Source organism: Cyprinus carpio, chromosome A22, assembly GCF_018340385.1.
Source record: "Cyprinus carpio isolate SPL01 chromosome A22, ASM1834038v1, whole genome shotgun sequence".
Lineage (NCBI taxonomy): Eukaryota > Metazoa > Chordata > Actinopteri > Cypriniformes > Cyprinidae > Cyprinus > Cyprinus carpio.
In genome coordinates, this window is record NC_056593.1 from 3,573,083 (window position 1) to 3,717,261 (window position 144,179).

Sequence of the window (144,179 nt, forward strand, 5' to 3'; positions counted from 1 at the left end):
AGTAACTCGTGGCCTCAAGATACTAACTCGTGGCATCAAGATAAGTAACTCGTGGCCTCAAGATACTTATTTGTGGCCTCAAGATACTAACTCGTGACCTCAAGATACTAACTTGTGGCCTCAAGATAAGTAACTCGTGGCCTCAAGATACTAACTCGTGGCCTCAAGATAAGTAACTCGTGGCCTCAAGATACTAACTCGTGGCCTCAAGATACTAACTCGTGGCCCTCAAGATACTAACTCGTGGCCTCAAGATAAGTAACTCGTGGCCTAAAGATACTTACTCGTGGCCTCAAGATACTAACTCGTGGCCTCAAGATACTAACTCGTGGCCTCAAGATAAGTAACTCGTGGCCTCAAGATACTAACTTGTGGCCTCAAGATACTAACTCGTGGCCTCAAGATACTATCTCGTGGCCTCAAGATAAGTAACTCGTGGCCTCGAGATACTAACTCGTGGCCTCAAGATAAGTAACTTGTGGCCTCAAGATACTTACTCGTGGCCTCAAGATACTAACTCGTGGCCTCAAGATAAGTAACTCGTGGCCTCAAGATAAGTAACTTGTGGCCTCAAGATACTAACTCGTGGCCTCAAGATAGTGAAGTGTCTGACACATGGACCCTTTGTTATTAAACTGGACCCTGTACTGTACTGCAATGTAATACTTCACATTCTGTGCAATATTCTCTGTTTTAATATTCAGTGTAATATAGTTTGCTGCAGTTCTGCTTCTGTTTATTTACTAGTACTGTTCATCACAATCAATTCAATTCTGTTAATACAGTAATGTAAATCTTGTAGGCTGCATATCCATAGTCCTTTATAATTCCTCTTCATATTTTGTTAGCATATATTTATACTTTTTACATGTATATAGGCTACTTGTTTATTTACCAACTTCTATTATTATTTATATTCCTTTAAATGTCTTGAAGTGCACATCAACTGTGACACAAGAATTGTCCCCCGAGTTATCAGTATCAATAAAGATCAATAAAGTATTTCTGATTCTGATTTTAAGTTAGCCTATAGTAGTGTGCAGACTGGTTCATTAATTATTGAAGTGTTTCACATTTTGGAAAAGCATGTCCGTGTAGCCTATGATAAAAGTCAGCAGAGGGCGTTCTAGGCTTAGGTCACGGTACCTCCGTCTGGCTGGATGTATTTATGTGTATTTCCCGGTGTTTCCCAGCCAGTACTTGTGACGTCACGTGCAAAGTATGAATTAATAGGATCTTGCCAGGACGTTGCCAGTTTTAATATACAAAAGTTTGTGTTTTGAGGTGTAAACAATCGTCGCCTGCATGGCAGATAGTTGTTGTGCGATTGGATGCACACTTGGATGCATTTTGTCAGCGTTTGTTGGCCCGCTAGCTATCCATGGTAGTCACGTGACTGCAAAGTATGAATTGCGTGTTTAACGTTAATCACAACAACAAAGTTGTCAGGCGTCTATGTAATCTGAGGAGATTTACGTTACAAAGATTAACCGAGTGTTGTATTATGTATCATTACAATTACTTTGGTTTTGTTTAACTCAGAAACATATGCTATAAAATATGAAGAAGAATTATAAAGGACTATGGATATGCAGCCTACTACAGATTTACATTACTGTATTAAACAGAATTGAATTGATTGTAATGAACAGTACTAGTAAATAAACAGAAGCAGAACTGCAGCAAACTATATTACACTGAATATTAAAAACAGAGAATATGCCACAGAATGTGAAGTATTACATTGCAGTACAGTACAGGGTCCAGTTTAATAACAAATGGTCCATGTGGCATACACTTCACTATCTTGAGGCCACGAGTTAGTATCTTGAGGCCACGAGTTACTCATCTTGAGGCCACGAGTTAGTATCTTGAGGCCACGAGTTAGTATCTTGAGTCCACGAGTTAGTATCTTGAGGCCACGAGTTAGTATCTTGAGGCCACGAGTTACTTATCTTGAGGCCACGAGTTACTTATCTTGAGGCCACGAGTTTAGTATCTTGAGGCCACGAGTTAGTATCTTGAGGCCACGAGTTACTTATCTTGAGGCCACGGGTTAGTATCTTGAGGCCACGAGATAGTTATATATTTTTTTTTTTTTTTGACAAAGTGGGACCAGAGGGGCTCCGTAGTTTTCCTAATTAATGTTGTTCAGTTGCTTTGACGCAATCTTTTTTGTTTAAAGCGCTATATAAATAAAGATGACTTGACTTGACTTGATATCGGGGCTTTAATGCTCCGACTAAGTTCTTGTCAATCTGTCTTCAGCAACTCCAGCCAGACCAGTCAGCACCCGCAAAACAAAGAACTGTTACTCACTCAGTTGTTTCAAGTCATTCTATGATCTGATTAACTCACCTGTCTGCATCACTACTTATCTGAAATATCTGCCAATAAAGACCTTTATGTAAAAGTTACCTCTGAGTCATCCTCTTCTGTTCATGTGACATTAATCAGCTAGTCTTCAGTAAATGTCAAAAATTGCATTTTTCCAAAAACTTTTTGGTAATAATAAATATACACAGAACAGAAAATCCATATATATATATATATATATATATATATATATATTATATATATATATATATATATATATGTGTGTATATATATATATATATATATATATATATATATATATATATGAATTTTAACAAACATAAACTTAAAATAAAAGTTTTTGTTTGCATACATTAACAAAAACTTTTATTTTGGATGCGATTAATCGTTTGACAGCACCATCTTTCTACATTGTTTATCAGTTGTATGATACTGATTTAATGCAAATGTCGCCATCTGGTGTGTTTTTGAAGAACAGCAGTTAAACATCATCAGCACAATGCAGCACGATGTAGAGCCGTTGTTCCCCGTGTTTTCGGTGTATGTTCTGCAGATGAAAGTTGTTACACATAATGATGACACTTAAATACATCACCAGCATCACCTCTGTACAGGGCAGGACTTAGGGGGGCGGGGGCCTCTGGGCTTGAGGTTATGTTTGGGCCCTATACCGACACTACAAATGCCCTCAAATCAGTAGTGGTTTTTGGCATGGGCAACCGGGCGGCATTTTTTTCATGATACATGGGGGGCGGCACGAGCAGTAAAAAAATAAAAAATAAATAATCCTCTGCACCGCCGCTGGAAGCGGTTTTCTATTATCTATCATGTCACCTGCTTGCTGCGAAGGTGCCGTGCACAGAAGCTGTGTGAAAAGGGGAAAGGGGAGCGGGGCGCGGCGCGGGGGACCTCTGGGTCTCCCAAATGGAAAAGACAAGGTGATCCACTGTATACAGCAATACTTTAATGGAATTAATGGCCTAAAGTCAGTCACACCTCGACTTTCTTCCAAATAACGCACATTTCATTCATAATATTAGAAATACAGGCCTATAGTTCCTGCACATTTTTGTTTTTCTGAATTGTGTGAAATGGCTAATAAAAATAGGTAATAATTTTTGGCACATTTATGTTTATAATGTATATTTATTTAAGTCATACCTAAACTCACTAGTTCAGTCTTATGCGCCCTCCAGAAGTTTGCGCTCTGCAAGTGAACGACGTCTTGTGGTGCCATCCCAAAGAGGTTGAAAATCACTCTCACGGACTTTTTCCTGGACTGCGCCCAGCTGGTGGAATGACCTCCCGATCTCAATTCGAACAGCTGAGTCTTTACTCATTTTTAAAAAACATCTAAAGACTCATCTTTTTTGCCTGCACTTAACCAACTAATACTAGTACTTACCTTTTCGTTTTTCTTGTCTATCATATTCAAAAAAAAAAAAAAAAAAAAAACCTGGCTACGTTTTTCTGTACTAGACTAACTGAGACTTGTCATAGCACTTGCATACCGTTGTTGTTCTCTCGTTGATCTGATTGTTTCTACTGTTCTCATTTGTAAGTCGCTTTGGATAAAAGCGTCTGCTAAATGATTAAATGTAAATGTAAATGTAAATGTAAGTTTTGTACAGAATTGTGTTCATTGTCTTTTGGCAATGTTGGAGGTGGAGATTGTGCACCTTAAAAAGTGTGTTTCCTGTTGTAATTGCAGTAGTTAAATAACTGGATTCTCTTAAGTGCGTTTTTCAAATGTTCTAATGAAGGATTTGAGCAATTGAGAAATAACACCACTGGAATAACACCAGAAAAAAAAAAAAATCTGTATTTATCTACTTTTTATTAACTTTTCACAGCTGCATGCAAAAAATGCACACAGGTGCATTTTCAAAGACCCTTACAACCCTTATGAATATCACCCCATCAAAGGACCAGGAAATTAATGTATTCCTATTGCTTATTTTAATTATTATTATTTTTTTCTTTATTTGTTTTCTTTTCATATTTATAGTTTGATTATCCCAGGATTGTGTAATGGCACCAGTGTCTTTGGGTTTTGCGTGCAGGTTTGGCCAAATATATTTAAAGTAAAATTTCAATTAATTGAACACTGTATGCATATAAGATGAGCTGTACACCCTTTAAAAAGTAATCAGAACAAAAAAAAAAATAATAAAATAAAGCATTTTGGTGTTCATTCCAACTGTTGAGTGTTAAATGAGTGTTAAATAAAATCATTGTGCAGTTTCTCATCATGTTTCTGTAGATTAAAGTTCAAAGCTTTTCATATAGAAGCAGGACAGGAAGAAACTCTTCACCTACAAACTAACAATAACAACTGATCTGTAGCACTCTCACCTCTAGATGTTTGTCCAAATCAAGCCACATTTCTGAAGAAACCCAACCATAGCAGGTTTCAGTTTGAACCTCAGTAAAACTGCCACTGTTAGAGCGCACATGCTGTTAACTTTGTACTTTTTCCCCCCAAACACTTAAATTGCACAATTTTAAAATCACAACACTTTATTTACATGTGACGTTGAAGAAATTCAAACGCAATCAGATCACATTACTTTCATTATGGAGCTTGATTTACATTCCTGGACACTTTTTTTATTCAGTAATTTGTAACTGTAATGGAACATATTTTAAAAGTAACCCCCCCCCCAACTCTGTAAGCAAATGCAGTGTATGAACTGGAAGGGTCAGACTGTTCATAGGAGGATTCACATATAGCTTCAGTGTTTTCAGAGGATAGTTTTATAACATCAGACACTGAACAACTGAAGAAAATGTTTCACACGTTTTTGTTCTTTTTGTGCTGCTGGAGTCTGACTGGTAAGTTCTAAAAACATTTTTTATGGTTTATTTTATACATTTTTATGGTTTACTATATGAATTTAGGTACTAGTGTGTACACTTTACTTTTATAAATATACCTTTAAGAACTAATATGCACTCTTTATGTATATAACTGTATAAAAAAAGGTACACAAGTGCATCTTTTAAAAGGGTACTGCTCACTTTGATACCTTCTTCCTGACATCATACTGTTCAAATTAGATATTTTTGCTGTACCAAATGATTCAGAATTTTAAATCGAAATTTCCAGGTGTGGAAAGGACATGAAAACACTGAATGTAAACGTCTCTGTTTTTTGCTCGGCATTGAAGCTCAGAGAGTCAAAACATTTCATTTATTTGCTTTCAGATATCAGGCCATTTTTATATTATTTTGAAGATAAATTTATATTTACTTCTGCAGTAATCATAGACATGTACAAAAGTTATGAAAATGTATTAGTCAAAATGTGCAGGGACTCTGAATCAGTCTGAATTAGTCTACAGCTGAAAGTGTAAATCATTTATTTTTAAAGGTTTTGAAAATATCCAGCACAATTTGACTTGTACTTTCAATTTGCAATAATTATCAAGTATTTTTTGTTAATAAATTGTTATTTTAAACACAGATTTTCCTCTATAGCATATAACTTTAAAACAAATTAAAGATTAAGGATATTATTTCTTTTTTTTTTACACATAAGAAATATTTACAGGAAATCCATAAACACAATGTTTTCTCTGTTTGATTTTAACATTCTCTCTGTTACAGTGGCGGTTTATAAAGACAGATGTTATTTTACACATTTATTTTCTTCATATCTGCAAGAGCTACGTACGTCAGAGAGAAACTTTCTAGTAGTCGGTCAAAGAGGAAAAATTTACATTACTGATGTTTAATTACAATTGCAAATCTATGGCAGACAAAATAAACTGTAGATTAAAGTATTAATCACATTATCAAAGGTTAGAATTATTAACAAACGAGGGGTTATCTGTATGCAACCAACCCTAAATATTTGTCTGTTCTTAACCCCTTAACTGTCACCCCCATTTTTTAAAATCTCAGCGTTCATTTAGTTTGCATTTCTGTTGCCGTTCTGAATGTTCTGAAGTTCACATATAAACGATAATATCTACAGCTGATTTCAGGATCTGTAAACCATCAGATGTATTAAACTGTGTAAATTCTGTTCTTCAGGTGTGTTTGGTGCTGAAACAAATGAAATACAGTCAGTGCCAGTGACGGAGGGAGATTCTGTCACTTTAAACATTGATGTTACTGAAATACAGAAAGACGATAGTATGCTGTGGAAATATGGAGCTGAAAGGTTCATTATAGCTGAAATCAATAGAAAGTATGAAATGTTCTCCACATTTGATGGTCCTGATGGGCGATTCAGAGACAGACTGAAGCTGGACAAACAGACTGGATCTCTAACCATCACTAACATCACAACCCGACATACTGGAGTTTATCAACTAGAGATAGCTGGAACGAGAACAAAAACATTCAGTGTTTCTGTCTATGGTGAGTAATTCATTTTGTCCTATCTTTCAACATGTTTTATTTTATTGGAACTATTTGCATTTTAAATTGACTTAAGATTTTGGTATGTGACAAAATACGCACACACTCACAATTGTCATTATGTAACATACTCCACTGGAGGTGAGCTTGATAAACCCAAGTGCATTTATTGACATGAAAACAAATAAAAATTTACAAGTGGAAAATTAAACTTAAAACATGACCTAACTTGAAAATATCCATAAACATAGACTTTAGCATAAAATGAGCATTGACCTAGACATGGACTCATCAAACAGTGGGTAACCACCAGTACTAGATGAGAGACAAGAAAACAGTGAACCAGTCAGAACATGACACATATACGGGGGAGCACATGGCACGCCAACATGAGGTACAAGGAAATACATGACGGGAAACATGAACCAGTTGCAAAGTGAAAAACACGAGAAAAAAAGTGAACCAAAATCAAAACCAATGTGACACATTAGTGCAGAGTATTAGTTTACAATTAATAATGACACTCATCCATTGACTGTAAAATAAATGCATACTGGATCATTTTCTTACAATAACTGTCAACAACAGAATGATGCTAATATCACAGTCATTCACTGCTCTTGGTTCAATGTGAATTCACATTATAAAGTTGTCTTTAACAATGAAACTGTAAGAAATGTAATCGTTTACTACTGTAATTATTCTGAAGTCACCATAATGGTGATTAGTGTTGCTCTGGATCTTGGGCCTTGCATGTTCATATTCAAATTTCTGATCTAGCCAAGTCAGAAGCGTGACAAAGAGTGCAGACAAATACAAGAGAAGTCCTACTGTGAAATACTGTGAAAGTAATACAAAGGTTTAAACTAACGTCATGTCATCAGTTGCACATTGCACATTTGCTGCACATTGTGTTTAGTGGTCTATTGTATGTCATTGCTGTTTTATACTTCATTTAGCACGGATATGAAAACGTTTAAAGGGATATAAGCATTTGTGCTTTACATGGGGTTCATCATATTTAGCAGTATAAGTCTTATGAAGCCTTCATTTATTTCCAAGAGCAATGTTTTCATTAGCTATGCTAAATGTGTCTGGTTGATTCAGATGCATGTCTGAGTCACACCAAAATAAACAATCAATACAGTTAAACTAAGCGTCATGTTTATAGTCTGTTTATAGAGTGATTTACTAAGCATAAGCTGGAGTGTTATGCAGTTGTGTTTATGCAGCAGCAAATGGTCTACTGTTTATATCTCTGGAGTATATTCTGTCTAAAGTATGGATGAGAAAGTTAAGGCGAAATAGCAATCACATTCAGTACGGTTACAATGTTTGTTAGCTGCATAAAGATAATGACACGTTCATTTATTTTCAAGGGAAATGCTTAACATGTAGATGGAGCGTCAGAACAAGGGGTGTTGAAATTAATTGTTTCTTCGATGCATCGCGATACAGACGAGGACAATTCAGTTATCGGTTCAGTTTATGGCTTTTCATTTATCAAATTATAGTATAAGAGTTATGTAAATTGTTACGACTCCAGGTCTAGGGTTCAAAATACAAACACTTCCCTTACTCCTTAACTAATCCAAAAACAGGAGAAAAACATGTCCAAAAATAAATGGCGCCTAGCCCCTACAGCATTCATAAACCAAACTTATCAGATTACATCAGCGGTCTGTAACACTCTTGAGAGAGAACAGTAATAATTTCAATGGTTCACTCAAACTTTTACCAACCTTACAATCAAGTTACAATAACACAATCCCAACAACGTCCAACAAGATGAGCAACGCATATTCTGCTCCCTCACCTAGACAAGGTAGCCAAGGCACACACAGCCTTACGTCACTAGTGTAAGCCGGTTGGCAAGGTAACCAAGGCACTCATACAGTAAAACATGTGGTCCCATTACATACTGTAATTTCACAATAACCTTTTTTTTTTTACAGTGACTGAGCGCATTAAACCAAACATTTTTTTTTTAAGATTTATCTGTATTCTTCTTATTCTCTCATGTTTTCAGCTCGTCTGCCTGTTCCTGTCATCAGCAGTAACGCTTCACAATGTTCTTCTTCATCATCATCCTCACAGCAGAATTGTTCATTGGTGTGTTCAGTGGTGAATGTGGGTCATGTGACTCTCTCCTGGTACAAAGGAAACAGTTTATTGTCCAAGCATCAGTGTGTCTGATCTCAGCATCAGTCTCTCTCTACCTCTGGAGGTGGAGTATCAGGATAAAAACACCTACAGCTGTGTGCTCAACAATTCATTCACTAATCAGACTCAACACCTGGACATCACTCAACTCTGTCAGACATGTGCAGGTATATCAGTGCTGATATGTGTGTTTATTTGCTGACCTGATCTCTGTCTGTGACACATTCACTTACATTAATGATTACCATTCCAGACTCATTCTCTCTGATAGAGTTGTTCTCTGCTGCTGCTGCTGGATCTCTGTTGATTATGGCTGGATTTGGGATCTTTTGCTTCTACAGGAAACACAGAAAAACAGAGCAACAAGGCAAGTGTTACAGACTGACTTCAACAAGTATTTTTGTAGTTAACTTCCCCTAGTTTCTGTTTAAGACAAGAACCAAAATAATATGTGTAGTTTTGGCAATTTCTGTAGATTTCACTCATATCATAATACACGTCTGTTTGTATATGCAATGACTCAACTTTCTTGCACAAACAAATTCTTACGAAAAAATCTCTCTTTTTTTGTGATATTTCAAATTTGAAATATATTGTTTAGATTATTTCAAATTTTTTTGGGGAAAAAAAAATTATTTCAATTTTTTAATGACAGTTTTATGACAGATTTATGACAGTTTAAAATCCCCTAAAATATAGTACTCATTTCACTGAAGAAAAAAAAAAAAAAAAAAAAACATGAACAGCACCAGAGGGTTTAGCTTTAATTTCAGCATACAAAGCATACAAATTACATTTATTAAACATCCTGCCTGGGTTTGATTGATATGTAAAGAGCTATGTTTAAAGAATATTACTTTAAATTTAATGAATAACACCTCATACTCTGTTAAGAATTTGTGTGAAAAATTATAGACCAAATGTCAAATTAAATATGTTAATGTCATTTTAATGCATCTGTTGTTGTTGTTGTTGAAACAGTCCAGACTCACGAAGATGAGATCACTTACGCTGAGCCAACATTCAACAAAAGAAACACATAAACACACATAAACCAGTAATACAATTAATTATTGTTTTGAGTGTCTTTGCATAATTTCAGCAGTCAGTCAGATGGCCATCACACACATAACAGCACTGTAGGGTCAAAAATTATCACAGACCTTTGCTTTCCTTTCCAAAATCTGTTTTCTTCTATTTGGAAATCCTGAAGGCACAGATAGGCCAACATGTGTACATTGGGGTCTGCTAATTATTACACCCTTTGCACAGTGGGAAGCTGTAATCTGCTGATTGGTCAGTTTAAATGTCTCACATTTGGTTTTTAGTCACGTGGTCAAGGTAACTGTCGCTCTGTCTCTCTTTTCTTTGATCTCTCTTTCTTTGCTGGGGCCCTCTTTTTGTCTCTCTCTCTCTCTCTCTCTCAGGTAACTTTTACATACATGCTGGGTACATTTAACTGTTTATGTTTGGCCATCCTTCATCTATTTTGTAACCAATTCAAGTGTAAACATAATGTAATACTTTCATTAAACCATTTCAGTCATAAATAATGTGCTAACTAGTCTTGATTCAACATTAACATTAAAGTGCTACCTATTGCAATACAATATAATCACTCAATTTGGCTATTCTAACTGCGCTTATTTCCATTGTTGGTATAAGTGGCACTGGGTGGCAATAAACAAAAAAATTACAGTTTTATACCATTGTGCTGACATTGTTTCTTTATTTTTTTGGCAAGCATGAACAACTGTAGGGAAACCAGCCTTACAGCACCATTTCAGATATTTATAAACACCATAAGAGCATCATTCCATAGTAGAAAAAACTATATCACATTGCAATCTTCAGGATGAACCTTATTTTCTCATGTTATGCAATTTCTTTACAGAAAGCTGAAGAGGAGCATGTGTGGATTATGCACCAATCACAAAGAGAAGATGATGGCTTGCGACAACTTTTGAGTCTGAGTCTTTGGTGAGAATCAGTCATCCTGAGGGGTTTAAAGTGTGCACTGGTCTCGCAAAAACTTCAAAGACATTTGCCTTGCAATACAATTCTAAATCAAATGGAGCAATTTTATGTTTTACCCTTAAATGTGTGAAAACTCATGAAAATGGCATAATATGCAGATGCAAAATACTCATCAAAAGGAGTGAAGACTGCTATGTTCACATTTATTTACATCTCTACACAAATGTGTTTTGATCTGTGACAGTCACACACAGCTTGTTCATGAGAATGTGTCTAATGTGTCTTGTGGTCGATGTCTGTTTGTGAGCGTGTCTCTGAGGTGTGGAAATTGTGTCAATGGCTTTTTTCCATTCCTGCTCACGTGTAACCATTTCACTTCTGCTCAACACAAAATCAGCAATAGGCCTTCTATACTAAACACATCAATGCCGTTGTTTGACAAAAAAGGTCTTAAATCATATGGAATTTACTGTGGAATAGGACAATATCATATATTTTGTTTGCATACTGTATGCATCATGATCTTATATACTCATGCAGTGATCGTGCAGTTAAGCAGTGCTGGTTTTCAGTTATTTCCAGCTTTAGCAATAGTTCCGTCTAAGAACTATTCTATTCTATTCTTTTTTTTAAGTCAATAAATGCCATATCCTGTTTCTGTCTGGAAGTCATTTTAAGAATAAATGCAATGTGTGATTAACAGCTTATGACTGATGCTTGCTATTGTAATAATTACTTTAGTTTTTAAATTAGTTTTGAGGTTAAATTTTAACTAAAACTAGCAATGTTGCATAATAATAATCTTGTATTTTTTCCCAGTAGCATAACAGTGCTGTTGTCCAAAGGTGAAACGTAAATTGTCAAATTATACTGTAAAAATTGAAATCAATTCACTCAATCAGAATTTAAAAGTTCAAAAGCAATGCCATTTATTTATATTTTATTAATACATTTATACCCTTTATTTCTGATTTCCAGTGTTGGCGAGGTTCTTTTGTATTTTTAGGCATGTAGAGAGACACCTGATCCATATCATGTGAATGATCACTCTTTGTCAGACAGGGATAACACACACATTTATTTCAAGCCTTCACAATGTCACTAATGAAACATCTACTGAAACACCAAAACAAATGACAAGCAATGTAGAAAGATGATTTTTGCACTCATAATGGTGTAGTTACAGGGATGTATCAATTCATTCAACTTATGATACTCATATATTAATTTTTTTAAACAAAAGGAGATTTAAGACAAATTATAAATTCATGACAAAATATACAATTTTTAAAACAAACCCCAAATCAAATAAATAACACAAATAAAAGACATCTCTTCATATAAACAAACTAAGGCTTTGCCTGCGCGCTTTCCGTTCAGTTAGAGGCAACAAACTTGTATTTTAATCAGGATCCAAACAAATATACTGCATGCATGCCGCATGAGCTGTTTTTCATCTAAATTAGATCAGAGATACATTCATATTAACTCCTACCCCAAACTGTATCGCAGTTCATTTATAATGTCATTTGTATCGTCAAATATTTTGTATAGATTTTCAACTGGCTCGTGGTGCATCGTTACATCCCTAGTTACAGCATATAATAGCAGGGGTTAACTGGTCATGTTAACCAGATAAACACTGACCTCAGGGGCAGACTTAACACGGGGTGGATTTAGTGATTTGGGGGCCCCAGACAAAATACAAGAATGGGGCCCTATACAATTTCACACATTTACAATCTTTAGGTTCCTTTCACTGTTATGATACTCGCTGCTGTAGACTGTGTCCCATAGTTGTGTGTCCAATTTTTTTTTTTTTTATGTTTTTATGTAAATGTTATAAATAATGGATTTCTTTCATGTTGTAGACTGTTGTTTAGTATTTAATTATAGATTCATGATATTTTCATTTGTAGGGCCCTATGAAATCCGTATTACTTTTCCCAAATTAAGATTTTTTCAGTTTTAAATTTTCTGAAATCATTTTTTTTTAATGGATGGTTTATATTAAATTATAATAATAAAAAAAAACATGTCTAGTTAATTGAACTCATGAAACTTGTTTAATTTAAAAGCAGTTAATTAAAAGTTTAATAAAAACTACATTCTTAAGGCCCAAATTCTGTGCTTTACATTTAAATATTTTCTGTATTCCATTTTAATGGTTTAATCAAAAACATATCTAATTAATTGAATTCATAAAAAATACTTAATTTATTAATTTGTATACAATATAGGGTCCTATGACCAAGTCAGTACACTTTAATCAAACTGCAATATGGACTAGTGTATGTGAATATTAATACCGCGCATCTGCACTATTCATTCTGTAACATTGCGCACTGCACGGTAAATTCCGTTTTTATGAATGGAATTCATAATTTAAATTTGTAATTAAAATAAATGTATTTTAAAGTTTAGAATTAGACAGCCTTATGTGGTGTAGACAATTGCTTTGTGAAAATTACCCCACAGCACCATCTAGTGTCCAACCTGCTCTTTATACTATTATAACCTGTTTAAATGTGAACAAGGAGTCTACAGTCGTGGCCAAAAGTTTTGAGAATTACATAAATATTAGTTTTCAAAAAGTTTGCTGCTAAACTGCTTTTAGATCTTTGTTTCAGTTGTTTCTGTGATGTACTGAAGTATAATTACAAGCACTTCAAACGTTTCAAAGGCTTTTATCGACAATTACATGACATTTATGCAAAGAGTCAGTATTTGCAGTGTTGGCCCTTCTTCTTCAGGAGCTCTGCAATTCGACTGGGCATGCTCTCAATCAACTTCTGGGCCAAATCCTGACTGATAGCAACCCATTCTTTCATAATAACTTCTTGGAGTTTGTCAGAATTAGTGGGTTTTTTGTTTGTCCCCCCGCCTCTTGAGGATTGACAACAAGTTCTCAATGGGGTTAAGATCTGGGGAGTTTCCAGGCCATGGACCCAACATTTCAACATTCTGGTCCCCGAGCCACTTAGTTATCACTTTTGCCTTATGGCACGGTGCTCCATCGTGCTGGAAAAATGCATTGTTCTTCACCAAACTGTTGTTGGGTTGTTGGAAGAAGTTGCTGTTGGAGGGTGTTTTGGTACCATTCTTTATTCATGGCTGTGTTTTTGGACAGAATTGTGAGTGAGCCCACTCCCTTGGATGAGAAGCCACCCCACACATGAATGGTGTCAGGATGCTTTACTGTTGGCATGACACAGGACTGATGGTAGCGCCCACCTTTTCTTCTCCAGACAAGCCTTTTTCCAGATGCCCCGAACAATCGGAAAGGGGCTTCATCGGAGAATTGGACTTTGCCCCAGTCCTCAGCAGTCCATTCACTATACTTTCTGCAGAAGACCAATCTGTCCCTGATGTTTTTTTTTGGAGAGAAGTGGCTTCTTTGCTGCCCTTCTTGACACCAGGCCATCTTCCAAAAGTCTTCGCCTCACTGTGCGTGCAGATGCTCTCACACCTGCCTGCTGCCATTCCTGAGCAAGCTCTGCACTGGTGGCACTCCGATCCCGCAGCTGAATCCTCTTTAGGAGACGATCCTGGCGCTTTCTGGACTTTCTTGGATGCCCTGAAGCCTTCTTTACAAGAATTGAACCTCTTTCCTTGAAGTTCTTGATGAGCCTATAAATTGTTGATTTAGGTGCAATCTTAGTAGCCACAATATCCTTGCCTGTGAAGCCATTTTCATGCAGATGGCTGCACACGTTTCTTTGCAGGTCACCATGGTTAACAATGGAAGAACAATGATTTCAAGCATCACCCTCCTTTTAACATGTCAAGTCTGCCATTCTAACCCAATCAGCCTGACATAATGATCTCCAGCCTTGTGCTCGTCAACATTCTCACCTGAGTTAACAAGATGATTACTGAAATGATCTCAGCAGGTCCTTTAATGACAGCAATGAAATGCAGTGGAAAGGTTTTTTTTGGGATTAAGTTAATTTTCATGGCAAAGAAGGACTATGCAATTCATCTGATCACTCTTCATAACATTCTGGAGTATATGCAAATTGCTATTATAAAAACTTAAGCAGCAACTTTTCCAATTTCCAATATTTATGTTATTCTCAAAACTTTTGGCCACGACTGTACAACATGAAAGAAATCCATTATTTATAACATGTACATTATATATATATATATATATATATATATAGTCTCATTTAGCTAAATGCAGTACGCAAGTTTTTTTTTAAATATAAAATAAATAAAAAGAAAACAGATAGAATACAAAAAGAATCGAGCAAGCTAGTGGTAGAGGCATTTTTTGCTTTTGTTAATTTTATAATAAATAAAAAGAAAACAGAATACAAAAAGATTAGAGAAGCTAGTGTTAGTTTTTTTTTTTTTTTTAAGGAAACAAGCACCTATTAAATCAATAGAGTCTAAAAAGGGCTTTTTTATATATAAAGAATAAATTAGAATAGAGAGTGCTAGAGTTAGAGGGTCAAATAAAGATGGAAGAGATGTGTTTTTAGCCGATTCTTGAAGATGCTGCTCGGATTGAGTTGGGCAGGTCATTCCACCAGGAGGGAACATTTAATGTAAAAGTCTGTGAAAGTGATTGTGAGTCTCTTTAGGAAGAGCAATAAAGCGATGTTCACTTGCAGAACACAAGCTTCTAGAGGCACATAAGTCTGAAGTAATGAATTTACTAAAAGGGTTGGAGAGCCAGTGGTGGTTTTGCAGGCAAACATTAATGCCTTGGTTTTTTATGAATTTGATGAACAGGTGTGACGTGCGTTCTCGCACCAGACTTATAGTGTCTTTATCATAGCTGAAGGGAACAACAATACGATTGTTAAACAACAAACAACAGATGAACTAACAAGCGAAAATTACAAGCATATTTAAGCAAAAGTCAACATATGTTAGATCTGTGAAACAAAGCAAAACCAATGTTACTCAACTATCGAGAAGAAACGAAGCAACCTCAGTGTCCGATCGCAGGCCTTCCCGCTCCTTGAGTTCTCTCCAGTGCTGGAAAGCTGATCCGAAATTTACACGAGTCCTACTTCTTGCCTTATCATAAGCCTTCTTTTGTTTCACAGACCTTTTCCTCTTTTGTTTTTATCTCACCATCTCTATCTTTCTGTCGTCGCTCGGCTAATGTCCGTCCTGTGCGCTGAACGCTCCATCCTCCCCATCATAAGTAGAAACGCTCCTTAATGCTGATTGGATACAAGTTTGTTTTGCTACTCGGCTCGATTCAGTTCACTAAAGCGTTTTTGAAAAAATACATACCCCACCTTTAACTGTATACATAGTGCAATAGACATGAAACAGAAAATGTCTTGGGATCACTTTGTGAGTGACGAGAGTTTCAGCTGATCTTCTTCTCTTCATCATTTCCTAATTCTCTTTAGTGTCCCTTTTTAAAGTATCAAAATTATAAATGATGTTACATTGTTTAATTGGAAGCCGAGGCCTGAGCCTGATTTAAGGGCATCCCATTACTCAAAGGAATATCTTTTGGATCATCATCATCCTTCTGTAAGAAAACACATTCAAAAAAAGGTAAAATTACTAAGGAGGTCTGATGTTTAAGTTACAAAAAGAACAAAATAAACTCAGCAAAAATTGAAATTACACTTTCTCAGTATAATGTATTTTAAAGATAATCCAAATAAGCATAAAATAAATTCAATGTAATTTTATTCTTGATTCATGAACGGAAAAAATTAAACAATTATTACATGCAAAAGTAAGAAAGAGTTCCAATAACTTTGCACACTAAAGAGACCTTTCAATAGACTGTGAAAAACACCAGTGTAAAGATGCTCAGGGTCTCTGATCAGCTGTGTGAAAATGCCATAGACCTGCTGCAGGGAGGCATGAGGACTGCAGGTGAGACCAAAGCATGCAGTGTCTGTAATGTAAGAACACCTAAGACAGAGCTACAGCAAGACAGAAGGACAGCTGTTCATCCTTACAGAGCCAAACCACATGTGAGCGTATGAACCACCAGATGTGTTGGAGAAAATCTTCTAGGTGGAAGAGTGGAGTAACATCTCACAGCAAGAAGATGAGATGCACAAGTCTATGAAGATGAGATGCACTGTAGTATTTACACACAAGAAACCTTTTACCCTCTTCCATTACTATTTATCACATGCCTGTGAAATATTTTTTTTGTTTATGTCTAAGTTGTTGAGTCTTTTTATGTTCATAAAAATATTTACACATAAAAAAATTGATAGAAAAAAGCAGTTGAAAGTATAAAGAAGTTTCCTTTCTCTTCTTTTTGCTGAGTTTACTAGAGACTTGGAATTGTGTTCATTCCGGTAGGTTTTCTTTCCCTAATCGTTTAACACATGTCAGTGAAATACGGCTCAGTGTAGTGAAAGCCACTCAATCTGAAAGCAGGTGATGCTGATTTAGTACTAATCACGGGGACCGGCTTTACTGACGCGATGCGCACGACAATCGAATGCAATTAATTGCACAGCCCTATGTCATACTTACATTCTGTGCTGCTTGTGTGTATCTTCTGCGGCGACAGTAAACCACAACAATTCCAGTTGCAGCCAGCAGCAGAACAACTGCAACAGCAGCACATATTCCTGCTGCAGCTTTTGAAGACAAACCTGAACCTGGAACAGATTAAGAGAAGCAGTCATTAATTACTAGAGAGTGAATGATAATATATCCAGTACTTAACAATATCTCCTGACTGATAATTATACCTTTATACTTTGGTCATCAGGTGTATGACATTGTTTTAACTCATAAATGGTGCCTTCAGTTGTTTTTAGCTACTACAACATCTCAAACAGCATCTGCACTTTGAGCTTAGCTGTAAGCAGCATCGCTCACACGAATAATGGCTGATATTATGCATTTTGCATGTTAATAACATTAGTGTCATCGACTCAATTTTTTTTTAACAGTCCACAACCCAAGACTTAGTGGGTTGATCTAAAATACTGAAATGATTTTTAAATTCCTCAAAAGAAAATACACTGAATTACACTCACTAGTGACAGAGACACTGAAACTCTTGACCCTCCTAAAACTGAAGCTGCTGCTGCTGCTGTTGATCTGTAGATGATAAACTCCAGAGTCTGTGCTTCTGATGTTTGTGATGGTCAGAGATCCAGTCTGATGATCCAGCTTCATTCTGTCTCTGAATCTCTCTTCACACTGAACATCTGTACAGATCTTACTCTGATCTCCAGTGATTTCAGCGACGAGACTGTCATTAAAAAACCACGTCATCACATCATTTGGGTGTTTTGTTACACCAGGAACTAAAGTGACAGATTCTCCCTCCTTAACTTCTTCTCGTTCAGCAGCAGGAACACCTGAAACACAAACCAACAGCTGCTGGAGGATCTTGTATTTTAAACATATATAAACTGCATTTAAACACTAAAATTAAATGACTAACCAGTGACAGAAACATCAAAGATCTTTTCACTGTCGCTGCTGCTGCTGTATCATACTATAAAGTCCAGAGTCTGTGTTTGTGATGTTCATGATGGTCAGAGATCCATTCTGATGATCCAGCTTCAGTCTGTCTCTGAATCTCTCAGTACCTTTATTACACTGAACATCTGTACAGATATCACTGAGATCTCCACTGATTTGAGCGATGCGAGTGCCATTGAAATACCATTTAATATCTTCTTGTTGGTATGTTTGAACCCCAGTGTGTAGAGTGACTGAATCTCCCTCCATCACTGACACTCTGTCTGTCTCAACACCAGACACACCTGAAGAAACAAACACAAACAAAAAATATATATATACAATAGTGTTGGGAAAATATTATATACACGATCATAAAGATTGTGAGTAGAGAAATGTGTCTGAATTCATAATGTCACACATAATGTCACACTTATACAACACAAAAAATCCACATCCTCATATTTTCACCCCCCTTTCCATGTATATATTTGAACATTAAATTAATCATTTTCATAAAATCATATTACAGAGTACCCATAAAATACTTAAAAGAATTAGTTTGCACCGTATAAAGACTCAGACAATACAGTGCTGTGTTTTCTTCATTTTATAAATATGTTAGTGCTTAATCTCCCACCTAAATAACGTGTGTAGGCAACATTTAGGCCTACGTTTTATGAAACTGGCAGAAGCTTTTAACCGAAGCGACTCACATAACAGCCAAGCTACATTTGATCAGGTTATGCACTGACATAAATGTCGACTTTTAAAGAAGTTAGTTAGGCCTAACGTTACTTGTTTATACCAAGTCACGTGACCTATTTCAAAAGACTATTTTTCAAGCAAATTAAACTGATCTGATCTCGTTTGAACAGCGATAGCGTTGTTTTTAATTGTTAAAATGTGTTTCAATGTCCATCAATGTGTGTGAGTGTCAGGCTCTGTTCTATTATCCAAACAATAACATTAGCGCCTAATCCATCCTTCACTAAAGCACCAAAGACGCGTTTAGGCCTACTACAGGACACAGAAACATACGGAAAAGACATTGCAACGAAGAGAATCTCACCATGGTCGAGTAAAAACAAAGTCACTGCGAGTACATTGAGGAAAAGCTTCATTTTCACCACTTTTCCCCAAATTTAACCAAAACAGAACCAATGAATAATAAGATTCATAATTCTTTTAACGCGTTAACGGAGAGCAGTAAAGTGAAAGTAAACTGTATTCTCCCAATCGAAGGAGAGTGATGATCCTTGCGTTTTCTAATATGCATGAGGAAAAAAATGCTTTTCGCCCTGTTCTGTTTGCAAAATAGCGTATAAACAGTGGCGGAAGAGGACAGTGGCGGAAGTGGACGAATACACTTGGGAGGACTCTAGGGGCGCTGTAGCCTAATATTAGATGACCAGATGTATTAAATTATAAAACCATTTATTATATATATTAACATTAAAATTATTTAATATTTTCTCTAAAACTTCCTGGATATCAAGACAAGCACCTTGCAATTCTGGCCAAATTAAATGTTGTGTGTGAATTTACACGTTAAAATGTAAGCCTCATTAATGACCCCTTGTGTTTAAAAAAATAAAAATAAAGAAAGAAAGATTAGTGAAATGTAAGAATGAGTTCATAAAAACACAGAACTATTAATAATTATCTCTGATTGGCCCGATTAGCTGGTCTAAAAACACTTCTTATTAAGTGGTACAGTATTGCATGATTTGTAGATTAGCTATATTTAATAGTTTACACTTTGCATAAACATTTGCAATTCGTTTTTAAAAGGTAACGTTACATTCTTCGGGTCTCTACGCTTCCATTTCTTTTTAGAAAATATAAAAATAAAAATAAATAAAAAATAGGAACACCTGATCAATGACAGAGATTAACCTTCCCATTTTGAGGTGATATTTGACTCTTTTTTTAAAGTGCAAAGTTTACCTTTGTAGTGCCATTTTTTCCTAATTTTATCAAATGTAGGCTGTCAAAAAATTGTTGTGTCAAAAAATATATTCATAATATATATATATATATATATCGTATATATATATATATATATATATATATATATATATATATATATATATATATAAATATATATATTAGCCAATAAATTCAATCAGGAAGAATAAATGACCAGTTAAATTAAATTAGGGTTAATAATTTAGCTTTTGTTATTAGGAAGTGGCACAGAAGAACACAAATTAAGGAATATTTACAGACTGTAAAACGAGACTCAGAGGTGAATATATTTAAAATTCATAATAACAATGTTATGAGATTAATGTTTTAAATATAAAGTTTTTTGAATATAAAAATATTAAAGGATTAAAAAAATGAAACTGAAACCACCAGTAGTTGGCGGTAAGTCTGGCCCTGCCCCAAATGGCACCCTAAACAGGGGCGGGGCCAGAGGGTCACTGAAGCGAGCCATTGGCTACCACTGACGAAAGCTTGGCCACTCCTCTCAAAACTGCAGTTTTTGTCCCCTTTTCTTTCTTGACAAGAAATGCATGTATTTAGATGCGGAACCGCCGTATCTCTTTATGACCACATCAAACGGGAGAAGTTTCCGACGCGCGCTTCAGCTTCACCTCACCTCACCTCGCGTCAGGCGCGAGTCAAACGAGCGCGGAAGAGAGCTACAGCAGCCAAATGAGCTTAAGTAGAACAACTGCGAACTGCGGTCTGATGAGATGTTGTTAGACTATGTCAGTAAAACACACTTTCCTATCCATCCTGACAGCCGTTTTCCTGTGCTCACGGCGCTCTTCAACATATGCAAATGTGACGCACGCTCTATATAACTTTATCATAAATAACCCGCACAAGCATTGAGCATACAATAAATACCTACTGAGTTCTGTCGTCAGCTGAGCCATGAAATTAGCAAAAAGGCGATTAAAGATGCAAACTGTGCATGTATACGCAGCACTCAAGTACTAAAATATAATCTGCAGTTCGAGATCACATAAGGCACAAGCAGATATGTATTTATTTGTAATTTATTGCACAAATAAATTTGAGCACAGTGCACTTATACTAGAAAATATGCGAAAATGAAACCATTTAAATGCATAAAATAACTCGTTTTACATTCTGGCATTTATGTCTGTCTAATGTTGACTTCCGGCCTTTTTCACATTTTTATCACTATATATAACTGCATCTCATCCATGAGTATGCGATGTTGGAGAGCAAGCATTTGGGAGTTTTGAGAAGCTGAATGAGCAATAAAGTTATAGTGAGCACCTTTATTAAAATATCTGGAGGTGAGGAATAATACAAAAATTGTCATATTCACTCAGCATTACTTGATCTAATTCAGAAATATCTCAATCACAGTTAGCCTAAGTAGAAATTTGTTGTACTCAGTTGTGTTTTAGGCACTAAACAGTCCAGTACATTATAGTCAAACACATTTTTATATTGAAATAATGAAGATTTCATTATTTATCAGACTGGTTGCTGGCCCCTCCCTGGCCACCCCTATGAAAACATCCTGGCTCCGCCTCTGACCCTAAACCCTCACGGTCTTCCCCAGAGTCCGCACATTCATGACTTAATGCTGCTTTGACTGCTGGGTATAGAAGTCGGTTGCATAGCTCGCCTTCTTGGGCCCTGTCCCAAATGGCGCACTTCCATGTGGACTTTCGGTCCATCGTGGACTAAAATTGCGCGTGCTTGCCGAGTCTACGAGTCCCTAGGGCGGTCCCATTCAGCATTTTAATGCTCTGAAGTGTGCCACCCGCGCCCCCTTGTCTTCCGTGAAGCCCGCATAGATGCAGGCTCCGAACCACTTTAACTACCCAGGAATCCTTGCGAAATGCCAGTCAGACAACGGATCAGGAGGAGATTTCACTCAAGAGCAATTGATGACATGGCCAAATGAGAAGAAAAGTGTAGGTATCATTACGGTTTTTATGACCTAGGTGTACATTTTCCCAGTTGTTACCTACAGTTTATACACAACTTTATGGTCAATCGACCAGTGGTTAATATCTCAAAATAATAATATGCGCGTTCAATAATAGTGAGTCGCATTATGATTCATTAAATAAATAGAACGGAATGTCAGGTATGCTGTAGCTGAGTCATATGTAAAACTAGTATTTATATTTCACAAAAACCCCTGTAAATTCATCTGAAAACTCACGCACATGTTTCATTATGTGTTAAAATTGTAATCTTTGTTCAAATGGAACATAGGCAGCATATTCCCCCGAACTTGCAGCTGTATGTCATGTCAAAAACAACCAGAGTTATCGTTATTTCCGGCGTTACGATCGATTCAGTCCCAAAAATACCTCTTTCAATGCCTTCCCAACCCTCCAGTGGACTCGTGCCAAGGGCCCTATAGGTCTGCACTACATGAAGTCACCAAAGTGTGGACTCTGAGGAAGTCCACAAGTCCGGAGTGTGCCATTTGGGACAGGACCTTGCAGGCTCAGTCAGCAGAAATGGCACATCGAGGGTGCATGTGGGGGCGCTCGCGAGCACCCTTCTGAACGCTAAAATGACGAATGGGACACCCTGTGCCTATGGTCTCGTGCGGGGCGGAGCCAGGGGGTGGCCTAAGCTTGGCCACCCCACTCAAAACTGCAGTTTTTGTCCCTTTTTTTTCTTGACAAGAAATGCATTTATTAAGGCACGGAACCGCCATATCTCTTTATGACCACATTAAACGGGAGACTATTTAATTGAAATCATGAAACTTGTTTAATTTAACATCAGTTAATTAAAAGTTTAATAAAAACTACATTCTTAAGGCCCAAATTCTGATCTTTACATTTAAATATTTTCTGTATTCCATTTTAATGGTTTAATCAAAAATAATTAAAATAAATCAAAAAAATAAAAACAACGTAATTTATTAATTTGTATACAATAATAGGGCCCTATGAAATTTTATTTTCTTCTTTTTATTTATTTATGTATATTATTTGATTTTAGAAATTCTGGTAATCAAATGAAGGCAAAAACAATAATACATTTTTTATTCCAATGAAAATTCCAAACAATGAACAAACCCTTTAATTTCTGTATTCAAAATGCTACACAACAGTTTACTGTGTAACAAGGAATGTTACGGAATTCGCTCAATTTTTGAAGGCACATCTGCGCCATTAAGTCAGTACACTTTAATCAAACTGCAATATGAACTAGTGTATGTGAATATTAATACCGCACATCTGCGCCATTCATTCTGTAACATTCCGCACTGCACGGTAAATTCCGTTTTTATGAATGGAATTCAAAATTTAAATTTGTAATTAAAATAAATGTATTTTAAAGTTTAGAATTAGACAGCCTTATGTTGTGTAGACAATTGCTTTGTGAAAATTAAACCCACAGCACCATCTAGTGTCCAACCTGCTCTTTATACTATTATAACCTGTTTAAATGTGAACAAGGAGTCTACAACATGAAAGAAATCCATTGTTTATAACATTTACATAAAAATATATAAAAAAATTGGACACTACTATGGGACACAGTCTACAGCAGTGAGCATCGCAAGAGTGAAAGGAACCTAAAGATTGTAAATGTATGAAATTGTATATAGGGCCCCATTCCTGTGTTTGCCTGGGGCCCCCAAATCACTAAATCCGCCCGATTGACCTTTGGTATTTCATTAAACAATAAATACATTGCACATACTCCTAAAATGAGAGATATACCTGTACATAGGACTTGAGTCAAGAATTCTGTCTGATGAATCCAGCATGAGCATGTGTTTTGGTGAATTGTTCAACAGCTAACTCTCAAGAGAAGGACAAGATTGAAACCAAGATCAAGATCAGAGAAAATGTGCACAAAGTATCTCACCTTAAGTTCCAGCTCTAGAACCATCCCCCATCTGAGGATGACCAATCAGGGAGCAAAACACGGGCGATGAAGTCCTATAAATAAGACCCCCCTTTTTTTCATTTAATGAAGGACTTTGTTTAATAAATTAATAGTCCTAAAGTTTGCAAACATGAGGTTTTATGTTCTGGTGGATATTAGCACATTTTTAGAACATATGTGGTTGCTAGGTGGTTGATACTGGTCAAAAGCCCACATCCCTGTGATATTCTGGCTTGTACAGGTGCTGGTCATATAATTAGAATATCATCAAAAAGTTGATTTATTTCACTAATTCTATTCAAAAAGTGAAACTTGTATATTATATTTATTCATTACACACAGACTGATATATTTCAAAATGTTCATTTCTTTTAATTTTGATGTTTATACAATAACAACTAAGGAAAATCCCAAATTCAGTATCTCAGAAAATTAGAATATTGTGAAAAGGTTCAATACTGAAGACACCTGGTGCCACACTCTAATCAGTTAATTAACTCAAAACACCTGCAAAGCCTTTAAATTGTCTCTCAGTCTAGTTCTGTAGGCTACACAATCATGGGGAAGACTGCTGAATTGACAGTTGTCCAAAAGACGACCATTGACACCTTGCACAAGGAGGGCAAGACACAAAAGGTCATTGCAAAAGAGGCTGGCTGTTCGCAGAGCTCTGTGTCCAAGCACATTAGAGGTGAAGGGAAGGAAAAGATGTGATAAAAAAAGTGTACAAGCAATAGGGATAACTGCACCCTGGAGAGGATTGTGAAACAAAACCCATTCAAAATTGTGGAGAAGATTCACAAAGATTGGACTGCAGCTGGAGTCAGTGCTTCAAGAACCACTACACAAAGACGTATGCAAGAGATGGGTTTCAGCTGTCATTCCTTGTGTCAAGCCACTCTTGAACAACAGACAGCGTCAGAAGCGTCTCGCTTCAAAAAGGACTGGTATTCTGCTGAGTGGTCCAAAGTTATGTTCTCTGATGAAAGTACATTTTGAATTTCCTTTGGAAATCAGGGTCCCAGAGTCTGGAGGAAGAGAGGAGAGGCACACAATCCATGTTCCCTGAGGTCCAGTGTAAAGTTTCCACAGTCAGTGATGGTTTGCGGTGCCATGTCATCTGCTGGTGTTGGTCCACTGTGTTTTTGAGGTCCAAGGCAGCATAACACCTGAGCAGTGCCACAGACTGATCGACTCCATGCCATGCCGCATTGCTGCAGTAATTCAGGCAAAAGGAGCCCCAAATTAAGTATTGAGTGCTGTACATGCTCATACTTTTCATGTTCATACTTTTCAATTGGCCAAGATTTCTAAAAATCCTTTCTTTGTATTGGTCTTAAGTTATATTCTAATTTTCTGAGATACTGAATTTGGGATTTTCCTTAGATCTCAGTTATAATCATCAAAATTAAAAGAAATAAACATTTGAAATATATCAGTCTGTGTGTAATGAATGAATATAATATACAAGTTTCACTTTTTGAAAGGAATTAGTGAAATAAATCAACTTTTTGATGATATTCTAATTATATGACCAGCACCTGTATATGGCTCGGGTCTCTCCTTCAATGTGCTCTTGAGGGACTTCTCACCTGATTCATCATCCAGCGGGTGAAATCATAAATTAAAATAACAGCACAAGTTTTCTCAACAATACAAATGTTTCTGAATCAGTCATTGATGCCTGTTTCCCTATTTATTATTCTTACATTTTATTTTTGCAAAAATAGCAACCCACACACTGTGTCCTTTTTATAAATTGTCTGATATTCTATTTTATATTACAAGTGTACACTACAAACAGCATGCATATTCTGTATTGGAGCACCATTTAGTGTCACAACATTTAAAGAATTCAGTTATTATGGTTGAATCAGATATTTATTTAATGGTAATGATATTTATAATTTTTTAATGGTATGTAGCACATGAACATACATATAAATAAGTTATTGTTACTTGTTTCAGATAGTAAATGGTATAGAGGCTGACACAAACTTAAAGGAGAAAAAAAATTCTGCTTGTGGAAAGGCATGTGATTCTTGACTTTTACTACAAAATAAAACCTCTTTATATGCACAGATAATTTACACTATTTGAGTAACTTAATAAAAACACTGGAAAAATTAATGTTAATGAAACAAAATCATGTATGTCCAGTTCTTATTTATTAATATTATGGCAAGATCCATTGTAAGGAGTTTGGCATATGACATCATTTTAACTCATGGCAAAACATTTACATGACAAAAATGCATTATGACTTGCACGCGCGCACACACACACACACACACACAGAAAACCCATCACAGAAAACTTTCTGCATTTCACTCTTAAATCAATCATAACTCCTAAACCATTAGGTGCAGACTGAGATCTCTTATATTGTTGGAATCCTTGGATCAAGACAGACAAAACTTGTGATCAATGATCAGATTTGATCAATGGCAAAAGTTTGGGGGTATTTTGGCATTTCTGAAAGACCTACTTTTGCGAACTAGTCCTAGGTTCTCTGGAGTCCAATTTGCAATAATTATAAAAAAGTTTAAATTTCGATTTACGGTCACTAAGGAGCACCAAAACACTCAAAGTGGGTGAAGCCACTGTATTTGAGTGAATGTGATTAATTACTGTACTTGAGTATCTTTTTGGATACTCTGCACTCTCAGAAAAAAAAAAGGTACAAAAGCTGTCACCGGGGCGGTATCCTTTTTAAAAGGCACAACTTTGTACCTAAAGAGTCCATATTGGGACCTTAAAGATGCATATAAGAACTTAAAGTGTACATATTAGTACCTAAAAGGTACAAAAGTGTACCTTTTGAAAAGGTACTGCCCCAGTTACAGTTGTTGTACCTTTTTTCCTGAGAGTGTGTAGTTTTACTGAGTATCAAAGATATTAGAAACTTTTACTCTCTACTTCACTACATTTTTGAAAAGTATCTGTACTCTTTACTCCACTACATTTGTAATGAGTGTTGCAATTACATTTCTGCTACAAAAGAAGTGATAACGCCAACTACAGGACACTGAAAGTACTTTTTTAAATTTCACTTAACATTATTTTTTCACTATTCATTTACATTTACATTTAGCAGACGCTTTTATCCAAAACGACTTACAAATGAGGGCAATGGAAGCAATCAAAATCAACAAAAGAGCATTGATATGTAAGTGCTCTTACAAGTCTCAGTTAGCTAAATGCATGACACATAACAAGGTTTTTTTTATTATATAATAAATAAAAAGAAAACAGATAGAACAGAAAAAGAATAGAGCAAGCTAGTGGTAGAGGCATTTTTTGCTTTTGTTAATTGTATAATAAATGAACAGAAAACTGATAGAATACAAAAAGATTAGAAAAGCTAGTGTTAGTTTTTTTTATTTATTTATTTTTTTTAAGGAAACAAGCACCTATTAAATCAATAGAGTCTAAAAAGGGCTTTTTTATATATAAATAATAGAATTAGAATAGAGAGTGCTAGAGGTAGAGGGTCAAATAAAGATGGAAGAGATGTGTTTTTAGCCGATTCTTGAAGATGCTGCTCGGATTGAGTTGGGCAGGTCATTCCACCAGGAGGGAACATTTAATGTAAAAGTCTGTGAAAGTGATTGTGTGTCTCTTTGGGAAGAACAATAAAGCAACGTTCACTTGCAGAACACAAGCTTTAAGAGGCACATAAGTCTGAAGTAATGAATTTAGTTAAAGGGGTGCAGAGCCAATGGTGGTTTTGTAGGCGCACATTAATGCCTTGAATTTTATGTGAGCAGCTATTGGTGGCCAGTGCAAATTGATGAACAGGTGTGACGTGCGTTCTCGCTCCAGGCTTATAGTGTCTTTATCATAGCTGAAGGGAACGACAATATGGTTGTCAAACAACAAACAACAGATGATCTAACAAGCGAAAATTACAAGCATATTTAAGCAAAAGTCAACATGTGTTAGATCTGTGAAACAAAGCAAAACCAATGTTACTCAACTATCAAGAAGAAACAAAGCAACCTCGGTGTCCGATCGCAGGCCTTCCCGCTCCTTGAGTTCTCTCCAGTGCTGGAAAGCTGATCCGAAATTTACACGAGTCCTACTTCTTGCCTTATCATAAGCCTTCTTTTGTTTCACAGACGTTTTCCTCTTTTGTTTTTATCCACCATCTCTATCTTTCTGTCGTCGCTCGGCTAATGTCCGTCCTGTGCGCTGAACGCTCCATCCTCCCCATCATAAGTAGAAACGCTCCTTAATGCTGATTGAATACAAGTTTGTTTTGCTACTCGGCTCAATTCAGTTTTCTAAAGCGTTTCTGAAAAAATACATACCCCACCTTTAACTGTATACATAGTGCATTAGACATGAAACAGAAAATGTCTTGGGATCACTTTGTGAGTGACGAGAGTTTCAGCTGATCTTCTTCTCTTCATCATTTCCTAATTCTCTTTAGTGTCCCTTTTTAAAGTATCAAAATTATAAATGATGTTACATTGTTTAATTGGAAGCCGAGGCCTGAGTCTGATTTAAGGGCATCCCATTACTCAAAGGAATATCTTTTCGATCATCATCATCGTTCTGTAAGAAAACACATTCAAAAAAGGTAAAATTACTAATGAGGTCTGATTTTTAAGTTACACAAAGAACAAAAACTCAGCAAAAATTGAAATGATACTTTCTCAGTATAATGTATTTTAAAGATAATCCAAATAAGCTTTACAGATCTTCACTGGAAAGAGAGAAAACAATGTTATTTATGCTTGTTTGATGAACGGAAACAATTATTGCATGCACTTGTGAAATAAGAGTTCCAATAACTTAGCACACTAAAGAGACCTTTCAATAGACTGTGAAAAACACCAGTGTAAAGATGCTCAGGGTCTCTGATCAGCTGTGTGAAAATGCCATAGACCTGCTGCAGGGAGGCATGAGGACTGCAGGTGAGACCAAAGCATGCAGTGTCTGTAATGTAAGACTCCTAAGACAGAGCTACAGCAAGACAGAAGGACAGCTGTTCATCCTTACAGAGCCAAACCACATGTGAGCGTATGAACCACCAGATGTGTTGGAGAAAATCTTCTAGGTGGAAGAGTGGAGTAACATCTCACAGCAAGAACTGGCAAGTCTATGAAGATGAGATGCACTGTAGTATTTACACACAAGAAACCTTTTACCCTCTTCCATTACTATTTATCACATGCCTGTGAAATATTTTTTTTTGTTTATGTCTAAGTTGTTGAGTCTTTTTATGTTCATAAAAATATTTACACATAAAAAATTTGATAGAAAAAAGCAGTTGAAAGTATAAAGAATTTTCCTTTCTCTTCTTTTTGCTGAGTTTACTAGAGACTTGGACTTGTGTTCATTCCGGTAGGTTTTCTTTCCCTAATCGTTTAACACATGTCAGTGAAATACGGCTCAGTGTAGTGAAAGCCGCTCAATCTGAAAGCAGGTGATGCTGATTTAGTACTAATCACGGGACCGGCTTTACTGACGAGATGCGCACGACAATCGAATGCGATTCATTGCACAGCCCTATGTCATACATACATTCTGTGCTGCTTGTGTGTATCTTCTGCGGCGACAGTAAACCACAACAACACTTCCAGTTGCAGCCACCAGCAGAACAACTGCAACAGCAGCACATATTCCTGCTGCAGCATCTGAAGACAAACCTGAACCTGGAACAGATAAAGAGAAACAGTCATTATTACTAGAGAGTGAATGATAATATATCCAGTACTTAACAATATCTCCTGACTGATAATTATACCTTTATACTTTGGTCATCAGGTGTATGACATTGTTTTAACTCATAAATGGTGCCTTCAGTTGTTTTTAGCTACTACATCTCAAACAGCATCTGCACTTTGAGCTTAGCTGTAAGCAGCATCGCTCACACAAATAATGGCTGATATTATGCATTTTGCATGTTAATAACATTAGTGTCATCAGCTCATTTTTTTTAACAGTCCACAACCCAAGACTAAGTGGGTTGATCTAAAATACTGAAATGATTTTTAAATTCCCCAAAAGAAAATACACTGAATTACACTCACTAGTGACAGAGACACTGAAACTCTTGACCCTCCTAAAACTGAAGCTGCTGCTGCTGCTGTTGATCTGTAGATGATAAACTCCAGAGTCTGTGCTTCTGATGTTCATGATGGTCAGAGATCCAGTCTGATGATCCAGCTTCAGTCTGTCTCTGAATCTCTCATCACACTGAACATCTGTACAGATCTTACTCTGATCTCCAGTGACTTCAGCGACGAGACTGTCATTAAAAAACCATGTCATCACATCATTTGGGTGTTTTGTTACACCAGGATCTAAAGTGACAGATTCTCCCTCATTAACTTCTTCTCGTTCAGCAGCAGAAACACCTGAAACACAAACCAACAGCTGCTGGAGGATCTTGTATTTTAAACATATATAAACTGCATTTAAACACTAATTAAATGACTAACCAGTGACAGAAACATCAAAGATCGTTTCACTGATGCTGCTGCTGCTGATTATCACTAGTTTATAAAGTCCAGAGTCTGTGGTGTTGATGTACATGATGGTCAGAGATCCATTCTGATGATCCAGCTTCAGTCTGTCTCTGAATCTCTCAGTACCTTCATTACACTGAACATCTGTACAGATATCAATGAGATCTCCACTGATTTGAGCGATGCGAGTGCCACTGAAATACCATTTAATATCTTCTTGTTGGTTTCTTTGAACCCCAGTGTGTAGAGTGACTGAATCTCCCTCCATCACTGACACTCTGTCTGTCTCAACACCAGACACACCTGAAGAAACAAACACAAACAAAAAATATATATACAATAGTGTTGGGAAAATATTAGTATACAGATCAATGTGTCTGGATTCATAATGTCACACATGCAAACAAACAGCGGATGAACATCACTGGTTTACACGATCACTCTTCAGACAAACATACGTAAGTCTCATGAATGATCTTATACAACACAAAATCCACATCCTCATATTTTCACCCCCCCCCCCCCTTCCATGTATATATTTGCACATTAAATTAATAATTTTCATAGAATCATATTATATAGTACCCATAAAATACTTAAAAGAATTAGTTTGCACCGTATAAAGACTCAGACAATACAGTGCCGTGTTTTCTTCATTTTATAAATATGTTAGTGCTTAATCTCCCACCTAAATAACGTGTGTAGGCAACATTAAGGCCTACGTTTTACGAAATTGGCAGAAGCTTTTAACCGAAGCGACTCACATAACAGCCAAGCTACATTTGATCAGGTTATGCACTGACATAAATGTCAACTTTTAAAGAAGTTAGTTAGGCCTAACGTTACTATACCATACCAAGTCACGTGACCTATTTCAAAAGACTATTTTTCAAGCAAATTAAACTGATCTGATCTCGTTTGAACAGCGATTGCGTTGTTTTTAATTGTTAAAATGTGTTTCAATGTCCATCAATGTCTGGGCTCTGTTCTATTATCCAAACAATAACATTAGCGCCTAATCCATCCTTCACTAAAGCACCAAAGACGCGGAAACCGATGGAAAAGAGATTGAATCTCACCATGGTCGAGTAAAAACAAAGTCACTGCGAGTACATTAAGGAAAAGCTTCATTTTCACCACTTTTCCCCAAAGTGAACCAATGCGGAATTTGATTCATAAGTGTTGTCCTGCTTTAACGGCGAGCAGTAAAGTGAAAGTAAACTGGATTCTCCCAATCGAAGGAGAGTGATGATCCTTGCGTTTTCTAATATGCATGAGGAAAAAATGCTTTTCACCGTGTTCTGTTTGTAAAATAGCGTATAAACAGTGGCGGAAGAGGACAGTGGCGGAAGTGGACGAATACACATGACACTACTCTAGCTGCACCCTAACATAATATTACAAGACCAAATAAATTAAAAAAACAAAAACAATAAATATATAAATATATAATAATTAGCGATTAGCTGGTCTAAAAACACTTCTTATTAAGTGGTACAGTATTGCATGATTTGTAGATTAGCTATATTTAATAGTTTACACTTTGCATAAACATTTGCAGTTCGTTTTTAAAAGGTAACGTTACATTCTTCTACGCTTCCAATTCTTTTTAGAAAATATAAAAATAAAAAAAATAAAAAATAGGAACACCTGATCTATCTATATATATATATATATATATTAGCCGATAAATTCAAAATTCAATCAGGAAGAATAAATGACCAGTTAAATTAAATTAGGGTTAATAATTTAGCTTTTGTTATTAGGAAGTGGCACAGAAGAACACAAATTAAGGAATATTTACAGACTGTAAAACGAGACTCAGAGGTGAATATATTTAAAATTCATAATAACAATGTTATGAGATTAATGTTTTAAATATAAAGTTTTTGAATATAGAAATATTAAAGGATTAAAAAATGAAACTGAAACCACCAGTAGTCGGCGGTAAGTCTTGCCCTGCCCCAAATGGCACCCTAAACAGGGGCGGGGCCAGAGGGTCACTGAAGCGAGCCATTGGCTACCACTGACGAAAGCTTGGCCACTCCTCTCAAAACTGCAGTTTTTGTCCCCTTTTCTTTCTTGACAAGAAATGCATGTATTTAGATGCGGAACCGCCGTATGTCTTTATGACCACATCAAACGGCTTCACCTTACCTCACCTCGCTTCAGGCGCGAGTCAAACGAGCGCGGAAGAGAGCTGCAGCAGCCAAATGAGCTTAAGTAGAACAACTGCGAACTGCGGTCTGATGAGATGTTGTTAGACTTTGTCAGTAAAACACACTTTCCTTTCCATCCTGACAGCCGTTTTACTGTGCTCACGGCGCTCTTCAACATATGCAAATGTGACGCACGCTCATAAACTCTAAAATATAATCTGCAATTCAAGATCACAGTAGGCTATAAGGCACAAGCAGACATGTATTTTTTATTTGTAATTTATTGCACAAATAAATGTGAGCACAGTGCACTTATACTAGAAAATATGCGAAAATGAAACTATTTAAATGCATAAAATAACTCGTTTTATATTCTGGCATTTATGTCTGTCTACTGTTGACTTCCGGCCTTTTTCACATTTTTATCACTATACATCTGCATGTCTCATCCATGAGTATGCGATGTTGGAGAGCAAGCAATTGGGAGTTTTGAGAAGCTGAATGTGCAATAAAGCTATAGTGAGCGCCTTTATTAAAATATCTATGACAAAAATTGTCATATTCAATCAGCATTACTTGATCTAATTCACTAATATCTCAATCACAGTTAGCCTAAGTAGAAATTTGTTGTACTCAGTTGTGTTTTAGGCACTAAACAGTCCAGTACATTATAGTCAAACACATTTTTATATTGAAATAATGAAGATTTCATTATTTATCAGACTGGTTGCTGGCCCCTCCCTGGCCACCCCTATGAAAACATCCTGGCTCCGCCTCTGACCCTAAACCCTCACGGTCTTCGTCAGAGTCTGCACATTCATGACTTAATGCTGCTTTGACTGCTGGGTATAGAAGTCGGTTGCGTAGCTCGCCTGCTTTAGGCTCAGTCAGCAGAAGTACACATCGAGGGTGCATGAGGGGGCACTCGCGAGCACCATTCTGAACACTTAAATAACGAATGGGACACCCTATGCCTATGGTCTCGTGGGGGGCGGAGCCAGGGGGTGGCCTAAGCTTGGCCACCCCACTCAAAACGGCAGTTCTTGTCCCTTTTTTTTCTTGACAAGAAATGTATTTATTAAGGTGCGGAACCACTGTATCTCTTTATGACCACATCAAACGGGAGACTTTTCAGACGCGTATTTCAACTTTGGCTCAGCGCCAGGCGCAAGTCAAATGAGCGCGGAAAGGAACATGTGCCAAATGAGCTTCAGTAGAACAACAGTCAACTGAGGTCTGGTTAGAGGTTATTAGGCTATATGTCAGTAAAACAGATTTTCCTGTCCTGCCAGCTGTTTTACCGTGCTCACGGCGCACACTCTTCAACTTTACGCGAATATAATGCGCACGCTCTATATAGCTTCATCATAAATAAAGCTAACAAGAAACTATGAACATACAATGTATAGTTCAGTCATCAGTTAAGCCATGCAATTACCAAAAAGGTGATTAGTGCATTCATGTATGTATAGCATCACATTAAACGGCAGGGGCAGAAACCAGTGGCAATCCTTCACAAAACTTCCCTGGGTGCCGCAGCATAAATGGCTGCCCACTGCTCCGGGTGTGTGTTCATGGTGTGTGTCTGTGTTCACTGCTGTGTGTGTGCACTTTGTATGGGTTAAATGCAGAGCACAAATTCTGAGTATGGGTCACCATACTTGGCTGTATGTCATGTCACTTTAACATCTACCACAGTTTATCATGGGTAGAATGCAAAATGTTTCAGTGTTACAAGCATTTCAGTCAAATGTAATTTATGCAATATTTCAAACCTTTAACCCACCAGGGGAAATAAATACGGCAACAGTACCCCAATTCCATGGGGGAAAATATGCTGACTTGGCAACCCTGCATCCAACACGAGCTGCAGGAGTATGATTTAACTGATCATGCGTCGAGAGTAAGGAGAGATGACTGACAGATGCTGATGGACTTGCTGCTCAGCCGATTGACAGATATCTGATCTTATAAGATGTGCTTCCTTTATACAGAGTGGTGTGATCGCCAAATCGAAAGTGAAAGTAAACAGAGAGTGCTCATTTATAAGAGATTTAAATACTCTGCATATTGATAGCGGCTCCCTGATGCGTGAAAATTACGATGCAATATTATAATATTTGCATGAGCAGGCAGTAATGGTAAGAAATTCAGCAGGAGGGGCTTAAGAAAACAGTCCCAGGCAGGGCTTTAAAGGAAAACCCCACCGTTTTTCCTTAGGATCCAAACAGGGATGAATTTAGAAGTTTGGTGGCTTCTAAATTTATCCCTGTTTGGATCCTAAGGAATGAATGGTGCTAAGCTAAACGCTAGCATGCTGCACCGCGCGCTACAGCGATTGAGTGCACACACTGAGACGGGAGAGGTACGTATCATCAACTCGTCTAAGCTGAGGGAAGAACATAGTGGAATATGGAAAAACGGTGGCATTTTCCTTTAATACAAAAACGCACACGATGAACAGCGACTGTAGAAAGTAAAGGCCGAATCCAGGGCATTTTGGGCAATTTAGAACTTCCCCCCATGAGGACTTTTTTTTTCTTGCTTAGTTTGTTTTCTGTTAGGACAGAGGGAGGGATTTTTAAGTTAGCACATTTTGTTTTGTTATTTTCTTTAATTTAGCACCGTTAGATTAGTATAGTTTCTTATGTACCATTGTAAATAGGCTTATGGTTTATTGCACGATTTGCACTTAGTTTTCACATCCCATCCAAAGTGCACACACACAGCAGTGACCACACACCCGGAGCAGTGGGCACTGATTTATGCTGCGGCGCCCGGGGAGCAGTTGGGGGTTTGGTGCCTTGCTCAAGGGCACCTCAGTCGAGGTATTGAATGTGAAAGAGAGCACTGTACATTCACTCCCCCATCGACAATCCCTGCTGGTATGAGCCTCGAACCCACAACCTTTGTGTTACGAGTCCAACTCTCTAACCATTAGGCCACGACTTCCCCCAAAAAATAATAAAAATAAAGCGAACCACCTTTATTTGTTTTGAAACTTCCCGTTGTCTTGGCTTCAGTCATTTCCTGTGTTCCTCATTATTTTTTTTTTGGTTGTGTAAACAGCAAGGGTTTTTGTCTGAGTGGCCTTTATGTGTGTTCCCCTTTTCCCCTAGACCGCCACACCACTAGGGTACGTAACACTGGTATGAAGACAAAGCTGGCCACAGGAGTCTGTGCTGCTTGTTTGGTTCTTGTGGTCTTTGCTGAGGATCTGTTCCAATGGCTGACGTGTCGATGAGGTCTTCACATGTGATCGTCTAGTTGAAAACACTAGTGCTGACATTCGGGGCTTTGATGAGGTTGTGTGTAGGTGCAGGCCCACCATCTGGTCTGGATACATCTGGTCTGGATACACCGGCTGACTGTAACCTATAAAGATGAGACAGACAAAATAATATTAATGTAGATGTTATACTTCTTACGATGCAAGTACATTGGATATTGTGTGTTTTTTGCTAATTTTATTCTTATTATGTGGATAATGTTAATGCTAATTGGAAACAGTATTTTATTTGACTGTAAAGCTGATGGTGAGGTTCATAAAAAAGCAAGACACAAAGAAACTTTTCTCCTACAAGTTTGTCCAGATCAAACCACATCTTTGAAGAAAACCAACCACAGCAGGTTTCAGTTTGACTCAGAAGACGAGCTGCAAAACTAACGAGATAGAAGATATTAACTGTTTGTTGTTTTAACATACAAAGTAAATCAACTACTTTTTAAAAATTCTCAGTGTTAAATAAGAAAATGAAACATGTTTTCTGCTATTAAGTCCTAATAAGTGCTACAAGAGCACTTACATGTCACAATAACTCATTTGTAAAGCACCTGTGAAGAGTGGAGGGTTAAACTCTGTCGTGGGAGGATTCACACACCAACTCAAGTGCTTTCAGCAGATAGTTTCTTTTCAGAAAATGTTCCATGTGTTTGCTTTGTTCTGTTTATGCTGGGGGCGTCTGACTGGTGAGTCACAAATATATTTTAATGTCCTAATATCAGTAACATTCTTCACAGATATTAAATATCAAGGTGATTTAAACTTTTCATGATCTAAATGACTTTGTAGCTTCGTACATTGTGCTCTGGATAGAAGATAAAACTCTCAGAAGCTTTAATCTGTGTAAAATCTGTTTGTTCATCAGGTGTGTTCGGTGATTCAGTGTCAGTGATGGAGGGAGATTCTGTCACTCTAAACACTGATCTTACTGAAATATGTAAAGGCGACGACATACTGTGGAAATTTGGAGCTGAAAAGTCTCCCATAGCTAAAGTGAAGAAAAAGAAGCAAATCCTCTCCACACATAATGTTCCTGATGAGAGATTCAGAGACAGAGTGAAGCTGGACAGTCAAACTGGATCTCTCACCATCACAAACATCACAACTGAACACACTGGACTCTATGAACTAGAGATTAGTGGAGAGAAACTGTTATCAAAAACATTCAATGTTTCCGTCTATGGTGAGTAGAGATCATTCATCCTGTCCTTCAAATATTCTTGTTTTATTAAAGGAATATTCAGTACAATTTAAGCTCAATCAACAGCATTTGTGGCATAATCCTGATTACCAAAAACATATTTCTTTTTAGTTGTTTATGGTGAAGGACTTATGTCAATGGAATTTTTGGAGGATTTTTTTAATTTAAAATTTATGCAGTGCAGACTATTTGACTACTTTATTCAATTACTGTATATTTCCTACCTGTTAGACAAGTAACAGGTAGGAAATATTTAAGCAACAAGATGGTGGCGCGTCCACACGCAGCGGCTTATCTCTCTCCCATCAGAATGGTGTTTTCGCAGTGTTTTTGTACGTTTTCATCGCGTCTACCTGTCTTTAAGCGCGCATACAGTTGTGAGTTTCTGCTTGATGTCGGCAGAACTACTTTTTTAGAGTTAAACTCCACACACGCCGAAGAGCTGCAGGACCTCGGTCTGCTCCAGAGGCCTACACCATCATCGACCCCCACTGCTGCATCTCGCACACAGCAGCGGTGCCACAAACGGCGTGAGAGGAAGCAGAAGAGGGGTAAGCATGGAGGTATCCGGGCTAGGCTAATGGCTAACCCACACAAGCCAGCTATCCCCACCATCATACTGGCTAACGTACGCTCTTTGGACAATAAACTGGACTACATCCGAGTACTTTGCTCAACTAAGAGGACTGTAGGAGACTGTTGTGTTTTTGTGTTCACGGAAACATGGCTCAGCAACAGCATTCCAGACTGCACTATTCAGCTCGATCAGCTGACATGCTATCGAGAGGACAGAGTTCTCATCGCGGGAGGTAAATCACGCGGCGGCGGGCTTCTTCAAAAAATCAACAACCCATGGTGTCGTGGTACTGTTGTGGTCTGCAAACACTGCTCACCCCTGGTGGAGTTTATGAATATTAAGTGCCGGCCGTTCTATCTACTGAGGGAATATTCAGCAATACTGCTTGTTGCTGTATACATCCCTCCCAGCTCCAACCACAACAACAGGAGTGAGGCACTAAATGAACTGTACCAGTACATCAGTGAGCAGCAGACAGCCCACCCTGATGCTTTTCTCATCATAGCTGGGGAATTCAACAATGCAGACTTTAAGAGTGTGTTCCCAAAAATACACCAACACATTAACTTTCCAACATGAGGTAAAAACACTTTGGACTTTACACCAACCAGAAAGGAACTTACAAAGCCCTCCCCCTCCCCTTTACAAACTAATACAAGTGTGGCCAGAAGGGTCGTCAGAGGCTCTTCAAGACTGTTTTGACACAACTGACTGGAATATGTTTAAGCAGGCTGCCACATACAATAACACCACTGACCTCCAGGAGTACTCAGAGACTGTCACTGCCTACATCACCAAGTGTATTGATGATGTAACAGTCACAAAGACCATCACTGTCCGGCCCAACCAGAAGCCGTGGATGACAGGGGAGGTCTACAGACTCCTGAAGATGCAGAACACTGCCTTCAGAGCTGGAGATGAGGTGGGCATGAGGACAGCTAGGGCCAACCTATCCCGCAGCATCAGACAGGCTAAGAGACAGCACCATCTCCCTGCTGAACAAGCTGAACACCTTCTTTGCTTGCTTTGAGGCACAAAACAGCACCACTCCACAGAAGACTCCACCTCCTCCCGGTGACCAGGTGATGACGCTGACCCCAGACAGTGTGAGGAGATCCTTCAGCAGGATCAGTGCACGCAAAGCTCCGGGTCCTGACAACATTCCTGGGCGTGTAGTGAGAGACTGTGCAGCAGAACTCACTGATGTCTTCACAGACATTTTCAACATTTTGCTTTGTCAGGCTGTTGTCCCCACATGCTTCAAAGCTACTACCATTATTCCAGTCCCAAAGAAGCCATCTCCATCCTGCTTCAATGACTACCTTCCAGTTGCACTTACCCCTATTCTCATGAAGTGCTTTGAACGGCTAGTCATGCACCATATCAAGTCTGTTTGCTGAGCCCCCTCCTCTTCACTCTGCTGACCCACGACTGCACACCATCACACAACTCTAACCTCTTTATTAAGTTTGCGGATGACATGACTGTGGCGGGTCTCATTAGCAAGAGAGATGGGATAAACTACAGGAGTGAGGTGAGCCGCCTGGCCGGGTGGTGCAGTGACAACAATCTCTCTCTGAATGTGGAGAAGACGAAGGAGATTGTTGTTGACTTCAGGAGAGTGCACACTCAGCATGTTCTTCTGGCCATCAACGGTGCGACTGTGGAGAGGGTGAGCAGGACCAAGTTCCTAGGTGTGCAAATCACAGAGGATCTCTCCTGCACTGACCACACCGCAGCACTGGCCAAAAAACACAGCAGCGTCTCTACTTCCTCCGCAAACTGAGAAGAGCCAGAGCCCCAGCCCCCATCATGTACAGTACATCTTCTACAGAGGCACCATCAAGAGTATCCTGACGGGCTGCATCACTGTGTGGTATGGCGCCTGCAATGCATAGTGAGAGCAGCTGAGAAGATTGTTGGAGTCTCCCTCCCCTCCTTCCAGGACATTTACGGAACACGTCTCACCCGTAAAGCCCTCTGCATCACAGGTGATCCCACCCGTCACACAGCTTCTTTAGTCTGCTGCCATCAGGGAGGAGACTGTGGAGTCTCCAGGCCAGGACCAGCAGACTGAAAGACAGCGTCATTTATCAGGCCGTCAGGAAGCTGAACTCCCTCATGAACTTGCCCCCTCCCTCCCCTCATTTGCCCCAGTCACCACTGAACTCTGAACCTCAGTCCCCCCCGCCAGTTCCCACTAACAGACTGGGACCTGCACCAGACACTTTGTGCAGCATTGGTCTGTTCACTACCTCATTCAGCATTTAACTGACCTCATTCAACTACCTCTTCTGTCAGTTTAAATGAAGAACTCCTCTCTGAGATTTTTTCTGACACTTTAATCAAGCTAAATAAGCTCTTTGCACTACAATCATTATATCTGCACTGTTTGTTTACTTCACTGGTTTGCACTCTGTCTGCCATGTGCCTTGTGTTGCCTTACTTATCTTTCTTTTTATATTACCTATTTGTATATTTGTAATGTTGTACTTTATATTTTATCTGTATTTATGTTCTACTGTTAGTGTTATCTGTATGCACCAAGGGTCTGAGAGTAACGCAATTTCAATTCGCTGTATGTATGTACTGTACATGTGGAAGAATTGACAATAAAGCAGACTTGACTTAAAGTAGGAAGAGCACAGGCTATAATTAATGTTTACATTATAATTTACGTTAATTCTACATTACTTTGGAGATTCACTGTAAAATCATTACATCATAAAAATATATTAAAAAACTTAAATGATTTTGGAACCTGTGATACTTTTTTTTAGGATTCATTGTTTTGTTTTTTGTTTGTTTTTAAACAATACTACTGTTCAAAAGTTTGGGATCAGTATTTTTTTTTCTTTCTTATTTATTTATTTATTTATTTATTTTATTTAGCAAAATGCATTAAATTGATAAAATGTAACATACTGTTGGAAAATATTTCTATTTTGAATAAATGATGCTCTTTTTAACTTTTATTTCATCATTAAATCCTGAAAAGAGTATCACAGGTTCCAAAAAAAAAAAAAAAAATTAGCACTGATAATAACTAATTATCAAATCAGCATATTATAATTTGATTTGATGAAAATTCAGCTTTATGTCACAGAAATGAATTATATTTTATAAAACAGATAGTTACGGTCCTTGATTCTGATTGGCTGAGCCACGTTCTAAGCTGTTGTAAATTACACTACAACATACAACTTTGTTTACGTTTGTGTGTTGCTCGGCATCCACTGTTTTGGAATCACAACTGTTTCTGAGGAACTACATTGTTTGGTGGAAGAACACTGTTTTTATTTATATTATTACACTTTATTTTCTCTGTTTTATTCTGTGAAAACTTACTACGTATATAGAATAACCTAACTGTTTTATAAAAGCAGTAAGCCCCGTGAAGCCGTGGTTTACAGTGAATTTATAACAGCTAAGGGGGTTTTCCTGCTTCACGTCATGCTTAACAATGCCCCTTAGCTGTTATAAATTCACTGTAAACCACAGCTTCTTAGGGGCTTATTGCTTTATTAGAATATAATAAAATAGAAAACCATTATTTTAAATTGTAATGATTTTTTACAATATTACTGTTCTTTTTTGCCTGTATTTTTGATCAAATAAATGCAGGCTTTATGAGCATAAAAGGCTCTTTCAAAACATTTAAAATAGCAATTTGTCCAATCTTTTGACTGGTACTATACATATTAGTAATTAACTGCTACAAAATAGAACCTTTTTAAAAGGTAGCATCCTAGAATATTCCTATAACTATTTAGATATTCAAATGTTTAATCATTTTGCATTTTGAGATGATGGAAACACTCACTGACCATCAACACACTCAACATACTGAAATGAAAATAAGAGTGTTGCTTAGATTTATCCATATTCTTTTTATTCTCTAATGTTTCTCAGCTCATCTGCCTGTTCCTGTCATCAGCAGTAACTCTTCACAATGCTCTTCATCATCATCATCATCATCATCATCACAGCAGAATTGTTCATTGGTGTGTTCAGTGGTGAATGTTAGTCATGTGACTCTCTCCTGGTACAAAGGACACAGTTTATTGTCCAGCATCAGTGTGTCTGATCTCAGCATCAGTCTCTCTCTACCTCTGGAGGTGGAATATCAGGATAAAAACACCTACAGCTGTGTGCTCAACAATCCCATCAGCAACCAGACTCAACATCTGGACATCACTCAACTCTGTCACACATGTGCAGGTATATCAGCATTGATATAATGTGTGTTTATTTACTGAGCTGTCTTCTGTTGTAGATCAGATTGACAGATTTACTTACACTGATGACTGTCTGTCTTTACTCTCCTTCTGTTCCTCTAGACTCTGTATTTCTGATAGCACTGATCTCTGCTGCTGCCGCCGGATCTCTGTTGATTATAGTTGCAGTCGTGATCTGCTGCATCTGCAGGAATTGTAAAAAAGCAGGTCAGGAGATAAAAAAATTAATGCAAATGTCAAAATAATTGTTTTTTGTAAGGCACAAATTTTGATAAAAGATTGATATTTGTTTTACATGTATGTGATCATTGTTAATGCAGTCCAGACCCAAGAGAAAAACAAAACCGTTTCAGCATTGCATAAAACAACAACAACAAAACTGGTAAGATCATTTTGAATGTGTTGCAAGAAGCTGCTGTGGTCAGTGAGTCTGAATTAAGTTTGTGTGGAATCACATCAGATGGTCAGTGAAGAGATGTGGATGATCAGCCTTGATTATAGGGAGTGGCACAGGAAAAAAAAAAAAGTAATAACATGCTTTTACGGTTCTTTAACTAAGTGTATACACTATTTCAATGCTCTATTCCACCTCTCCCGCATATATTCGGAAAATTAAACTAATTATAGGCTATATATTCATTCAGTTTTCGGTGATCCGATCACAATTGATCAGCATTACTGTTTACAATTGGTATTAACATGCGTTTCAAATGCGATTTCTTATTATTTTGTCACATTAGATCACTTTCACTTTTGGTGCACGAATACTAGGCCTGAATGATGTCACATGGCTTACGCAAACGAGGATAAAATTATTATTATTATTATTATTATATTCAATGATTAGATTGTCCATACTACTACTACTAATACTACTACTAATAATAATTTACTCCCCGTAATGTTACAATCCTGCATGAGTTTCTATTAGGCAGCATGGCAGCCTGTTACCGTTCACTATTATTGCATCTTTTTTTTCCATTGGATGAAAGTGAATGGAAACTGTCAGTCCCAAACTTTCTGCATAACACCTTTTGTGTTTGCCGGAAGAAAGAGAGTTAAATCTCAGGTTATGACGGTAGACTTGTTTGTCGTGGTCAGAGAGACTGGATGAGAAAGCGGTGCTTTAATCACTTAGAAATATGCTTGGAACGTGAGCAGGAACAACAGGGTGAGTTAACAACACTGAGGCTATTTTAGAAAGGAAAATTTAAAAGGTAAAGAGGAGGAATAAGGAAGAATCAATAAATTATGAATAATTTATTGCTATTGTGTGAATAATATGTAATCATGTAATCAGTAAAAAAGTAACTGTAGTCTGATTACGAGTATTTAAAAATGTAATTCATTCTAAATACAAGTACTTATTTTTTTTTAACCTATGTAATCCAGATATCATATCCATAATCAGTTACTTTCTCTCTCTCTCTCTCTCTCTCTCTCTCTATATATAACTGTTGCATCAGCGGGTTCCTGACTAACTGTTTTTGTATTTTTCTTTGCAGAAATTAAAGAAGGAGCCTGTGTACGGAAATGTCACCAAAACAAGATGATCAAAACAAAATGTCCTAAAGAACTCATCTGGGCCTTGATTCACACCTTTTGTTTCATATTTGTTCTCTGCCAGGATCTTTTACTTTTTTCTGTTTTGTTCTCTGTCTTTGTTTTCAACTGTTAATCATTTTGAAACATTTAAAGCAGGCAGGGTTAACCTTACAGTAGTACTCAACACTGATTACTGTCAGACTTTCAGAATACTTCATCACTTAAATCAAGATTGTAATAATTTAATTGTAAAGCACAACCACCATGATATAAGACTTTATCACTTTTTTTTTTTTTTTTTTTTTTTTTACTTTGAGATCATTCTGAGGTTAAATACAGATTTAAAATCATATGACATAGTTTAATAGTTCTGATGAAATCAAATCTTTGCATAGCTATGACAGGAACTAACAATGCCTTGGAGAAAAAAAAAAAAACTGTTAATCTTTAAAAAAAAAAAGCATATACATAATCCCAAATAGTAAATAAAAGAGTTATCGAATGAGCATGTGTCATATTCTTTGTATGCATGTACATTTACTAACTTTATTAAATACTGATCCCCTCATTAACTGCTCTCTGTACTCCAGTATAAAGAGAAACCTGGCAAATTGAGCACAAGGACATCGTCGCTCTCTAGTGTCCAATCCAGAAAATCACCTTTCTCTGAGAATAGCACTACTTTTACACTAGTGCACTTTAAATAGATGTTGCTGTTTTCACAATCACTACTCTGATGTTTATAGTAAAATAATAATAACAATTAATTCAATTAAACACAGATTACGTTGGTTAACATAAATAAAATGTCTTTATAATGTCGTTGGCGCCATCTGGTGGGTTTTGAATATCAGCAGCTAAAACAGCAGCACAGCACTGACTGTAAGAGTCATGTGACATAATACATAATGTGAAAATTGTGTCACCAAACTCTGATGTTCATGTGAAGGTGATAGAGATTAACTTTATTATGTTTTAATGCTGAGTCAAATCTCACTTTTTCATTTATTGGATTGATTTAAAAATGTATCTCCATTCCTCAAAGGAAAATGCAGTGAGTGACTGAATTATAGTCAACAGATATAGAGACACTGAAACTCCTAAAGCTGACGCTGCTGCTGCTGATCTTTAGTTGTTAAAATCCAGACCCTTCAAATTAACAGCTAATTATAAGCTGTTTTTGAATAGTGGAACAAATATATGCACTTTTTTTTTTGCATTTTTTTAAATACAGGTTTTGGGTATGAGTCTTAAATCTATTGACATCTTTAGTAAACAGATGAACAAAATAGAAAACATTGTCCACAGTATAACACATCCACTGCTGCCGGTCTGTGTCTGCCCAACACTGCCTCTGTCGGTTATTCTGTGTATCTGCGCTCGGCCATCAACATGATGCACCGGGAATCTTGATTCATCAGACCAGGCCACTTTCTTCCAATCATCCAGTTTAATCTCAATGATCTCAGGCCCATTTCATGTGTTATTGGTGTTGACGTGCAGTTAGTAAGAATTGGACCCTAAACAAAAGGGTGACCGATAATTTTGCTATTGTTTAAAGGGGGCATAACACACACTGTTTCCTGTTTCACCCAATCGCATGTTAATCTTGAGTACCTATAGAGTAGCACTGCATCCTTCATATCTCCAAAAAGTATTTAGTTTTATCATATTTATAATAGAAAGGTACAGCTTTATATTTCTCTCCGGAAAACAGAGCTCCTGGAGGTGCGACGTGGGTGGAGCTAAAGAGGGCCAACAAAAAAGACATTTGATGCCGTTTCACTTACCGTCTGCAGTTCTGAATCATGACAGGGATCTTTTATAGCTGGGACCACTCAACCTTTCAGTAACAAACCATGTCCAAATCCAGTGTCGAACTGGGCCTTGTTTATAAAATGTTTTCCTTTCCCTTTCAACCAAAAACACACTTCTTTGGAGACATTCTTCCCGAGCAAGTCCCGTGCAGCGGTGCCTCTCCGGATGAAGCTCGTTGATGGGCACAATCTCGCTCTCGCTCTGGTTGATGCATGCGTGGGCAGGTTTTTTCCGGTAGAAATGCCCATATAAGGAGTTCCACCCTCTTCTACATCTTGAAGAGCCCCAATCGGGGAAAAAAAAACTCTCCGAAACTTGTACGAACCCAGAAGACGGATTTTTGGCACAGAAATACTCCGTTATACGTCCAAATAGATTTGAAACATTGTCCATGCATGAGAATCACGAGAAGCATGCGAATCCAACTCTTTAACAGTGTTTACTCTGAATGAATGAAACAGCATTGAACCCAAGCCCCCCATAACCCCCCCCATGCCCAGAGTCACTCACATCTGTTTTTCCACCCACTGATCAAACCACGTTCAGAAAACTAACCACAGCTGGTGTCAGTTTGAGACAGAAGATACACCTCAGTAAAGAAGGTGTTCTGTCGATGTAGCATACTTTGTCAGAATAGCATACCGGAAGTTGAGTTTTATAGCGGAGTCTGTCAGTTTAGCCTATCACTGCTGCTAAAGCTAACCAACTAAGGGGTATGCTTTTTTGATAGGCCCTGGTTTAATAAAAATACAGTTTATTAAATTAAATTCCACCAATTTCACTGCTGCGCATGCGCATTAACTAAAGGTATCCCATTCTGATGGGTATGGTGTTCTGTCAGAACACCTGCACTGTGAGATCATAACACTGTTTTAAATCTGTACTCTGCTTTTACATTCACTAAAATTTAGAATAAGTACTCATAATTGTAAAATAACTATGTTCCATTTCACCATGAAATCTAGTTCATCCACAATTCACACAATATTCTTCTACTTTCATTCATTTGAAACAGTTAACCACACTCTTAGAAGAAAAGCTGTCAGTCATATGAACCCTTAACCTTTCAATAAAAATTGAAATAATTTTTTCACTTAAAATCAGTAAAATTCTTAATAAGTGCTAGATGAACTGTAAGATTATATGCAAAAGCAGGGTGTGAAGTGGGAGGGTCAAATCCTGTCATGGGGGATTCACTCAACACTTTAACAGTCTGCCGCTCGATCACACACTGAACCACTGAAGAAAATGTTTCACAAGTTTGTCTTGTTCTGTTTGTGCTGCTGGGGTCTGACTGGTAAGTTTATGAAATAATATTTATGGCTTTTTTTCAATTTGGTGGTAATACAGCTGCTGCTACTGTTCAAATTATTTTATTTTAATCTCCTGTCATGTACCAAAAGAATTATGAATATTGTATTGATACAATACAAGTTCTACTAACTTTGATTTCAGGTCTCTGTGGGATTAGGATTCAGAAGTTTACATTAATTCCAGATCTGGAAAATATCATGAGAATAATGGAAATCCCTTCAGTGAATGTAGATGTTCAGAATGTGAACTTTCTGTTGAGCTGCTTTCAAATATCAGCCCATTTGTGTTCTTTTAAAAAGACATTTCTAATAAATATACTTACTTAATACTTCTGCAGTGATCATAAACATCTACATTAATGTCATGGAAATTTACAAGTCAAAATGTGCAGGAACCTTAAAGTCCACAGCCGACTATCCAGGGATCTAATGATCTAAATGTATTATTTATTTATTTAAAAAAAAAATGTATTTAAAATATTCAGCACAATTAAAACTGTACTTTCAATCGGCAATAATTACCATGTATTTATTCTCAATAAATTATGAAACTTTAATCATTGTCCTCCACGCTTTAAAACAAATTAAAGACTAGCACCAATGTCTTGCACCAATCAGGATTAATCTTAAATCTAGATTAAATCAAGGTTTATCTAATAATCCTGTTGCACCAAACTTTAATCTTTGAGATGAGTACATTTACATTTGAAATAAATTAACTTTGACCCTTTTACTTTGAAGTAAACTCTATATTCACGTATTATTATCTTGGTAAATACATACTGAACAAACATAAAGACATATATGACACAAGAACAGAAAGAACATTTAAATAAGTAAGACTAAGGAAAAACAAATCATAATACTAATGTGGTATACATCTGGGAGAGAAGAATTATGTACAGATTTGTGCATTATGTACTGTATATAAATGTGTTTAATCCATGAAATAGCGTTCTCTGTCTGCTTGATTCTAACAGTCTCTCTATTATTAACAGTTAGCAGTTTACAATAGCTGTTTATAAAGACCCATGATATTTTACATTTTGTTTTTTTTTGTTTTTTGTTTCTGCTGAGGCTTTAATCTGTGTGAAATCTGTTCATCAGGTGTGTTTGGTGATTCAGTGTCAGTGATGGAGGGAGATTCTGTTGCTTTATTCACTGATACTGAAATAAGTGTAGCAGATGAAATAATATGGAGATTTGGAGCTGAAAAGTCTCTCATAGCTAAAATGAAGAAAAAAAAGCAAATCCCCTCCACATTTAATGGTCATGATGGGAGATTCAGAGACAGACTGAAGCTGGACAATCAAACTGGATCTCTGACCATCACAAACATCACAACTGAACACACTGGACTCTATGAACTATATATTAGTGGAGTGAGAGAGTCATCAAAAACATTCAATGTTTCTGTCTATGGTGAGGAGAGATCATTTGTCGAAATGTTCACATATTTTATTTACATTGTCAAACGGTTATTCATTTTATATTTTGAGATGATAGAAACATTCAGTAACCCTTAACACACTAAACACTCACTCAACACAACATTCATTACACAGATTCACTACAATTCACAACACTGAAAATAAGCTGATTGTTGTGTTCATATTCCTCTTATTCTCTGATGTTTCCAGCTCGTCTGTCTGTTCCTGTCATCAGCAGAAACTCTTCACAATGCTCTTCATCATCATCATCATCATCATCATCATCATCATCATCCTCACAGCAGAATTGTTCATTGGTGTGTTCAGTGGTGAATGTGGGTCATGTGACTCTCTCCTGGTACAAAGGAAACAGTTTATTGTCCAGCATCAGTGTGTCTGATCTCAGCATCAGTCTCTCTCTACCTCTGGAGGTGGAATATCAGGATAAAAACACCTACAGCTGTGTGCTCAACAATCCCATCAGCAACCAGACTCAACATCTGGACATCACTCAACTCTGTCACACATGTGCAGGTACAGCAACAAGTTATTCACTGAGCTGATCTCGGTCTTCTGTTGTAGATCAGACTGATTCAATCACTTACTTTCTCTCTTTTACTCTTCTTCACATCCTCCAGATTCAGTGTCTCTGATCGTGTTGATCTCTGCTGCTGCTGCTGGATCTCTGTTGATTGTTGCTGCAGTCGTGATCTTCTGCATCTTCAGGAAACACAGAAAAACTGATCAAGAAGGCAAGTATTATCTTTTCCTTTTAAACAATTAAAATAAGAAATAATTCTCCTAAAACATATACTGTATCTTCTAAACATCTGAGCCAACTGAAAGCCCAATCATTTAACTAAAATTATTATCATTGTTATAATAAATTATTTTAAAATATTTGTATTTAATGACACTGAGCGTCCTTCTTTACTCACCTCACTCACAAAAAAACAAACAAACAAAAAAAAAACAGATTCTCCATTTCTTAATCTGCATCAACACTGAAAATGCAAAAACAAAACAGAAATGTTTATTTTTAATAATAATAAAAGCTTTCTCCATTTTATGAACATAATCTTTCACGTGTAAAGATGTGGTTGGTGCTCTTAAATTTAAATGAATGATAACTTTGTGCTTGTTGAACTTGAATGCTGATTAAATACAAAGAATGTGATGTTAAACAGCACATCTGGGTTTGATTTATGTGTAAATTAATGTGTGATTTAAGTGTCTCTCTCTAAATCTAATGATAAACACTCTTGAACTATTTGCGTGTGGAAACAATTATAGGCCTAATGGCTGATTAAATTTGTTAATGGCATTTTTAAAATCTTTGAAATCTTTGTTACTTTTGTGTTAAATCTGAAAGCCGTTATAATAACACACAGAACACACACTGAGTTTCTGTATAATTTTAGCAGTGAGTCTGATCAGTGTGTGCTTTTAATTTTGTCTGTATAATACGCAAGTCCATTTCCACAAGATAAGATTAAAAAAATCATGCTCTCCTAAATCATAACTATGACAAAATTATACTAAATCAGAATTATTAAAGTCAAAATTATGACTTAAAAAGTTGAAAATATCACATACAAAATTGAAATTATGAGATAAAATTCTAATTCTAATCTACAATGCTTAAATTATGACACACCAATTTTGATTCTCATAAATCTTAATCTGATTTAAGTATACCCTAATTTGGAATTTTTTAATCTTAAAAAAAATAAACACTTTTTAGAATTAAAAATTATTATTATTACTTTTTTATTTATTTATTATGATTTACCAGAGGATTACCTTGTTATTTATTTATTTATTTTTCTTATCTGGCGGTGATGGGATTTCATAGTATAATGATCTATCACATTAATCTCACACACAACCACACCATCAGATGTTTATGTGAAGACTTGTTACTTCAAAAAAAACAACAACTACATTACATTCATTATTATTATTATTATTATTATTATTATTATTATTATTATTATTATTATATTTTGTGTTATGCATTTTTTACAGAAAGTTGAAGAGGTGACTTATGTGGAATATGCACCAAGTTCAAGCAGGGCTGCTGCCGGCCAAATGGGTGCCCTAAACAGAATAGTATTGTTTTTTTGGGGGGCAACTGGGATGGTGCCCCACGTGAACTGCGTACTCTGCGTATAGGGAGCGGCGGTACTGAGTTCAAGACCCAGATTGTGTGATAGTTTTTTTAAAATGACCTCCGACTCTGAGTCTATGGTTGAGTTTGGGATTGTGAGAATCACCACATTACATCAAGAAATTACAGAAGACATACAGCAGGAGCATCCTGAAAGTTTTTCACGTATGATCATTAACAATAGATTCATCAAATGGTCTCCTAAAAACTTCAAAAGAATTTTCAATTTTGAATTTGAATTTGGAAATTGTATCAATCATGTGACCCATTGCAGCATTCTCATGTTTGCAAAACATAGATGCAAACTAGTCATTAAAAGGTGACAAAGTGAACTCTGCTGTGGTCTCATGTAATTATATCTGTACAGAAATCTGGTTTGATCTGTTTGGTAGAAAACAACAGCTTGTGCATGAGAAAGTGTCTACTGCTGGATGATTGCATTTGATGTCAGTTTGTGCATGTGTCTGAGGTGTCAATAGTGTCTGTGTGAGTGTGTATCAGTGTTGGTGTGTGTCTGAGGTTTCAATAGTGTCTGTTTCAGTGTGTATCAGTGCTAGTGTGTGTCTGAGGTGTCAATAGTGTATGTATGAGTGTGTCTGAGGTGTCGGTGTGTTTGATCAGCATGTCAAATACTAAACTCATAAGTGCTGATGTTTAACAAAAAATGTCTTAAATCAAACAGTGACATTACCATGAAAATTTAAAATATTATATGCTTTGTGTGCATAATGATCTCATACAGTGATCCTGTGGTTAAGCAGTACTACACTCCCAGAAAAAAAGATACAAAGGTTGTCATCTGCAGTACCTTTTCAAAAGGTGCACCTTTGTATCTTATTTACCCCTTAAGGGTGTATATTAGTACCTTAATGATTGAAAAGGCACCGCACCAGTGAGAGCTTGTACCTTTTTTCCTGAGAGTGTAGTTTCAGTAGTTTCAATGAATTCTAAGCAGAAATATTCTTGATCCCTGTTTTGTCTTATAAAGGTTATATCCTGGTTTTGTTTGTTTGATTGTTTGTTTGTTTGTTTCTGCCAGTGTCTGGGTCATTTTATGAATAAATGCAATACATGATTTACAGTTTGTGTTTGATGGTGGTTCATAATTTATTTTGTTTTCATCACCTTTGATAACTAACAAACTAGATTTTTTTTTTTTTCAATAGCACAACAGAGCTCCTGTCCACAGGTAAAACAATGGTTGAAAATGAGATTGTAAGATTAAGATGATGATCAGATAGAAAATCTCACCTTAAGTTTCCACTGATAATGGTAAAGATCAGACACAAGTAGACTGTGGACTGCTGAAGAGATCCGCTCCTGCTCCGCTTCCAGCTCTGTAACTCCACTTGAGGATCAGGGAACCAAACATGAGTAGAAATTTTAGATACATTTAGTTAATTTTAGTAGGAAAAAAAACAAAACATTAGCACATACGTTGTTATTGCAATGTTCTGGTAGATTTTAGTACCTTTGCTGGTGTGCTCTGAGTGGGTGGTGTTTACTGTTCAAAAGAGCCCAAGTGTCTGAAATGATACAGTGTCTGTCCAGGGCCCCGTGTCTGTCATATTCTGGTCTGTAGATATGTCTTGGGCCCCGCGTTCAATGTGCGTGTGTGAGGGCCTCTTCACCTGATTCAACGTCCAGCAGTCTGGTCACTTTAAACAGCAGCACAGGATGAGGAATCATTCGTGTCTGGAACACAGGACTGAAACTTTGCGGTAAACTTGACACACTCCTGCATTCATTACTAACAAAAGTGACACAACGAGGCTACTTTAACAACTCATGCGGTAACCGAACACGTGTGCAGTGACACTAAACCACACTCTCTGTTGTTTATAACACACCCGCGACACGAATATCGTTTTTTTTTTTTTGTTAGTTAGTTAGTGTTGGTCTGCAGTCATGTTGTTTCATTTCACATTAATGACATCCCGCATCACATGTATGTGCCCTGCATGTCTAGAAACTCACAGAAAGCAGATAAACACACACATTCAGAATCGAAACTAAAACAGCGTGTGACCAATAAAGGACGAGAGTCGTTCCTCTTCTAGGGTTTGTTGACGGTCGGAGAACAACGAGCTGATGCATTACCGCCACCAACTGGTGTGGAGTGTGAGCAATAACGTCTACTAGGCTTAGATTGTTTTAAAAATACTTTAATTAGTTTCTCTCCAAGGTATTGAAACAATAAATTATAACACCTATCCTTTGAGTCCTTTCACATAAAATCTTTTAAATCACAGCATATTTTCTTCTTCTTCTTAATGTTATTATTAGTATATTAATATTTGCATCCTACACACAGTGTGCCCTTGTTATAAGTTGCCTGATATTTCATTAATACATAAAGTATGCGCACCACAATCAGTGAGCACACTGTATTAGAGCGCCATCTAGTGACATAACTAGAAATTCAACATTTAAAGAATCACATGAACATATCAAAATCTTTCAAGTTATTGTTGTTTGTTTAAGAAAGAAAATGGTGTTTATATGGGCTGATGCAAAGTTCAAGAAAAAATATACAGGTCTAAAAATATTTTGCTTATGGAAAGGTACAGGATTTTTATTATTTATTTATTTATTTATTTATTTATTTATTTATTTATTTTTACCACAAAATAAAACTTCTTTATATGCACAGATCATTTACAATATTTCAACAGCTTATTAAAACACTGGACAATAGTGTTAATGCAACAAAATCATCCATGTCCAGCTCTTAATGATTTATATATGGCAAATTTAAACTCTGATGTGACAAAACATTTGCATGACAAAAATGTATCAAGATGCACTTATGTTATAGGCTAAATATACCTAAATATCCAAATACTACACTTAAAAACAAAAACACTAAATCAAAACTTAAATAACAAATCATTACTGATAATAAAACAAACAACTTTAAAACATCTACGTCAAAATTAAAAACTTTGAAGTAAAGGTAGATCATCTCTAGCACTTATATTAATATCCATAAACAGATAAACTGCATCACAACATTAAATACAATGGCTTATAATAATAATGGCTTCGTATTTGTATAATATTCCCATTTAATATAAAACAAGATTCATAATACGTGATTGGATTTTTAATGGTGATGTGACACAAAATACCGGCCACCTGGAAACAGGGTAAATAATATAGCAAATATGTGGTTTAAATAAATATCTTGCCTTTAGGGTTGCCAACCGTCCCTTAAAATATTAAATCGTCCCGTATTTTAGGGTAAAATGATGCGTCTTGTATCCAATCAATACGGGACGCAATTTGTCCCGTATTTTACAAAGACCAATAAGCTGAATCAACAAATAAGTATTTAGCACCATTTATAATGCTAATACCCAGAGCTTGAAGTGAAAAAAAAGTGCTGGTACGCCAAATAAATAATTAAATAAGTACTTTTTACAATCTATCAATAATTAAATAAAAGTCAAGCCGCGATACCGAACAGGACCACAGGGAGAAGCCGAAGACCTCTAAATCGTCTACGGATCCATTCAGAATCGCTAAATCTCTGACCACTGCATAATCAGCGTTTATTTTAAAACACTATTGCTTTTAAGCCAAATACACGCTGAAAATAATCATTTTACTGACATCTGGACGTAAGTCACTATTCTCTCCGCAATCGCTGATGAAATTGACCGTGTTTTCTCTGCATTAGCGCTGTTTTGAACTTGTTTGAATTTGTTTACTGGATCCTTGAACTTTTTTGGGGCCTCATTTATAACCATTGCATACGCACAAAACATGCCCTGAAAGAGGTGTACGCCACTTCGTACGCAAAAGTTGGGATTTATAAAAACAAACTTGACGGGAAAATTTGCGCACCTGCATGCAAACTTTGACCCATGCATACGCACACTTTTACTACAGTGTGTGTACGCATGGGTCAGAGTTTGGGTGCAGGTGCGCAAATTTTCCTGTATTTTAAACTCTGTTTTCATTTTGATATGAACAATTAGATAAAAAAATTACACTCATTAATAGAGATGAGCATGGATATTACATAAAATCATTATGCAGAAGTTAAAGATTATTTGAATAGACATATTTGTAGTGGATGCGCTATATTTTTGATTACTTTTCCTGTGGCATGCTATGTTTTGGCACACAATAATTCCTACTTAAACTAAACTGCAGATAACGTTATAGAAAAAATTTTTAGTGAGAACAAGGAAAGAATGGTCCATCTGATGGTTTGAATAACTGCTGGATTCGGTGGATGAATGGTCCATCTGATGGTTTGAATAGATCCAATGACAATACTGTACAACTACTGCTGCACAGAGATGCTGATGTGTGCAGACAGACTCCTTCTGTGATAGTCACATATTTGAAGGATAGAATTGAAAGTAAACTGTAAGATTTGCACATTTAATTTTTTTCTTTTGTCAGTAATGCACAGAGTCAGACAACTGCATTTTCCACTGCAAAATATAAGTAGACCAAACTAGCCTATATAAATACCCTAAAACATATGTATACATTATCAGCAAAACTGCATAAATTTGATTCATTTAAAACAATTAAAATAGCCCACTGTTTGGTTAGTGTAAAAGAATGAATCAACTCTTTCTAAAAAGTTTCTTTGAGAAGTATTTTATAAAATTTTGTTCAATGGATTTTTTGATATATTTATTCTAAAACATAACAAGGATGCTGGATGATTTTTAGCAATGTAAATTGTATGGCAGAAATGGCATTTATAGTCCATATCTCCTTAATATCTTGTACCTTTGATGGAGTTAAACATGGTGTCACGTGGATGGAAATATGCATGGAAATGATATGCAGATGAGGTTATGCATAGTAAGGGTTTCGGGGAAATGCACATACGCACAATCTTTCTCTGACTGGGATCTATAAAAGGATTTTTGCACAGGTTCTGGTGTACGAATGGTTTTATAAATCTGAAGACTTTTGTGTGTGCACAGAATCTAGCTTTCGTGCGTACATACACTTTTAGGATGAATTTTATGTTAAGTTTTAAAAATGAGCCCCCAGGAGTTTACCGGTTTAAAATGATCGCAAAAATGATCGCAAAAGCCTGCTTCTTTTCATTTTAAGATTTTATGTTCATTATAAAATACTGATTCAAATTAGTAATCATTAATGAATTATTATTCTACTACTCTGTGAGCCGCCACTGACATGAATCACGTACATTCTGGATGTCTCTCAGCCCCACACACTCAGATGAAGGGGTTCAGACTTCAGTTTGAAAAACACCATACCTTTCAATGAATCACGTACATTCTGGATGTCTTTGTCATTTCCCAAATGGGTGATTCTCACAATAATGAAGGGGTTCAGACTTCAGTTTGCAAAAGACCCTACGTTTCAATGGAGTCCTCTCTTCTCATACGGAAGAGAGCTCTGCTCAACTTCTGAAAGACGAAATCCCCTTCCTCCTCAAGAAAGGGGTTGGTTCGAGTGTCTCCCCCGCACTTAAGCAGACTCTTGTTATTTCCTAGTTCCAAAGAATGATGGTTCTCTCCATTCTATTCTGGATCTCAGTGTTGAACAAACATTTGAGGAAATACAATTTCAGAATGTAAAACTCTCTCTTATGTTCAGTTCTCATCTGAAATTCTTTTGTTTTGCCAACCAAGGCAAGTGATAAGAATTAACAGTTCAGTTCTCATGTTCGGGCTCGCTCAAGCCTAGGATGATCTGTCTGTCTGTGTGAGCAGGCTATGCTGAGAATAGCAGTTCTCCAGATCCTGACATATACAGACGATTGGCTGATTAAAGCCGATTCAAGAGAGAAAGTGATGCAAAACACGACCCGTGTGCTCGCTCACGTCACAGCGTTCAGTGTCAGAGTGAATGTGAGCGAAAACAATTTCAATCCTGCCCAGAATGTGATATTTCTGTGTCCGGAGCTGAACTGCATTACAAGTGATGCAAAACACTGTCCGTGTTCTCGCTCACGTCACAGCGCTTGGCTAAAGAGTGAATTTGAGCAAGTGTGCTTTCACCCCTGCCCAGAATGTGATATTTCTGTGTCTGGAGCTAAATTGCATTACAGTGCTGGCGCGCTCTTGATAAAGTGATGCAAAACATGGCCCATGTGCTCGCTCACGTCACAGCCCTCAGCTAAATTTCAGCCCATTATGAGATCTCTGTTGCTTTGCTCGTGCACAGCAGCGCTGCATCACTGGAAGAATGCAGCTTTTTACATTCATGGGACCTCTCTGGGGCCATCATGTTGCGGAAGGTGGAAACCACAGACACGTCCTTAACAGGATGGGGAACCATCCAGGAGGCAAACCATTGAACGTGTGGCTGAGTACATTCTACTCAGCCCACATAAATTATTTGAAGCTCCTCACAGTTTTGACGGCTCTAAAACATGTTCTGCCCTGCCTGCAAGGTCATCACGTACTGGTGCATTGCGATAATGCCACAGCCATATGAACCGCCAGGTGGGATGCACCCCTCCAAGCTCCATGCACTCCTTTTGCTGTGGGGGAACCCACTCTACGGAGAATGGCGCCTCCACCCTCAGATAGCAGAACTGCTATGAAAGAGGTTTGGTCAGGCAGCCATTGATTTCTTCGCCTCATGCCATAATGCCCACCGTTCTATGTTCTTCTCACTATGGGACAAGGATGCCCCCCCTTGGCGTGGACACACTGGCCCATCCATGGCCCTTAGTGCTGCTTTACACTTTTCCATTGCTCTGCCTAATAACTACTACCCTGGTCAGGGTGAAATAACAGAATTAGAGGTTGATTTTTATAGCACCCAGGTGGCCCATGGCTCTATGGCCTGTCCCAAGCGAACGGGGAAATTCCCCACACTCACCCAGACTGGGTGGCTCTCTCTGGCCTGGCCCATGAGAGGGCAAACTTAAACACATAACACCCCCCACATGTTATTACTAATCAGAAGGCTGGAGCTTCTTCTGCATGCTTTCTTTCGATTGCAAGTGGCATGTGTTTGAGGAGTGGTGTGAGGGGTACCAGCTGATATCATATCAGTGATCAGTCACTGATGTTTTTGGTTATTAGCGGCTATCGCTGCATGCCATGTTGGGTTTGTCGCCACTACAGTGGGGCAACATGCCCTTGTCTTTTTTATAGATTTATGAAGGGCGCTCGCCGTTCTCTTTAGGAACTCTTCATACTGATTGATGCCCTGTCTCAACAGCCCTTTGAGCCGGCTTATCACGCACTTATCTTGCCCCGGGCTGATGACTCGCAGCTGTGGCTGATCAGCCTGTGATGAGTGTGTGCAGGTACTCTATGACAGTCTCCAGGGTAAAGCTGATGAGCGCTCATCATCCACCCCAACCCAAGCGTTTTCCTTGACCTGGAGGCAAAATATGACAACAAGGGGGATATTGGGGTGTAGCAGGAAGGGGCAGCTGAAATCCGGGGCACGTAGGACCGGCTCGGAGTTGAGTGCCTGTTTCACCCTCAGAAACGCCTCCTTAGCCGCTGGAACATGGTGGGAGCTCCGTGTAGCCCGTAGGGAAGGGTCCGGTACTGCCAGTGGCCACTAGAGGTCAAGAAAGCGGTTTTAGGCTTTGCTTCTTCAGAGAGCGGTACCTGCCAGTAGCCTTCAATGAGGTCCAGGGTGGAAATGAACCAGGCTCTTCCCAGGTGATCCAAGAGCTCATCCACCCGAGGCATTGGGTAGCCGTCAAACTCTGAAACTTCATTGAGGCATCGGAAGTCGTTGCAGAAACGGAGGGTGCCATCTGGCTTAGGAACCAGGACAGTCGGGCAGGACCAGGTGCTGTGGGATGGTTCATTCACCCCTAACTTTAACATCTGCTGGATTTCCATCTCAATAGCCTGCAGACAAGCCTCCGGGATTCGATAGGGCCATTGCCTAACGACGACCCCTGGTGGTGTTCAAATGTCATGATGGAGCACTTTGGTCTGCCCCTGAATTGCGGAGAACACATTGGAGAACTGACCGACCAGATGCTGCAGCTCAGCTTTCTGGGTGGCCGACAGGTGGGGGGTCGAAGAGGTTCCGTGTTGGCAAGCACGGGGAGCTGGTCCCTGGTCCCTATCCACTTCTTTAGCAGGTTCACGTGGTACAGCAGGTCCAGTCTTCGCCGTCCTGGTTGCTGCATCCGGTACCTCACGGGGCCGGTTTTCTCCAACACCATGTACGGTCCAAGTCCTCACAGTTGCCAGCCAAAGAGGAGCTTGAATGGAGTAAAGCCAGTGGACGACTGAGGAACCTCCAGTATACCAAAAAGGACATAGGGCAGCATAAGGTCCCAATCCCGCTTGTCTTCTGCCGCCACATGTCGCCACATTTCAGCGTCTGGTTGAAACGTTCGTCAAGCCTATCGGTTTGCAGATTGAACACGGTGGTCCTCAGCTGCTCCATTGCCTCGGGCTTCCGCATACCCACGGCTTGGCGGTGGGTTTGCGGGATAGCTCGGAGAAGCCGATCAATGACTAAGCGTTCAGCTATCTGGGTGGCCATCAAATCCCCGTCTAAAAGCCAGTGTTGTGCGAGTTGAGACAATTTGGCGGCCTGGGCACGGGCTGGAACATAGGGTTTATATTCCCAGTAATGAAAATACTGTGCAGCGCAAATGGGTGAAAGCCCAACCCGAGCTAGGATTTCCCTCTTCAACTCATCATACTGCGCGGCCGACAAGGTGGGTAAACTGGTCCGTTAAGCCTCTCCCGTTAGAAGGGGTGCCAGCAACCATGCCCATTCCTTGCATACCCAGCCTTCAGCAGTCATTTATTCTCGAACATCTGAAGATAGACTTCCACGTCGTCGTGAGACATCATCTTCAGCAACAACTGGGTGGCCTGTGCCCAAGAGTCTGGTAATGGAACGCGTTGGCAGGCGACCATACGTAGCGCGGCGAGCTCCTGCTCGGTCCCACCCTGTCGAGTGGCAAGATGCTCGATAATTTACTGCTAGCGGATGCTGACGTCCGTCAGCCACTGGAGAATTTCATCCATTGGGGAGGAGCAGCCGCTTGGTGGGAGAAAAAAAACAGAGGAAGGAAGAATGAGACGAGATCACTTGTCGGTGTATCTTCCACTAACTTGCCCGCATTCTCCACCAGTGTAATAGGATGGAAAAATTATGCAACAAGGAGAGCTCAAATAAATGCCCTGGAGGATGGATTTATTCAACAAAAGAGTTTTAGTCATAGGGGAAAGGTCGGTGATCTGTTGAGAAGGTGCTCTCGGTGCAGGTGTCCAGGTGCAGTGAGACCATGCAGTGCTGGTGGCGGTGCTGATCGGACATACGCTGCTTTCTGGAATGCAACAGAGAGACCAGGTTAGATCTCAGCTTAGTGGAGAAGTCTCTCACCAGAGTCGGGCCTCACACGGCTTATCTGGCCGCGGGCTGATGACTCGCAGCTGTGGCAGATTAGTGATGAGCGCATGCAGGTGCTCCGTGTCCGTTTCCAGGGCAACGCTGATGAGTGCTCGTCACAATAGCTTCATCATAAATAAAGTTAACAAGTAACTATGAACATACAATGTATAGTTCTGTTGTCAGTTAAGCCATGCAATTACCAAAAAGCTATTCATGTATGTATAGTATCACATTAAAGAACGTCTCTCAAATTTATGTACTAAAATATTGTACAATTCAATATCACAATATAAGGCGCAGGCTGTTTTTTTGTAAAGTAAATATGAACACTGCACTTATACTAGAAAACGTGCTTTTTTTAACCACTTCGTATCACTATCTGCATGTCCCATCAATGAGTATACAATGATGGAGGACAAGCTTTTGGGGGGTTTTGAGAACCAGAACCAAGCTGACTAAGCAATAAAGCTATAGTGAGCCCCTTCATTAAAATACCTGGAGGTGGGGAGTAATACAAAAATTGTTATATCCACTCAGCATTACTTGATCTATTTTAGTAGAAATAAATTGTATTCGGTTGTGTTTTAGGCACTAACACAGTCCAATACTTTATAGTCAATCACATTTTTATATTGAAATAATGAAGATTTCTGTGCCACCCCAGACTGGTTGCTGGCCCCTCCCTGGCCACCCCTATAAAAACATCCTGGCACCGCCACTGCTTGTGGACTTAACGGACACGCGCATGCAGCAGCTATTGTCTCAAGACCAAAAGTGCACATGAAGTGTGCCATTTGGGAAAGGGCCGCTGTCTTTGTCACAGACTCATTCATTCAGTCGATTCCTTCAAATGGCTGAATCATTTAGGAACGAAGCAAGTATGATTGGGACATTGAATCACTGACTCACTAGATTTCTTCTAAAGCTCAGATTCATTCATAAACAAAACACCGCTGTGTTTGCTTGGAGGTGCACAGCTCTGACTTTGTTTGGAACTAATTTCATTGAGGAAGTAGAGCACAAACAGACAATAGTGTTCCTAAAATGTAAGTCACTTAACCCTTGTGTGGTGTTCATATTTTGTTATTGAGCCAGTGTTCATGGGTCTGCTGGACCTGCTGCATATTTGGGTTTTTTATTCATTTTATTCAATCAAAAATTTTATGTTACAATACTCAACAGATGTTTACTTCATCCCAGATACAAGCAACATAAACAGCATATATGGCTAATATTTGCCCTTTACCTTTGTTAGATCATATTTATGAATTGAAGTGCTACAACCTTGTGCGGAACGGCAGGGGCAGAAACACAAAACTTACACTGAAACTCACACTCACACAAACACTCTCTCTCTCTCGCTCACACACACACACACACACACACACACACACACACACACACACACAAACACACACACACACACACACACACACACACACACACACACACAAACACACACACTAATAGCAGGCCCAGGCAGGAGGAGGACAGAGTGAATGTACTCACTACACAGGACCTACAAATTCCACAATTTTATTAGCCCCAGGTCTAAGTTAAAAAAAAAAAAAAGAAAAGAAAATCATATTTTTCTTTTCATAAAATTTGAAAAGGGGCCCCACAGACCCGAACACCATACAAGCACAGTACTCGAATAAGCATAGAGAGATTTGTGAGCACACAAACAGTTTGATCGAGAGAAGAGACACATTTTAAGTGCACACACTCTCTCTGGGCGAGAGCAGCGTGTATCTGAGGTAAGAGTTACACACACTCAGACCCTGCCTCGGACAGGCTACGAGACGCCAGGGCCGGTTCCTTGCGTTCTTCCTCGCTGCCCTACTGTGGGTACGTCTGTTGTTCTGTTGGTGACACTTGAGCAGTGTCTGGGAGCCTGACTAGTGCTACCCAGCCCGTCTTGATGGGTTCTTCGAACTGTAGATGTTGTGTGTTTTTTTGCAAAAAAATTTCTTATTATGTGGATTACTTTTATGATGGATGGATTTTTTGGGCTTCAAAATCCAAAACCACATTCACTACCATTATAAAGCTTGGAAGAGCCAGGATATTTCTTAATTTTTTTTTTATACAATGTTGTGTTTGTCTGACAGAATATAGTCATATACACCTAGGATGGCTTGAGGGTGAGTAAATAATGGGATGATTTTCATTTTTGAATGAGCTATCCCTTTAACATGTTATTTTTTCCATAATTAATTTTTCCAAATATTATTATTTTTTATGATATGTACAGCGTCACACGTCTTATTGTCATCTACTTAGAGTCTAAAGGAATTATATACATGCATGGTTAATGCTAATTTGATACATTATTTTATTTGACTGTAAAGCTGATTGTGAGGTTCATAAAAAAGCAAGACACAAAGAAACTTTTCCCCTACGAGTTGGTCCAGATCCAACCACATCTCTGAAGAAAACCAACCACAGCAGGTTTCAGTTTGACTCAGAGGGCGAGCTGCAAAACTAACTGTGTGATGGAAGAGATTAACTTTTTGTTGTTTTAACATACATGTTAACTTTAAGTAAATCAACTACTTTTTAAAAATTCTCAGTGCTAAATAAGAGAATGAAACATGTTTTCTGCTATTAAGTCTTAATAAGTGCTAGAAGAGCACTTGCATGTCACTATAACTCATTTGTAAAGCACCTGTGAAGAGCCCATGCATAAGGAGGGTTAAACTCTGTCGTGGGAGGATTCACACACCAACTCAAGTGCTTTCAGCTGATAGTTTCTTTTCAGAAAATGTTCCATGTGTTTGCTTTGTTCTGTTTGTGTTGGGGGCATCTGACTGGTAAATCACAAATATATTTTTATGTCATAATATCAGTAACATTCTTCACAGATATTAAATATCAAGGTGATTTAAACTTTTCATGATCTAAATGACTTTGTAGCTTCGTACATTGTGCTCTGGATAGAAGATAAAACTCTCAGAAGCTTTAATCTGTGTAAAATCTGTTTGTTCATCAGGTGTGTTCGGTGATTCAGTGTCAGTGATGGAGGGAGATTCTGTTACTCTAAACTCTCTGAACTCTGATCTTACTGAAATACGTGAAGGCGACGACATACTGTGGAAATTTGGAGCTGAAAAGTCTCTCATAGCTAAAATGAACAAAAAGAGGAAAATTTTCTCCACACATAATGCTCCTGATGAGAGATTCAGAGACAGACTGAAGCTGGACAATCAAACTGGATCTCTCACCATCACAAACATCACAACTGAACACACTGGACTCTATGAACTAGAGATTAGTGGAGAGAAACTGACATCAAAAACATTCAATGTTTCCGTCTATGGTGAGTAGAGATCATTCGTCTTGTCCTTCAAATATTCTTGTTTTACTAAAGGAATATTCAGTACAACTTAAGCTCAATCAACCTTCTTGGCATTAGGCTGATTACCAAAAACATTTTTCCTTTTAGTAGTTTATGGTGAAGGACTTATGTCAATGGAATTTTTGGAGTATTCATTTAATTTAAAATTTACACAGTGCAGACTATTTGACTTCTTTATTCAATTTCTGTATATTTCCTACCTGTTAGACAAGTAGGAAGGGCACAGATAAATGAGACACAATGTGTTTATGTGAAGATTGGTTAAAGCTGACCTAAATGAGGTTATATTGTTAAAGCCTATTAAAAGTTAAAATTGAGCTTTTAATTATACTGTAATATTGACTGGCTATAATTAATGTTTACGTTATAATTTATTATTTATGCTAATTCTACACTATTTTGGAGATTCACTGTAAAATCATTACATTCTAAAATATATATATATATATTTTGGAACCTGTGAGATTTCTATTTTGAATAAATGCTGCTCTTTTGAATTTTTTATTCATCATGGAATCCTGAAAAGAGTATCACAGGTTCCAAAAAAAGAAGAAAAGTTTAGCACTGATAATAATAACTAATTATGAAATCAGCATATTATAATGGTTTGTTGAAAATTCAGCTTTATCACAGAAATGAATTATATTTTATAAAACAAATAGTTACAGTCCTTGATTCTGATTGGTTAAGCCATGTTCGAAGCTGTTGTAAATTACACTACAAACATACAACTTTGTTTACGTTTGTGTGTTGCTCGGCAGCCACTTTGTTGGAACCACAACTGTTTCTGAGGAACTACATTGTTTGGTGGAAAAATACTGTTTTTATTAATATAATTACACTTTATTTGCTCTGTTTTATTCTGAGAAACCTTACTACATATATGGAATAAAGGTTTTATAAAAGCGGTAAGCCCCGTGAAGCTGTGGTTTACAGTGAATTTTTAACAGCTAAGGGGGTTTTCCTGCTTCGCATCATGCTTAACAATGCCCCTTAGCTGTTATAAATTCACTGTAAACCACAGCTTCTTGGGGCTAATTGCTCTATTAAAGTATATTAAAAAAGAAAATCATTATTTTAATTAAATAATATTTTTTATTACAATATTTTCTGTATTTTTGATCAAATAAATGCAGGCTTTATGAGCATAAAAGGCTCTTTCAAAACATAAAAAATAGCAATGTGTCCAATCTTTTGACTGGTACTATACATATTAGTAACTAACTGCTACAAATTATAACCTTTTTAAAGGGTAGCATCCTAGAATATTCCTATAACTATTTAGATATTCAAATGTTTAATCATTTTGCATTTTGAGATGATGGAAACACTCACTGACCATCAACACACTCAACATACTGAAATGAAAATAAGAGTGTTGCTTAGATTTATCCATATTCTTTTTATTTTTATTAATGTTTCTCAGCTCATCTGCCTGTTCCTGTCATCAGCAGTAACTCTTCACAATGCTTTTCATCATCATCATCATCATCATCATCATCACAGCAGAATTGTTCATTAGTGTGTTCAGTGGTGAATGTGGGTCATGTGACACTCTCCTGGTACAATGGAAACAGTTTATTGTCCAGCATCAGTGTGTCTGATCTCAGCATCAGTCTCTCTCTACCTCTGGAGGTGGAATATCAGGATAAAAACACCTACAGCTGTGTGCTCAACAATTCATTCACTAACCAGACGAAACACCTGGACATCACTCAACTCTGTCACACATGTTCAGGTTCATCAGCATTGATACAATGTGTGTTTATTTACCGAGCTTGTCTACTGTTGTAGATCAGACTGACAGATTTACTTACATTCATGACTATCTGTCTTTTACTCTCCTTCTGTTCCTCTAGACTCTGTATTTCTGATAGCACTGATCTCTGCTGCTGCCGCCGGATCTCTGTTGATTATAGTTGCAGTCGTGATCTGCTGCATCTGCAGGAATTGTAAAAAAGCAGGTCAGGAGATCAAAAAATTAATACAAATGTCAAAATAATTGTATTTTGTAAGGCACAAATTTTAATAAAAGATTGATATTTGTTTTACATGTATGTGATCATTGTTAATGCAGTCCAGACCCAAGAGAAAAACAAAACCGTTTCAGCATTGCATAAAACAACAACAACAAAACTGGTAAGATCATTTTGAATGTGTTGCAAGAAGCTGTTGTGGTCAGTGAGTCTGAATTAAGTTTTGTGTGGAATCACATCAGATGGTCAGTGAAGAGATGTGGATGATCAGCCTTGATTATAGGGAGTGGCACAGGAACAAAAATAAAAAATAACATGCTTTTATGCTACTTTAACTAAGTGTATATACTATGTCCATGCTCTATTCCACCTCTCCCGCATATATTTGAAAAAATTAAACGAATTATAGGCTATATATTCATTCAGGTGTGAGAGAAGCTGCATGGTAAACAAGAGGGAGTTTTCGGTGATCTGATCACAAATGATCAGCATTACTGTTTACAATTGGTATTAACATGCGTTTCATATGCGATTTCTTATTATTTTGTCACATTACACCACTTTCACTTTCGGTGCACGAATACTAGGCCTGAATTGGTGGTCAGAGGTGAGGCTAGTTGGCTGAAGTTGTGAATAAAATGCCGGTAGAAGTTGGCGAACCCCAGAAACCTGATCGACCATATCTCGCAGCACGTCGTTGACGAAGGCCTGGAAGACCGCTGGGGAGTTGGACAAACCGAAAGGCATGACCAAATATTCAAAGTGCCCCCTGGGGGTGTTAAAATGCGGTCTCCCATTCATCCCCCTCCCTAATGCGGACCAAATGATAAGCATTACGTAAATCCAATTATGTGAAGATCGACGCTCCCTGCAACCTCTCGAAGGCTGAAGACATCACGGCAAAGGATAAGTATTCTTTACCGTGATGCTGTTCAGTCCCCGGTAATCAGTACAAGGTCGCAGAGATCCGTCCTTCTTCCCCACAAAAAAGAAATAGACGGACAGACAGACACAAGACAAGACTCTTAACACTTATTGCTCCACGCCAAGACAGATCGCTGTTGCCAGTCCACTTTAGGGTTGTGATGGATGAGCCAGGGGTGTCCGAGAACTATGGGTGCAAGAGGAGAGTCTAGTATATAAAAAGAGATCATAGACGGGGCTGACTGTCCCACTGCACCTCCTCGTTCCATTGACACTCAGCCGCCAAAGTTCTGAATTCAATGGAAAAGTCAGAAACCAATCTCTCTCCTGGCGACGGCCCGATCGAATACACGTTTCATTTCCGCGGCGAGAGTCTGGAACGAGGCGCAGCATGGATCTTGGTTCTCTCACAGCACCGTCCCCCATAGTGCCGCTCTCCCAGCTCTCCCACCAGAATATGCATTGCAGGAGTTGTAATTGCTGGGTGAGCTCGGACACCTGCGCCACCAAAGCCTGTACGGCACGACCCGTGTCGTTAAGATTCCTCTCCTGAGAATCCATTTGACGGATGCTGTTGTTGAGAAATTTCTCCAGTGACGGTGATGGGTTACTCGCTGCTTCCATCAGGTGGTCAGATCGTTCTGTCATGAAGGAAGACAGGAAGCAAATGCAAGTGAACTCTTTATTTTGAAAGTATTATGTAAGGAAATCTCCGGCATGACGGCGGGTGCCGCAGGGACCTCGATGGACAGCACTGGACAGACAAGATGGTGAGTCAGGTGCACTGGTGGTAGCTCCAGATGATGACGTAATCCACAGGGAAACACGGAACCGGAACAATGACACGTGAGACTGTAAACGCCGAACAGGAGTGGACACAGACATGCAGCACGGAGGACCTCAAACAACGATCTGACAAGAGGGATGAGAACTGGGTGAGTATTTAAAGGTGAGTGGATTAGCTGCAGCTGGCGCCATGAGTGAGAACCGCTGGCCACTGATCAGACAATGATTGCTGGTCACGCCCACTCACACACACCCACACACATGTCACAACACAAACATGAGACAAGCAGGAAACAATGCATTCATGAACCGTGACATGAATTATGTCATGTGGCTTACGCAAACAAAGATAAAAATATTATTATTATTATATTCAATGATTAGCTCGTCCATAATAATAATAATAATAATAATAATCATCATAATAATTTATTCCCCGTAATGTTACAATCCTGCATGAGTTTCAATTAAACAGAATTCACTATTATTGCATCTTTTTTTTCAACTGGATCACTTTCAACTGGATAACTTTCTGCATAACACATTTTGTGTTTGCCGGAAGAAGTCTTTATCATCTCAGGTTATAACAGTAGACTTCCGTGTTTGTCGTCAGAGAGACTGGATGAGAAAGCGGTGCTTTAATCCTTTTTTAGTCGCGCTGTTTTATTTACCTCAGAGATAAGATTTCTCCACTTAGAAATATGCTTGGAACGTGAGCAGGAACAGAGTAAGTTAACAACACTGACGTTAAACGTTAGAGATTCGCAAATTTAGGGACAGTCTCTAAAGTTACATACGACATTGGTATTCACATTTCTAACTTCAGTAGCATCCTAAATATAAAGTCCCGTTCATTCTATCACGAAACTCAAATAATGAAAGCCATTTTGACGCTTTTAAATGCGACATGACAGATCGCTTTTTTATATAGACTAGGCATGTTTGAATAAATCTGGAAAACTATGTTCAAATGAGTTGTAAACAGACATTTCAATTTTTAGTGTAATAATGTTATCTGAAAATAAATAGCACTTGTATATAATAGCCCTGTTGTTAATTGTAACCTTTAATATTATAATAATGTGATGGGTTCAATGTGTAGTTAACAGCATCGGCAGATATGATTCTGAATAATCGCCTATCTGTATCGGCAGATCAATTCAGTATCCGTGCATCTCTAATACTGTATATCAGAGCTGGGCAGATTACTTCCAAATTGCCGTTGCTGATTCCAAGTTACATGACAAAAATCATAGTTTCATTGATATCAATGAAAACAGTTCAGGGGTGTGACACATCGCCCTCCCGGAAGGTGCGACCTCGCGCTGTGGAGATGGAGGGATGGCCAAGGGCTTGCAGCAAAACCGTACAGTTGAAGGTATGGACAAAGGACGGAGTTCCTGGAGGAGGACGACCAACAGAATCCAGGGAGGTGACAATGGAGAAAGGAGCCAGGAAGACGACAGGGAGGGAGCTGGAGCAGGAGGAGGAGCCAGGTGGGACACAGCCAACAGCCATGATGGCGGCCCAAGGTGGAGCCAATGGAGGGAGGAGCCATGGTGGAGGAAGGGCCAGTGACTCCAGGGAGCTGACTGACGGCGGCGGAGCAGTTGGAGGGGGAGCCCGAGGCAGAGACGGAGAGCCAATGAGCCAGGGCGACACAGAGGATCCGGAGGGCCAATGCGGAGCAGATGATGCCAGCGACCGAGGTGGAGATCTGGAAGGCCGCAGTGGAGCCGGAGTGACTGAGGACTGAGGTGGAGCTGGAGAGAAGGAGGAGCCTGACAGAGCCTGAGGGTTGGAGGGATAAGGCGGAGCCAGAGGACTGGAGTCTTGGGGCGGCGGATGGTCGACAACAGACCAAGGCAGAGCTGGAGGGATGAGGGAGCCCGACAGAGCTGGTGGACTGATGGGCCACGGTGGAGAGGAGGGAGCTAGGAGCCATGGTGGAGCCGCTGGGTCGAAGGGCCGAGGCGAAGTCCGGTACTCAGAGGCTGGAGGCGGAGACAAGGGAACCTCCAGCCATTACGCCGATGGAGAGTGGTAGACCCACGCCGAATTCAGCGCACAGATTGTGGGCTGAGGGTAAGCAAAGGGGCTGACAGGTGACAGCAGTGGTGATGGAGAACCAGAGATGACAGGAGAAGGCAGGAGAGGGAGGGTGGGAAATCCAGACAGACATATAGTTCCAGGCAGACAGACCATTCAGGGCTGACAGAGAGTTCATATGAAGGCAGGAGAAGAGGGGGCATGTCTGCATATATATCCAGATTAATAAGATCCTCATTACTGCCCATGGTGCAGTGGGCGGACTCCCTCAGCTCTGTCGCAGTCCATGGTGGTGGCTCGTCGGTCGCAGCAGGCTCTGGCTCTGACTCTCTGATTTAATTATCAAAATATTGTTTTTAAAATCGGGATACTTCAAGTAAATATAAGGTTCAGATGACAAAAAGTTTGGGAATGCCTGCATTACATGTAAATAAGAAATCGCGTGACTTTGTGCATTTTAATGTGTTTGACAGACAACTCCAAAGACAAAACCCCATGAGCGATAATTCAAATAAAAATGAATGTGCTCATCAGTAGTTGATGCAAAGTTGAAACACTTTTTAAACCTGAAATTATTTTTTGTAAATCCAGTTGTCAAATGCTGTGTAGCCACTTGACTTTTGACTGGTCTTTGTGTGAAAATCCACAAAACTGAAAGACTTTCTGAGTGTATATAAGCAGTAGGCTATTAAAGAAAGGAAAATTTAAAAGGTGAAGAGGAGGAATAAGGGAGAATCAATAAATTATGAATAAATTATTGCTATTGTGTGAATAATATGTAATTAAGTAAGCAGTAAAAAAGTAATTGTAGTCTGATTACGAGTATCTAAAAATGTAATTTATTCTAATTACAAGTACTTGGAATCTGATTATTTAATCCAGATTACATATAATCAGTTACTACCAAAATCTCTCTCTCTCTCTCTCTCTCTCTCTCTCTCTCTCTCTCTCTCTCTCTCTATATATATATATATATATATATATACTGTTGCAATCAGCGGGTTCCTAACAAACTTTTTTTGTGTATTTTTCTTTGCAGAAATTAAAGAAGGAGCCTGTGTATGGAAATGTCCCCAAAACACGATGATCAAAACAAAAATGTCCTAAAGAACTCATCTGGGCCTTGATTCACACCTTTTATTTCATATTTGTTCTCTGCCAGGATCTTTTTTTTCTGTTCTTTTCTCTGTCTTTTTTCAACTGTTAATAATTTTGAAACATTTAAAGCAGGCAGGGTTAACCTTACAGTAGTACTCAACACTGATTACTGCCAGACTTTCAGAATACTTCATCACTTAAATCAAGATTTTAATAATTAAATTTTGAAGCACAGCCACCATAAAATCAGACTTCATCACCTCTTTTTACTTTGAGATCATTCTGAGGTTAATTACAGCATTAAAATCATAAGACATAGTTTAATAGTTCTGATGAAATCAAATCTTTGCATAGCTATGACAGGAACTAACAATGCCTTGGAGAAAAAAAAAGAAAAAGAAAAAAAAAAACAAAGCATACACATAAACCTACACAGGAAATAAAAAAGTTATCAAATGAGTGTGTCCTATTCTTTGTCCTATAGTCCCGAAACATTGGTGTCTTATATTTTAGAGCAGTATTTGAGCATTGTATTTGAGTTTACGTTTAGTGGTTCACAAATAGTAGGTCTATTCAAATGATAGAACATCCAGAAACTCAAATGTTTGTTCTATTTCAGCTTAATATGCATGTACTAACTTTAATAAATACTGATCCCCTCATTAACTGCTCTCTGTACTCCAGTATAAAGAGAAACCTGGCAAATTGAGCACAAGCACATCATCGCTCTCTAGTGTCCAATCCAGAAAATCACCTTTCTCTGAGAATAGCACTACTTTTACACTAGTGCACTTTAAATAGATGTTGCTGTTTTTACAGTCACTGCACTGATGTTTATAGTAAAATAATAATAATAAAACAAATTCAATTAAACACAGATTACTTTGGTTCATTTAAATAAAATGTCTTTATAATGTCTTTGGCGCCATCTGGTGGGTTTTGAATATCATCAGCTAAAACAGCAGCACAGCACTGACTGTAAGAGTCATGTGACATAATACATAATATGAAAATTGTGTCACCAAACTTTGATGTTCATGTGAAGGTGATAGAGATGACCTTCATTATGTTTTAATGCTGAGTCAAATCTTACTTTTTCATTTATTGGATTGATTTAAAAATGTATCTCCATTCCTCAAAGGAAGATGCAGTGAGTGACTGAATTATAGTCACCAGAGACAGAAACACTGAAGCTCCTAAAACTGACGCTGCTGCTGCTGATCTTTAACACTTGAATTGAACAGCTAATTATAAGCAATTTTTGAATAGTGGGACAAATATATGCTCAACAGTAAAGTGCTGTGAATTTTTTTATTTTATTTTAGTTTTATTTTTTTAATACTGGTTTTGGGTACGAGTCTAAAATCTGCTGACAGCTTTAGTAAACAGATGAACAAAATAGAAAATATTGTCCACAGTATAACACAGTCACTGCTGCAGGTCTGTGTCTGCCCAACACTGCCTCTGTCGGTAATCTAATCATGATCCATCAGACAACAACATGATGCACCAGGAATCTTGATTCATCAGACCAGGCCACTTTCTTCAAAATATTGATTTGAGTTAAAATATTTGAACACAAAGCTTCCGTGAAGACAGCAGTGGTGAGCAAGCGGGCAATTTCAAACGGATATTAAAGGGAAACGTTGAAGTCAAACCACGTATTACACAACATTTCACCACAAAAATAATTAAGGCAATAAAACAATTAAGACAAAAATGTTTTAAAATGTCCATATAAGGAGTTTCACCCTCGTCTACATCATGAAGAGCCATAATCGAAAAAAACTCTCCGAAACTTGTACGAACCTGGAAGTAAGATTTTTTGGCACAGAAATACTCCGTTATACGTCCAAATTGATATTTGAAACTTTGTCCATGCATAGCACGAGAATCCAACTCTTTAACAGTGTAAACAACTTTGAATGCATGAAACAGCATTGTACCCCCCTCCGCCCAGTAGATTAAAGAGTCTTAAAAACTGTAAATAGTAGCAGGCCTCACAGGAAGAAACTCTTCACCTACAAACTAAACACTGGTGCTCTGAATGCCCAGAGTCACTGACATCTGTTTGTCCAGCCAACGATCAAACCACGTTCAGAAAACTAACCACGGCTGGTTTCAGTTTGACTCTGAAGATACACCTCAATAAAGCCGGTACTGTGAGACCATAACACCATTTTAAATATGTACTCTGGTTTTTCCATTCACTAAAATTTAGAATAAGTACTCATAATTTTAAAATCACTATGTTCCATTTCATCATGAAATGTAGTTCATCCACAATTCACACAATATTCTTCTACTTTCAGTCATTTGAAACAGTCAAGTAACCACACTCTTAGAAGAAAAGCTGTCAGGGAGGCGGGAATATGAACCCTTAACCTTTCAATAATTTTTTTTTTTTTTTTTTTTTACTTAAAACTAGTAAAAATCTTAATAAGTGCTAGATGAACTGTAAGATTATATGCAAATGCAGGGTGTGAAGTGGGAGGGTCAAATCCTGTCATGGGGGGATTCACTCAACACTTTAACAGTCTGCCGCTCGATCACACACTGAACCACTGAAGAAAATGTTTCACAAGTTTGTCTTGTTCTGTTTGTGCTGCTGGGGTCTGACTGGTAAGTTTATGAAAGAATTTTTATGGCTTTTTTCCCCCCTCAATTTGGTGGTAATAAAGCTGCTGCTACTGTTCAAATTATTTTATTTTAATATCCTGTTATGTACCAAAAGAATTATGAATATTGTATTAATATAATGCAATTTCTACTAACTTTGAATTCAGGTCTCTGTGGGATTAGGATTAGGAAATTTACATTAATTCCAGATCTGGAAAAGATCATGAGAATAATGGAAATCCCTTCAGTGAATGTACAGTAGATGTTCAGAATGTGAACTTTCTGTTGAGCTGCTTTCAAATATCAGCCCATTTTTGTCCCTGTAAAAAGACATTTCTAAAAAAATACTTCTGCAGTTAACAAAAACAACAAAAAACATCAAAAAAATACTACAAGTCAAAATGTGCAGGAACCTTAAAGTCCACAGCCGACTAACCAGGGATCTAATGATCTAAATTTATTATTTATTTAAAATCAATTATTTAAAATATCCAGCACAATTAAAACTGTACTTTCAATCTGCAATAATTGTCATGTATTTATTGTCAATAAATGATGAAACTTTAAATAATGATTGACCCCTATGCTTTAAAACAAATTAAAGACTAGGATTAATCTTAAATCTAGATTAAATCAAGGTTTATCTAATAATTCTGTTGCACCAAACTTTAAACTTTGAAATTAGTATATTTACATTTAAATTGTCATTTTGATCCTAGTCTTACTTTACATTTAAAATAGATTAACTTTGACCCTTTTACTTTGAAGTAAACTCTGTATTCATTTATTATAGCTTTATTTGCCAAGTGTGCGCAAAAACACAAGGATTAGTTGTTTTTCAGGAGCTCTTGGTACACATACATATATGACACGAGAACAGAAAAAAACATTTAAATAAGTAAGACTAAGAAAAAAAATCATGTGAAATACATCTGGAACAGAAGAATTATGTACAGAATTGTGCATTTATGTACTGTATATTATATTCCTGTGTTTATCTCTCTGTTTGTCTCTCTATTATTAACAGTTAGCAGTTTACAATAGCTGTTTATAAAGACCGCTGATATTTTACATTTTGTTTTTTGTTTTTTCTGCTGAGGCTTTAATCTGTGTAAAATCTATTTGTTCATCAGGTGTGTTTGGTGATTCAGTGTCAGTGATGGAGGGAGATTCTGTTACTTTAAACACTGATCTTACTGAAATACGTGAAGAACACGACATACTGTGGAAATATGGAGCTGAAAAGTCTCAAATAGCTAAAATTAAGAAAAAGAAGCAAATCCCTTCCACATTTAATGGTACTGATGGGAGATTCAGAGACAGACTGAAGCTGGACAATCAAACTGGATCTCTGAACATCACAGACATCACAACTGAACACACTGGACTTTATGAAGTAAAGATTAGTGGAGTGAAAGAGTCATCAAAAACATTCAACGTTTCTGTCTATGGTGAGTAGAGATCATCTGTCAAAATGTTTACACAAAGCATAAACAAAATATTCTGTTTACATTGTCAAAAGTTGATTCATTTTATATTTTGAGATGACAGACACATTCAGTGACCCTTAACACACTAAACACACACTCAACACAAGATTCATTACACAGATTCAATACAATTCACAACACTGAAAATAAGCTGATTGTTGTGTTCATATTCCTCTTATTCTCTGATGTTTTCAGCTCGTCTGTCTGTTCCTGTCATCAGCAGTAACTCTTCACAATGTTCTTCATCATCATCATCATCATCACAGCAGAATTGTTCATTGGTGTGTTCAGTGGTGAATGTGAGTCATGTGACTCTCTCCTGGTACAAAGGACACAGTTTATTATCCAGCATCAGTGTGTCTGATCTCAGCATCAGTCTCTCTCTACCTCTGGAGGTGGAATATCAGGATAACAACACCTACAGCTGTTTGCTCAACAATCCCATCAGCAACCAGACTCAACATCTGGACCTCACTCAACTCTGTCACACATGTGCAGGTACTTCCACCATTTATTAATTGAGCTGATCTCTGTCTTCTGTTGTAGATCAGACTGATTCAATCACTTACTTTCTCTCTTTTACTCTTCTTCAGTTCCTCCAGATTCAGTGTCTCTGATCGTGCTGATCTCTGCTGCTGCTGCTGGATCTCTGTTGATTGTTGCTGCAGTCGTGATCTTCTGCATCTGCAGGAAACACAGAAAAGCTGATCAAGAAGGCAAGTATTATCTTCTCCATTTAAACAAGTAAAATAAGATAATTCTTGAAAAAATATGTTCTAAATATTTGAGCCAGTTGATAGCCCTATTTTATCATGTAATTAAAATTATTGTCATAATTTCCATTGTTATAATAAATGTCTGTTTGAATATGATGACACTAAGCGTCCTTCTTTACTCATCTCACACACACACACACACACACACACACACACACACACACAAAGCTTTCTCCATTTTATGAACATAATCTTACACATGTAAAGACGTGTCAGGTACTCTTAAATTTAAATGAATGATAACTTTGTGCTTGTTGAACTTGAATGCTGATTAAATACAAAGAATGTGATGTTAAACAGCACATCTGGGTTTGATTTATGTGTAAATTAATGTGTGATTTAAGTGTCTCTCTAAATGTAATGATAAACACTCTTGAACTATTTGTGTGTGGAAACAGTTATAGGCCTAATGGCTGATTAAATTTGTTAATGCCATTTTTGAGTTTTACTTTGGAGTTAAATCTGAAATCCCCAATAATAACACACAGACTGTGAACAAGCAGATCTAATTAAGATTGAGTTTTGTGGTTTTAATGCCTATTTATTGTTAAAACAGAGACTCGTGAAGAAGAGATCACTTACGCTGAGACAACATTCTGCAAAAGAAACACACAGAAACTGGTAAGACAATTTATTGATAATTTGAGTATTTGTATAATTGGTAATACTTTACAATATGGTGTCATGTGTTAACATTATTTAACGTATGAACATGAACAAACAACAAACAATACATTTATTCACAGTATTTATTAATCTATGTTAATGTTAGTTAATAAAAAGCATAGTTGTTCATTGCGAGTTTATGCTAGTTCACAGAGCATTAACTAATTAACTAACTAATAAAAATACAACTTTTGATTTTTATAATGTATTAGTAAATGTTGTAATTAATATTAGCTAAGATTAATAAATTCTGTAGAAGTATTGTTCATTTTTATTTCATGTTAACTTAAGTATGTTAATGTTAATTAATAAAAAATACAGTTCTTCGTTGCTAGTTCATGTTAGTTACATTAATGTTAACAAACACAACTTTTGATTTTAATAATGTATTAGTAAATGTTGAAATTAATATTAGCTAAGAGTAATAAATGCTGTAACTGAAGTAATTAACTACTAAAGTAGTCAACTAATGTAAACTAATGAAACCTTATTGTAAAACGTTACCGGATAATTTTAGCAGAATCCGATGTATGTCACTGTGTACTTTTGATTTTGTCTGTATAATATTTAAGTCCATTTCCACCACATAAGAAGAAAAAAAAAATCATGCTCTGGTAAATCATAATTAAGACAAAATCAGAAAAAATGACATACTAAACTGAAATTATGAGATTAAAAAGTCAAAATTATAACTTAAAAAGCTAACAATTTATTATGACAAATTATGACATACTTAAATCAGATTATGATATACACAAGTCACACACACACACACACACACACACATATATGTGTGTGTGTGTGTGTGTGTGTGTGTGTGTGTGTGTGTGTGTGTGTGTGTGGACTTGTGTATATCATAATCTGATTTAAGTATGTCATAATTTGTCATAATAAATTGATCAAAAAGGCAAGCTTTATTGGTATCACACAGGGCTGGGTTGAGCAGGTAGTTGAGGTAAGGATGATAAGAAAAAAAATAAATGTTATTATGAACAATGACTCGCACCCCTTACATGCCTTAGAGCTGTTTCGGCAGTGTGATCACACCAATATTTAAGACTATTTTTTTATGTCTTGTAATGTATTACAGGTTTTCTTTTTTTTAGTGTAAGATTCCCTTTTAGGTGTTAAGTTATGTCTGTGTGCAAGGATTGTTGCTACTATAACAACATAATTTCCAACAATATAATTTCCTGTGAAGGATTAATAAAGTATATAATAATAATAATAATAATAATAATAATAATAATAATAATAATAATAATAATAATTTTGACTTTTTATTTTTTGTTTTGTGGATTATGATTTAAGGCTTGTTACAATAATTACTTTTTGTTGAGAAATGTATAGTCCCAAAAATAATTGCAGAAATGATTGTCATTTTAAGACCATTTTATGCCACTGAATATATAATGATAATATAACATAAGTGTTCCTGTGGCTCAGTGGTAATGCATTGCGTTAGCAGCGCAAAAGGTTGTGGGTTCAATTCCCAGGGAACACACATACTGGTAAAAAAAATAAAATAAATGTATAGCCTGAATGCACTGTAAGTCACTTTGGATAAAATGTAATAACAGCATAATAATGCAAGTAGTGCATGCATAATATTGCATGCACAAGATGCTGTAAAAGACAGTCAAACACATCCATCTAATGCACGTTTCCATAGAAAAACAATGGGGGGAAAACAGCACAAGTGGAATGCAAAAATGCATTCTCTCCCTTGAAACCTCCTTAACGCTAGCTTTGAGAGAGCACCATTTTATTTGTGTTATTACATTTATGTATTTACCAGAACAGTGAATTGAGTCTGAGTTTTGAGTCTGTTTGGACTTCTATTCTAGTGTCTGGTGTTGTAAGGAAAACACTATAAGGCCTCAAACGATGCCTTCTTTTCACCCTTTGATGTCTGCTCATAACATATAATATGGGATAACTCGACATATTGATTATTGTGACAGGCCTTCAGAGCATAATGATCTATCACATTAATCTCACACACAACTGAACCATGTGTTTATTTAAGTCTTGTAATGTTGTTGTTGTTGTTGTTTGAAGTAACATCACATTTATTCTTATTATTGTTATATCTTATGCAGTTTTTTTTTTTTTTTACAGAAAGTTGAAGAGGAGGATCATGTGGAATATGCACCAATCACAGTCAGAAGATGATCAAACTTTAATGTTGTTCTAAGTACAAGACCCTTATAGTCAGATCAACCTCCTGCAACGACCTCAGACTCTAAGTCTATGGTTGCAGCATTCTCATGTTTGCAAAACTTAGATGCAAACTAGTCGTTAAAATGTGACAAAGTCAACTCTGCTGTGGTCTCGTGTAATTATATCTGTACAGAAATGTGGTTTGATCTGTTCGGTAGAAAACAACAGGTTTTGCATGAGAAAGTGTCTACTGCTGGATGCTTGCATTTGATGTCAGCTTGTTAGTGTGTGTCTGAGGTGTCAATAGTGTCTGTGTGAGTGTGCATCAGTGCCAGTGTATGTCTGAGGTGTCAACAGTGTGTCGGTGCGAGTGTGTATCAGTGTAAGCGTGTGTCTGAGGTGTCAGTCTGTTTGATCAGCGTGTTGTTGCAAGGATTTTTCATTTTCTGCTCACATGAAACCGTTGATACAGGGAAGCCACTTTACTACAAAACACTAAACTCATTAGTGCTGATGTTTGACAAAAAATGTCTCAAATCAAACAGAGATATTAATATGAAAAAGTAATATATACTTTGCTTGATGATCTCATACAGTAGTACAAATAAGGTACAAAAGCTGTCATGTGCGGTACACCTTTGTGTCTTATTTACCCCTTAAGCATGCATATTAGTACCTGAATGGATGAAAACCTTTTTTTTTTTTTTTTCTAAGAATTTCAATTCTTTCTAAGCAGAAATATTCTTGATTCCTTTTTTTTTCATGTAAAGTTGTTTTTTTCTTCAGTGTCTGGGTCATTTTAAGAAAAAAATGCAATGCATGATCTACAATTTATGCTTTGTGTTTGATGGTGTTTAATAGTTTATTTTGCTTTCATCAGCCTTGATGAGAAACTAACAAACTTTTTTTTCAATAGCACAACAGAGCTCCTGTCCACAGGTAAAACAATGGTTGAAAATGAGATTGTAAGATTAAGATGATGATCAGATAGAAAATCTCACCTTCAGTCACCTTAAGTTTCCATGATAAGCGGTAAAGATCAGACACAAGTAGACTGTGGACTGCTGAAGAGATCCCGCTCCTGCTCCGCTTCCAGCTCTGTAACTCCACTTGAGGATCAGGGAACCAAACATGAGTAGAAATTTTAGTTAAATTTTATTTAAATTTCGCTAGAGTTAATTTTAGTAGAAAAAGCATTAGCAATGTTCTGGTAGATTTTAGTACCTTTGCTGGTGTGCTCTGAGTGGGTGGTGGTTTACTGTTCAAAAGAGCCCAAGTGTCTGAAATGATACAGTGTCTATCCAGGGCCCCGTGTCTGTCATATTCTGGTCTGTAGATATGTCTTGGGCCCCTCGTTCAATGTGCGTGTGAGGGCCTCTTCACCTGATTCAACGTCCAGCAGTCTGGTCACTTTAAACAGCAGCACAGGATGAGGAATCATTCGTGTCTGGAACACAGGACTGAAACTTTGCGGTAAACTTGACACACTCCTGCGTTCATTAATAACAAAAGTGACACAACGAGGCTACTTTAACAACTCGTGCGGTAACCGAACACGTGTGCAGTGACACTACACCACACTCTCTGTTGATTATAACACACCCGCGACACGAATATCATCTGCTAGGGGCTTTTTTAATTTTTATTATTGAGTTGGTGTTGGTTCATTTCACATTAATGACATCCCGCATCACATGTATGTGTCTCCACATAATGCTGCTGTATTGTAAACCTAAAAAACGCCCTACATGTCTAGAAACTCACAGAAAGCAGATAAACACACACACCTTCAGAATCGAAACTAAAACAGCGTGTGACCAATAAAGGACGAGAGTCGTTCCTCTTCTAGGGTTTGTTGGCGGTCGGAGAACAACGAGCTGATGCTGAGTGTGGACAAAATGTCTCTAAAATACTTAAATTAGTTTCTCTAAGTTATTGAAACAATAAATTATAACACCTATCTTTTGAGTCTTTTCACAGAAAAATATTTTCAATTACAGCGTATTTTCAGCTTTCCTGTTTTTTGGATCAAATGTATTTTTTTTTCTTTCCTCTTCTTATATTTGCAAGAACAGCATCCTACACACAGTGTGCCCTTGTTATAAGTTGCCTGATATTTATCAGTGCCGGCGCTGTGGTGGGGCAATTCGAGGGCCGTGCCCCCCCTAGCTGTCATGATTGCCCCTCCTACAGGCCATGGCGTGGGCACAAAAAAAAAATATATCTTAATATTAAATTGTTGCAAACTGTACCTTAAATTTAAATAAAAAACGAATGGGGAAAATGCATAATTTTGGTTGTTCATGGCACGTTACTAGGCTTGTTCGTCATGGTGAATGCTTATTGGGTGGCCTGAGTATTTCATGTAATACATTTGATTATGCGCGGCGCGCAAAATCCAATCAGTGAGCAACACTGTATTATCGCGCCGATCTAGTGACAATAACAAGGAATTTCCAACATCCAAAGAATCACATGGAGCATATCAATATCTTGTAAATGTTGTTGTTGTTGGTTGCTTGTTTTCACTTGTTTCCAGAAAGAAAATGTGCTGGCTTAAATGTTCCTGATGAATGCCAGATTAAAGAAAAATATACAGGTCTAAAAATATGTTGCTCAATGGAAAGGTACAGGGATTTCTATTATTATTTATTTTTTATTTATTTGAAATTCTTAAATCCACAAAACAAAACTTCATAGGCACAGATCATTTTACAATATTTTCAACAGCTAACTTAAAACACTGGGAAAATTAATGTTAATGAAACAAATCATATCTATGTCCAGCTGATGGCAAATTAAAAAACTCTGATGTAACAAAACATTTTGCATGACAAAACTGTATCATGATGCACTTATGTTATAAATATACCTAAATATACCTGTCTGTCCCACCTTATCTGCAGATCATCAGTTCACTGCTGATCATATCTCCAGGAGTCAAGCAGTTTATCCAGCATGGCCAGATCTATTAATATGAATAAATGACGAGTCTTTCTAACACAGATAAGCACTTGCAGCATCGTTTCTTCTCTTCACTATGCCTTTAAATAAAAGTCTCAAAAATAAATAAATAAATAAATAAATAAAAAGTACAAACGTTGGTGTGGCAGCCTCAGTCTAATTAGCAGCAGTCCATTGATTAATTTTAATATTAATTTAATTCTGATTAGTGGGTTGGCAGCATTACAGCACTGACTGTAAGAGTCATGTGACATAATACATAATGTGAGAATAATTGTGCCACCAAACTTTGATGTTCATGTGAAGGTGATAGAGATGACCTTCATTATGTTTTAATGCTGAGTCAAATCTTACTTTTTCATTTATTGGATTGATTCAAAAATGTATCTCCATTCCTCAAAGGAAGATGCAGTGAGTGACTGAATTATAGTCACCAGAGACAGAAACACTGAAACTCCTAAAACTGGACGCTGCAACTGCTGATCTTTAACACTTGAATTGAACAGCTAATTATAAGCAATTTTTTGAATAGTGGGACAAATATATGCACAACAGAAAAGTGCTTTTTTTTTTTTTTACAGGTTTTTTGGTTGAGTCTAAAATCTACTGACAGCTTTAGTAAAACAGATGAACAAAATAGGAAAACATTGTCCACAGTATAACAAGCCATTCCTGCCGGTCTGTGTCTGCCCAACACTGCCTCTGTCGGTATTTCTGTGTATCTGCGCTCGGCCATCAACATGATGCACCAGGAATCTTGATTCATCAGACCAGACCACTTTCTTAAACTCTGTAAATAGTAGCAGGCCTTACAGGAAGAACACTCTTCACCTACAAACTAAACACTGGTGCTCTGAATGCCCAGAGTCACTCACATCTGTTTGTCCACCCAACGATCAAACCACGTTCAGAAAACTAACCACAGCTGGTGTCAGTTTGACTCAGAAGATACACTCAGTAAAAGCTGGTACTGTGAGATCATAACACTGTTTTAAATATGTAGTCCGGTTTTTCCATTCACTAAAATTTAGAATAAATAAATGATCATATATATCATTTTAAAATCACTATGTTTTATTTCATCATGGAATGTAGTTCAGCCACAATTCACACAATATTCTTCTACTTTTAGTCATTTTGAAAGTCAGTCAGTTAACCACACTCTCAGAAGAAAAGCTGTCAGGGAGGCAGGAATATGAACCCTTAACTTTTGATAAAAATTGAAATTATTTTTTTTACTTAAAACCAGTAAAAATCTTAATAAGTGCTAGATGAACTGTAAGATTATATGCAAAAGCATGGTGTGAAGTGGGAGGGTCAAATCCTGTCATGGGGGGATTCACTCAACACTTTAACAGTCTGCCGCTCGATCACACACTGAACCACTGAAGAAAATGTTTCTCAAGTTTGTCTTGTTCTGTTTGTGCTGCTGGGGTCTGACTGGTAAGTTTATGAAATAATATTTATGGCTTTTTTTCTGTCTCAATTTGGGGGGTAATAAAGCTGCTGCTACTGTTCAAATTATTTTATTTTAATATCCTGTCATGTACCAAAAAGAATACAATACAAGATCTACTAACTTTGAATTCAGGTCTCTGTGGGATTAGGATTCGGAAGTTTACATTAAATTCAGATCTGGAAAATATCATGAGAATAATGGAAATCCCTTCAGTGAATGTAGATCTTCAGAATGTGAACTTTCTGTTGAGCTGCTTTCAAATATCAGCCCATTTATGACGTTTTAAAAATACATTTCAAATAAATATATATATTTTAAAATATTTCTTAAGTGATCATAAACATCTACAAATGTCATGGAAAATTTACAAGTCAAAATGTGCCCAAACATAGCCCATAGGAAACAATCCAGGGATCTAATGATCTAAATTTATTATTTATCTATATATATGTATTTTAAAATATCCAGCACAATTTAAAACTGTACTTTCAATTGGCAATAATTTTAATGTATTTATTGTCAATAAATGATGAAACTTTAAACATGATTGTCCTCTACACTTTAAAACAAATTAAAGACTAGTGATGTATTACACCAATAATCCTAAATCTAGATTAAATCAAGATTTATCTAATAATTCTGTTCCAACAAACTTTAAACTTTAAAATGAGTACATTTACATTTGAAATAAATGAACTTTAACCCTTTTACTTTGATGTAAACTCTATATTCACTTATTATAGCTTTATTTGCCAAGTGTGCGCAAAAACACAAGGATTAGTTGTTTTTCAGGAGCTCTTGGTACATACATATATGACATGAGAACAGAGAGAACATTTAAATAAGTAATAAGTAAAAAATAATAATGTGAAATACGTCTGGAAGAAAAGAATTATGTACAGATTTTTGCATTATGTACTGTATATAAATATGTGTTTAATCCATTAAATAGCACTCTCTGTCTGATTGATTCTAACAGTCTCTCTATTATTAACAGATAGAAGTTTACAATAGCTGTTTATAAAGACCACTGATATTTTACATTTTGTTTTTTGTTTCTGCTGAGGCTTTAATCTGTGTGAAATCTGTTTGTTCATCAGGTGTGTTTGGTGATTTCAGTGTCAGTGATGGAGGGAGATTCTGTCACTCTAAACACTGTTAATGAAATACGTGAAGACGACGATGACATACTATGGAAATTTGGAGCTGAAAACTCTCTCATAGCTAAAATTAAAAAACAACAGCAAATCTTCTCCACATTTGATGTTCCTGATGGGAGATTTAGAGACAGACTGAAGCTGGACAATCAAACTGGATCTCTGACCATCACAAACATCACAACTCAACACGCTGGACTCTATGAAGTAAAGATTAGTGGAGTGAAACAGTCATCAAAAACATTCAGTGTTTCTGTATATAGTGAGTAGAGATGTCATTTATTTAAAACGTTCACATATTCTATTTACATTGTCAAAAGTTGATTCATTTTATACTTTGAGATGACAGACACATTCAGTGACCCTTAACACACTAAACACACACTCAACACAACATTCATTACACCCTGTAAACCCTAATAAGTTCACAGAACTCAAAAAATATTTTGTAACAGATTACACAAAAACATTTAAGTGATGTTTTCAAAAGTTTTAAGTTTACATAAAATTTACAATTAAATTTCCAGTTTCCTTAAATTATCTAAATATTATCTTATAAATATTGATATTTCTCAACTTAAAATTAGGGAGTAATTCACTAAAAATGTTCACTATTTTTCAACCCTTATAATGTGGGAAATACACTCAAATGTAACTACTAATGTAGTTATCAAAAAGACTCACATACTTGCATATTATTATTCAAACATCATGCAGTATATATAACCTTTAAGTTTGCTTTCCATCCTCAACCTAACCACAGGCTCTACTCTTCACCACAACGGTAAACACTACAAAACTAACATAACAGAAACATATGGTAAATCCTAACATAACACAACATTTAAGTACTAACTTATATCTCTCTATGTTATTTCTTGTGTAAAAAACACACAAAAATAGCACCTAATTTCTACATTTATTTTCCTTGTTGGCTGATGCAATGCATGCTGGGAACTTGAAATGCAATAATTTTAAGTTCACCTCACTACAACAGCATTTTGAGATTACGAACTTATTTCAATTAAGTCCAATGAACTTTCATTATTATTTGAGTCAAATTAACTTTCATTTTTTAATTAATCCCAAAGTTCATAAATGAAGTAGACACATTCACTACAATTCACAACGTTGAAAATAAGCAGATTGTTGTGTTCATATTCCTCTTATTCTCTCATGTTTTCAGCTCGTCTGTCTGTTCCTGTCATCAGCAGTAACTCTTCACAATGTTCTTCATCATCATCATCTTCATCATCATCATCACAGCAGAATTGTTCATTGGTGTGTTCAGTGGTGAATGTGGGTCATGTGACTCTCTCCTGGTACAAAGGAAACAGTTTTATTGTCCAGCATCAGTGTGTCTGATCTCAGCATCAGTCTCTCTCTATCTCTGGAGGTGGAACATCAGGATAAAAACACCTACAGCTGTGTGCTCCACAATCCCATCAGGAACCCAGACTCAACACACTGGACATCACTCAACTCTGTCACACATGTGCAGGTACTTCCACAAGTTATTCACTGAGCTGATCTCTGTCTTCTGTTGTAGATCAGACTGATTCAATCACTTACTTTCTCTCTTTTACTCTTCTTCAGTTCCTCCAGTCTCAGTGTCTATGATAGTGCTGATCTCTGCTGCTGGATCTCTGTTAATTGTTGCTGCAGCCGTGATCTTCTGCATCTGCAGGAAACACATAAAACCTGACCAAGAAGGCAAGTATTATCTTTTCCTTTTAAACAATAAAAATAAGAAATAATTCTTCAAAAATATGTTCTAAAAATCTGAGCCAACCCAGATAGCCCTATTTTATCATGTAATTAAAATTATTATCATTGTTATAATAAAATTATTAAAAAAATATTTGTATATAATGAAAACAAATTTTTCAATTTCTTAATCTGCATCAACACCTGGAAATGCAAAAAAACAGAAATGTTTATTTTTTAATAATAATAAAAAAAAAGCTTTCTCCATTTTATGAACATAATCTTACGTGTAAAGATGTGGCTGGTGCTCTAAATTTAAATGAATGATTAACTTTGTGCTTGTTGAAACTTGAATGCTGATTAAATACAAAGAATGTGGATGTTAAACAGCACATCTGGGTTGCTGATTTATGTGTGATAAATTAATGTGTGATTTAAGTGTCCTCTCTAAATGTAATGATAAACACTCTTGAACTATTTGCGTGTGGAAACAGTTATAGGCCTGAATCTTTGAGTGTTACTTTGGTGTTAAATCTGAAAGCCCCAATAATAACTCACAGACTGTGAAGAAGCAGATCTAATTAAGACTGAGTTTTGTGGTTTTATGCCTCTATTATTGTTAAACCCAGCCGAGACTGTGTGAAGAAGAGCTCACTTTCACTGAGATGATATTCTACAAAAGAAACACACAGAAACTGGTAAGACAATTTACTGATAATTTGTTGAGTTTCTGTATTATTTTAGCAGTGACTCTGATCAGTGTGCGCTTTTGATTTTGTCTGTATAATATGCAAGTCCATTTCCAAAACATCAGATAAAAAAAATCATGCTCTCCTAAATCATAATTATGAAAAATTTATACTAAATCAAAACGATTAAAAAGTCAAAATTATGATTTACAAATTAGAAAATATCACATAAAAAAATTAACATTATGAGATAGAAAATTTCTAATTATAATTTACAATGCATAAATTTTGACATACTAATTTTGACTTGCATATATCATATTCTGATTTAATTATGCCCTAATTTGGATTTTTTATTATTATTATTATTATTATTATCTGGCGGTGATGGGCTTTCATAGTATAATGATCTATCACATTAATCTCACACACAACCACACCATCAGATGTTTATAAAAGACTTGTTACTTCAAAAAATATAAAAATAAAATAAATAAATAAATAAAAATACATTACATTACATTCATTATTATTATTATATTTTGTGTTATGCATTTTTTTACAGAAAGTTGAAGAGGTGACTTATGTGGAATATGCACCAATCACAATCAGAAGATGATCAAATGTCATTGTTTTTCTAAGTTCAAGACCCAGATTGTGTGATAATTTTCTTAAAATGACCTCCTATGTCTATGGTTGAGTTTGTAAGAATCACCACATTACATCAAGAAATTACAGAAGACATACGGCAGGAGCATCCTGAAAGTGTTTCATGTATGATCATTAATGATAGATTCATTAATTGGTCTCCTAAAAAACTTCAAAAGAATTAACCTTAATTGTAATACAAGGACCTTGAACACATTGTATTAATCATGTGACCTATTGCAGCATTCTCATGTTTGCAAAACTAAGATGCAAACTAGTCTTTAAAAGGTGACAAAGTGAACTCTGATGTGGTCTCATGTAATTATATCTGTACAGAAATGTGGTTTGATCTGTTTGGTAGAAAACAACAGCTTGTGCCTGAGAAAGTGTCTATGCTGGATGATTGCATTTGATGTCAGTTTTGTTAGTGTGTGTTGAGGTTGTCAATAGTGTCTGTGTGAGTGTGCATCAGTGCCAGTGTGTGTCTGAGGTGTCAACAGGGGTTTGGGTGTGGGGTGCGAGTGTGGTATCAGTGTGTCCCTCACGTGGTCAGTGTGTGTGTCTGAGGTGTGTCAGTCTGTTTGATCAGCATGTTGTTGCAAGGATTTTTTCATTTTCTGCTCACATGAAACCGTTGATACAGGGAAGCCCACTTACTACAAAATACTAAACACTCATTAGTGCTGATGTTTGACAAAAAATGTCTCAAATCAAACAGAGATATTAATATGAAAAAGTAATATATACTTTGCTTGATGATCTCATACAGTAGTACAAATAAGGTACAAAAGCTGTCATGTGCGGTACACCTTTGTATCTTCTTTACCCCTTAAGATATCTGCATGCATCTGCATATTAGTACCTGAATGGATGAAAACCTTTTTTTTTTCTAAGAATTTCAATTCTTTCTAAGCAGAAAAATATTCTTGATTCCTTTTTTTTCATGTAAAGTTGTTTTTTTCGGCCAGTATCTGGGTCATTTTAAGAAAAAATGCAATGCATGATCTACAATTTATGCTTTGTGTTTGATGGTGTTTAATAGTTTATTTTGCTTTCTTCAGCCTTGATGAGAAACTAACAAACTTTTTTTTTCAATAGCACAACAGAGCTCCTGTCCACAGTGAGTAAAAACAATGGTTGAAAATGAGATTGTAAGATTAAGATGATGATCAGATAGAAAATCTCACCTTAAGTTTCCATTATCTGATAATGGTAAAGATCAGGACACAAGTAGACTGTGGACTGCTGAAGAGATCCGCTCCTGCTCCGCTTCCCGCTCTGCTAGACTCCACTTGAGGATCAGGGGAACCAAAACATGAGTAGAAATTTTAGTTAAATTTTATTTAAATTTCGTTAGAGTTAATTTTAGTAGAAAAAAGCATTAGCAATGTTCTGGTAGATTTTAGTACCTTTGCTGGTGTGCTCTGAGTGGGTGGTGTTTACTGTTCAAAAGAGCCCAAGTGTCTGAAATGATACAGTGTCTGTCCAGGGCCCCGTGTCTGTCATATTCTGGTCTGTAGATATGTCTTTGGCCCCTCGTTCAATGTGCGTGTGAGGGCCTCTTCACCTGATTCATCGTCCAGCAGTCTGGTCACTTTAAACAGCAGCACAGGATGAGGAAATCATTCGTGTCTGGAACACAGGACTGAAACTTTGCGGTAAACTTGACACACTCCTGCTTCATTACTAACAAAAGTGACACAACGAGGCTACTTTAACAACTCATGCGGTAACCGAACACGTGTGCAGTGACACTACACCACACTCTCTGTTGATTATAACACACCCGACACGAATATCATCTGCTAGGGGCTTTTTTTTTTTTTTTTTTAGTTAGTTAGTGTTGGTCTGCAGTCATGTTGTTTCATTTCACATTAATGACATCCCGCATCACATGTATGTGTCTCCAAATAATGCTGCTGTATTGTAAACCTAAAAACCACTCTACATGTCTAGAAACTCACAGAAAGCAGATAAACACACACACATTCAGAATCGAAACTAAAACAGCGTGTGACCAATAAAGGACGAGAGTCGTTCCTCTTCTAGGGTTTGTTGGCGGTCGGAGAACAACGAGCTGATGCTGAGTGTGGACAAAATGTCTCTAAAATACTTAAATTAGTTTCTCTAAGTTATTGAAACAATAATTTATTATACCTATCTTTTGAGTCTTTTCAAAGAAAATACTTTTAATTACGGCGTATTTTCAACTTTCCTTTTTTTTTGGATCAAATGTATTTTTTTTTCTTCTGCTTATATTTGCAAGAACAGCATCCTACACACACTGTGCCCTTGTTATAAGTTGCCTGATATTTCATTAATACATAAAGTGTGTGCAGCACAATCAGTGAGCACACTGTATTAGAGCGCCATCTAGTGACATAACTAGGAATCCAACATTCAAAGAATCACATGAACATATCAATATCTTTCAAGTTATTGTTGCTTGTTTCAGAAAGAAAATGGTGTTTATATGGGCTGATGCAAAGTTAAAGAAAAATATACAGGTCTAAAAATATTTTGCTCATGGAAAGGTACAGGATTTCTATTATTATTTGTTTATTTTACCACAAAACAAAACTTCTTCATATGCACAGATCATTTACAATATTTCAATTATTAAAACACTGGAAAATTAATGTTAAATAATTAAAACTCTGATGTAACAAAACATTTGCATGACAAAAATGTATTATTCTGCACTTATGTTATAAATATACCTAAATATACTCTGTCCACCTTATCTGCAGATCATCAGTTCACTGCTTATATACTCCAGGTGTCAAGCAGTGATTGGCCAGATCTATTCATATGAATTAGTGACGTGGCATTAGAGTCTTTCTAACAGAACTTGCACTTGCAGCATCATTTCTTCTCTTCACTATGCCTTTAAATAAAAGTGTCAAAAATAAATAAATAAATAAATAAAAGGTTATGTTGGTGTGGGAGCCTCAGCCTCAGTCTAATTAGCAGCAGTCCATTGATTAATTTTAATATTAATTTAATTCTGATTAGTGGGTTGGCAGCATTACAGCAGGCTGACTGTAGGCCGAGTCATGTGACATAATACATAATGTGAGAATAATTGTGCCACCAAACTTTGGTGTTCATGTGAAGGTGATGGGGGCATGTGAAGCTGTGGCCTCTTGGTTAGAGAGTTGGACTTGTAACCCAAAAGTCACAGGTTCGAGTCTCGGTGCTGGCAGGAGTTGTAGGTGGGGGAGAGTGAATGAACAGTGCTCTCTTCCACCCTCAATACCCATGGCTGAAGTGGCCTTGAGCAAGGCACTGAACCCCCCAGTTGCTCCCCCCCCGGGTCGCTGGATATATAGGCTGCCCACTGCTGCTCTGGGTGTGTGTTCATGGTGTGTTCACTTCTCACTGCTGTGTGTGTGCACTTGGATGGTTTGAAATGCAGATCACCATTCTGAGTATGGGTTACCGTAACTTGGCAAATATCACGACTTTCACTTTCACTTTCACGTAAGGTGATACAGAAGACCTTCATTATGTTTTAATGCTGAGTCAAATCTCACTTTTTCATTTATTGGATTGATTTAAAAAATGTATCTCCATTTCCTCAAAGGAAGATGCAGTGAGTGACATGAATTATAGTCACCAGAGACAGAAACACTGAAACTCCTAAAGCTGACGCTGCTTGCTGGCTGATCTTAACACTTGAATTGAACAGCTAATTATAAGCAATTTTTTGAATAGTGGGACAAATATATGCACAACAGAAAAGTGCTTTTTTTAATTTTTTTTTAAATACAGGTTTTGGGTATGAGTCTAAAATCTACTGACAGCTTTAGTAAACAGATGAACAAAATAGAAAACATTGTCCACAGTATAACACATCCACTGCTGCAGGTCTGTGTCTGCCCAACACTGCCTCTGTCGGTAATCTGTGTATGTGCGCTCGGCCCATCAACATGATGCACCAGGATCTCTAACTCATCAGACCAGGCCACTTTCTTCCAATCATCCAGTTTAATCTCAATGATCTCAGGCCATTTCATGTGTTGTTGGTGATGATGTGCCAGTTAGTAAGAACTGGACCCTAAACTAAAGGGTGACCGATAATTTTGCTATTGTTTTAACATATATCATTTTAAAATCACTATGTTTCATTTTATCATGAAATGTAGTTCATCCACAAATCACACAATATTCTTCTACTTTCAGTCATTTGAAACAGTCAAGTAAACCACACTCTCAGAAGAGAAAAGCTGTCAGGTGAGGAGGGAATATGAACCCTTAACCTTTTGATAAAAATTTAAATAATTTTTTCACTTAAAACCAGTAAAAATCTTAATAAGTGCTAGATGCACTGTAAGATTATATGCAAAATGCAGGGTGTGAAGTGGGAGGGTCAAATCCTGTCATGGGGGGGATTCACTCAACACTTTAACACAGTCTGCCGCTCGATCACACACTGAACCACTGAAGAAAATGTTTCACAAGTTTGTCTTGTTCTGTTTGTGCTGCTGGGGTCTGACTGGTAAGTTTATGAAATAATATTTATGGCTTTTTTTCTGTCTCAATTTGGGGGTAATAAAGCTGCTGCTACTGTTCAAATAATTTTATTTTAATATCCTGTTATGTACCAAAAGAATACAATACAAGTTCTACTAACTTTGAATTCAGGTCTCTGTGGGATTATGATTCGGAAGTTTACATTAAATTCAGATCTGGAAAATATCATGAGAATAATGGAAAATCCCTTCAGTGAATGTAGATGTTCTATGTTGAGCTGCTTTCAAATATCACCCCAAAATATAAGCCCTAAAAATAAATTTCTAAAAAAAAAATACTTATAAATATATATTTTTAAAAATACTTCTGCAGTGATCATAAACATCTACAAATGTCATGGAAATTTACAAGTCAAAATGTGCCCAAACATAGCCCATAGGAAACGATCAGGGATCTATGATCTAAATTTATTATTTATCTACAAAAATGTATTTAAAAAATATCCAGCCAAAATTAAAACTGTACGTTCAATTTGCAATAATTATCATTTATTTATTGTCAATAAATGATGGAAACCTTAAACATGATTGTCCTCCACGCTTTTAAAACAAAATTAAAGACTAGTGATGTATTACACCAATAATCTAAAATCTAGATTAAAATATTTATCTAATAATTCTGTTCCAACAAACTTTAAACTTTAAAATGAGTACATTTACATTTGAAATCAAATTAACTTTAACCCTTTTACTTTGATGTAAACTCCATATCTCACGATTATAGCTTTATTTGCCAACTGTGCGCAAAAACACAAGGATTAGTTGTTTTTCTCTTTAGTGAGCTCTTGGTACACATACATATACTGACACTATAGAACAGAAAGAGACGATTTAAATAAAGTAAGACTAAGAAAAAAATAGAAAAATAATGTGAAATACATCTGGAACAGAAGAATTATGTACCCAGATTGTGTGCATTTAATTATGTACTGTATATTCCTGTGGGGGTCCATAATTCCTCGTGTTTTATCTCTCTGTTTACCGTCTCTCTATTATTAACCAGACCGTACAGTTAGCAAGTTTACAATAGCTGTTTATAAAGATCGCTGATATTTTACATTTTCTGATTTTTGTTTTATTCTGCTGAGGCTTTAATCTGTGTGAAATCTGTTTGTTCATCAGGTGTGTTTGGTGATTCAGTGTCAGTGATGGAGGGAGATTCTGTTACTTTACACACTGAAATACATGAAGACTACAACATAATGTGGAAATATGGAGCTGAAAAGTCTCTCATAGCCACATAGCTAAAATGAAGAAAAAGAAGCAAATCCCTTCCACATTTATGGTACTGATGGGAGATTCAGAGACAGACTGAAGCTGGACAGTCAAACTGGATCTCTGACCTATCACAAACATCACACCTGAAACACGCTGGACTCTATGAAGTAATGATTAGAGGAGCGAAAGATGTCATCAAAAACATTCAGTGTTTCTGTCTATGGTGAGTAGAGATGTCTTTTTATTAAAAACGTTCACATATTCTGTTTACATTGTCAAAAAGTTGATTCAATTTATATTTTGAGATGACAGACACATTCAGTGACCTTAACACACTAAACACACACTCAACACAACATTCATTACACAGATTCACTACAATTCACAACACTGAAAATAAGATGATTGTTGTGTTCATATTCCTCTTATTCTCTCATGTTTTTCAGCTCGTCTGTCTGTTTCCTGTCAGTCAGCAGAAACTCTTCACAATGCTCTTCATCATCATCATCATCATCATCATCACAGCAGAATTGTTCCTCTGCTGTGTTCAGTGGTGAATGTGGGTCATGTGACTCTCTCCTCCCGGTACAAAGGAAACAGTTTTATTGTCCAGCATCAGTGTGTCTGATCTCAGCATCAGTCTCAGGTCTCTCTATCTCTGGAGGTGGAAATATCAGGATAAAAACACCTACAGCTGTGTGCTCAACACATCCCATCACAAGCAACCAGACTCAACATCTGGACATCACTCAACTCTGTCACACATGTGCAGGTACAGCAACAAGTTATTCACTGAGCTGATCTCTGTCTTCTGTTGTAGATCAGACTGATTCAATCACTTACATTAATGACTGTCTGTCTTTTCCTCTCCTTCCCATCCTTCAGTCTCTGTCTCTCTGATAGTCCTGATCTCTGTTGCTGCTGCTGGATCTCTGTTGATTATTGTGCTGCAGTTGTGATCTTCTGCAAAAACTACTGCAGGAAACACAGAAAAACTGATCAAGAAGGCAAGTATTCCCTCTTCTACATTTAATTTACAAAGTAAATAAGAAATTCCATTTTTTGAAAAAATATGTCTCTAAACATCTGAGCCAATTGATAGCCCTATTTTATCATGTATTAAAATTATTCTCATAATTTTCCATTGTTATAATAAATGTCTGTTTGTATATAATGACACCGAAACGTCCTTCTCTACTCATCTCACTCACACACACCACACACACACACACCACAAAAGCTTTCTCCATTTTATAAAAACATAATAATTCATTCTCTGTGTAAAGATGTAGTTGGTGCTCTTAAATTTAAATGATCATGATAACTTTGTGCTTGTTTAACTTGAATGCTGATTAAATACAAAGAATGTGATGTTAAACAGCACATCTGGGTTTGATTTATGTGTAAATTAATGTGTGATTTAAGTGTCTCTCTAAATGTAATGATAAACACTCTTTGACTATTTGGTGTGTGGGAAAAAGTTATAGGCCCTAATGGCTGATTAAATTTGTTAATTGGCATTTTAAAACCATTGAGTGTAACTTTGGAGTGTAAATTTGAAAGCCGTAAACTAATAACACACAGACTGTGAAAACACCAGATCTAATTAAGACTGAGTTTTGTTTGGTTTTAATGCCTATTTATTGTTAAAACAGAGACTCGTGAAGAAGAGATCACTTACACCACCCATGAGACCAAACATTTACCAAAAGAAAACACACAGAACTGGTTAAGACAATTTACTGATAATTTGTTGAGTATTTGTATAATTGTTACACTTTACAATAAACGGTGTCGCGTTGTTAACATTATTTAATGTATGAAAATAACCATGAACAAAAACAACAAACAATTACAAGTATTCACAAGGAAACTTTAGTATCTTATGGTTTAGATGTTAGTTTTTACAAAAGTAATAGTTGTTCATTGCTAGTTTTCACAGTGCATTAACTATTTAAACTACAAACAAATAAAAACAATTTGTTGATTTGTAATAATGCATTAATAAATGTTGAAATTAATATTAGCTAGGATTAATAAATGTTGTAGAAGTATTGTTCATAATTCTTATTTTCATGTTAACTTAAGTATGTTATGTTAGTCAATAAAAACTACAGTTCTTCTTGCTAGTTCATGTTAGTTACAATTAACTAATGTTACCAACGCAACTTTTGATTTTAATAATGCATTAGTAAATGTTGAATTAATTAATATTAGCTAAGAGTAATAAATTACTGTAAACTAAAGTAATAAACTAATGAAACCTTATTGTAAAGTGTTACCGGATATAATTTTAAGCGAAGTCTGAGTTGTATTTCACTGTGTTATTTTGAATTCCATTTCCACCCACATCTAAAAATCAGGTAAATCATAATTAGGACAAAAGTCTAGAAATTATGACATACTAATGGAAATGCTATGAGATTAAAAAGTCAAAGTCAAAACTTAATATACTTATAAAAATAGTTAAAAATAAATTTAAAAAAATAGACAAACTCATGTAGCAAAATTCTTAAATACAACGCTAAATAAGAATTTAAAATTACAACATAAAATGTTGAAATTTATGACATACTAATTTGACTTGACTATGTTATGGTCAAGAAACTGATTTAAGTATTAGATCCATAGTTGGAAAGTTTTATTCTCATACTAAATTAACTGATCAAAACAGGCAAGCTTTAGTGGTATCACACAGGGCTTGGGTTGAGCAGTTTGGGAGGTGAGGATGCTGAGAAAAATAAATGTTAATAAATGTTATTATTGGGGGGGGGGACCGAACCCCTTACATGCTTTAGAGGTGTCCTCGGCAGAGTGATCCCACCAATATGTAGACTGAACGCTATCATAAATCATTCCTGTCTCCTGCCTATCAGTCCGCTATTTTAATGGGCAATTACTCATAATTATTGTATTTTCTAGTGTAATGTGGCAATAACTTATATTTGTTTTATTTCTTGTCATGTATTACGTTTTTAAATGTTTTTTTTGTTTTTTTTTTTAGTGTAAGATTCCCTTTTATGGTGTTCAAGCCCTCCTTTTATTTCTGTGTGCAAGACATTTGAACGTGGTTGCTAGCTACATAACAATTACTTTTCCTTGTGAGATGAATAATAGTTATTTAATTATAATAATAATAATAGCTAATAATTCTAATATAGAATTTTTGACTATTGATTCTCGTTGTTTTGTTTTGTGGATTATTGACTTTACCAGCGGATCTTTATTGGCTTTTTGTTGGGAAATGTAATTGTCCCAAAACATGAATTGCGCGTCTATTTCGTTTGTCCTCTTTTCTAAGACCATGTTCATTCCACTTCGAATAATATAATGAAGAATATAACTAGCATAATAATGCAAGTAGTGCATGCATAATATTACATGCACAAGATAGCCTGGTAATTACACACGTCCAGTCTACACATCCATCTAATGCACGTTTGCTCATAGCAAAACCATGCAAATTTACAAACAAAAAAATGCCCACATGTGTAATGCCAAAAAATGCAGTGTCTCTCCATGAAATCCTCCATATGCTTAGCTTTGCGAGGCGCAACCATTTTGTCGTTATTTATCATTTATGTAGCTGGTACCCGAGAGGATCATAGTGACCTTTCGAGCTTGGTCTTATATTTGGTGATCTTCCTATCTCCTACTTCTGTGTCTGGAGCTTTTTGTAAGTGAAAACCACTATACCGCAGAGACTCAACTGTGATGACTTCTTTTCACCCTTGCGAATGTCCGCTCTTAACAATATAATATGGGAAAACTCGACATATTGATTATTGTGAATAAAAGGGTCCTAATGAGCTTTCAGAGCATAATGATCTATCACATTAATCTCCCACACAACGAACCATGTGTATTAAGTTTGTAAGGTTGGTTGTTTTTTGTAGTAACGGCTACAGTTTTAGTCTTCTTATTGCATATTTATGCTTTTTTTTTTTTTTTTTTTTTTTTATCCCCCCCGACAGGGTGAAGGCGCCGGCCGTATCCCGAGCGTGCTCTGAGGTGGATAGAACCACGCACAGGATGACACGCTACGTATAGATGCTCGATGACCTTAGTGTTTAACAGCTACAAGAACCTGTCTAGTCAGATCAACCTCCGCCAACGCCCTCAGACTCTAAGTCTCTGGTTGCCAGCCATTTGCAAAACTAGATGCAGGGAATACTTGTTAAAAACGGTGACAAAGTATAACATTTTATGTGGGCCAAAGACATTAAACTCATCCCGCTGAGGGTTTTGTGAAAGTTTGTCTCCACATACTGTGGTGGTGGGTGTGTCTCTCTCACCACCAAGCAGAACAAATGTTCCTGAAACTTACGGATCACCATAGGAGCATACGTCCGGGAAAAAAAGAGTGCTACCCCCCTCGTCGCCCCCCCTTAGTTCGTGTTTGTGTGCGTGTGTATAGTGCACAGTGTGTACAGTGGTGATCTAAGGTGTCTTACAATAAGTGTCTTCTGCCGTTTGTAGTGGCCCCATTTCAGTCTGAACTGGTCCTTCCGGCTGCGTAGAGTAATGCGGGTATCACGCATTCTCCACGGGTGTGGTTCTAACTGAGTTTTTTTGTCGCATTGGTCCCGTACTCTGTTCTGAGATGGTCTCCTTTTCTCAGTGTTGTCTAAAATTTCGAATATCTTAGAATTGGTTGGGTGTGGTATGTAAATAATAGAACATGTGGGCCCAAGTTATTGTTGTTCGTTCGAATTCCCTGGTTGTCACATAGTCTTTGGTGGTGCAGTGTGCTGGTTTTGGGTTTTACTGATCTGGTGGTCAATTACATTTTTAAGACAGGTCGGTCAGAATGAATTTTTTTAGATCGCCTGGTGTTGATCTGCACCAGCGCTGTCAAAAAACTATGTGTGAGTGTGTATAACGTGTACGCCTAGCTCGCTCGCGAGCCTTGGGTTCCGTCCAGACCAGCGTAATTGGGGAGTAGAGAACCAAAGGCTTCGACGAACAATCAGATCCATCTAAAGCCATTACATTAAGTTTTTGCTACCTATAAGAGAAACGGCTTCATATTAGTACCTGAATGGATGAAAATCTTTTTTTTTTTTTTTTCTGAGAATTTCAATTCATTCTAAGCAGAAATATTATTGATCCTGTTTTTTTTTCTTATAAATTGTTTTTTTTTTTCTGCAGTGTCTGGGTCATTTTAAGAAGAATGGATCTACAATTTATACTTTGTGGTCGATGGTGGTTAATAGTTTATTTTTGTTTTCATCAGCTTCGTGCGAAACTAACAAAGTACTACTACTTTTTTTTTTTTTTAAGCACAACAAGGCTCCATAAGTAAAACAATGGTTGAAAATGAGATTGTAAGATTAAGATGATGATCAGATAGAAAATCTCACCTTAAGTTTCCACTGATAATGGTAAAGATCAGACACAAGTAGACTGTGGACTGCTGAAGAGATCCGCTCCTGCTCCGCTTCCAGCTCTGTAACTCCACTTGAGAATCAGGGAACCAAACATGAGTAGAAATTTTAGTTAAATTTTATTTAAATTTCGTTAGAGTTAATTTTAGTAGAAAAAAGCATTAGCAATGTTCTGGTAGATTTTAGTACCTTTGCTGGTGTGCTCTGAGTGGGTGGTTTACTGTTCAAAAGAGCCCAAGTGTCTGAAATGATACAGTGTCTGTCCAGATATGTCTTGGGCCCCTCGTTCAATGTGCGTGTGAGGGCCCTCTTCACCTGATTCATCGTCCAGCAGTCTGGTCACTTTAAACAGCAGCACAGGATGAGGAATCATTCGTGTCTGGAACACAGGACTGAAACTTTGCGGTAAACTTGACACACTCCTGCGTTCATTACTAACAAAAGTGACACAACGAGGCTACTTTAACAACTCGTGCGGTAACCGAACACGTGTGCAGTGACACTACACCACACTCTCTGTTGCTTATAACACACCCGCGACACGAATATCGTCTGCTAGGTTTTTTTTTTTATTTTAGTTTTTATTATTGAGTTGGTGTTGGTCTTCAGTCATGTTTGTTTTTCATTTCACATTAATGACATCCCGCATCACATGTATGTGTCTCCACATAATGCTGCTGTATTGTAAACCTAAAAACCGCCCTACATGTCCAGAAACTCACAGAAAGCAGATAAAACACACGCCTTCAGAATCGAAAATAAAAGAGTGTGTTGACCAATAAAGGACGAGAGTCGTTCCTCTTCTAGGGTTTGTTGACGGTAAACAACTAACTCATTACATCAACCAAACCAACTGAAGTGAAGACCAAAATGTCTATTTCTAAAAATAGTTTATTGAAACAAATTATAATTACTATTTTTGAGTCCTTTCACTGAAAATCTTTTAAATCACAGTTTACTGTATTTTCAGCTTTCCTAATTTTTAGAATTGTCTTTTTCTTATTATTATTAATATTATTAGTATTATTATATTTGCAAGAACAGCATCCTACACACAGTGTGCCCTGTTACAAGTTGCCTGATATTTCATTAATACATAAAGTGAGCACACTGTATTAGAGCGCCATCTAGTGACATAACTAGGAATCCAACATTCAAAGAATCACATGAACATATCAATATCTTTTAAGTTATTGTTGCTTGTTTCAGAAAGAAAATGGTGCTTATATGGGCTGATGCAAAGTTAAAGAAAAATATACAGGTCTAAAAATATGTTGCTCATGGAAAGGTACAGGATTATTATTATTATTATTATTTTACCACAAAATAAAACTCCTTCATATGCACTTATATACTACAATATTTCAACAGCTTATTAAAACACTGGAAAATTAGTGTTAATTAAACAACACAACCTGGTTTTGGTAGGGAGGATGGAGGGGAATGTCAGCGTCATCGACTGCAAAATGAAAGAGAGTTCACTGCTTATATACTCCAGGTGTCAAGCAGTGATTTGCCAGATCTATTAATATGATTCATTTGAGAGTCTTTCTAACAGAACTTGCACTTGCAGCATAATTTCTTCTCTTCACTATGCCTTTAAATAAAAGTGTCAGAAAATAAAAGGTTATGTTGGTTTGGCAGCCTCAGCCTCAGTCTAATTAGCAGCATATTCATTTGATTCTGAATAGTGGGTTGGTATGTTGCACTTTATGTTGGGGTGTGATTCTCCTGAAAGAACCACAGTTAAATAAAAACTTAAATAAGTCTAAGCTGAATCCAAAAGATAAGATCCATAAGAATCCATAAGATATACATATGAAATATTTATCAACAATAGTTTTAAATAAAGACACTTATCTATTGATAAAGTTATCAATCCTGCAATACAAATAATAATGTGTACACACAATGAGGTTATTTCACTTGTAACCTTGACCATTAATTCAATGCAAACAGTGAAGTCAGCTTTAAAGGTGCTTGGACAACTGTGCAAATGAGGCAGTGCAGAAAAATACTGAATAGAAAAACATTATAGAAACTATAAAGACATATGATACAGCCATATACAACACACTCTTTTATACAGACAAAGTCACATGTCTTCATAAATAACAAGCAGCGAATGCGTATTGAAAACTACAGCATCATGTTTTCACGATGGATTCATTACCTTTTAAACTGTTAGTGGGCATCAACTGTAAAGTTCATAATAGCAGGAAATATTCACCTACAAGCTAACCATGAATGCACAAGATTTACTGAGGAAATCAAAGCATCGCAGGTTTCAGTTTGAGTCGGATGTCGAGCTATTAGTGTCAGTTCAATAAGACCGGAAATGACAGATGGGAGATGATTTGACCTATTTTATTTTAAAAGCATCAGTGTTAAATTATAAAAATGAAAAATGTTTTTCAATAAAGAACATTTAAAATCTCAAAAAGGTTCAGAAGGACATTTATATGTAATTTTCATTTATATTTTAATGTGTGTTAATCAGAAGGCTCAGACTCAGGATTCACACCAGCTTGAGTGTTTTCTGCAGACATAGGCTTTTTAGATCAGACACTGAATGGAAAATGTTTCACGTGCTTGTTTTGTTCTGTTTGTGCTGGAGACGGCCGTTAGGTAAGTTGTAAAAACATTTTTATGTCTTCATTTCTTTGTTTCAGAACATTACTGCTGCTGTTCAAATGAAGGATTTGCATTTGATTTTCTTCCCATGGGTCAATTAAAATAAACTGATATTTACTTTACATCCAGGCCGCCTTTCAGCAAACCTGTTTTAATGTTCTTCATATAGGCTACAATCCTGAAATAACTGAAAATAATAAGCAAAATTTAACTTCTTGATTTACGAATCTGACTGGAAATAACTTAAAAAAGACACACACACACACACATTAAAGGTAAAAGATCATGCTCATCTATCTGTTCATATAAGTGATATTTAATCATTTGCGTCTCTTTTGCTGTTCTTCAATTCACATTTAAATGTTTCAAACTGATTTCAACGAGAATCAAAACCTTTTTCATGTACTTTAGGTGTGTTTGGTGCTGAAACACAGTCAGTGATGGAGGGAGATTCTGTCACTCTAAACGCTGATGTTACTGGGATATGTGAAGATGATGTACTGTGGAACTATAGAGATAAAAACTCTCTTATAGCTAAAATCAATAGAGAGGCTAAAACTTCCTCCACATATGATGTTCCTGACGGGAGATTCAGAGACAGACTGAAGCTGGACGATCAAACTGGATCTCTGACCATCACAAACATCACAACTGAACATACTGGAGTTTATCAACTACAGATAAGTGGAGCAAAACTGACATCAAAAACATTTAATGTTACTGTCTATGGTGAGTAGAGATTATTTGTCAAAATGTTCACACTTCACATATTCTGATTTTATTTCCTGGAACTATTTAAATCATAAAATACCTCATATTCACTTAATAAACTAAGCATTCTGTTTATTCTCTGATGTTTTGTAGCTTTTCTGCCTTTTCCTGTCATCAGCAGAGACTCTTCACAATGTTCATCATCTTCATTATCATCATCATCATCATCATCACAGCAGAATTGTTCATTGGTGTGTTCAGTGGTGAATGTGGGTCATGTGACTCTCTCCTGGTACAAAGGAAACAGTTTATTGTCCAGCATCAGTGTGTCTGATCTCAGCATCAGTCTCTCTCTACCTCTGGAGGTGGAATATCAGGATAACAACACCTACAGCTGTGTGATCAACAATCCCATCAGAAACCAGACTCAACATCTGAACATCAGTCAACTCTGTCACACATATTCAGGTATGTCAGAGCTGATATTAGTGATTTTTTATTGACCTGATCGCTGTGTTTTGTTGCAAAACAGATGCATTCCCTTCTTTTTATCATTGCAGCACCAGACGGACAGTCTCCTTCACACCCAGTCTCTCTGATCGTGCTGATCTCTGCTGGGTCTCTGTTGATTATATCTCTGTTTGGGATATTCTGCATCTGCAGGAAATATAGAGAATCTGATCAAGAAGGCAAGCATTAACTATTGCTTTTTTTTTTTTACTTTACATTCATATCTCTATATACATTCTGTTTATTATCTGATGTTTTGATCTCTGATTTTTGTGAAGAGAAAAAAGAGGTCAAGTTAAATTTAGTTTTTAATGCATGCTTTTTTAAATTGTTATAGTTGCAGATGATGTAGCAGTTCAGACTCATGATGAAGAGATCATTTACGCTGATCCGACATTCTACAAAATAAATCCACAAGAAATGGTGAGCTACTGTGTTTTATGTAATGATTAGTCTATTAACAACATACAATATTTGGCACAGTGTTTGTTTTATCCCGGTAAATCATGCTTTTGTTGTTGTTTATGATATATGCATTAACACAAATGATTAATTTTGTGTGCAAATAGAAAATAAATTGTTCTTTTTGTATCTTGTCTGTTGTATTTTTACAGACGGCTAAAGAGGAGAATCACGTGGAGTATGCAACTGTCTGCATAAGATCATGAAACTTTATCTTTTCCTAAGTACAAATCCCTTTCACTAGACATTTGGATTCAGTATGTGACAAGTTTTGAGATGGCTGAGAATCCACATAGACGTGTATGAAATCAGCATCAATTCTGGAACAAAAATTGAAACATTAACATGATGAAAAAAACTACACTTCATAGCTCTCCCACTAGGTCGTTGTCTCCTTAGTAGTGGATCTGCGTTTCATATGTATTACATAATCTGAGAATATTTGTTTTACATTTGTATTTGTTCATTTATAAGTAGACATTTTTATTTCTCTCTCTCTCTCGCTCTCTATCTCTCTCTGTATATATATATATATATATGTACTGCCCTTCCAAATGTATTTCTAATGAGAATACACTAGTAGACACTTCATTTTTGTTCACAAATCCAGAACCTGCTCTCAAACACACTTTTACTCAAAGAGTTGTGCTAGAATATATGTAAAAATGGATAGAGGAGAAAGAGTTCAGGGATTTATCAAGGAAATGTATTGTTATGCAAGGTCTACAATTAAACAGAAATAAAAGAACAATTAATGTTAATATGAACAATATAACAATCAGTGGGCTACAGCTGAATAATTCTGCAAAAATACAAGAAAAACGCAAACATATATACCTGTAACTTTAATAGAGGCAAATATATAACTATAATAATAATAATAATAATAATAATAATAATAATAATAAAAAAACATTAAATTCAAGAGTACTTTTCTGCTGAATTCACAAAGACATGCTACCACTAAAATCTGTTTCATATTTTCAAAAAATACTGACATCCACCATAATGACACATGTGGAAAGAGAAAAACCAGAAGATGAATCAAAGTTAATCACAAGTAGCTTTTCCTCAAGTTGAGGTGAATACCAATATATGGAAAGTGCACACAGTGTCATACACACAAACACAAGACAACATTATGGTAACAAGCATGACACTAAAATAATGCAATAAACACTCTTTTAAAAAACATAGGATGTTCCATAAAACATAGATAACATGACTGGTAACAAAAAGTTCCATACAGGGGATTCTGGGAATGTCACTTCATGGTTTTTCACTGTAAATTAAAAGATTGATCATTTTATTTCCAAAATAGTCAAATTAACCTCTAAAATGGTCAAATGTAAGGTTAGCTCTTTTAGTTTTTACATATAATAAAGGAACTTACCGTTAGTCAATTAACAGGTTTTTCCTGTCTTTCAGTCAAAATTATAATAATTTTTAGTGTACTGTAAATGGGGAAATACATAGCAAGACATCAGCCAATAGTTATACATTTCGCCTAAACTTATACACATCTGAATGCTGGTTTGTGTCTCTGTGCAGACTTCAGAAGGGTCTCAGCATCAGAAACATGTAGATGGTTTATTTTAATGGCATCCTGGATCGCATTTGAGAACTATATGTTTGTTCGGAGCATTTTATTTAAACGAGGCACAGTGTAATGGAGAGTTCGCAAAGAAACTTTTGTTGACAGATAATGCAGCAACTGTATTGGAGCTGACAGCAGCTAAATCACGAACTGTAAGTAAATGGTTTTATAAAGCTTTGTCTGTAAATGACGGTTTTATATGGATGTTTTCAAAACACTTACTCATAGACACTGATACTTTTTCCTACGCATTAACATTAGCCAATCATAACAGTGGCCATTTACTGATAAGCCTTAAAGGGATAGTTCACCCAGAAATGAAAATTAACCCAGGATTTACTCATCCTCAAGCCATCTTAGATGCATATGACTTTCTTCTTTCAGACTAACATAGTCTGAGTTATATTAAAAAATATCTTGATATATAATGGCAGTGAATGGTGCTTGAGATTTTGAAGCCCTTAAAGTGCATCCATCCATCATAACATTAATCCATATGACACCAGGGGGTTAATAAAAGCCTTCTAAAGTGAAGCAATGTTTTTGTCAGAAAAATATCCATATTTAAAACTGTATTAACTATGATAACTAGCATCCAACAACGGCAGTCGATTTATGGAGGAAAAATGACCTCTGACGCAACGCATAATGTTTTGACAAACATCAAAGCGCTAAAGATAGAGCAAAACAAACTCTCACCAATGTCATATACTCCTAGGATGGCTTGAGGGTGAGTAAATTATGGGATAATTTTCATTTTTGGGTGAATTATCCTTTTAAAGGAGATGTGCCTTAAAAACGTAAAAATTTCAGAGGGTCAGAATGGGGGTTAAAAGTAATTGTTTTTGTTTTTGCTTTTTTTTTTTTTTTTTTGTGCAAAACATTAACATTATAAGTGAACCTCGAGGAACATATTAAAATAATTTTAAAAAATCATGTTATGACCCCATTTAAAAATCCAGTCATCTTTCCTAAACAACTTGGGCATCTAAATATTTTGTAATGATAACTGATTGAAACTACATCACACAAATACACACCGAAAACACACAACCAGAAATTGTCACCAGTTACACCTGCACACCAGCACACATGCTCCTGTTACACCAAGTACAATCCAATCTGTAATGAAAAATACAGACAGTCATTATTACTAGAGAGTGACAAAACTGATTTTTAGATATATTTAACAGATATTTACACCCCTTCCACATTCATCAGTTAAATGATACTGAGTGAACAGAAGTGGCGCCATCTAGTGTTACTGTCTATATTCATCCGTACTTTGCTAATGGGTAAACTAAATTCGGGTTGCTGGAGGTGCAGTTCCACTACATGTCAGTGCACTAACCACTATATCAGCACCGACAGAACAACATATTTATTAATTAAGTGCAGATATGAATAACAAAAAGCTAATTTATAAACAAGCTTACTGTAATAGCTCTTGTTGATTTTGGAAATGATTAAGCCAATTAATGGTAGGTACATGTCAAACAACTTTTGTGTAAAAGAGAAAAAAATAGAAGAGGAGCTAAAACATCACAAGTTATAAGCATAAGCACAACTCAACTAAATAAAGAAGGGAAAATAACAATAAATTTCAATAGCTTAAAATTTAAGCTGTCAGACCCTATTGTATCTATAAATATCAATATCTGATGATCAGTATGTTTTATTTATATAAAACAGAAAGAACAATAAAATTTCACACATCACACTTTACTAAACATTTATGGTCAGTTATAATAAAATAAAGTGTGGTAACATTTCGATAGCTATATGACTTTTTACTTGTCAGATTCGGTGTCTGCATCATAAGGAGTAAACTGTGGGATCTCCAACATTATTGGGTAATTAAAGTAAACAGTAATAAGAATAAAGACCAAAAATAAACATAAAATCAGAATACCCCATATAAAATTTTCACACCATTTCTTGACAAAACCCACCCAATCGCTACATGCCCAATTGCATTCCAAATCCCAAACACCACTAAAAATAGCACTCCACAAGTAAAATAGACATTTTAATTCCAAGTCCCAAATATAAAACCCAAATACCAAGTCCCAAATATCACTTTATTGAGGTCGCTTCAACCAGCGGACATGAAAAACAACCTGCGACAACTGTGTTTTAAAGTAGCCCAATCACGAAGGAAAACCACAGACTTGGCAACACAGAGCCTACATAATCGCCTAAGCGCTAAATATCTCATAAGGCAACCATTCTTAGTAGTAGGCTAACATATTAGCACACAGCATCAGCATTAATACTTAATTTATTTTCTATATAAGCATTATGATGCTCGTGACAATATCTAGATTGTCCAATGGACGTTTTCTCTAGTATTAAGACATGAGACATCCTCTGACGCTGATCATTCCAATTCAGTTTCTAATGCTGGGTACACACCAAAAGATTTTTTACATCTTATAAGATTTTCAAAATGTGATAGACCACAAACATGATAAAAAAATCCTAGATTTAACCGTTTTGCTCCTATAGTGTGTGGTGTGCCATGATGTGACAAAGACAGCACACCACACACCAACAGATTTTCAACCAGAGTCTCGACTGTGAACACAGGAAATCTCGCAAAATCTCGCGAGACTTCAGAATAAGCTGCTCCTCCATCTCTGCTGTCCACATCAATTTCACTTTGTGCTGCACCATGACTGCTTCCGTCTTCCATCATCTCGCTTTCTGATTGGATATTGTTTCGTTTCACGTGATAATCTCCAGAGCGTGCATGCGTTTGTCCTCGGGGTTCCCCCCACCTATCAGGATTTCTAATCGTAAATATTAAACATGTTGAATATTTATGATTCGAGATCGGGGCGGCTCCGACGATCTTCAGATCCGGTTCGGACACTCTTAACACACTTCACACCAAGGGATAATCTGTAGAACCTTCAAGATAATCGGGACATAGCTAGGATTGTCGGAAGGAGGGATATCGGCCCAAAATCAGCCCGATTATCTTTTGGTGTGTACCCAGCAAATTCTAACGTGTGCACGCTCCCGCGCGAACATTTGCTGAACAGTGACACCTGGTCATAGTTTCCTCTAAGTCACCGATTTCTCCACAACACCTGGCTTGCTCACAGACAGTCGCCTGAGGAAGAGCGATTCATCCCTTGCTTGGTTTACAATTTTAATAACTCCTTTTAATATCAAGCACGTCTCGACGTTACGTTACACGATTTGACGATTTGGACGCGAAGCTTGTGCTTTATTAAACCGAGTCACATGCGCCATTATCGTTCAGCAAAAACAGATAGACTTACCAAGCTGGAAATCCCACGCTGGGACGAAAACTAAGATACTTATCACAGTTTCTTTGAAAGACGTATGCAGATTCTGTGGAAACAAAAGTATGTTATGTTTCAGTGTTGATGCTATCTCTTGGCTATATAAACAAAACAATGACGCACAGGCGGGGTTTGGTAGAAAGTGAAAGTTCTACAGAAGCAGTGATGAGGGACTGAGACCTCAACATTATTTACAACATTGATCATCCAAATGCCTTCTTCAGTTTGTTACGCTTTGCCAGGAGAAGACAGTTTTGCCTCTTTCACACAGTAACCCTGTTGAAAAAAACAGCATATGCTGGTTACATAAAACACATAGTAGTCCGGGTTTGGCTACCGTTTCTCACAATAAAATACTAGAGCTATACTACTATGCAGTCTATGTAAAATATCATAGGTTAAAATATTATTTCATGCTGTATTGTGTGGCTAATAGACATTATTTCCTCTAAACTGTGTGTGTAATATTATGTAGATATTATGTGGTTAGATATACCCAGTGATGAAAGCTCATACCAAACCTCTGAGGGAGGTTATTCCTTTTTAAATAGGTTCAAAACGTACAAAGCTTTCATTTTTGACTCGGTTTTTTTGTTTGGCAGTTTGAATGCAATAACTGAATTCTACAGACTGTATTCACAATATGTTTGCTGACATATCTTGCATTTCCCCAGCACCAGACAAGTAAATTATTCTGAATAACCAACTTCAACACAATTTAAAAAAAAAAAATATATATTAGGTTTATTGACAGATGTCATGGCAGGTGGGTAAGCAATTGAAAAGTGAACAATAAAAGCAATAATAAAAATTTTGATCATCATTAGTGATGTGCTCTGCCGAGGACCCAAAGTTTAAAGGAAGGCCTTGAGGGATTATGTGCACTTATGTTTTTGTGGACTTACAATGGCTGCCACGAGCGCAAGTCCACAGTAACGTAGTGTGTTTCATTGGTCATTTTTGGTAACAAAAGATTGCATGGCCAAATTTAAGTGATCAAGGGCTTGAACTGGAATTAAATGCAGCCCCAGAAAAGATCCCAAGGGCTTCTTTTTCCATTTGGAACAGAGTATTGATTCACATTCACATTGCTCACTTGCTACCACATAAACTATTAAACTTTCAACAAGCAGAAAGGGTCACTAAATTAATCAAATATTGTGTTAGGCCACGATCACACAGAACATATTTGTTTGCATTGAGAAGTGCTTTTTAAAACTCTTTTCTATTGGCAGTGAGCTTTTTGCATGCTGTTTATACACCCCGGGCGCCTCGTGTTTTAGCCGCCTGCTGTGCCTTGCATATTTGTAGGAGTGCTTTGAACGCCTGAAGTTGAAAAAAAAAAAAAAACAACTCTGAGCAGAGAAGCGGCCAACATCATTTGACAACATCAGCTGACTTAACAGCAAACCAGTTTCTAGAGTTCTCGCGCTATAATCCTTGATTAGACTGACAAGACAGCTGATTCGGTGGTTGCTTAGCAACATTAAAAAAATGCAGCACACTGCTCTTTTCTAAACCATAAAAAGCCAATCAAATAAAGGCAGTGCGGTGCATGTTCTGTCTGATCAGGGCCTTATTCATCACATCTTTTACAGCACTTAAGTAATATTATATTAAACATCTCTACCAAATTACAATACATTTAGAATCATAACTAAATGATAGAATAAGATTGCATTCTGTAAAGGAGGGAGGTCAGACTGTGAGGTTCATGAAAGCATGACAGGAAGAAACCCTTCACCTACAAACTAAACATACATCAAACAAATGGCCGTTTTCATGCACAAGCTAGTTGTCCACAAAACAGATCACATCAGATTTTTGAAGAAAACAGACCACAGCAGGTTTTAGTTTGACCCAGAAACTGAGCTGCTCGTGTCGCACTTCAATAAGCCTGCATTAATGTGAGATGGCAACTTTTGCAAAAATCGCATGATTAAAAAACCTTACACATTACAAATATATTACATTATCATTACATTTGGGTTGACTAATCCAATTTCCACTCTTCTACTTTTTTTCAGATTTGACATTAAAAACAACCTTTCAGAAATCATAAATGTTACATTTTTTAAGTGCTTTCCAGTTTTTCAGAGCCAGAACAACCCACACATACACACAAACACACACACACACACACACACACACACACACACACACACACACACACACACACACACACACACACACACACATGTGGCTGTGAACTAGTAGGGTTGTCAAACTCTGTCGGGGGAGGACTCACATGAGAATCAGTATCTTATTAGATCAAGAGTTTTTTGCTGAACTGCTAACGAAAATGTTTCACACGCTTGTTTTGTTCTGTTTGTGTTGTCTGATTGGTAAGTTATAAATGCATTTTTACTGCTTCATTTATTTCTGTTTCAAAGAAAGAAAAAGAAAAATGCCGCTAGTCTCTTCTCAGTAAGTCTGTTATAATTAGCCAAATATGAAACTTCTGTATTTTCCGTATTTATGGCTGTATTTATCTTGTGTGCAACTTGACATTTTTATTTTTCTCTACAAGCAGAAAAAAAAAAATATATATATATTAAAGATCAAATTATTGATTCACACACATCAGCCTTTTCATATACCTTTTGTTTGATGTTTTTGCTGCTTTTTAAGGTTACAAACTGATTTCGGGCTTTCTAAACAAACAACATTAATATATGTATATTCTGTTCTTCAGGTGTGTTTGGTGCTGAAACAAATGAAATACAGTCAGTGCCAGTGACGGAGGGAGATTCTGTCACTTTATACATTGATATTACTGAAATACAGAAAGACGAAAGTATACTGTGGAAATATGGAGCTGAAAAGTGCATTATAGCTGAAATCAATAAAAAGTATGTATTGTTCTTCACATATAACGGTACTAATGGAAGATTCAGAGACAGATTGAAGCTGAACAAACAGACTGGATCTCTGACCATCACAAATATCACACCTGAACACGCTGGAGTTTATCAACTAGAGATAGCTGGAGCGAGAAAAAAAACATTCAGTGTTTCTGTCTATGGTGAGTAGAAATCACTTGTCTAAAATTTCACATATTCCTGTTTTATTAAATTAGTATTTGATTACCAGAAAAAATAATCTGGATTCATCCAAAAAAAAAAAAAAAAAAAAAATCCAGATTACGGCAAGGTGCTTAGAATGGACATCAGTGAGGTCAATTATTTGAAGATATAAAATTTAAAAAAATGTGAAGCTTATAATTTGATAAAAACAATTACATTAATTATTTTGCCAAAACTCGTATATTATTTGACTTGTAAAGCTGTTTAAATCATAATTTTCCAAGCATTTACGGTATTGTGTTATCAAGTGACAACGTTATTAAATAAAACTATAACTTTACACAGTAGCTAAACAGTATTTTAGTGTTTACAGATTGACCCCATTGAGAACTATTATAAGCACTTCACTGTAACATACATTCCTTTTTTCTTCTTTGTGTTTTTTTTTTTTTTTTTTTTTTTTTTTTTTTTTTTTAATAAAACAAGTGGCGAGACATGGCGGGCAGCATGTGTACACCCCAACAGATTTCACAGAAAAATATCCATATGGCTTTTAAATTTTTTAATTAATACTTTCTATGGGATCCTATACAATGAAATATTTGTGCAAATCTTGTTTATTGGTTTTAAATTAGATTAGTCAGTTCCAAAGGCAAAATTGGAACTACTCTAACAAAATCATTTAAGATCATGGTTTAAAAATGAGTACCCCCCAATGAATGTTTTTAGGGGAAAAAAAAAAAAACATCAAATAAAATTGTAATTAACAGGAATAAGCCAACAGATGAGTCTAATCAATCATCACACAGGTAGCCACAGAATAATTGATAATTAAGAGTGGTATTTAAATCCACTCTCATATAGTGTTCACAAAATGGCACCACATTGGAAAGAAAATAATTTCTTTGCACAAAAATGTTTAAGAAAAGTAATAACGCATTACTAATAGTTTGAATACGGTCACAAAAGTGATCCAAAAATTCAAAAAGGATGGACTTGTGGGAAGCTCGCTGAGACATCCAGGCCGTCGATGGAAGTTAACACCTCGTCAAGAGCATTTTGTGACAAGAAATGCTGAAAAAGTTGCCATGCACTTTCAGTACAGTTGGCTAAATCATTAAAATGTTTCCCGTGACAACCTTACGTCGTCCACGAACAAAGCCACTGCTGCAGCCCATGCACAAAAAAAGCCAGCCAGTGCTCATTTTAACAAAGACAATTGGGACTCTGGACTTTGGAGTGATGAGACAAAGATTAATGTGCACTGTAATTATTGTTTTGTGGTAATCAACATCATGCAACACAAATGTGACCCTGGACCACAAAACTTGTTGTCTTAAGTGTTAATTTTTCGAAATTGAGATTTATACATTATTTGAAAGCTGAATAAATAAGCTTTCCATAGAACAATATTTGTCTGAGATACAACTATTTGAAAATCTGGAATCTGAGGGTGCAAAAAAATCAAAATACTGAGAAAATCGCCTTTAAAGCCATCCAAATGAATTCTTAGCAATGCATATTACTAATCAAAAAAAAGTTTTTATATATTTACGGTAGGAAATTTACAAAATATCTTCATGGAACATGATCTTTACTAAATATCCTAACGATCTTTGGCATAAAAGAAAAATCACTAATTTTGACCCATACAATGTATTTTTTTGGCTATTGCTACAAATATACCCCAGAGACTTAAGACTGCTTTTGTGCTCCAGGGTCACAAATGCTGCTGACTGAGCTTAATTTGTACTGAACTCTGAATATTCCTTTAACTATTTACATCATGAAATGTTTAATCATTTTATATTTTGAGATGATGGAAACATTCACTGACCGTCAACACCCTACAATGAAAATAATAGTGCGTTAAATGTATCCATATTTCTCTTTATTCTCTGATGTTTTCAGCTCGTCTGTCTGTTCCTGTCATCAGCAGTAACGCTTCACAATGCTCTTCATCATCATCATCATCATCACAGCAGAATTGTTCATTGGTGTGTTCAGTGGTGAATGTGGGTCATGTGACTCTCTCCTGGTACAAAGGACACAGTTTATTATCCAGCATCAGTGTGTATGATCTCAGCATCAGTCTCTCTCTACCTCTGGAGGTGGAATATCAGGATAAAAACACCTACAGCTGTGTGCTCAACAATTCATTCACTAGTCAGACTCAACAGCTGGACATCATGAATTGTAAAATGTTGCGCCATCTTTTGGTGATACTAATATTGATTTACTCTCAGCTATACAGTGTTGATGTTTGATGGACAGATCCACTCACACTATTGGCTCATTTTGTCCATTTCAGGTGAAGGGCTACCTTTACTTCTCATAGTGCTGATCTCTGCGGCTGCGTCTAGTTTTCTGCTGATAGTAGCTGCAGTCATTGGGATCATCTGCACCTGCAAGAAACCAAGAAAAACCGGTCAGGAGAGCAAGCAATTATTCTGTAGTAGTATTTATCTTTTTAAGACAAATATATAGAAAACTTTGTTTTAACACATCTGTGGTTATCATTAATGCAGTCCAGAGACAGAAGGAAGACGGAAGTGATTCAGCATTGTGTAAACCAAAAACACGACAAAAGGTGAGATGCTGCAAGATGTTGCAGTGAGTTAGTGTGATTGATGTTTGCAGCATCAGACGGTCAGTGAGAAGACGTGGGTGGTTGAGAAACTCAACTGTCATCATTATTACCTTTAGTAGGGACTGGCGAAAAAAAAAATAGTTTAAGCATTTATTTTTAAATGGCTTTATTAAATTTCTGCACTGTTTGCTCCTCAGTGTTGTAAATTTTGCCAGTCTATTTACATTTTGTAGAAAAAAAAAACAATTAGCCAAAATAATAAAAAAAAAAAAAATAGCATTTAGAAAATGTTTAAGATGTATCAAAACACTAATATTTGTTCATTGTTAATTTATTATACATTATACATGTGCTGAAACAACTAGGCCTGCTGACATTTAACCCAGCACTTTTTAAACAATTTGTGGATTAATCTGTAAACAAATGTAGACTTTTTTAAAAATCCCAGAACCTCTGCTTATAGAAAAGAAAACCAATACATGCAAATCATTTATATTTGTTACACTTTTTAATTTAATGGGCATGATTTATACCATTAGATTTTCACAGGAAAGAAAGTAGACACGAAGTTGTTACCTGTGCTGAAGTCTGGCCTCGAGCTGCAGCTGCTCTGTGGTTCATCATTACTCTGAGCTCAAATGCAGCCATTGGTTGCTTTGTAGACGTGCTGCAAACTTCAACTTTGCTGTTTGCTTTTTGTGTGAAGACACTCATTCTCAGCGCAGAGGCTGTCGTTACAAACCTTCAGAACACAGTCCCCTGCTTGATGCTTTGACTGCTTGAAAAGATTATTGATGACTGCTCCATGTTAGAATCTGTTCTGTAGCACTCTTTGAAAACAAAACCAATTTGTCAGTATTTGTAGATTAATATTTGATCTTGTTATTAAGAGATTAACAAATCGTCTATTCATTTTCTGTCGCATCAGCAGGTTCCTGATTGAGTTTGTGTTACCTTTCAGAAATCGAAGAAGGAGACTGTGTATGAAAATGTTCCCAAAAAAAAGAAGATCAAATCCTGTAACTAATGGAAACGAGTTCCTGCAGGTCCCTGCCTCACGCTTTTGGTTTGGCTACTGTCTTCCAAGATATGTCTGCTTTGTTTTCACTCCTTGTGCCATATCTTTTAGTGTTATTGTGATGTCTGAAATTTTTTTTTAATTTAGTGGTTTACCATTTGAGCAAATTGTTCTATTTTTAGTTTATCATATGGAAATTTATCTAACGTTCATTATTAAATATACATTTCAACCTTCACTGTGCTCATGGCTTATGGAGTGTTTCACTATAGCAATACACTGGCTACCTCATCTGAATGTGTTCGTAGTTTTGTGTTGGATGTTATCTATGGAATGGAAATATAGCCTAGATATTTTATTAGTGAACATCCGCTTGTTTCAGTTAATGTCATAAAACCAACAAGTTATTAAGCCATTCATTTTCGAATTTCGACATTGCTTGCAATGCAATTATTTGAAAAAAGCACATAGCCTAGTGATGGGTGAAGCTCGAAAAAGGATTTTTACTATCCCTTATTAAACTTATTATTTAGCATTGTAGCAATTATGAGCAATTATGTGCTTAATTAGACTAGTCCTTTGAATCCTTTGATATTTACACATTTCTACATTGAGCTTCAGTTGTATGTTATTGGTTGAAATGATAAATGGCGCCATCTAGTGTGTTTTTAAAGAACTGCAGTTAAGCAGCTTTAGAACTGTGAGCTCAACAGGAAACAGAACATCCTGCCAGTATTCTATGACCAATCAGAACGTGACTGAAAATACTATACAAGCAATTCTACGTCAAAATTTCACATTGATTCAATGTGTTACTTGCTAATTATTTGTGAATTTGCTAGCAGTTTCTAAGTGAAACTGGTTTCAAAGTAAGCTTTAATCTGGATTGAAACCGTGTTTTAACATTCCTAAAAAGGAAAATGCAGTGAATGAGTAAATTATACTTCATAACGACAGTGACACTGAAGCTCTTTATGATTCTGCTGTTGATGATCTGTGGATGATGAAAGTCTGTGGTTCTGATGTTTGTGATGGTCAGAGATCCAGTCTGCTGTCTGTTAATGTAACACATGCAAACAAGCAGCAAAAGATTCACATTGATTCACACATTCACTCATCAGACTAACACACACGAGTCTCATGAATGATCTTCAACAACTTAATGCACATCTTTTAGTAAGATCTATTGCTTTTCTGCCTATGTGTCAAATACAGTTTCTCCTCACGTTTAGTAGATTAAAGCTCAAAGCTGTTCAAAATAGCAGGACAGGAAGAAACTGTACACTTACAAACTAAACACACAAGCTATGGATGCCAACTAGCACCACACGAGCTGTTTGTCCACCCAACAGATCAAACCACAATTCTCAAGAAGCCAAACCGCAGCAGGTTTCAGTTTGACTCAGAGGATGAGTGTCTATGAGATCATACACAATTTTAACTTTGTACTTTTCCCCAAACGCTATCATTGAGTGCTGAATAAATATACACTTTAATCACAAGAGCTAGGCTCCATTTAGTTTGATATGACACATGGAAGTACAAGTGCATTTGCATTAGGAGGCTCACTGTGTTCGTTTAATTCAGTTGTGCTTTCATTGATAGTCCTTTTAGACAAGACTTTTCCCCGAACAACAGGAAATGTTTCACATGCTTGTTTCTTTCTGTTTGTGCTGCTGGTGTCTGATCGGTAAGTTAGAAACATATTTCTGTCATTTATTCACATTTTAGAGTAATAATAACCCGCTGTGGTTTCAGATTTGATTATTTTCATATACTGTGCTCAAATCTGTCTTTGTTTGCGTGCAAATGCAAATCAGGTAAGCTATTTATTTATTTTTATTTTTTTTATATAAAACAACTACAAATGTCATTGGAAAGTCAATAATACACAAATGTATTTAATATATCCAGCATACCTAAACTTTTACTTCCAAGCTGTAATGATTATTCATCATGTAAACTCACACAGAATTTTTTTATATATGTGTGACTTATCTTGTTACGTGTCTCTGCTGTTATTAAAGTACAGGCTTTTAAAAACCAACAAGAGCTTTAATCTGTGTAAAATCTGTTTGTTCATCAGGTGTGTTTTGGTGATTCAGTGTCAGTGACAGAGGGAGATTCTGTCACTCTCTAAACACTGATCTTACTGAATTACATGATGACGATTACTTACTGTGGACATTTGGAGCTGAAAACTCTCTCATAGCTGAAATCTTTAAAGCTGCTGGAATCTTCTACATATATGATGTTCTTTATAGTGGATTCAGAGACAGACTGAAGCTGGACGATCAAAACTGGATCTCTGACCATCACAGACATCACAACTGAACACACTGGACTCTATAAACTAGAGATTAGTGGAAAGAAACGGATATCAAAAACATTCAGTGTTTCTGTCTATGGTGAGTAAAAAGTTAGTTTTTATCCTGTGCTTATTTTATTAGCTATTTACCTAATGAAATCCCTAATTATGTTATATATTAAGATGACAGACACAATCATTGCTCATCATCAAATCACATTAAACACTCAACACATTGAACCAAATAACATTGTCATTTGATAAGATTTATGCATATTTCTGTTTATTTATCTAATGTTTTCAGCTCGTCTGCCTGTTCCTGTCATCAGCAGAGACTCTTCACCACATTCTACATCATCTTCATATTGTTCACTGGTGTGTTCAGTGGTGAATTGTGGGTCATGTGACTCTCTCCTGGTACAAAGGAAACAGTTTATTGTCCAGCATCAGTGTGTCTGATCTCAGCATCAGTCTCTCTCTACCTCTGGAGGTGGAATATCAGGATAAAAACACCTACAGCTGTGTGCTCAACAATCCCATCAGCAGCCAGACTCAACATCTGCAGATCACTCAACTCTGTCACACACGTGCAGGTATATCAGCACTGTGTTTATTTCCTGACCTGATCTCTTTTGTTGTAGACTGACACATTTCTCACACTAATGGCAGGCTCTCTAGCCATTACAGCATCACTTTCACTGATAATGCTGATTTCTGCTGCTGGATCTCTGTTGATTGTAGCTTCAGTCGGGATCTTCTTCATCTGCAAGAGATGTAAAAAAAAACAGGTCATTAATTCAATTATTAACTACAAATATTAAACACTATTAATGCATTTGAACCAGATATGCATAATTCTACAAATGCAAGCTCAGATGTCTTTTACTCATCTGAATTATTGTTAATGTAGTCACGTCACAGGAAGAAGACACAATTGAGTTAGAATTTTATAAACCAACAATACAAAAACACGGGTAAGATCTTTTATGACTGTAACAGATGCAGTCAGTTACTCTGACTTTAGCTGATTTGCAACAATCGCCTATTTTCTTCTGGTGCCTCTTTCTCTAATTGCACTCTTTTATTTACCACAAAAACCTTGGAAATTTACACAAGTGCAATGGGCCAAGCTGGCATTTGATACACCCTGGAAACGGAGTCTAAATATCAAATCATATAATAAAATACATACTGTATTATTAATACTTGAAAAAAAATTAAAAACCATAGTGTGTTTTGCTCTATCAAGCGCAACATGTGCTATGAAAAGTAATGCTGTATCTGGTGTATCATTATAGATTGTATGTTGTAACAAAACAAACTTATAATAGCCACATTATTATCCCAGCTGCTGAATTGGTAAAGAAACTATTAAATATTTCAGTTCCTCTTCTTTTCTAAGCCTGAAATCTGTTAAGCTTTGGGTTTTTTACTTCAAACCCTCACTGTGCATATCTGTTTGTGATTTATATGACTTGAATGATGTCACTTCCTCTAGTTGCTCTGCTTCTTTGTTGATGCTACAGTTCTACACTGTGAAATAATCAAGATACATTCAGTTAAATAAGTCAGATTTTTTTTTTTTCTGTTCAACATTAGTCTATAATTAATTCCCAGTTTGTGTGAATAGCAAAGTTCTATTATTAGATTCTAAATTAGCAGGTTCCTGATCAAGTTTTTTTTTTTTCTTTCAGAAATCAAAGACGGAAGGGTGTGCATGAAAATGTCCCCAAAAAACAGTGTTTAGGCATGAGTTTGTCTTATTTTTAGATTGCTGGAATTGACGCATTTGAACAGACTGAAAATAAATGTAATACCTTTTGAAAAATAAAGTTGGATATTCCAATCCATTTATTGTCTGTTTCATTGGTCAAAAATAAAGAAAAATGAAGAAAGAAAAAGAAGCAGCTATTTAATAGTTTATAATTCAATACAACGTTTGCAGCTGGTTTGTAAATGGTGTTTTGATGCATGTTTTGGCCGTTTTCACTGCATCTCCTCCTTCTGACCAGCAGGGTCACCAGCGTGTGGCATTTCGAGCCATTCAAATCATGTTTTTGATAATATTTCTCACCAGGCTACTTTACTTTTCTTTTCTTCAGAAACTAAATAAGTGTGTTTAAGTGGGTTTTACATCAAGGCACTTTTCCCCTGGCTGGCCGTATTTCAAGTAACACAATAACAGTTTACTACCTTTAACGTTGGGAAATCAAGCATTTGTGTAGAGTTCTTATTTATTTATTCTAATAATAATAATAATAATAATAATAATAATAATAACAAAGCATTATTCATCCAGTTACAGGCACTAAACAAACTAGCAAAGTTTTTCACCAACTTGAAAATGCATCTATGCACTTCTTGAAGGTCCCATATTTTACACTTTTCTGGAGTTTTAATTTTAGGTTTTGATGTCCTTAAGAATATGCACTGCTCAAAAAAATTAAAGGAATACTTTTTAAATCAGAGTATAGCATCAAGTAATTAAACTTCTGGGATATTGATCTGGTCAGTTACGGTGGGAGAGGGGTTTGTTAATTCATTTCAGTCAGCTGCTTTGGTGTTAATGAAATTAACAACAGGTGCACTAGATGGGCAACAATTAGAAAACCCCCCAAAACAGGAATGGTTCTACAGGTGGAGGCCACTGACATTTTTTCCCTACTCATCTTTTCTGATCGTTTTTCAATAGTTTTGCATTTGGCTAGGGTCAGTGTCACTACTGGTAGCATGAGGCGATACCTGGACCCTACAAAGGTTGCACAGGCAGTCCAACTCCTCCAGGGTGGCGCATCAATATGTGTCATTGCCAGAAGGTTTGCTGTGTCTCCCAGCACAGTCTCAAGAGCATGTAGGAGATTCCAGGAGACAGGCAGTGACTCTAGGAGAGCTGGACAGGGCAGTAGAAGGTCCTTAACCCCATCAGCAGGACCTGTATCTGTTCCTTTGTGTGCAAGGAGGAACAGGATGAGCACTGCCAGAGCCCTACAAAATGACCTCCAGCAGACCACTGGTGTGAATGCCTCTGAGAAAACAATCAGAAACAGAACTTCATGAGGGTGGCTTGAGGGCCTGACGTCCTCTAGTGGGCTCTGTGCTCACTGCCTTGCACTGTGTAGCTTGATTGGTATTTGCCATTGAACACCAGAATTGGCAGGTCTGCCTCTGGCGCTCTGTGCTTTTCACAGATGAGAGCAGGTTCACCCTGAGCACGTGTGACAGATGTAAAAGGGTCTGGAAAAGCGTGGGTGGAGAATGTTATGCTGCCTGTAACATTGTTCAGCATGACCGGTTTGGTGGTGGGTCAGTTATGGTCTGGGAAGGCATATCCATGGAGGAACACAGAGACCTCTACAGGCTAGACAATGGAACACTTACTGCCATTAGGTATCGGGATGGAATCCTTGGACCCACTGTCAGACCCTACACTGGTGCATTTGGTCCTTGTTCCTCCTGGTGCACGACAATGCCTGGCCTCATGTGGCGAGAGTATGCAGTCAGTTCCAGGAGGATGAAGGAATTGATACCATTGAATGTCCCCCACGCTCGCCTGACCTAAATCCAATAGAACACCTCTGGGACATTATGTTTCGGTCCATCTGACGTCTCCAGGTTGCACCTCAGACTGTCCCGGAGCTCAGTGATGCCCTGGTCCAGATCTGGGAGGGAATACCCCAGGACACCATCCTTTGTCTCATTAGGAGCGTGTCCTGAGGTTGTCAGGCATGCATACAAGCACGTGGGGGAAATACAAACTACTGAGTACCATTTTGAGTTGCTGCAATGAAATTTCAGCTTAATGGATTAGCCTGCTGCATCCTTTTTTTTCACTTTAATTTTGAGTGTCTTTGAATTCTGCCCTCTGTAGGTTGATAATTTTCATTTCCATTAAACAATGTGGCATCTTTTCATTCCTAACAAATTACCCAGTCCAAGTATAGATATCCTGCATGATATTTTTCCCCATTGAGATCTGATGTGTTTTCAAAGTGTTCCTTTAATTTTTTGAGCAGTGTATATATTTGGGGTATAAATACCGAAAACCATCTCATATTTTTACAGCTCCTTTCTTATGAGGTCTGCTAAGAACAAGTCAATTTTAGCCTGTCTAATAATATTCATGAGCCTCTCTTCTGAATGGCCTGTTGTTTTCTGAGTGACGCATGGCCAGGCCAACCACAGGTAACTAGGGTCAACCGACATCACAGCGCTAGCTGGAGGCAGCAAAAGAAGAGGAAAACTGGAGGCGGCCCACTCAAACCAGCGCAGATTCGGCTATGTAAGGAGCTTAAAGCTGGTTTCGGTTCCTGTGCTGCTGGTGGACATATGGTCCAGCCAGGGTTAGTGTTAGTTTCTTAGCAAACATAATGATTTCAGTCAAAACAAGTAGAAACATTTAGAGTATCAGTAGTACAGAGTGTGAAGAGCACTTTAGTCCTCCAGTATGAGACTCCAGTGTGTGGGGAGTAAAATCTTGGTCATAATTCACATAGAAATTAATTCACATACAGTATAGTAGAAAAAGTAAAAAAAGGTTTTTAGAAAAAGAGTTTAAGCCGATGCTTTTCTCTCCATCATTTCCTTAAGTGTCCCTATTAATGAAAGTATCAAAATTATAAGTTTTATTAGCAGCATTCAATTGCAGCCTGAGTCTGATTTCAGGACGTCGCATGTCCCTTAAGAAAAGTCTTTCCAATTTAGGGTGAATTATTAACATCGTAGTCCTGTAAGAAAACACAGATTCACAGTAATTAATGTTTCAGTTACACAAACACAAAAATACCACAGACTTGCAATTGGGCTTTTTTTCCCAGTTGCTGACTGATATTTACACCTTTAGACTTTGGTCATCCATTGTATGATATTGATTTAACTGCTAAATGACGTAGTCTGTGGTTTTTTAGCAACTGCAGTTAACAATGTCACATCACTGTGAACTCAACAGGAAACAGTTCACAAATGACTGATATTATGCATTTTCCACGTCAGTGTTATTGAGTCAAAGCTTGTTGTTTTTAAACAGTCCACAACCCAACGGTTAGTCAAGTCTGCTTTATTGTCAATTCTTCCACATGTACAGTACATTCATACAGAGAAATGAAATTGCGTTACTCTCAGACCCATGGTGCATACAGATAACAGTAGAGCCTAAAAATCCAGATAGATACAGATCAAATATAAAATATAAAATACACTATACAAATAAGGGCATGTAAAAAAAATAATAAACATAAAAATAAAGTTAAATAAAGCAGTGCAAGGCACATGGCAGATAGAGTGCAAACCACCAATGAGAACAAAAAACACAGAAAAAAATATTATAGCACAGAAAAAAAAAAAACCTTACTCAGTCTGATTAAAGTGACAATGGGCTCAGAGAGCAGTTCTTTTATATTAACTGAATGAAGAAGTAGTAGAATGATATCAGTTCTATGCTGAATGAAGTAGTCAAGTCAAGTCACCTTTATTTATATAGCGCTTTAAACAAAAAAGATTGCGTCAAAGCAACTGAACAACATTAATTAGGAAAACAGTGTGTCAATAATGCAGAACGACAGTTAAAGGCAGTTCGTCATTGAATTCAGGTGATGTCATCATGCAGCTCAGTTCAGTTTAAATAGTACTGTACAATAATCTGCAATCAAGTCATGATATCGCTGTAAATGAAGTGTCCCCAACTAAGCAAGCCAGAGTTGACAGCGGCAAGGAACCAAAACTCCATCGGTGACAGAATGGAGAAAAGTTCTCCTCTGACCAGACGAAACCAGCAGTTCAATTCCAGGCTGCAGCAAAGTCTGATTGTCCAGAATAATCGTCTGTTTCCTATGGTCTTGTCCCGGTGGTCGTCTGAGACAAGGTCTTTTACAGGGGATCTGTCTCTGGGACTCTAGTTGTCCTGGTCTCCGCTGTCTTTCAGGGCTGTAGAGGTCCTTTCTAGGTGCTGATCCACCAGCTGGGCTGGATACATACTGGTTGCTAAGTAGTGAGCAGACCAATGCTGCACAAAGTGACTGGTGCATGTTATATCGTATGTTAGTGGGAGGGGGGGAATGGAAGGACCTTGGGATGTGGGACCTGGTGGTGGGGGGGGTTCATAGTTCAGTGGTGCCTGGGGCAGAAGAGGGAAGGGGAGGCAAGTTTGGGGAGTGAGTTTAGCTTCCTGACAGCCTGATGAATGAAGCTGTCCTTCAGTCTGCTGGTGCTGGTGGCCTGGATCACCTGCAATGCAGAGGGCTTTGCGAGTGAGACAGGTTCCGTAAATGTCCTGGAGGGGAGGGAGACACCAATGATCTTCTCAGCTGCTCTCATTATGCGTTGAAGGGTCTTCCGGCAGGACGCGTTGCAGGGTGCAATACCACACAGTGATGCAGCTGGTCATGATGCTCCTCGATGGTGCCTCTGTAGAAGGTGCACATGATGGGGGCCTGGGCTCTAGCTCTTCTCAGCTTGCGGAGTGAAGTAGAGACGCTGCTGTGCTTTCTTGGTCAGTGCTGCAGTGTTGTCGGTCCAGGAGCAGGTCCTCTGTGATGTGCAACACCCAGGAACTTGGTGCTGCTCACTCTCTCCACAGTCACACCGTTGATGGTCAGAGGAGCATGCTGAGTGTGCACTCTCCTGAAGTCAACAACAATCTTCTTCGTCTTCTCCACGTTCAGAGAGAGATTGTTGTCAATACACCACCCGGCCAGGCGGCTCACCTCGCACCTGTAGTTATTGTCTCATCTCTGTTGCTAATGAGACCCACCACAGTCGTGTCATCCGGAAACTTAATGAAGAGGTTGGAGTTGCGCGTGACGGTGTGCAATCGTGGGCCAGCAGAGTGAAGAGGAGGGGGCTCAGCACACATCCTTGGGGGCCCCAGTGTTCAGTGTGATGGTGCTGGATGTATTACTGCCAACCTGTACTGCCTGAGGTCTTCCAGTCAGAAGGTCCAACAGCCAGTTGCACAGCGAAGTGTTGAGCCCCAGCTGAACCAGTTTGTAAATGAGCTGTTGAGGTATGATTGTGTTGAATGCTGAACTGAAGTCTATGAACAGCATTTTGACGTATGAGTCCTTTTTGTCTATATGTGTGAGTGCTGAGTGGAGAGCAGTTGCGATGGCGTCCACTGGGTAAGCGGTTGGACCTATATGCAAACTGGAAGGGGTCCAGGGAGGGGGGGAGGGCAGACTTGATATGGTGAATGACTATCCATTCAAAGCACTTCATGAGGATGGGAGTAAGTGCAACAGGACAGTAGTCATTGAAGCAGGATGGAGACAGCTTCTTCGGGACTGGAATGATAGTGGTAGCTTTGAAGAACAGCCTGACTAAGTGAGATGTTGAAAATGTCTGTGAAGACATCAGTGAGTTCCACTGCACAGTCTCTCAGTACATGCCCAGGAATGTTGTCAGGACCCGGAGCTTTGCATGCATTGATCCTGCTGAAGGATCTCCTCACGCTGTCTGGGGTCAGCGTCATCACTTGGTCACCGGGAGGAGGTGGAGTCTTCTGTGCAGTGGAGCTGTTTTGTTCCCTCAAAGCAAGCGAAGTTGGTGTTCAGTTCGTTCAGCAGGGAGATGTTGCTGTCACAGGTCCGCGTGGGGGCTAGTAGTCCGTAATGGTCTGTATCCCCTGCCACAGGCTCCGAGTGTCTCTGCTGTCGCTGAAACGATGGGCTATCCTCCTGGAGTACTGTCTCTTAGCCTGTCTGATGCCACGGGACAGGTTGGCCCTAGCAGTCCTCAGTCCTCATCTCCAGCTCTGAAGGCAGCGTTCCACGTCTTCAGGAGTCTGTAGACCTCCCCTGACATCCATGACTTCTGGTTGGCCCAGACAGTGATGGTCTTTGTGACTGTTACATCATCATTACACTTGGTGATGTAGGCAGTGACAGTCTCTGAGTACTCTTGGAGGTCTGTGGTGTTATTGTATGTGGCAGCCTGCTTAATCATATTCCAGTCAGTTGTGTCAAAACAGTCTTGAAGAGCGTCTGACGACACTTCCGGCCACACTTGAATTTGTTTGTGAACTGGTTTTGGCGACTTTAACGAGCGGTCTGTATGCAGGCATTAGCATGACAGTGATGTGGTCTGAGGCACCGAGGTGGGGGAGGGGGAGGGCTTTGTAAGTTCCTCTCTGAGTGGTATAGACAAAGTCTAAAATGTTTTTACCTCGTGTTGGAAAGTTAATGGGTTGGTGTATTTTTGGAAACACACTCTTTAAGTCTGCATGGTTGAAATCCCCAGCTATGATGAGAAAAGCATCAGGGTAGGCTGTCTGCTGCTCACTGATGTGCTGGTACAGTTCATTTAGTGCATCGTTCCTGTTGCTGTTGCTGTTCGGAGGAATGTATACAGCAACGAGCAGTATGGCTGTATATTCCCTCGGTAGATAGAACGGCCGGCACTTAATAATCATAAACTCCACCAGGAGTGAGTAGTGTTTGCAGGCCACAACAGCATCGCGGCACCACGCGTCATTGATGTAAATACAAAGCCCGCCGCCTTATTAGGTTGATTCAAAAATATTGAAGTTTTTAAAAAATGCAGATAAAGAAACTACACTGAATGTCTGAATGATACACTCACCAGTGACAGTAACACTGAATCTCCTCACTCTGGTGACACTGAAGCTGCTGTTGATGATCTGTAGTTCATAAACCCTAAAGTCTGTGATTCTGGTGTCTTTGATGATCAGAAATCCATTTTGATTGGCCTCCAGTGTGTCTCTGAATCTCTCTTCACACTGATCATCTGTACAGATCTTACTCTGATCTCCTATGATTACAGTGATTTGGTTTCTTATTTTACCAGGATTTAAAGTCACATATGCTCCCTCGTTTTCTTCACTGCATTTGGTTCATCAGCAGGAACACCTGAAACACAAACCAACAGCTGCTGGAGGATCTTTCTGCTGCAAATAATAACAAACTCTTCAACATGATAGAACTGTGAAGATGAAAATGACAAGCCCTTTCTTGAATCCTCATTTATACAGATTATAATAAGCTGGTCAGAGATGATTAGACCATTAGTCGCTGAGCTAATGAGTCGCTAATCTCCATCTGAGCTCAACTGCAGCTTTTTATGAAAAAGTCACCATAGACGGTAACATTAAAGACTTTTTCCCAGCTGCGGCTTCTGCAAATGATCCTCGAGTCCTGCGTCTGTTTTGGTGCTGTTTGTGATGGTCAGAGATCCAGTGTGATGATCCAGTTTCAGCCTGTCTTTGAATCTCTCAGTGCCTATACATTACATTTAACATCGGTACACATGGCCGTAGCCAGGGTTTGAAAATTAGTGAGGTCTGGGTGGGAACTGCGCTATAATAACCCCACATACAACTCATTATATACACTAAACACTTTAAAAGAGACAGATATGTAGATGTTTGTGAAAGATGTTTTCTCTCTTTTGGAGGAATGAGCGTTATATCACATTGCACCAATACTTTAAGTTAGGGGTATATCATTTTATCAGTTGTTTATTATTCATTCAGCAATACATAGGCCTATTACTGTTATAGTTTTCATTAATAATCATTGCTATATAGATGATAACTCTGTCTAGCACCCTTATGAATGTTGTTTGCATGACTACAATATGAAATAGCATGGACGTAAATTACTTGTTCTACAGATCTCTGCATTAGTGTGGCATATGCTACTGTTTTGATAGTGTTGATAACATTTCTGACAGATAATATCATGATGTGCGTGGGTTTTTTTTTTTTTTTTTTGTGTGTTTTGTGGTATCATGTCAGCACAAACATGTCTGAGGGATCTTTTGATTATAATCAGTTTAAGTTCTGGCAGTGTTGCCAGACATTGCCAGGAAAATAAATAAAAAGAAAAAATAAAAATTAATAAAAACTAAACCGAAATGAGTTCAAATCATTTGTAAATAAGATATGATAAAGATATCGCTAACCCTAAAGTGCAACTTCCCTCTCTATTAACTTTCTAAAGTGTCAAATTAAGTAGAAAACACTAGTCCAAACGTGCTTATAATAACTGGATCTGGCAACACGGTGGCACCCGCGCCCTCACTCACATTTCTCGGTTCATACCACGGCGCTAAACATTCTTGCAAACTGTCTAAAATTAATTATACATGCAGACACTCATGTGAGGAGCTTTAAAATAGCAGAATAGTTGTTTAGAGAACACATTTTATTTTTGAAAATTAAAAATTTACAGAGGTCTGAACCTTGGTGACCTTATAGCTGGCTACTGGCATGCTCTCACCTACAAGCTGTCCACCCCCCAGATCAAACCACATTTCCGAAGAATACTGACCACAGCAAGTTTCAGTTTGACTCTCAGATGATGAGCTGCTAATGCCACAATGTGAGATGGAGTTTACTCATTTAATCAAACGTTCATGAACTTCTTTCTTCTTTTAATCACAAAAATAAGATATTTAGAAGAATGTTGGGTAACCCAGTAGTTTCTGGTCCCCATTAAAGTCCCTTTTATTCAAGTCATGTCACTCGTCAGCCATCTTTGAAACGACTCTCGATCATGCAAGTGCAGCTTCTATCTCTTTGAATGGGGAACATCAAATTTTTGTTTACAATTGAATCTTATATTAGAAATCACCAGTGAAATCTTACTACAACTGTGTCATAAATGTTGTTTCTTTTGCTCAAATAGCATTATTAAAAGCTTATTTTTCAGGCTAGATCAGCCAGTGCGCATGCGCAGTCCTAGGAGCACGTCTCAGAGCGCTGACTGTTTCTATAGCAACTGAAACTTCTAATTGCAGCCGCAGTGATGCCCTGACTTTACCGATTAGCGATTGGCTCTGTCATTGGCTCCGCTTCCTGCGATTGAGCGGCCATATTAAGCGTTGCACTTTCCCCCATTCAAAATTGTACGAGTGACACATCTTGGGTATTCTATAGTCTTTGTCCCCATTGACTCCGATAGTACGAAAAAAATACTATGGAAGTCAATGGCTACCAGGAACTGTTTGGTTATCTTCATTCTTTAAAATATTATTTTTTGAAAATGTTCAGTGTTAAATGATATAATGAAGAATGTTTACTGTTATCAAGTCTTAAAAATAGCCAGATAAGCATTTTACAGTATATATATACCATATTCATTTGTGCATTTCACCCAGTAGGAGGGTCAAAACGCGGTCACGGGAGGATTCACACACCAGATGAACATCTGCTTTAGATCAGACTTTTCACTGAGCAAATGAAGAAAATGTTTCACGTGTTTGTTTTATTCTGTTTGTGCTGGTGGCACCTGATTGGTAAGTTATAAATATATGTGTTTTTTGGGCCTCATATTAGTAACATTCTTCACAGCTGTTAAAAATCGGGGAACGTAATGGAAATTGCTGTAGCGAATATTACTTAAATCTCAAGGTTTACAAATGCAAATATTGTCTTATAATTAAAAAAATAAATACTTTGATATTAACCATGAACAACAAAAGTATAAATTCATTAGTTGAAAAGTTTATCTACTGATCTATATCTCGCATATACAAAACATGTGGCGTTGACGAATTTCAGGCTTTGTAAACCATCAGGAGCCTTAATCTGTGTGAAATCTGTTTGTTCATCAGGTGTGTTTGGTGATTCAGTGTCAGTGATGGAGGGAGATTCTGTTACTCTAAACACTGATCTTACTGAAATACATGAAGATGAAGACGTCCTGTGGAATTTTGGAGCTGAAAAGTCTCAACTTTCTAAAATGAAGAAAAAGAAGCAAATCTTCTCATTTAATGGTACTAATGGGAGATTCAGAGACAGACTGAAGCTGGACGATCAAACTGGATCTCTGACCATCACAAACATCACAACTGAACACACTGGAGTTTATGAACTAGAGATCAGTGGAGCGAAACTGACATCAAAAACATTCAATGTTTCTGTCTATGGTGAGGAGAGATCATTTGTAATGACCTTCAACGCCACAAATGCTGTCAAGTGTGTTTTAGTGGTATTGAAACTATTTCCATACTGAAGTTTGGGATGAAACACTTACTGACTGTCAACACACTACACTGAAAATAAGATTGTTGACTAGATTTACCCAGGTTTCTGTTTATTCTCTGATGTTTTCAGTTCGTCTGCCTGTTCCTGTCATCAGCAGTAACTCTTCACAATGTTCATCATCATCATCATCATCACAGCAGAATTGTTCATTGCTGTGTTCAGTGGTGAATGTGGCTCATGTGACTCTCTCCTGGTACAAAGGAAACAGTTTATTGTCCAGCATCAGTGTGTCTGATCTCAGCATCAGTCTCTCTCTACCTCTGGAGGTGGAATATCAGGATAAAAACACCTACAGCTGTGTGCTCAACAATCCCATCAGCAACCAGACTCAACATCTGGACATCACTCAACTCTGTCACACATGTGCAGGTACGGCAGCGCTGAGATTAATGTTGATTTGAACTCTCAGTTATACAGTGCTATTTTTTGATATTGTTTGTTGAAAATCAGACCAACAGATTCAGTAACACTAATGGCTCTTTTTGTCCATTACAGATCAGGGACTACCTTTATTTTACATAGTGCTGATTTCTGCTGCTGGATTTCTGTTGATTGTAGCTGCAATACTGATCTTCTGCATCTGGAAGAAATTTAGAAAAACAGGTCAGAAAAGCAAGTAATTAATGCCTATGTTGAAATATTTATCTCCAAGGCATACATTTCAATACAAGACTGAAAGCTTTGTGTTTTAACATGACTTTGATTATTGTTAATGCAGTCGTGATGCCGGAGATATACACAACTGATTTTAAACCAAAACCCCGAAAAAAGGTAAGATCATTCATGACTGTTGCAGTCAGTTAGTCTGACTGAAGCTTGTGTGTTTTGTGTGTAATATGACAGTCAGTTAGTTAACAGATGTGGGTGGTCTGCCAAGATCATTATTACCTTCAGTAGGGATTGTACGTTTTTCATGCTATTTACTGTATGCACCTCAGTGTAAATACTAACATACAGTAAATTAATTTGCGCAAAGCAAAACTTATTAACAGACATAAAAATATTGTTTCCTCCAAATAATAAAATATTGATAAATTATCATTATATTTAATTATTAGTTCATCCAAAAATAAAAAAGGTACAGTTACAAACTCACATGAGTTTATTTTAGGCAGTAACGTCAGCCTCACTCACTCATTCACTTTCATTGCATCTATTCAGACAAACAATTCAAGTGAATTATACAGTAACTGTCAGTCCCTACTTTCTGTGTTCTACCACCTTTTGTGTTTCCCGGAAGAAAGCAAGTTTATCTCCATCACGAGTGAGACTTCCGTGTTTGCAGAGGTTGGGGAGATTCGTGCCATAAGACACTCGTCCGTTTTTAATTGTGCTTTTTTTTTTTTTTTTTTTTTTTTTTTACCACCGAAAACAGTTTTCGATGTTTGTTATTACTCCAGAGGTGAATGATCGGTCGTGCCCACGTACACACTTCAGCTTAATAGCTGGGGGGAAAATAGCACGTCCAAAATGCTTACAATATGTGGACATGGCAACTCTTGGTGCTTGGCGAAGCAACTTTACGAGCATAAACAAAATCAGCTGACCTAGACATGAGCTGTCTACATAGAAAAACAATGGAAAAGTAATACAGTGGGACAAAAAAAAAAAAAAAAAAACTCTTAAAGGGGTCATATGATGCAATTTCAATTTTTCTTTATTCTTTGAAATGTTACAAGCTCTTGGTGCATGAAGAAGATCTGTAAAGTTGCAAAGACTAAAGTTTCAAATCCAAAGAGATATTCTTTATCAAGGTTAAGACTCTGCCACGCCCCCCTAAAACGGCTCGTTCTAACACACCCCCACATCTCTATGTCACTATGTGGAAATATTTGCATAACGCCGTCCAAATGTTTACGCAAAGAAAGAAGGCGTAGTTAGTGTTGAAGCAGTCATGTCAGGGAGATGCTGTGTGTATCTAGACGACAGCAAAAGCACTTTATTTGGCTTCCAAAAGTAGATGCATTTAGGAATCTTTAAGATTACTTACAACAGAACAGCAACACATTTTATGGATGACCATTTCGCTATTAACTGCTCAAATGCAGAGTTTTGTGTGTGTATGTTTGTGTGTGCATGTGTGTTTGTGAGAGAGAGAGAGAGAGAGAGAGAGACGGTCACACAGTGGAGTCAGCGGTCTTAACCGTCCGTGACTTGTGTACTGCAAACACATACGAGCTTCATCACTGTGTCTGTCACGTGACTCTGTTCCTCTTTCAGGCTTGAACCGATGGTAAAACTAAGGACATTATTAACTGTCTTTACATTTAGTTTGAAAGATGAAGCTCGCGATTATGGAAAGGGGCGTTACATTTCCGACGAGTGCTTGCAGTGTTTGGCCAATCACAATGCACTGGGTCAGTTGGCCAATCGCAGACTGCGCTTGTCGGAAGGAGGGACTTTGTAGAAAAGGAGCGTTCGTTTGAGAGAGGCGGGGCTTAGAGGACCTACAATAATGTACAGTATTGTAATGAATTCAGCCTAGTAAGCATTCTTATTGCAGATTAACACTTATTCTGCCACCACCTTTAATTCTAACCCGGTCTGAATATCCTGATTACATACACTGGTCATATTATTTCATTAAACCGTGAAACACATTTAAAAGAGAACCCAAATACTCATTCCAAATTCACAGCAAACAATAAATAGTGTGAAATCTCATGCAAAGCACACTTAATTAGAAACTCCAAGCCTAAATCACATGCCCTGTGTGTAATAACCAGCACAGACAATCAGTGGTGGACAAAAAACACAAATTAAGTAAAAGTACAGATACGATTTTCTGATCTTCACCATTAAGAAAAAACGTGTTTTAAAGTTTGCTGTTTTGCAGAACATCACAGTTATATATGACATGAGAATAAGGCCTGAAGTTAGGAAGAACATTTAGGGAAAATATAATTATATTTTCATAATTTTTTTTTTCTTCTCAAACCTTGTGTAAAAACACCCCAGGCCAAATACTCCCAGAGGGCATCACTTCCCCACTTTGATAATTACTGTAGTTAACATGTTCTGAACATCACAGCCTTTCTTTTCCCCAGATGTAATCTATCTAGATGGTTGAATAAATATAATTGGGCTATATATCAAAAAATAACCACAACTTAACAACATCAACCTATTAAGCTAGACAGTTAGCATCAGTTAACAATATTTACTTATTATTTATATCTGTCTAACTCAGCTGGTTAATAAAAATGTGTATTGTTGATAAACAATATAAAAACAGAGGTCACATAGGGCTAAATGCGTAGCATTTTAATAAAACTGTTATGGCAGCGGAGAATTTGAACGTGCATATTATTTTATTTTATCTGAGTTATTTTAATGTTTCGTTTTTTTGACCTAAAACATAGCGACACCGATTGATGTGTCTGAATTCAAGCATTCAGTGGGCTTAAATAGATCACCGTTTACAGCAGATTTAGTTCACAAACAGCTGACAGTTTTGACCTAAATATGATTTGCAGGTCTTGAATTTTTTGATTTGCAATCCTAAAATTCGACATTAGTAACTTACTGTTAGCAGCATCAGTCGCGCGCACGCTCACAAGATCTCCCGGTTCTTATTTGTGAATTCATTTCACTGGAGACTCGCACTAAACGGTTCATTTGAATCAGTGAGTTGTCGACTCGAGAACAGCTGCAATCGGATCATTCCAATTCGTGAATGAATCGTTTGGTGCGATTTGCGAACCGATTTAAAAGCTTCATTGAAAAGAATCAGTTCGTGGTTAATGCATCAAACACCGCTTTCTTTGTGTCGGAGCACGTGATATATTATAAGGAGTAACGATTTATGTTTTTATGAAATGTAGTGAAGTAAAAAGTGCTTTGTAATGTAGAAGTAAAAGTTACTAAAAATAAAAACTACTCCAGTAAAGTACGGATACTTGAAACATGTACTTAAGTACAGTAACGAAGTAAAGCTACTCCGTTACTGTCCACAACTGCAGACAGTCAACATACAATTCGGGAGGACAGTAATCACCACTGGCTGAGCCCACCAACTACAACACACATACATCTTATATAATAATAAATCATTTCGGACTTCCCTGTCCACGTCCAGCGACACCCTGCCGTCACTATGAGGACTCCACCTTCCCCTGCGCAGCAATGCTGAGAAAAAGTCTCTTTCAAACAGCCTGCCAAGTCCACCTACCTCCGGGCCAATAAGCGGGAGCCCGGTTTTTCTTCACGCCGGTGGTGCTAGCCAACCACGAACCCCACGGATCCCCTTCTTTTTTGAACCAGCAGGTTTAAAACACAGCGTCTCAATCTCTTTCACAGTTAATTATCAGGCAACAGAGCGTCCTCACCTTTCACCTCCCCCGCATTTAAAAGCGTCCCAAAACTGTTCTTTGTCCACAGGTGTGCTCGAAGACATCACTCCTTCCGTGTTTGTCCGTGGCAGTGACGTCACGCACCATCAATCGAATCATAATCATTACAGTATTTAAAAAATAATGTTTTTTGAACATTAAAGCATGTCAACATATTCTGTTTCACCAAATACACAAAATAATGATCTTTAAAAAAGCATCATATGACCCCTTTAAGGTTGGCTTGAAACAAAAATAACAAATATATTATGGTTGCATGCACGCCTTCTCTGGAGTCTGGATGAAATGGGTGGAGGTTTTTTTTTGTTTTTTTGTTTGTTTTTGTAATGGCTGGAGCTTGACCTGTCTAGCAACACCCAGAACGTGTTTCCAGCTAGGAGGACCTGTACTTCAAGCTCCACCCATTAGTTCTGCAGTGAGCAGCCTCTATACAGGCTGGGCTCAAGTTAATATTCTCTCTGAGTGATTTTGAAGCTACATATAAAAATATAATAAAAAAAAAGAAGAAGTTTTAACTGTTGCATCAGCAGGTTCCTGACTGAGTTTGTGTTTCCTTTCAGAATCCAAAGGCGCCTTTGTATGGAAATATCATCTTAAACAATCAGTGATGATCAAATATTAGAGCTCACATGGATCCCTGATTAACACCTCTCACATTTATTCTGTGGCAGGATGTGTTTTTTTTTTTTTTTTTTTTTTTTTTTTTTAAGCTATCTCTGTTTTGTTGCCACTGTATCATTCTGAAGATTTCATCTAATGTTTTTTTTTTCTTTCTTTTTCTTTCTTTCTTTTTTATGGCTGAAATGTTGTTGCTGCTGCTTCTCTGTTTTAATTTAATTTTGTGGTTCATGAATAGCACAACATCCATAAACTCAAAATGTACTACTTTTCACCACATGGAAATTTACTAACTTCATTAAAATCGATCCCACCCTTCACTGTGCTCTGCCTCTGTCACTGTCTACTTCTGGTTAAATACATTTGAAATTGAATTTAGATTGAATTTTAGGTTCGCAGTGTACAGAATATCACACACAGTATGCTCTGCTGGATATTTCAGAATCATTTGTTTCGATCCAGTGATTCGGAGCATGTATAAAACATCACATTATTATTATTATTATTATTATTATTATTATTATTATTATTACTATATCTGTTACTACAACAGATACTGTATACAGGAATGGATAATTCAAAAAAGATAATGGAACAAATTATTTTTACAAATATTTGTTACTATATCTGTTACTACAACAGATACTGTATACAGGAATGGATAATTCAAAAAAGATACAATAATATACCAGATAAGTCTAAAAATAAAAAGGAAAATAATACAAAATAAAATAAAAAAAGAAAACTAAACAAAACAAAACAAAAATGTAACAGCAATCAAATGTTTCTTCCTTTTCTTACAGACAGATTCAAGAACCAAAGAACTTTGTGATGTATGGCAAGAGCGTTATATGCAAAGAATCTTTCCATAAAATTTAGCAATGTATTATTATCATTATTATTATTATTTTGTTATTGACTAATGTTAAAGATTTTTTTTAAGTGTCTCCATTTCTGTTAAGAACACATCACAATTAGGTAGATGTTTTGCACATTTTTATTAGTGGATGTGATATTTAACGTGCAAAATATAGAAATTCACAACATTTTGCTTCTGTGTGTGTAACATATAGTATAATTTTGAGGGACAGCATATCATTAACGTTTCTTGGGTCAAGTAAAAAAGAACTAACATCAGACCAAAACTGTAAAGACAAATTACAGGTATGCCTATAAAACAAGCGTATCTACCGTCAAGTGATTTCAGCAATCTTCGAAATGAGTTTTGAAATGATTTGAAATGTCAATGGTTATCTATGATATCTATGAACCAATGATGCTTGATTTTGTTATATATATAGATATATATATATATATATATATATATATATACCTGATTTCGAATCTGACACACTTGTATCTAACAAATGAAGAGCTGCATTTAAAAGTCTCTTATTGGTCTGAAAATGAACAAAACAAGCCCTGTGATTTAAACAAATACCACATATTATAAAGACAGTTAATATTTAATCACATTAGATTCTTTGTTAAATGCATTTAATAGAATACAGCTTCAATAGCATTTATATTTGGATTGTAAAGGGTGTTGTTTTGCATCTTTGAACTGCATTTTCTCAGTATTTTCACTGTTCCTCCTCCAGCAGAGGTCACCAGCGTGTGGTGTTTCCAGCGATTCGAACAGTAAATCACTTTAAGAAGTAATTATTTCAATTGAGTTTCGAAAAAGCTTCGTTTGTTTCCCATCAAACAGTTTTGCAAACTGTATGGGGGACAGGAGAGAAATGAGCCCACATGGGGCTCTGGCTGTGCTGTGCTTCTTTGGCTGTTTCTATTGCTGCGCTTCCTGCAGGATCAGTGGATGGAGTGATATTTGATAACCAGGAAATAGGAGCAGTATGTAAATAACACCTGACAGAGCAGCAGAGGACAATGGAACAGTAGAGAGGGAGACAGAAATCGCTGAGAGCAAAAACAAACCCAACTGCCAACGATCACCACATAACAGTAGTTCACAGGATGCAACCACCATAACAAAGATGGCACTGAAAGCAGTCCATCAGTGTTGAAATCATTTATAACTCAATATTACAACTCAGTAATAACTTTAATATTGGTTATTTTAAAAAATAAATATTTTAGAGACACAAATATTCCATCAGTTATAAATTAATCATGTTTTTAATAATATTTAATAATATTTAAAAATAGTGTTTCTGTTTACTTCAAGACACTTTTCCTCTTGGCTGATGTAAAGGTAAGGAACACAGAAAGGTAAATGTCTAAAAATATTCTTCCCAGAGTACAAAGCACACAATATTTGCCATGTTAAAAACAGCTTATTAAAATAAAAAGATATATAATAATAATAAATAAATAAAACTTTAGCATTATGAAAACTACAACATTCATGTCCACTTCTTAGTAGTTCTCAGTACAGTCTTTTGAGAGGAGTTTTGCATATTAGCTTTGACACTTAAATGACTTTTTTTAGAAAATATTTACGTGACAAATAAAAGTCATAAGTCTCTGAGGCTGTTTACATAGTTACAATGAGAACCAGACAAAAAGACAAATCCAAACATATAAGAACAAGAGTGCTTCCAAAAGAAAGAACCAAGCAGAGCGTAAGAGTATTTAAGTGAAGGCAATCATCTTCATCAAACAGTGATGATATTCTACAAGACAAACACTTATAATCAGTCACACTCAACAATCACTACTAAACTTAATTCATGAATAAAACTGAAAGAGGCAAGAGATGGAAGAACACAGACATCTCCACACATGCCAACAAATAAAAAGAATTAACGAATCAGCCCCTCATAAAATGTTCACATTTGTTCACAATTCAAGTTTATTTGTATAGCGCTTTTCACGAACACAACTATCAAAATAGATAAAAATTCTTTTGGATGCAATGTGAGGCAGGGCCGTGGGATCAGTAACAAGGTCACCACCAGGTAAACCGCTCCACGATGCCATAGAAGAACCTTTTTGTCTAAATTGCTCCATAAAGAACCTTTAACATCTGAAGAACCTTTCTGTTTCAACAAAAGCTTCTTTGTGGTGAAAGAAGGCTCTTCAGATTATAAAAAGCTAAGAAAAAGATGGTTCTTTAAAGAACCTTTGACTGAAATGGTTCTTTGTGAAACCAAAAATAGTTCTTTTATGGCATCACTTGAAGAACCTTTTGAAGCAAATATGTAGAAAAAAAAATTATGCCGGTGGTATGCCCGCGAGCATGAGCTCTTGTCTGAATAGGGAGGCGGGGACACCAGCTCATTTTCATTTAAGGGGACAAACACAAAAACTGTGCGTTTTTGGCTCATACCCCAAAAGTGGCAATTTCAACAAGCTATAAAAAATTATTTTGAGATAAAAACTAATACACCCTCTGGGGGTTAATTTTATGATGTAAGTTAAAAGTTGTATAAGTTGTATACATTATTCATTTTTGTAGTGTAATTTATTTGTAAATGAGCATTTTTGTTTTTTCCATATTCGCATGTGTTATAATTGTTTAAAACAAATTAAAACATTGTTTAAAACAAATTAAAACATTTTTTTTCTCAAAAACATTCTTCTATGTTTTTTTTGTCCTGTAAATCTTTTTTTAGTTTTTTACACATTAAAACAAATTGTTCTATACATTAATGTAAATCCTTTTTTCTTACAACTATTTACACATAGCTTAGGTTTAACATTAGAAAAACAACATGGCCCTGCCTCCATGTGTTGTGGGGTCTTGAGGACGTGACAGGAGGTGTGTCATGATTTCAGTCTATGTTCCCCTGTCCTAGGTTTTTGTAGACTCTTATTTTGAAGTTTTCTTGTTCCCCATTGTTTCTGTTCTCCCTTGTTCATTTGCCAATCTTGTTAGTTTCCATAGTAATTGATTAGCTCCTCCCTCCTCTTTACCTCATTATTCTGTCCATTTAAGATCCATTCAGTTCCTGCCCAAACTGCTGAGTATTGTTTTGTGTTTATTGCTGTTTAGCATGTATTGCTTTAAAAGCTACTTTATGGAGCCTGCTTTAGTTTTGTCTAGTCTAGTCTAGTCTAGTCTAGTCAAAGTCATAGTTTTGCCTGTTTGTGATTCTCGCCTGTGTGTTTTGAATATCCTGTGTGCCTAGCCCTATTTTGGATACTGTTTGCCCCAGCCTGCACAATTGCTCGTGTTTTTGGATTACCCCTTTTGTCAAGCCCTCTGTAATAATTGACTTTATTGTAGATGTTTTGATAAGAGTGGGCTCTCTCTCACTCTCTGAGCCTGCTTCTGCCTTCATCTTCAATGGAAGTAGGGGAGAGTGGGGTAAGTTGAGCCAACCCCAGCATCTTTGCAACTGTACACGTTTACTGTCATGTGACATTGTATTTTGTAACCACCCCTCATTTCTGCCAGACTGTGAAATGGAGAAACACACTGGGGAATGGAATGTACCACATCTGTAGCCAGGGTTTGAAAATTACTGTGGTCGGAATTGCACTAAAATAACCCCAGTCATTATATACACTGAAATAGACGGATATGTAGATGTTTGTGAAAGATGTTTTCTCTGTTTTGGAGGACTGAGAATTGTTAAATTATATCACATTGCACCATTACTTAAGGTTAGGGGTATATGATTTTTATCAGCTGTTTATTATTCATTCAGCAATACATAGGCCTATTACTGTTATAGTTTTCATTAATAACCATTGCTATTTAGATGATAACTTTGTCTAGTACACTTATGAATGTTGTTGGCATGACTTTGTGAAAATGTATATGAATAGCACAGACGTAAACATACTTGTTCTACAGATCTCTGCACTAGAGTTATATGCTACTGTTTTGATCACGTTTATAATGTTTCTGACAGATAATATCATGATGTGTTTTTATAATTTTATTTTTATTTTATTTTATTACCTTACCGAATGTGGTATCTTGTCCTGGGCTCTTTTGATTATCAGTTTAAGTTATGTCAGTGTTGCCAGATATTGCTATGAAAACAAATAAAAAATAAATAAAAAATATCTTTCCACCTGTAGTCACTAATAGCCAACAAACTCTGTTTAGTCTTTTTTTAGGAAGGCTACAGCTTTGGTGTTCAACATTGTTTCAGAAACAAACAATTAAATATTGAAATTTAATCTTTAATTTGGTTGTTTTTAAATGTTGAACTGTCTTTAGCAGCCTCCCTTCGCTCTTTCTCTCTCTGTCTTCTATTTTGTGAAAGCTTTTTATTTTTTTGTCTACAAGTGTGCCAACAACAGCAAATTTGGTGTTATCTATATAAGATCTGATCAGGTACAATAATTTGATTAGACATTCTAATTCTAAGAACATGGATATTGTGTACAACACTTTTAGAAGGCAGAGATATTACTGACAAAAACAAACTTCCAACTAATTACTAATTCAGCAGATAAACCACTGACTAATGTGGATCGTAATGCATACCTGGTAATGAACTCTTTTACAAAGTCTTGATTTTGTTTTGGGGGTGTACTAGAACAGGCTCTCATACTAGGTTGATCGAAAAACACATTATTTTTCACATATTTTACATTATTACAGCACTTCTCTCCCCAGTCTGGCATGAACGGCTCGAATAGTTCCTGTATCAAATGAAGGCCCATCTTCTGAAATACGAAATGTGCTGTGATTGGTCAGCTGGGTCAGTGTGTGCTGTGATTGGCAGCACTCGGGAAAATCATTTGGTCGTCGGGGAAAATGTCATGCCCCGAACCATAGCCGCCTGTGAGCTTCAGTGCAAATATTGCTTTAAAATCAAATCAGTTTGAGTGTGATTTAAACCAGGATGATTGTAACCACTCTAAGTTTGTCTGCCTTGGGAAAGCTAGCGTGTCTCCGACATAGTGATAACACTCGGTACCTTCTCTAGTGCAGCTCAACCAAGGCAAGGCAAGTTTATTTATATAGCACATTAATCATAAAAAAAAATAATCACAACATTAAAATTTACATTTTAAAATGAAATTTAAAAAAAAAAAAATAATCACAAAAATAAAACAAGGAATTTAAAACCTTTGAAAATGATTTAAAATTTATTTAAAATGAATTTAAGACAGTTAAAAATAGAAAATGATTTCACATAAAATACGAATACATCAAAATACAGTTCAATCAGTTCGGACATCGCACAGTGTTCATTCAATACATGCACAGCTAAACAGATGAGTTTTGAGTCTAGATTTAAAAGGGGCTAATGGTTTAGGCACATCTGATCTCTTCTGGAAACTGATTCCAACTGCAGGCAGCATAATAACTAAAAGCACTCCCCTCGTTTTGTGTGAATCCTTGGTATTTCTGACTCGGTCCTAGGTCATTGAGTGATTTATAAACGTACGTTGTAAAAGTACTTTAAAAATCAATCCAGCGTTCTGGATGAGCTGCAGCTGTCTAATAATCTTCTTGGGAAGGCCGTTGAGGAGACCATTACAATAGTCCACCCCTGCTGGTGATAAAGGCATGAACAAGTTTCTAAAAGTCTTGACTGAAAACAAAGCATCTAATTCTTGCAGGGTTTTTAGATGATCGTATGCTGATTTAGTTACTGCTTTGACATGACTACAGAAACTAAGGTCTGTCTCCAGAATCACACCAAGATTCCTGACTTGATTTTTAGTTGTTTGACCCCTAGAGTCAAGGTATGCATTCACCTTGAAAACTTCATCTTTGTTTCCAAATACAATGACTTCAGTTTTTTCCTTGTTTAACTGAAGACTGTTCTGGCACACCCAACTATTAATTTCATCAGTGCATTGGCAGAGGGAGTCAGTGGGGCTGTAGTCATTTGGAGATAAGGCTAGGTAAACCTGGGTATCATCAGCATAACAATTTGGTTCTTTCTCATTATTTGACTTAGTGGGAGCATATACAGGCTAAAGAAGAGCGGTGCAAGAATTGAGCCTTGTGGGACTTATGCTCTCCTATACTCACATAATAACCTCTCCCTTTTAAGTATGACCTGAACTATTTGAGTACCATCCCAGAAAGCCCGACCCAGTTTTCCAGTCTCTCTAGTAGTATATTATGATCGACAGTGTCAAACGCAGCACTGAGATCTAGTAGTACCAGCACTGATATTTTGCCAGAATCAGATTTTAAGCGAATATCATTTATTATCTTAATGAGTGCTGTCTCTGTGCTGTGATGCAGTCGGAAACCAGATTGAAAATTGTCCAGGTATCCATTTGAGTTTAAGTATTTGTTCAGCTGACTACCTTTTCTATAATTTTGCCTATAAAAGGCAAAATGGTGTTATCAAAATTGTTCTTTATCAGGAGGGGCTTAACAACCCGCAGTTAATGTCCCAGAAAGAATTGAGGCATTCCCCACTTCTAAGAGATCTGCTTCTAAACAGTTAAGCGCACTTTTGAAAAAAAGATGTGGGAAGTGTTTCAAGATAGCAGGTTGACGATTTTAGGTGCTGCACTATTTCTTCCAAAATGTTGCTATCAATTGCTTCAAAAATAGACACAGTATCTTTCTTTTTGATATTGAGGTCGAATTTGTCTGACCTCTGCATTACTTGAGGATAATGGCTAATCGCCTTCCTGATATTGATGATCTTCTCAGAAAAAAAAGAAGCAAACTCATTGCATTTGCTGTCGGAGAGCATTTCACTGGGAATCTGACTTGGAGGGTTTGTCAGTCTCAGTAGCAAAAAGAGTGCGAGGGTTGTTTAAGTTACTTTTTATAAGGTTTGAGAAGAAACTCTCTCCAGCTGTGGCTAGTTCCACATTGAAAGCACGAAGGCTGATTAAAATCCCCTATATAAATATATATATATATATATATATTATATATTATATATATATATATATATATATATATATATATATATATATATATATTATGCTTCTTTCCATTTTGCATTTACTTGTAGTTTTACTTTCAATTCTTAAGTACGTTTAAGATTAAAAAAAATACTTTTTGTACTTAAGTACAATAAATATCACATACTTTAAGACTTTTACTCAAGTAATATTCTAAATGGTTGACTTCAGCTTCTACCAAAGTCATTTTCTGGTAAGATATCTGTACCTTTACATGAGTATGGCTTTCAGGTACTTTATAAGTGAATGTAAGCAGCAGGACCAAATAACTGAAATGTCAAACATCAAGACCACAATTACTCTGAAGAGCGTTTCAGCTGATCCTCTTCTCTCCATCATTCCCTGATTCTCCTTTAGTGGTCCCTTTCAGTGAAATTATCAAAATACTAAATGCTGTTACACTGTTTCATTGGCAGCCTTGGTCTGAATTTGACTTAAAGGAATGCATTTCGGATCAGGTGACAAGTTATTAACATCACTCTCTAAAAAAAAAACAGATTCACAAATGGGTAAAAGTAAAGAGGAGGACTGATGTTTCAGTTACACAAACACAAAAATACTACAGACTCAGAATTGTGTTTTTTTTTCCCTTTTTGTACAGAGGTTTTCATTTCCCTTAATATTTAAAAAAAGTCTTCAATTGCATCAATCTGTCATCTTTTGTACTACAGTAATAAAAGAATTGAAATATTATGATATCACACTTAAAGTACTTAAACCAATGTATTAGTAACAAGACACTTGCTCTCTCTAAAAAAAGTGCACTTTATGTTTATTTGGGAGTTATGTTTTGGAATGAATGTCTGCTTCTGTGGTGTTAAAAAAAGAATAAAAATAAAGGACAAAAAAATAAAAATAAAGTTTTCACAGTGTACATTTATGCTAAACCCAGTATTATATAATGATATTAAAATGTATTCATACCACTGTTCTTTTAAATGTTTTTTTTTTTTTTTTGTACAGTAAATCTATATTTCTCCCGCGCCCCATTAAATCAGCTGTACTGTAGGTAATACCTTACATTCTGTGGTGCTGGTATATATCTCCTGCGGCGACAGTAAACCACAGAAGTACTTATAGCCACCAGCAGAACAACAGCTACAACTATTGCCTCTTGCTACAATAGCTGAAGACAAACCTGAATCTGGAACAGCTAAAGACAGAAAGTCATACTAGAGATTGAAGACAGATAATCCCATCCAGTATTTAACAATATTCTTTGACTGATATTTACAGTTTTTTATACTTTGGTCATAGTTGTATGACATCGATTTAACTGATAAATGACGCATCTGTTTTAGCAACAGCACCGCATCACAGAGATCAACGGGAAACAACGCTGATATTATGCATTTTTCATGTTAATAACATTAGTCAATGCATTATCAAATCAAATCTCCCTTTTCTAAAACAGTCCAAACCCCAACACTTGCTGGTTGATTTAAAATAGTGAAGGTTTTTTTTTTTTGGTATTTATTTCTTCTCAAAGGAAAATGCATGGAATGACTGAATGATATACTCACCACCAGTGACAGTGACATTGAATCTCTTGACTCTGCTGATGCTGAAGCTGCTGCTGGTGCTGTTGATCTGTAGATGATAAACTCCAGAGTCTGTGGTTCTGATGTTCATGATGGTCAGAGATCCAGTCTGATGATCCAGCTTCAGGAGGCAATGCCGTCTGTCCCCAGTCTTTCTCTGAATCTCTCATCACACATGATCATCTGTACAGATCTTACTCTGATCTCCAGTGACGAGAATGTCATTAAAAAACCACATCATCACATCATTTGGGTGTTTTGGTTACCACCAGGATCTACACGTGACAGATTCTCCCGCCTCATTTCCCTCATTTCGTCTTCTTGTTTCAGTAGCAGGAACACCTGAAACACAAACCAACAGCTGCTGGAGGAACGTTTTCTGAAAAAAAAAAAAAAAAACCCACAAAAAAATTCCCCTACTTAACATGCAATAACTGTGACCATGTCTGTGACTGCACAAGCCCTTTCTGAAAATAAACAGTTTAGTTTGTGCTTTTAAACACATCCTGGTTTTATATCATATACTCATTTGAAGAAATAAAGAAGCCGATGCACTGAAATCTCCATTTAAACTCAACTGCAGCTTCTTGCAAGCGAGTCATTTATATCATTCTTGTGTGAATGGGCCTTTCGTTTTAAATCAAAATAAGCTATTTAATGATGTGAAGTGAGATGCTTCTACAAATTTGTAAGAATGTATCTGTATAATCTATGTGAATTTATTATACAGGTAAAGGAAATACTGTGACTATGAATATCACTGTAAAAAGTTAAGAAACAATGCGTTTTAAACTGCATTTCAACATTCATTAATGACTCACCATTGACAGCAACATTGAAGTTCTTGTCACGCTGGTGCCTGCTTGCTGATGAGCTTTCAGCTTCATAAGTCCCAGGTCTGTGTTTTGTGATGTTTGTGATGGTCAGGAGATCCAGTCGATGATCCAGCTTCAGTCTGTTCTCTGAATCTCTCATACCCCTTCATTACACTGAACATCTGTACAGATCTTGCTAAGATCTCCACTGATTTGAGCGATGCGAGTGTCATTAAAATACCATTTAATATCTTCTTGCTGATTTGTTTTAACATCAGTGTGTAGAGTGACTGAATCTCCCTCCTTCACTGAAACCGATACTTCATCTGATCCGATCCGACACCAGACACACCTGGAGAGAAACATAAGCCAAAACACAAATAAGTACAATAGTGTTGTGAACACTTAAGCTTTGAATAACTTGAATAAAGGCAAATATGCCTGGGTTCAAAGTACACTCAACAAACAGCAGACTAAAAACACATTCACTTATCAGACAGAATAGGATATCAACACCCTTGAAATTCAATTTTTTACCCCCTTAGATGAGTATTATCCATCAAAAACTAATAAAAATGACATAAAATTTGATATTAGTTTCCCCAGCATTAAGACTCAGATAATACAGGGTGCAGTGAAGTGGTTTTTATTCTACAAAGTATATTTTAGATTTCCCCTTATAATCTCCCATGTAAATAACATGTTTAGGCTACATTACATTTTAATTCATTTGTGCAGAAGCTTTGATCCAAAGTGACTAGGGTTGCCACCTTCAGCAAGGCAACATAAAAACCGCGCAAGGACACAAATGAATCAGTGAGGAACTCAGCCAAGTATGCCAAACTTGCAGCAGAACACATTAATATTTGTGATTTTAAATTTGTTTATTTATAATTTAATTATTATTATTATTATATTATTATTATTATTATTATTAAGTCAGTTTCTGCAGCTGTTACTTGGATAAGATTATTTTTTTTTACATTTATGTATGTTTTTTTTATTATATTAATTTGCTTGAATTGGACTATTTGTCCCATTTTTATCTAAACAGTTTAGCTTTTTTTTTTCTTTAACTTTTTAAAAATGCTAATGTTATGAACATATAGGATTTATTATGTTCTTATTTATTTAATATAAATGATAAATAAATAAATAGGGCCTAACATTATTATAATATATAAATTTACATCTGTCTAATCATGTCTACACATATAATATTATGTCTACCAACCTGATAATGTATGGGAATAAATTTAATCCAAAAATACATTTTAATACAACAATAGGCCCTACAACGTTTGCTAACGAACTTGAGCACGCAAAAGACGCGATATGTGAACGGCCCTTAAAGAATGTGTCTTAACTAAACAGCTGCTGGTTGTAACTTCCATATAAGGTAAAATAAAAAATACTATCAGAGTCAATGGGGACCAGAAACTGTTTGGTTACAAACATTATTTATTTAAAGTATCATCTTTTATGTTCAGCAGAAGAGAGAAATGATTACATGTTTGGGACAACTTGTGGGTGTG

The 144,179-nt window shown here is 36.9% G+C and overlaps 1 protein-coding gene, 3 long non-coding RNA genes and 1 pseudogene across 7 annotated transcripts; 3 read left to right on the forward strand and 2 right to left on the reverse strand.

Annotated features, from left to right (window-relative positions):
• Nucleotides 1–15,532: 15,532 nt before the first annotated feature.
• On the reverse strand, nt 15,533–19,402 carry LOC109068211 (annotated as a pseudogene).
• Nucleotides 19,403–27,927: 8,525 nt separating this feature from the next.
• On the reverse strand, nt 27,928–97,906 carry LOC109053833. Of its 4 annotated transcripts, none has more exons than XM_042712357.1 (9): nt 97,657–97,906; nt 97,318–97,414; nt 74,542–74,656; nt 64,848–64,971; nt 35,746–36,136; nt 30,576–30,905; nt 30,165–30,491; nt 29,656–29,786; nt 27,928–28,683 (listed from the first exon to the last, which is right to left on the reverse strand). In XM_042712357.1, exons 5-9 carry the CDS (start codon nt 35,786–35,788, stop codon nt 28,603–28,605), a joined length of 912 nt encoding a protein of 303 aa, XP_042568291.1. In that variant the 5' UTR covers nt 35,789–36,136; nt 64,848–64,971; nt 74,542–74,656; nt 97,318–97,414; nt 97,657–97,906; the 3' UTR covers nt 27,928–28,602. The 4 variants fall into 4 exon arrangements, with proteins under 4 accessions (XP_042568291.1, XP_042568290.1, XP_042568289.1 ...); XM_042712356.1 differs by having other exon boundaries at nt 97,531–97,906; XM_042712355.1 differs by lacking the exons at nt 64,848–64,971; nt 74,542–74,656; nt 97,318–97,414; nt 97,657–97,906 and adding an exon at nt 42,122–42,244.
• LOC109082608 lies at nt 41,982–44,093 on the forward strand. The gene is made up of 4 exons (XR_006153240.1): nt 41,982–42,043; nt 42,163–42,267; nt 42,381–42,442; nt 43,566–44,093. It is a non-coding gene; the product is annotated as an uncharacterized LOC109082608 (long non-coding RNA).
• Nucleotides 74,411–74,658, forward strand: LOC122134995. Its single transcript, XR_006153252.1, has 2 exons — nt 74,411–74,470; nt 74,566–74,658. It is a non-coding gene; the product is annotated as an uncharacterized LOC122134995 (long non-coding RNA).
• Nucleotides 92,678–113,287, forward strand: LOC109100993. The gene is made up of 4 exons (XR_006153243.1): nt 92,678–92,720; nt 111,907–112,023; nt 112,124–112,185; nt 113,147–113,287. It is a non-coding gene; the product is annotated as an uncharacterized LOC109100993 (long non-coding RNA).
• Nucleotides 113,288–144,179: the final 30,892 nt, after the last annotated feature.

What these genes read in the sequence shown, in the direction of transcription:
- LOC109053833 (XM_042712354.1), bottom strand. Translation starts at nt 31,733, where the DNA reads ATGAAGCTTTTCCTTAATGTACTCGCAGTGACTTTGTTTTTACTCGAC. An exon ending in TTTGTTTTTACTCGACCATG is followed by an intron (nt 30,906 to 31,681) that starts GTGAGATTCAAT and finishes TTGTTTCTTCAG; the next exon opens with GTGTGTCTGGTGTTGAGACA. An exon ending in ACACACAAGCAGCACAGAAT is followed by an intron (nt 28,684 to 29,655) that starts GTATGTATGACA and finishes GTTTTCTTACAG; the next exon opens with AACGATGATGATGATCGAAA.